Below are 133907 nucleotides of genomic sequence, written 5' to 3' on the forward strand. Positions count from 1 at the left end.
CACAACACGTTATGAGCTTGTAGATGTGCTATTTTCATTGTATGACCGTGTCAGGCTTAAGTAGCTAATGTATGGATTCATTTTTTTCCTCATGCCCATGCGTATGACAGGTAGAGCTGTTTGACTTCCATGGGGAAGATATTACTGAGGAAGAGGATGGTGGAATCATTCGTCGTATCATCACCAAAGGCCAGGGCTACACCAAGCCCAATGAAGGAGCTTCTGTTGACGGTAGCCATCCACGCAACTATCCATTATATTGTTAACCATTATTCTGTTGCTATTTCATTTATTGAATAATCTAATATTTTTTATTTTACATATCAACAAATTGATTAAGTGTTATTTTACGACTGTTGTGCTAAAAGAAAATGGCACATGTAGTGCTTGGCAACGTGCGTGGTGCGTGGCATAGTAGCTGCAGACATACTGGTGGGGGTCAATGTTAAGTCAACCTGTTTATGCCCCACCAAGATGTCCGTGCTACCAAATGACACTTGTTGACGCCCCCTTCAGGATTTTTTGCTACGCACTATACACAAGCTCGTCATGTGTTGGTGACGAGACACGTGATGACAGACACGTAAGGCTGTTTTCTTTTTTAAGCCGTTTCGCTATAGTAGGCTGCAGCCACTGGCTGTGGCTATTTAGGGGTCCTTGTTGGCATGGAAATGTTAGGGAACCCCTGGCATAGTTGACATTGGAACCGATTGAATAATGTAAGACCAGACATAAATGGAAAGCGGCTTTACTTATTTTCAGACATAGAGACATGACTAGAATCATATTTGAAATCAGGTCCTCGTGACTCACAAGGAGCTTATAGTCTGTCGCTCTAACTGGCTGTGTCACCAGGCATCCCCATTAAAATCTTATTGGATAATTCAATGTACTCACTGTATCTCCCAGCACTAGGAGACATATCACCTGCTTACAGCAGTAGCATGTATCTTGACCAGACCTATAAAAAAAAATGCCTTTTTGAATACAAAGCCTGCTATCCACATAAATCACAATCATCATAGAGAGAGAAAGAGAAAGCATGTGGTATAAAGCTTTGTATTCCTAATTTATCATCTGTACATCAGAAGAACAGATCTACAAGCTAATAGTGTCCAAGGTTTATGGGTTTCAAGTATCCTCTTTATTATTTATAAACAATAACTTAATACTTGAGCGGCAGAATAACCTCTCTGTTTATTCTGTTTCACACAGAGCATAACAACTGTCCCCTCTTAATACATCACCACTAGCTTGTGCTCTTCTCCACTGGGTATTGCTAATCGAATCCAGTGTCTATAAGCTGACTGGACATCGGTTCAGTTGAACTAAACTGAAGCCTAAAGCCCATTTATACTTTAACGTATGACGCATGTTGTCGCATGCTGAAAATAACCGATGTGCAGTGCACGCTCATAACATGTTGCATCACGCTGCGGTGTGAGTTTGTAGATCTGCTATTTTCAGAGCATGACACCGTCATACAACGGAGTATACACCAAACCCAAGCTGAACCTAGTGGGGACATTGTGATAACAGCGCCTGGGGGAAAAACATGGTCATTCATCCGTGCAATCGCCAATGCGCTATCCCATCGCCAGTCGGCACAACCCTAACTACAAACAATGTTACAAAAATACAGGCAACTGATGCGTGGCCAAACACAGGTGGGCTTAAGGTGGTGGCCAAAAGTGAGGTCAGGTGAAGGGAATCCAGTACAGGTTCCCATTGTCACACTGACACTATTTAAAGATTTCTTTTGGCAAAACGTGGCATGCAAAGTCAAGCCAGCACCCCTCACTGGCCTCCAGGACAGTACAAACTACATACACAAGTGAGTGCATTTGTGGTTACCCTCAATGTGAGTTCACTTGATATCTAATCAAAACAATAAGAACAGTAATTCATGTATTTATACAAGCGCAGTGCATATGTTTATGCTACTACACTGTACATTTTCAGCTAGTGCAATGTTTGTGTAATACTACTAATATTTATCTATACCCACATTGCTTTTCCAGCAGCTATATTGTATATCGTCACTGTCGGTCGGAAACCTTGTATTATGCTATTTAGTCACAAGCTCTTGTTAATAGTTTTCTTTGGTTAAATAATTATAAAACCCACTGAAATACTTCACCACTTTCAAGCTGGCCTGCTATTTTGGGCATGTTATAGGCGAGTATTTCCAAAGACCTACACAATTCATAAGAAATGGCAGATCTACAAGCTAACAACACACTGCCACACGAAGTGAACGATCGGCTATTTTTTTATCAAATGTGCAAATAATTTATTCAAAAAATGATACTGTTAAATTCAGTAAGTTGTTTGTCATATCTGTCCGGACAATAAAGTCATTCTGATGTGGGCTCTCTCTTGTCTTTTGGTCACACTGCCAGACAGAGATGCACAGACAAACCCTTACAGGTTTTTGGTTCAGAAACATGTCACTCTTTTCACCCACACACGTTTGTTGGGTAACCGGAACGCTCGCCCCATACCTGGTGGTGACCGTTCCGACGTCGCCGGATTTGACCCGGGGCGAGCGAGTTTTGGAGCGAGCTTGCTTGTATTCGTTTGTTGGGCTCAGAATTTGTTCTGTTTCAGTGCCTAACTTCTGTTGCTTATCTATGTTTCCTTTTTTATAGTGACTATTCAGGGGTCTTACGAGGGCCGGGTGTTTGACGAGAGAGAGATGAAGTTTGAGATTGGAGACGGAGAGGGCCTGGGTTTGCCAACCGGAGTTGAGAAAGCTATCATGGCCATGGAACAGGAAGAGGAGTCCCTATTCAGTATTAAGCCCAAGTATGCTAATTACTAGAAATACAACTTTCTCCTAACTTTGGGTGTGTCTCATGGCCCCAAGATATATGCATTTTCACAAAATCCTGTAAACATTTTGTAGTTGTAGAACTATGCTGTAACATGTTAAAATTATTTTATGGGAATTTAATTTAGGTTTTAAGTGAAATGCTATTCTTAATAAATATGTAATTATAATCAGTGTTGCATTGGTGAATCTATCTCTGGTGGGGCGCTATTTTAAAGACGTCACGCACACGTCGCGTAACACCTACACTACAGATCACGCAATGGACAATTGATATGCATCTAAGCTCATTCCTTTGTTAATTCACCTGGTGTGACACCTGGCATTTGGCAGCCTTTGTAAACTTTGTTGAGGTGTGAACTTAAGGGTTGTTTTTAATCGATGCATGTGCGTGCTCCTGCTCAAAAGACTGGTGGGATGGCGTGTTACCACATGCAATGACCAATGCAACACTGATTATAATTAACATTATTGTACTTAATAACAGTGTTATCAAATTCCAGGATTCTCTTACTGTCAGCAGATACCGTCACTTATTTTATTTTCTATTTTGTGCTTCACAGGTACGGCTTTGGAAAAGCAGGACATGCGAAGTACAAGATTCCTGGTGACGCTATGTTGCAGTACAAGGTCCTGCTGACTGCCTTTGAGAAGGTGCGTGCGTTGCAATTACAGAGGCAAACACATCTCAGCTTCAGTCAACTGATGAACACAAACTAAATTATTTTCTGTCCTTTAGGCCAAGGAATCATGGGAGATGAACACGCTAGAGAAACTAGAACAGAGTGCCATTGTCAAAGAGAAGGGAACTCAATACTTTAAGGTATGTGGTTGTGTGTTTAAAAGATGCACACCGTAATAAATAATGAGCAATTTCAAGACCACGTGGTTTTATGTGTGTTTAGGATGGGAAGTACAAGCAGGCATCAGTGGCGTACAAGAGGATTGTGTCATGGCTGGAACACGAGTCTGGTTTGTTGCCAGAGGATGAGCCGAAAGCCAAATCGCTGCGACTGGCCGCGCATCTGAACCTGGCCATGTGCTACCTCAAAATGCTGGAGCCAAGTCATGCTCTGGAGAACTGCGACAAGGTATCACCTGAGAGCTAAATTTGGGGAAATATTGTAAAACATCACACACGTTTAAGGATATTAGAAAATGCATTTAGAATTTATGTTGGCCTACAAAACCTGGACTTCCATCATTCCACCCTCTTAAACAGATACAATTCAGAACGTATTTACTTTTTTAAATGGTATTTTAACTAATCTGTAAGGCGGAGTATGCTAATACAATATTCTAGCATATTTTCAGTGGTTGGAGGTGGTCCCCCCCCCCCCCTACTCTTCCATTCAAAAATGTAGACCCTGGTGTCAGGTAGGACACCTTATTGGTTGACAATGTCAGTACATTTATTTGAAGCTGTTGTATTTCAGACATTGTTGCAATTGTGCTGTCGAGGGAGGGAGACAATTAAGGCTTATGTTTCAGCCTTGATAAGCTATGCACAGATGGTTCACCAATGTGCTCATACATGTTAATAGGACTGCTAGCTTGTGTGAATATTACAGCGTAAGAAATACAGAGATTAGGGGCGCCGCTGGCCTAGTGGTTAAGGCGCATTCCACATATAGGCTCTAATTCAGCCTGACAGTGCGTTGCGGGTTCTATTCCCGAGCCCGACAACCTTTTCTGCGTGTCACTCCCCGTCTCTCTGTCCTAGTTTCCTATCTCTCTCTATTGTGTACTATAAATAAAGGCAGAAAAGCCAAAAATAATAATAAAAAGAAGGAAAAAAATAAAAAGGAGATTATCACACTTTGTACCAACTGTAGGCTCTGGAGTTGGAAGAATCCAACGAGAAGGCTCTATTCCGAAGGGGAGAGGCGCGGTTTGCCATGAAAGAGTTTGAAAAAGCAAGAGGTGACTTCCAGCGAGTCATTCAGCTGTATCCGGCCAACAAGGCAGCCAAGAGTCAGGTGAAACACTATGAGCCTTTAAATACGATCATCTGGGAATGTTGAGTGAAAACTGAATTTTCTGAAGAATGTCATAACGTGTAGCTGTAGACAAGCAGCAAAACTCATGACATGATGTCATATATCCCGCCAGGTTGCTCTTTGTCAGAAACAAATCAAGGAGCAGCACGAGAAGGATAAGCGCCTCTACGCCAACATGTTCCAGAAGTTTGCTGATGCAGATGCCAAGGTGAGACTTGACTGTCCTTTTAGTTCTCTACAGCAACCATAAGGGGGCAGGATAACCATCAGTATTGGCAAGGCAGAGAAAAGGAACTGCAAGGTGTCAACTGCTAATGTGTGACTTCCCTTCTCTTGATGGACAGAAACAGGATGGCAAGGATGAGGTGAAAGAAAACAGCGGCGGCATGGAGGTTGAGAACGGCGGAGCACAGGAGTAGATGTTTCAGATGCTGATCTGACTGTGTTACAGTCCGTATTTACTTCAGACTTTATAACTTCGGCCATTTGTGTTTTTAAGGTTTGATTGTCTGTGTGAGAATGAGTGTACCAATGAGAGCAATGACTATGTTCGTGTGTTCGCTGGCTTTCTATGTCTCTCTGCTTTCGCCATAGCAGCTGGCTGGCTGGGCGGGACTTCTCTAACTGGTGGCTACCCTAAGGGGGGTGGTCGTGGTACAGTGTGCTCGCCAACCCTGTATCCATCCAATCCACAGCTTGGAGCTGTGCATGTGTTTTCACTGCTTGTCTGTTAGAAGATGTGTATAAAATTTGTCAACCCTCACCCGTCAAGGGCTAGACCATTCACCTTGCACTCCCCTCTGCCCCCCGTCCCCCCGTCTGTGTTCTCTCTCCCCCTCCACAGTCACCGTTTTGTGGACAAGCTGATAAACCTATTGAGCACCAATTCAGATGGCTTTACGTGCGTTATGTGTTGAGTTTTGAATGCTAGGGTGCCTGTGTCTTAAAAGTATGTAAGTAGCAGCACTGCAGACAGAAAAAGGCATAATGAGATGTTGGCCTGGTAAAACCCTCGGAGTTCAAGCTGCTTTCTTCGACCTAAAGTTGCAACTCCACTATAGCAGCCAGGATAACAAGACTGTTCTTCACTTTTATAATTACCTTGTTTTTTTGTTTTTTCATATTTGTTTTGTGCTTGTAATTTCTGTATTAATTGTTAATGTTATGAATACAACAATGAATTACTTAACTGGAAAATGTGCGTGAAAGCAGCTAGTTGTCAGTTAGTAGCTTCTCCTGGGCATACTCAAAAAGTAAGGCTCAGTTTTAGTCTTACTTTACTGTAAAGAATATATTATAATAATGTGCACATAAAGATTATCGGACCCACATGCTAAGCTTTAAACTAGAAGGAAATAAGAGCCCATTTTTTTGTCACCAAGACAACTGGAGGGCTGGTTCACCTGTGTTAACTTCAACATTAATTACACAATTCACATTATTGGTGAGCATTATTGGAGCTTTTTAGCAGAGTTTCAGGAGCAGGACCACACCTCCAATCAAGTCACTTACATTCACCTATAAATGCTCACCTAACCCTCTTCCCTCTTTGGTCTCACATTAATTAATTTTTTTTTTTTCAATAAATCTGTTGACCACATTCTGATTGACGGTGTGGTCCTTGCTAGTGAATTTGTAGTTATAGTTAAACTTAAGATTTGATTATGTTGGCTTTAGCAGCTTAGAGGAAGTGTGTTTGGGGACTATAATTTGGAACAGGCCAGGCAGTGGGGTGGATTTGTAGTGTGTACTAGTTCTTTGTTGGAATGGTCACTCCTTGTCCTGCCCTGACTGAAGGATCCAAAATAACTAATAAACTGCATCAAGTTGACTTAATTTGTTTGTTTGGCCTTTTCTTGACATTAGTCAGTTGTGTTCCTTAGTTTCTGGCTGTCATGCTTCTGTGGCTCTCTGTAATTCGCAAACCGTAACAGTCATTTTTGTCAACAGACAGCACTCATATTTTACTGAAAAATGTACTTTGCCTCTTTTTTTAGATGAGTAGTTGCGTTTGTGGTCGTCTTCTTTTTTTGGGGGGGCGGGCTTGTATGCCTTTATTTAAAAGGCAGTAAACTGACAGGAAACGGGGAGAGAGAAGGGGAGTGACACGCAGCAAAGGTCGTCGGGATCGGGACTCGAACCGGTGACACGCAGCATTGCCGCCTAGGGTGCCTGGACCGCCACGCTGCGGCCCAGGCCTAGTTCATACATTTGAAGTGTATTTATTTGTCTTACTTGTTGGAACAAAATGTGCCAATGCAAAGATTAAATTGGAAAGTTGGACCCATGGCAGAGGTAACTGGGGTTTGCCCAAAAAGAGACGTGACCCCCGTTAGACTGGGCTTTTTCATAACCTCTCAGGTTGCCTGTCAAGAAACTAGTCTATTGTGCCGGTACTGTCCCTCCTGGATATGTGATCTAGTCAATGTGTTGTATCCCAGGGCCATCGGTGTCAGTTTACGGATGAGAGCTCTTCACTTTAATTAGGGTGTCATGCTGCACTGTTTAACTGTAATGAGTGTGGTAAAACTTGTACAAAAAACTATTATTCACAGTTTAGGAATGGTATTTTGTTTTTAAATATCTGTCTCCCAAATTCCTTAAAAGTATTTACAGTAAAGTTTAAAGATTACACGGAACAAAACAAATATTTCATTAGGAATCTAGTCCTTGAATATACATTTCTACTGTCGTCTTATCTCTTTTATCTTATTACTTCTACAGAGAAATGCAAAGTATTTTGATAAAAATTAAATAAGTGCCTGTCCTGAGTGGCTTGGAAAGCAGATGCTTTCCAAGCCACCATCCAGTCCTTACCTAGGGAGGGTAATTGAGCTATTGTCGTCTTATTGTTTGGCTATTCAAAACATATAAATTCCAACTTATTCAATGTAATTTATATGATACACAGTACAGCCTTTTAACAAATGACCCCTTGACCCTCGACTGGACACAGAAAAACATATCAGAACCTCGCTAGGCAGCAATTCATTGTCTAACCTGAAGTACAGGAAGTATAGGGCTACATGTTGTCCAGCCTATCGGAACCTCCTGTACTTGTACACCTGGTTAAACTAGTTGAGTCTGCCCACATATCCTGAGGGAGCAGTGTTCAAGATGTGGCTCATCCAAAGGAAGCTATATCTACATCCAGGGTGGCAATGCACATGTCCACACCTTGATGAATCTCCCCCAACATATGAGAGAATTTTCCTCCAGGTACTAGATCTGATGCAGGCAAAGAAGAATTTGTACTTCTTAACTGATTTGTACCATGCTGACTCCATCATCAAGGCCCTATCCTCCCCCATTCCCTTATTGATTTATTTATTGTGCTGTGGCTTCTCCCAGCACTAGTATATCTGCAACATGGAAGCCGAGTGACTTCAAACTATTCCTGGCAAATGAGGAGAATAAGACAAAACTGTCAACTACCATTACAGGTGTAGGGGAGCAAGGCATTAGGTATCTCAGCTGGAGAAATGTGGAACAGTGGTGGAGGGCAAAGCGTTTCTGTAGTTGGACTCATCTGATGGCATTTGTGTGTATATTGAAATATGTATGATGCACTTGTGAGCCTCTCTCACCATGTGCTTTTTAATGTAACAATTTGTAGGGTAGGGGAACAATGTTTGTCTGAGGTTGGTCAGACAAACATGAGAAACTGACAATACAAATTGTGCACTATATTACAACTGACACAGGTGACCACATGTGAGATCCATGAGCCGCTGTCAAACCAGGAGGAGACAGTCACTGGGTTGTTCTCTACCTCAGGTATACTGCCAAGCTGAGGTACACTTCAGCTCTGGTGAGCTCTGGTGAGGTCGCTTGCACAGTTATTTTCTTTATGCTCCTGCACCATGCCTAATCCATTTCACTTACCATCTACCTCAATATCGGGACTGGAAAAGCATTGTGAACATCATGTGGTTTTGTAAGCTCTTTTTTTCCAAGTTTCAATGTGACATAGCTCTGTTTACACATTGCTGTAATTGTGCATACATTTCTTAGTTTTTAATTGTTTTTATTTTGACACTTGCTTCGGCAATGGAAACATATGTTTTCCCATGCAAGGTGCATTGAATGGAATTGAATAGACACTAATAGACACTTCGACATGCAGCCAGGAGTAGCTGGGGATCGAACCGGAAACCTATGATTCAAAGACAGCCACTCTACCTCCTGAGCCACTGCTGCCCAGATTTACTATGGAGAGGTTGTTTTTTTTAATAGAAAGGTATGACAATAATGTATTCAAATAGAGTTGGACAAACTGGAATGTTAAAAATGAAAGGCATACAATACAAAGAAAACAAAAAACAACAACAAAACAATAACATAAAGAAGGAAGGGCAGCACACTACAATGACCATGAAACTATACACATACAGTCAAACATTCATAAAAGAAAATACTCCACACACATGGGCACATCAGAAGGCAAATTGTAAGAGTACAACCAGGGCTTTCCAATCCAATGAATCACTTCCTTTATAAATCATAGTAGATAGATCCTTGGCGAAGTAATCTATCAGCGGCTGCCATATATTCATAAAGTTGTTTTCCCTCTCTTTTAATTTGGCACTGAGTCTTTCTATTGGAAGTATTCTATATTCCTCTATACCACCGAGTCACAAAATGCATTTTCTAGCCACACAGAGAAGCTTATTAAGTAGTTTAGCTCTTCTAAGGTCTAGTACAACTAATTAAATGCCAGCCCTAATAAAAACTGCATAATTGAACTAAATTATTTTGCCACAAAGACCAGAACCTGGCAATCTTGGGACATTACCAGAAACAGTGTATATGGGTACCAACCGCATTATTGCATTTAATACACAATGGGGACCTACTGGGATCGATTTTGTTTAGGATTTGAGGTGTTCTGTGTTGTCTATGAAGTATCCTATTCTGCGTCTCTTTGAACCTATTGCTTATTAAAGTAGAGTGAGAAGATTGAATGTATTCAGTCCAACATTCCTTGTCGTACTCGGTTTGAAAGTCCTTTTCCCATCTCCCCACTACATTATGTATATTTTGTGTGTTGAAACTCAGACAAGTATCATAGAAATATGAAATCAAACCTTTCTTCCTAGTATAATGCATAAGAGTCCTCCGAAGTTCCGAGAAGAGGCTTCCTTAAGGAAACTTAGTGTTAGTATTGATAAAGTGGCGAGCCTGAAGATAAGCAAAAAAGTCCTTACGTGGAACTCCGAATGAGTTCTTAACCATTTCGAACGACATGAGAACACCATTGACATCAAACGGGTGTCCTATAACGCTAATACCTCTATCGTATCAAGACTGAAAAACTGCACTCTTGACTCCCAGGGCAAAATGTCTATTACCTATGAGTGGTGTCAAGTATGAGGACATATTCTTCCTACCCGTAAAGGTTATAATGTTTTTCAATATCTTTATTGAAATTGAGAATATTGGACTATCAGAAGATATAAAATGTATTTTTTTAAATATTTGTGAGTTCTGCTAATAGTACATGGGGGCATTGAGTTGGGAACATCAAAATGTGTTTACCAGACACCTTGTGGATTACAAAAATGTAAGTGAAAAATATATCCATGGGGACCCCATCTTCCACCAGACTATGTTGGAATGCATTATGCAACCATTCTGTGAACTCTCGAAGGTAGCTGTCTTCTACTCTGTTTTGTTTCCTTTTTGTGCCTGTATAATTTTTTCGCCAGTGCCAATTATTATTATTACCCATTATCCCTAAACTTCTTTGGCATTTTTCAAATAGTTACTAGCCGATCTACATCGACACGTTGTGAGCTTGTAGGTTGGCTATTTGAACTATTTGAAAATGTTTTTAGAAATAGTTAAAAAAAAAAAAAAAAAAAGGCAAAGACGTTTAGGGATATGGGTAAGGCACTGGCGAAAATAGGGCCATGGGAGTACATTCCCAAATCTCAAGGGGTTCTAGTTATGGAGAGATTCTTAATGATGATGACTAAATATACAGCAGCATAATGAAAAGAATAACATTGCTTACGGCTTATGTAGCTTGTTCCTGCTAGATTAATATAGTAGAACTTTCCATATAGTAGAACTTTCCTTTCCTTGTTATTTTCTCTTCTCATTATGAGTTAATTTTCCCTAATCACTGCTGTTTTAATTGATTCCAGAGAATGTATGGATCATAGTAGTTTGTAGACAGATATTTTGCAAGTGTAATTATAATTTTTTTTCCGAATTTTAATCGTTAAAATCGTGACAATAACCCTCTGAATCAATTCCTCGTGCCAAAATTACTCATAGAAATGGGGTAATTTGATGATGTCTAGTTCAAAAGCTAATTTTAAATTTTATTGGACAATATTTTTAGTTGGGAACATCAAAATGTGTTTACTAGACACCTTGTGGATTACAAAAATGTAAGTGTATTTAAAAAAAATAGAATACAAATGATACTAATTATAATGATGATGATAATCATTTATAATAATAATTGTAATAATGGTAGTCTGAATATCAGCATTTTTCTGTTCTTCTTTAATATCAACTTGGGTTTCGTAATGACTAATGAGAAAATGTTTCATTGGAAGTTTATCGTATATGGATGCCAACCGGTTCTTCCACTGCCAGTGTTCCTACTTTGATGACACTGATAAAACGTATACAGTGCATGTTACGCATGCCAGTGGTTCTCAACCTGTGGGCCGGGATCCCCAGGGGGGCCCCCACATGTTTTTTGGGGGGTCCCCAGATGACAGTAAGACCTTTTTAATACCCCCCAACCCCCCCAAAAAAAAAGAAAGAAAGAAAATTAAATAGATAAATTAATAATAAAAAAGACCATTACAAACTATACTATAAAAACTGGTCAAACATTGGCCAAATTCTTTTTTCCGAATTTTAATCGTTAAAATCGTGACAATAACCCTCTGAATCAATTCCTCGTGCCAAAATTACTCATAGAAATGGGGTAATTTGATGATGTCTAGTTCAAAAGCTAATTTTAAATTTTATTGGACAATATTTTTAGTTGGGAACATCAAAATGTGTTTACTAGACACCTTGTGGATTACAAAAATGTAAGTGAAAAATATATCCATGGGGACCCCATCTTCCACCAGACTATGTTGGAATGCATTATGCAACCATTCTGTGAACTCTCGAAGGTAGCTGTCTTCTACTCTGTTTTGGTTCCTTTTTGTGCCTGTATAAATGTCAGTGTCTCCTCAGTCGTGGATTGTACCACACCATCCACAGAAACTGTGGTTGGCATAGCCATCACACAGTATAGCTTGTACTAATTGGTCAGCTGCTGTATAAGCCCTAGGGTAGATGAGAGTTATGGTTTATCACCCTCTCTGCGCCACCAGGGCTAATACACAGATATCACTATACACAGATGTTGTTAGCATTTATAACAGAGGTATAACATGAGCGCATTGTCTGCTTCCAGACTAAATTCAAATAAAACTGAATGGACATGGGGACTAATGTCTGATGATATTAATGCGATTGTACCAGGGCAGGAATTTTAGGGAGGCCATGAAGGTTATGGCCGCCGTTGCCACACAGTTTGGCCTTCTACCCTTAAAAAAAGTTATCTGCCCTGAGGCTACAGTGGCCTTGATGCTCCATCCACACTGCCCCCCAGCTGATTTAACAGTTTTATCCTCTTGTCTCTTTCCTGTAGTCTTCACAGACATGAACCGTTCAGGACATGAACCGCTTGTGGTCAGAGAAGGACGTATGCAACTGAACCAGGACCTTGCAAGAGCGTAGATGCCATAAAAGGGTGACAAAAAGGATGACCAAAAATAGTTACATTAAGGTCCTCTGCCAGGTGCAAAGACAACTCAGATAGTCTATGTGACTTCTGAGACACTGAGTACGTGACAAACAGAACATAACCTCACATGCACTAATCATTCACACTCTATTTGGGCCAGTGGCGTTTGGTGGATTCTAACGTTGACCGGGCCAGAACCGGGCCAGGGGGGGGGGGGGACCGGTTTGACGGCTAAACTGGTGTCCTAATGGCCACTCATTAACAATTCGGCCGAATGCAAATGAGCCCCATTTGAAAACAAAGGCGACTTTCTGTTGTCGGCTATAACAGAATAGGGTGAGGCCGCTGCTTATGTTGATTTTTAGCCCCTACACAGGGGCAAGCTGGGTCTACAGACCGGGCCATGGCCTTGTTGGCCCCAATGACGATACGCGCCTGATTTGGGCCAACAGTTACAGGACATAAGGTTTTCAGACAGAGTACAGAATTACAGTTATCTATTTCACTGTCAAGATTCTAAATTCTTAACTCCTCCTCAGTTCTCATCCCCATCCTCAAACCAGTCCATTGACTCTTACTATGAACTTCTTAACTCCTTTTCAGGAGTTTGTACAAAAATGTATTTATTTCACTGAGTTAGTTATACTTCATATTTAATACAAATTATGTCTTAAACCTTAAATTAAATGTAGTATTTCAGTGGACTTAATGTCAGTGTTTTATTTGATGACCTTTCTGTCCTTGCATTTGGCCTTTGTGCCTCAAAATATTTACAAGGCCAAAGGCCAAGTGGCCTTGCCCCTAAAAAGATGAAATTTCAGGCCTTGATTGTACAGTTGATAGTCGACAATGGTGTCACTATGGTGTGTGGAGCTGCTGCTTACAGTATATTGCAAAATGCACATGGGTATCTAAACAATGAGATAGGCCTATATAGTTCGATCTGAGTTATTATGACTTATAGCCTATTAGTCAATGTCATAACAAGTGCCGTTAACAGGTTTACTTAGGCTATTTTAATTTAATCCAAAGGCGGTTTTGTGAAAATCAAGACAGCTTGTCTATTAATAATGAAGATTATCCAACAGACCATAATAAAAATGTTTATTTATGACAACTAGTTATCATAATTTGTACTGAGTCATAGTAGTAGGCTAGCCTATAATATGACTCACAAGTTGATGCTTTGCAAGCATCATCTGAAATGAATCTAGCCCTTTACTGTAAGCATTGCTTACAGTCAGTAGAAGGTTAAAAGGCTAGATTTATGTCAGACTTCCTCCAACCTACAAGTTCCCACATCACCACCACCACCACCACCATGGCTCTCTCTGTCTTGTGTATGAGTCACTGATTCCATACTGTCATACAGTATGACAAGTGTGAAAATAAACCAGCTGTATCAAGTGACTGGCAAATAGGGGGTGAAGTGGGGCTGCGGCTGCTATTGTGATATTGAATAACAACAACAATGAGCCAGATGGCTCGGAAAGACCAAGCTCTCTTGTACCTGTTACAAGGTAAATCCGTTGTAATGGCTGGTAATGGGTGCGGCCATGTCTAACCCCTCCTCTAGTCTAAAGCTGCTCAGTCCCTCGACACAGGGAGAGAGAAGGGTGAGTGACAGTGTTGCCATGTCCGTTTATTAAGCGACTTTGGGCTTCTTTTTCTGTAAAGTTGCTTCTAAAATATTGGTGGGGTTGCGGTTTTTTAGGCTTGTTTCCAAAGTGTAATTGGCTAATTGCTTATTTGGTCTTGCTTCCAATTTTTTTTTTGGTGTTCTCAAATATGTTGATGTCATGGACCCCCAAATTAATTTTGTCCCTAATCCCCATCTGAAAATGTTTTGTGCCAGAGCCCCATACCAGATTTGAGTTGTTTAGAATGTTTAACAAATATTAAGGATGTGAGCTTGTAGTTAGGCTATTTTCACAATATTTATCTAATCTAGATGTAATGCCTCCTACAATTCCAAGTGCTTGTTAGGGTGGGGGGGTCCCCATTTCAAATAGGCCTATGATTATTTTGAAGGGTCATGGCCTTGAGAACCAAAGGTTGAGAACCACTGACTTATGCCAATGACTCAGTCAGGATTGACTCAAAAGGAGACAGTTTCTCACCTTCCTTTTCTATTCAATTCTATTAATTCTTATATATAATAATAATATTGATAATCATATACATGTAATGAATATCATATATTCTATTAGTAATAATCACAATAAAATAATAATAATCCTAAAAAACAACATGAAAAATAAATTGTGATAAGATTGTGGATTGTGATTATGCCTGAAAATATCCATATATGGGAATAAAAGGGCAAATACAGAGATCTCCATATATGGGCATAAATGGGGACAAAGACTGACAGACACAGAGATCTCCATATATGGGCATATCAGTCAGGTCATGGTGCCAGTGCCACATAGGTGTGAGGGCTGCCTAGCGGCCCAACTCTAGATGCAGGACTGCTACAGGTGCTCATGTGCCCCCCTGAACCATTTACTGTACATATTTTTCTTTTTGATTACTACTCGTTTATATGATGTTTTTGCATAGTATTGTATATTTGTCTGTCACTAAATGTTTCGAATACATAAATGAATGAATTGAATACACAGGACCCCAATGGAAACAAGCCATAGCACTTTCTTTGGGTTCAATCCTTTTAGTTTTATCATTGTATTTGTATTAAATTGTACTCTCTGTACTTTTTTTGCAAACTGTTAATAAAGTATTCAATCAACCAATCAATGGCTTCTTTAGGGCTTGTTTTCATTGACCTGGTTGCTTGTTTCTCTCACTAATCTGGCAACACCGGAGAGAAGGGTGAGTGATTCCTCTGGGCACTGCGGCTCATTCACTTGTTTGTGCCGCCTGTGTGGTGAGGCGAGACGAGTGCATGGGTCAGCGCGGTGGCAGGACAAGAAGGCTCCTTCTGGCAAACAGGCGGAACCCTGTTCAAAGTTTTAGATGATCGGAGGAGGGTGTTTCGTTTGGATTACCACTTTTTGTTCATGATGGAGGGATTACTTGCGCTGCGAGCTACAGGTTTTGCGCCCACAGAGTAGCGGGATACGGGCTCCTGGCTGGTGGCGACTCGTCGGTCCGTCCTGACACAAAGCGGCCACCCGATCAATGAACGCGCCCGGAGATCTCTCGCTGCTGCAGAACCAAAATGATCTCCTCGTTTTTCCCCCTGAAGAAACTACGACGCAATGGCAAATGGCTCGTCTTTGTGGCGATTCTGGTGTTCGGGGCTTTCGCCGTGTACCAGGAGTTTGCACGGAGCACTACTACACACACCCGTAAGTTGTGGGGTGGCCACGGCCAGCCGCTGACCGACCAGCAAGCAACAGCTTATATTTATTTATGCTTTATTCAATAGACACACACCATGCATTGCTTTATCATCACGATGTTAAGAATGTTTGACGTGAATAACCGTGCTGTTACATGATATCAAAGTGGATGCAGCGCAGGCACCCTCGGTGGAAAACGTGATAGCCTCTTAACAGGTGAAGCAACAGGTTGGTTGCTTATCCGGAAGCCTTGGGGATACGTGTGTGTGTGTGTGTGTGTGTGTGTGTGTGTGTGTGTGTGTGTGTGTGTGTGTGTGTGTGTGTGTGTGTGTGTGTGTGTGTGTGTGTGTGTGCGCGTGAGAGAGAGAGAGAGAGTTACAGTTACTTTGAAGGGGGAAGGGGCCATGGGGTCAGATCACACGTTTTTTACACTGAGAAGGATGTGTAGATTCACACTGGCTCTCCAAACTTCCTGTCCTCACCAATCCCTCTGCCAGGACTGACTGCCACATCTACACCTCCTACCATTCCCCTCACACCCCAGGAAATTTGAGAACAGCAAAATGACACCACACTGCCATTAAACAAAGGGACAACAAATTGTCAGGACTCAGGAGTGTGTGTGTGTGTGTGTGTGTGTGTGTGTGTGTGTGTGTGTGTGTGTGTGTGTGTGTGTGTGTGTGTGTGTGTGTGTGTGTGTGTGTGTGTGTGTGTGTGTGTGTGTGTGTGTGTGTGTGTGTGTGATTGAGTGTGCGATTGAGTGTAAACAACAAAAATATTATGTGTGTGGACACACACACACACACACACACACACACACACACACACACACACACACACACATTGTATTACATTGAGAACAAAGCCTGACGTGTAAACACATGCCATGGTTTGTTAAGGGCCTACATTACAGGCCTAGCCTATTTACACACAATCCATACACACACACACACACACACACACACACACACACACACACACACACACACACACACACACACACACACACACACATTCCTGGCCTATAGCCCCCTCATCACAATGAAGCTTTTCTCAAGACTCTACATACCCCAGAAAAGGAAAGAGGAGAGGTGTGTGTGTGTGTGTGTGTCTGTGTGCGTGTGTGCGTGTGTGTGTGCGTGTGTGCGTGTGTGCGTGTGTGCGTGTGTGCGTGTGTGTGTGTGTGTGTGTAAGCGCGTGCAGGTATAAGAGTTTGTAAAAGAAGTGTGACTAGTCTATACTTTCCAGGACAGGGTCCCCACGGTCATGAAATTCCTGGAAATATTTTGAAATAAAATTAAAAAAAATCCAGTACTGGAAAAGGTTTGAAATTGATCAAACATCATCAAAGGTCCTGGAATTTATCAAGGGTCCTGGAAAAATATTTGGCTCTGCATTGTTTTTGGCTATTGATTTTGTTAAAACAAAACATTTTCATAAACATGAATAATATTACACGAAATATGTAACATAAGTAGTTTTTCGCCGAACGGGCTGTGTGACGGCAGCCTAATGTATGTCTCAAACTTTATTTTTGCTACACTGCCTATCTTTGGGCATTAGTAAGAGACACATTATTGCGCCGAATGATTGTTATATAGGCCTGGAAATTGGGCTAAATATTCTGGAAAAGTTTTGGAAAAGTTTTGGAAATTCATTGCTAAAAATGTGTGGGGACCCTGCCAGGAATGCCACCAGAATTGTTATTTAAAAAAAATAGAATACAAATGATACTAATTATAATGATGATGATAATCATTTATAATAATAATTGTAATAATGGTAGTCTGAATATCAGCATTTTTCTGTTCTTCTTTAATATCAACTTGGGTTTCGTAATGACTAATGAGAAAATGTTTCATTGGAAGTTTATCGTATATGGATGCCAACCGGTTCTTCCACTGCCAGTGTTCCTACTTTGATGACACTGATAAAACGTATACAGTGCATGTTACGCATGCCAGTGGTTCTCAACCTGTGGGCCGGGATCCCCAGGGGGGCCCCCACATGTTTTTTGGGGGGTCCCCAGATGACAGTAAGACCTTTTTAATACCCCCCAACCCCCCCAAAAAAAAAGAAAGAAAGAAAATTAAATAGATAAATTAATAATAAAAAAGACCATTACAAACTATACTATAAAAACTGGTCAAACATTGGCCAAATTCTCAAATAATATAAGAAAGCGGCAAAACAAATTAAGACGTGAGCTTGTAGATCGGCTATTTTCACAATGTTTACCTGTGGAACAAACTAGATGTAATGCCTCCACTCCTACAATTCCAAGTGCTTGTCAGGGTGGGCGGTCCCCAGTTCAAATATGATTATTTTGAGGGGTCACGGTCTGAAAAGGTTGAGAACCACTGACGTACGCCAATGACTCAGGATTGACACAAAAGGAGACGGTGGCCTTTCCAGCCTTCCTTTTCATGTTTCTATTCAATTCTATTAATTCTATCAATTGCTATTTAGCCACTTAAGCCTTGAACCCTATATACTTCATGATATGTCAAATAGAGAGTAAAGCTGATCTACAAGCTCACAACGTGGTGCATTACAACGCGTTGTGAACCACTCGATTGGCTATTTTTGCACAATTTGAATTCATCTATTTTGTCTAATGTTCGCCTATTTTTTGCAGAATTATTGCCTCTTGTGCCCAGAATAGGGACGCTAGCGTTCATTCATGTGGTTAAAAAAAGAACAAGCTACAGTACACCGTAAAATTGTCTGTTGATTTAACAGTGTACACATTTTGAACTAAACACCCAGGTTTTGGCTGTGTGAGCCAAGCTGCATGCACTGTCTGTCAGTGTCAGCACCACATAGTGTTGCATGAAGCGGGTGAAGAAGTAGAGGAAAGAAGCAGGGCAGGGAAGGCAGGCTGTGTGAGCGGGAGATGAATCCTCTCAGTTAAAAATATCTCCCTTTTTCCTTTTCTCAACCACCGCTCTAGAATTACTGTGTGTTTCCAAAATTGGCCCTGTGTCACAAGGGAGTATACATTTGTGGATCTCCACCCTTTTGATAATGACAGACTTCCAGACCACCAGTACTTTGGTGTTTTAACCCCAGCACACACACTCTCATATACACACACACACACACACACACACACACACACACACACACACACACACACACACACACACACACACACACACACACACACACACACACACACACACACACACACACACACACACACACACAGAGCCAGGTGCTTTGAAAATGCATTGCAGTGTGTAATTTAAAAAATGACAGAAGGGAATCGAAAAACTAAACTTCTGTATCTCCTGTGCCTGTGTGTCTGTGTGTGGTTTAGGATCTGCCAGGCTATGTCTCTGCCAATACCATTTCAAGAAGGGCAGAAACTTTCCAGCCGTACAGACTAAGCCCAGGCTAGGTAGCCGACTAGTCGTGGCTGAGTGAGTTGGGTTACATCTTGCTGACAGCAGCACAGAGGCTTAGAACAGTGCAGAGTTTCCTGTCGCGCTTTAGAGCCAAAGCCAAGGCTGATAAATTCCTGCAAAGTTAATATTTGATTGTCTTCGTGAATTACGTTTGAACCAAAGCGTTCAAAACTGGATCGTAATTATACACATTTTCTTTCCCCCTTTCTTGTTATCCATTTTAGATAGGATAAGATCAGATAGGATCAGATTGGATAAGTGATCCATGCATTTGTCACCCCATAGCGACGCGACGGCCACCTAAATTATGGATTTTCCTGTGGGAAATAATGCAGTGAGTGTGTGTGGAACATTAAAAATAAATGTATGCTTTGGCAAAAATGTGTCCCACGTCACGTCACTTGATAAAAATGACATATTATTTTCTAAAATTACATTTCTGTCGCACGAAGGGACATGGATGGATGGTAAGCAGATGAACAAAATATATTGCATGTGGAGTTGGACCACTGATTACTTCTGTAGCTAGTACGCCTGACGCTGCTGAACATGCAATCATTGTTGAGTTGATGACTGCATCTGTGACAATGTAGGAGGTCTCAGTATAGACACATGATGTGAAGGAAATTGATTTCAGTAGGACCATTATCATTCATTGAAGGCTTTAGGTCTGCATTACGGTATTTACAATTTACTAGATGTGTAGCAGAAGGGTGGCCAACCTTTTTGTGGTAGCATTTTGGGTTTGTCATTACTCATTACCAGCCAGGCTGTCATTATGTTTGTGCAGGACTATGCCTCTCCCTTCTTTTAAACCCTTTATTTTACTATGTTCACCTACCATGCCATCAGAAACAAATCAGAATGCAAAGGCAGACATGGGACTAGGTACAACAACAGTGGTTCACTTCCCACTGCAGGAAAATTCTATGTAAATATAGATTATTAGACATGCATTCGTTTTCTTTCGCGATCTTGAGGGCAACGACGAATGCTTACATATCCATAGCCTTATTTATTCACAAGAAAATAGCATCGGATCAGCATTTTAAGGTAACAGATTAACATTACTGTCAATGAGAAACCCCCAGCGAACAAAATTGTATAGTCCCGCCGGGATTCTCCAACAGTGTGGGGAGAGAGTTGCCTCAGAAGAACACAGGTGTGTTACCGGCTTGCCTTGCCATTGAACTGTTGAAGTTTGCCATTTTCAGCTCTGTGTTTTGGTTCCTCAGCTGTGAATTTATTTCAAAATGTAACTAATAAACCCCTTGAGATGCATCATCTCATGTTCAAGGGGTCCTCGGGCACAACACACAAACAGCAATGACACTAAATAAAACAATCCAACAACACAAAACAATCAACATATAGTAGTTACACCAACAAAGACATACACATAAGGAATTCTACCAAACTTTCCACATTTTATCACTCCCCTCAACCATTACATATAAAGCCTGACTTTATCTCTGCACTGTCACTGCATTCAGGGATTTCAGATTCAGTTCTGAGTGTTTTCTCTGTCATCCTAAGGTGTGAATCCTGCACGTGAAGGGAGCATCTGGAGAAGGCCTGCATCAGAACAAGTGGTAAGGATAGACAGAGAAAGAATTAGATCACATTAGATCAGATAGAAATATACTGTACATGTCAGGAATCCTTTTTCTTATGTATGCTGGAAATAATTAATAAAAGAAAGTTAAGTAAATGGATCAGTATCAGAGCAGATGCATACAACATACACACATAGCACACATACTGTACATTAAGTATGAACAGTAAGTTTAATGTTTATTGTCATATGCATTAAAAAACAGTGCATTCCAATGCAATGAAATGCATGAGTTTAGCTTGTGTGTTTTCCAGGCTGGAGGGGACTACCAACCTGATTCAGGGGAGGATTCAGCTTCTTGGCGTTCCAGCTATACTCCACAAGCTTGGAAACCAGAGGTGTGTGTGTGTGTGTGTGTGTGTGTGTGTGTGTGTGTGTGTGTGTGTGTGTGTGTGTGTGTGTGTGTGTGTGTGTGTGTGTGTGTGTGTGTGTGTGTGTGTGTGTGTGTGTGTGTGTGTGTGTGTGTGTGTGTGTGTGTGTGTGTGTGTGTGTGTGTGTGTGTGTGTGTGTGTGTGTGTGTCTGTGTCTCTCTATATTAAATGTGCCATAAAAAGCTCAGCTCTTCTCACCTCTGCTGAACTCTAAATAACCTGTTTGGGCTTGCCCAGTTCCCTTCTGTGTCTGTGTGTATCCTTAGTATGTGCTGGAGCCTAGAGCGGCATTTATTTCTCTGCATTGGAGTCCTCATGTTTCCACTATATTAAGAGGGCCTGCTTAGGGCTCATGTTAGTTGCTAGCTCCTCTCGTTTCATGTCTAGGGTGGTTGTCACAAGTGTGTCTCTGTCCTCAAAGAGCCAGTCTAGCTAATCCTGTTCCCAGCATTATGAATGATTGTGATGCAAGGAGCAAAGCCTTAAAAAGAACAACAACATACATTTAAGTTATATGCTCTTGATATGCAACTAGGTCAAGCGTCACATAAAAACTCGCCTATTTCTTTCTGTCAGAGCTTTTGATTCAATTACTGCTATTATGTAACCGTATGAGACATTATGTGTGATAGATGCACATTTTATACGCGGGCGATGCCAGGCTAGTAAAATACATCCCTATTTTGAATTGTGTTGTTGACAAAATGAATGATACAATTCTGCTCAGAGATCCAGCTTATAGCTCCCCTGGACTGCATATAGTAAAAGATTCAATACTAAGGACTCAGTACAAGACCTGGCACCAAACGGTGCTCCTCATCTTGTTACACAAGCGCCCTTTGAGCCACCCTCAGAAAGCTTCGGATGCATAGTGACGCGAAAGGCTTGTTAAATAATTACAGCTGCACTTCTCAGTGCCTGTGAAGATTTCTAAGTCATCATTTACAGCCCTCCCCTTCACCCCCCAGTTTTGGACTGGAGCCATGGTTTACCTAATGCTTAACTGGCTTGTGATGACAACAGTTAATTGAAGGCACTCCACAACTCTGGTTATACCAAAACTTTGGCTCTCACCTACTCTGCTCTGGGTCTCTCCTACAATCAACACACGCATGCATGCGCACACACGCATGCGCACGCACGTACGCACACACACAGTCAATTCACTGAGGTGTAGATTTACAGGGCATCTGGGGCTGGGCTTCTCCTGAAATTCAAGTGTTTGTTTGTTTTGGTTTGTGTGCATGGTCCAGTGTTTCCTCGAGACCTTCTTTAAGGAGAGCGGTGTGGATGGCAACTGGGTAGTGGGGTCCAGTTTCACCCCAGATTGTGTTTCTGTCAATTTATTCACGACTTTAAAGTACCTTTTTATTCTGTTGTTTATTATTTTGAAGTTTTCGAATTTTGTTCGATGTGAGCCTCACTTCACTATTACATTTCCCTTTATATCGCAAAACAACTAATTTCTTACATTTCATAAGCTCTTTGAAATCATTTTCTATTTTGTGCCATTCGGAACGCGTGGGCTTTTAGAGCAGGGCCGCTCATCCGATTGACTTCCCTGGGTCCTCAGCAATATTACACCCACCAAGTGTGAAGACGATTGGACGAACGGTTCTTGAGACATGAGAAGGATAGACAGACATAAAGAAATTCCTGGAATGTATAGATAGATATAATGATCCAGCACTTGTTATTGTAATACATTTTCTCTCGTCTCCTGTCCTGCAGTTCAAGGGACAGGCCAACCTGCACGTGTTTGAGGACTGGTGTGGCAGCTCTACGGCTCAGCTTCGCAACAACCTGCACTACCCACTGTATCCCCATGTGAGTCAGACCAAACACAGACACACCACAGTTTGCATTAGAAGACAATAGACATTTTTCCACATTTCAACACGTTATTGAAGTCATACGCCTGACATTTGTGTCTGTCATGAACAACTCACATTCAGAGATAAGAAAACCAGTTGTCGGGGGAAATGCTAAATACGATTGGTTTCTGCTGCGGAAAATAGCTTACTGTGAACTCTGACCGGCCCCACCTCTTGCACACGCTCACGCTCACACAAACAGACTGTTGTGTTGGCTGAGACCTGCATTCTGCACCCACATGCTAGATCCTGATGTCCCTTGAGATACATTTTCACTCAGAGCAGACCTCATGCTAAAATGTTGTCTGTTTTTCCTGTCTGTCTGTCCATCCTCCAGTCCAGAACAACGGTGCAGAAGTTGGCGGTCTCTCCTCAGTGGACTAACTACGGCTTGAGGATCTTTGGCTACCTGCATCCGTACACCGATGGTACTTCAGTTCCTTGCTGCTCTTTTGTTTGCTTTTTTCCTGCCCTACTCGTCATACACCACATGTTTCATTCCCATTCTCTCTCATCTATGTTTCTTTCAGTTCAATTCAAAGATGCTTTGTTGGCATGGCTGATAAAACTATACATTTAAATTATTGAAAAAAATCCTCCATGTTTTACAATTTCCCCCGTGGGATCAATAAAGGTCTTATCTCAATATGTGGAAACATTACAGAGAAATTGGTTCCTCAAATCTATATGCAGAAGTGGCAGATCTACCGGAATTCATTGCGTTGACACAAACAGGGGTTTGTTTCAACACTAATCACCTCGCATATCCCTTATGATTGCTTCAGTCCCTCAAATTGCCCCCTTACTATCTCTCTTACAATCTCCCTCTCTGTCTGTAGGAGAGTTTGTTTTTGCAGTGAGCTCGGATGACAACTCAGAGTTCTGGCTCAGCCGAGACGATTCCCCCCTCAACTTGCAACTCTTGTCCTGGGTGGGCAAGGTACATGCATTTCTTCCAAGTTTAACCATATACTGCTACACTGGTACACTACCAGACACCACTGATTATACTTGTATTTGGATCAACACTTTATCTGCAGGGTGTGGCATAGTTATATTTATCTGTCTATCCCTTAACTAGCTGCCAGGACATTGGGCACCATTAACGTGTGTGTGTGTGTGTGTGTGTGTGTGTGTGTGTGTGTGTGTGTGTGTGTGTGTGTGTGTGTGTGTGTGTGTGTGTGTGTGTGTGTGTGTGTGTGTGCGTGTGTGTGTGTGTCTTCCTAGGCTGGCACGGAATGGACAGCCCCTGGCGAGTTTGAGAAGTATGCCAGTCAAACCTCTACACCAGTTTGGTGAGTTTGCAGTTCATGTCATATTATAGATTATTGTATGTATTCCACTTTGTATATCTGTATTCTCACAAGACAAATGTTCTATTTGTATATATATATATATATATATATATATATATATATATATATATATATATATATTATTAATGTATTATTATTATGCAAATATGTACTTTGAAATGCAGGACAAGTGGCAGCATGAATGTGGCAGATTGTTATACCTTGCTGATGTTCAGATTTTGGCACAGAGCCATGACGTGCGCGCGCGCACGCACACACACACACACACACACACACACACACACACACACACACACACACACACACACACACACACACACACACACACACACACACACACACACACACAGGCACACACAACCACAGACACACTCGTTGCGCTAATTTGATGAAGATAAATGCTTGTACAAGATGTTGGCTTGAGTCTGACGAAGGAAGCCTGTCACAACTACCATGATCAAACACCAGCCACTGGCCAAATGAAGAGAGAGAGGGTAAAAATAGAAATGAAGAGAGTTGAGGTGAAACCAGGCAACAGTGACAGGAAAGTTGGACAAGGTGTTGGAGAGAAAGTGGTAGAGAGAGGGAAGGCAGGTTTCAGGGAGAAGTTAGTGGCATCAGCTGGCAGATTGGTAACACAGCCAGGGGGATCATGTGTTAGTGTTGCATGAGAATGTGCTCAACACATAAGATTCCTGGTTAATTAACAGAGTTAAATTAACACTGAGGATTTGTACTGTTACCAATGTTTTGAATACCAACAGTATATACCAAAGTAATAAGGGTAGCTGTAAATATCCTGTCTATGTTTGTTATTGTGTAAGTATATGTTACTGTGCCTGCACTGCCAAGAATTGATACTGTAGTAGCAGGTCAATGTGTCGGTTTGTGTGTGTGCGTGTGTGCGTGTGCGTGCGTGTGTGTGTGTGTGTCATGTACAACTGGGAAGAAGGAATACAACTTTGAGGATGGTTATATACTTATTTTTTCTACAAACAAGCATTTTGAAATGAAATCCTTTAAATCCCATGGCCATATGACTTACCATTTGGGACAGTGATCAACATTATGGTAGGGGAAAAGGGTAGTGCCACAAATGGCTCATGGCATAACATGCATTACTCAAAAATGTAGCAAGTACATGATTACCCAGAGAGTGAGTCATAAGAGACAGGGCAAACGATTTTTTTTTTAGCAGTTGTTCCATCGACTACTTTTTCAATGAATGGAATAAAAAATATGTTTTATTAACTATTTAAGCCGTATTTAATACTTCATATTACAACAGTGTCACACAAAAATAGCCAATATACAAGCTGACAACGTGTTGTCAGCTTGTAGATCTGCTATTTTTGCTATTTATAAAAGGGAAATTTCACCCCCCCCCCCATAAAAAAAAAAAAATAACATTGATTATTGATAATTGTTTATAATCGATTAAATCGATTAGTTCGATTAACTGTTGCACCCCTACAGGGCATATATTTGCCTTTCTTTTCTCAAAAAGGAGCTTGGCCAGGCCATTCCCGACGGTATGTTGTCTTTATTGAGATACAACAAAGAAGAATAAAGTCCGCACACTGGGTCATGCTCCAAAGCTTAAAAAAATATAATATTATATATAAACGAGACGTTTCGAGTCGGCTCGAAACGTCTCGTTCAATGGTGTAAAAAGGAACCAAAATAAATGTTAAGCTTTGGAGCATGACTCAGTGTGCGGTCTTTATTCTTCTTTGTGGATTCTGACCTCAGCCCAGCGCCTGGTTTTTAGTGAGTGAGAGTTTTAACAAGTAGAGTTAAATAAGTAGGATGACCGACCGCTGTATTAATAAAATCATGGCCCTGTGCAGAGAGCAGTGTAATATCCAAGCAATTAAAATGGTGTTTGTTGTGGATATTTGTTGATTTGCATTCTGGCAGATATCAGTGGTATGTTAGGATAGCCAAAGATGCGATGCTCACCCCATGAAGTCTTGAATTCATGGAGATTTGTTTTGTTTTTGTCGCATTCCTGATAATATTCAAATGTTTAATTAATTGAAGTAAATAGGAGGCCAATCTTAACAAGAGCATAACTATATTTAAAAGGACCACTTACAAGCAGGACAGTAGTAGGCCTCCCAGTGATTACACTGAGATGTATTTATACATTTATATAAGTCGTATTTGGGGTGAACTACCCCTTTAATGTTTTCTATGCTCTGGTGAGAAAGTGTTGGGAGAAGAGAGGGAAAAAAACGGCCCCCTACAATCACAGCCACTGGCATGTGATTGTCAATAGTCGTAAAGTTGAGCGTAGGCCCGTTGAGTGCAGCAGAAGCAAACCTTTGTGCCTACGCCTTCTGTCTGCCAACCATGTGTCAACTGGTTTAAACAGGCTTAGAATAAGAATTGTATTTGCATGTACAAGAGAATTCACACACACACACACACGCACACGCACACGCACACGCACACGCACACGCACACGCACACGCACACGCACACACACACACACACACACACACACACACACACACACAGAGTGTAGAACAGACTACTACTAATTTAAATAAATGCACCTATTTTTCTCTCCCTTTCTCTACCCCTCCCTCTCTCACCGGCGCTCGTCTCCGTGCAAAGACAATGGGCACTCACCTAATGCAATATATTGAAAATCTGGATCAGATCGTTAAGTTTTTAACCTCAAAGCGGAGTCCTGCTTTAGAAATGTCATCTACCCTTTTGGTAGATGACATTTTTTACCAGAGCTGTTGTGTTGAATTCGATTGAAACTTGATTGAAACGGGTGGACCAGGTGGCGCCTTCCTCCTGTAGCCTAATATTGTCTCATGAGACATCTGTGATATCTTGACATATATAAACGTAATAATCACATGCCTCATTTTCAGTTAGGTTGTTATTTAAACCACTTGCACGAGGGAAGGCAGCCTGCTCCGTGCGTCAGGAGCCTAGAATTTGATGGTGACCTAGCTGTTGAGCATTGCACTTGTCTAAATACAGAAGTAAGGAAATATCTGCACCATCACTGCGCCAGCAGGTTAAGAGCAACATGGAGCTTGTCGAAGCGCAAAAGCTTTTTGACTATTCTCTCTGTGTGTTAGATAGCATTTCGCCATGACCATACCTAATTTTAAGTAATACATAGAATTGTTAAATTTGCATCTCGGGATTCACGTGGGAACGTTGTGGCTCCTATGTGGATCTCAGACTTCATGTGGCCACCCTATCGTCTATGTATGACATATTTATGTATGTATCTATGTATGTATTTACGACGTATATGATGATATTTCGGCAAGGATTCAGTCTGATCTGAGCCACATTGGCTTCCGTTATTATGAAATGAAAGTTAATTATTATTGAAGTATAAAACACCCTTGAAAAGTCTTAATCTGGCGCTAGAGCAAAGGCCATGTGGTCACCAAAACCAGTAGGGTTCATCCTGCAATCTACCTATTAGATTATGAGATATCTTGTGTGAAAAGTTAACATTTTGGCCTGAGGGCGGAAATAGAGGAAAGTTAATGGGTGTCACGCATATCTTGTGTGCAAATGAAACGTTTGAGCCAAGGGTGGCGCTAGCGGAAAGGCCATGGGGAAAGCAAAACTAGTAGCCTTCATCCTTCACCCCAACGGAAACAAGCCTGCAAGGACTTTTTTGGCCGGACCTTTTAGACAAAAGCATTATAAATGTAACTGTGTTGTTTTACATTCTTTTGCCTAATAAAAATGTCAATCAATCAATCAAAATCATCTGGGGAGCAAGAAGGTGCAGTCATCTGTTTGTGTTGGATGGATGGACTGACCGACCGGTCTGACTAGCAGGGCTTTAACTTTAACAATTGAGAAAAGCAGCAAACAAAAGGTGTGTTGTCGTGGCAACCACTTCTTAGTCCAATTAACAACTGCTACAGTTTGCTATGGAGACATGCAGTTTAATATATCATGAGCATTGGTTTAGAACAGTGATTAAACTGTTGACTGGGACCATGTTTAAGGTATCCTGATATCCGACATTAAAGGAGTAGTTCACCCAAAACATGAGTTATTTTCTATCAATTACACACCCCATGAAGCCTTGAATTTATGGACATTTTTTTTTTTGTCGCATTACTGAGCCAATACTTTGACGACGGGGTGGCTGGTAAGTAGGAGACTGAGTAGCAAACTCAATTGAGTCTCCTACAGTACCAGAGGCAGAGACTCCGCTGGTCATCAAATTATTGACTTTGGCGACAAAAACGAAAAATGTAAGGCTTCATGGGGTGTGTAATTGATTGAAAATAAGCAAGTGTCCTTTAACAGACACCTGCCAGCCAAATTAGCACTTTCAGTGGCCATGTTATAATAAAACATGTCTGTTATTTACAGAGCTCATATTAACTCAAGCTAATATTGCCCACCATAACCATGTTGTCCCATCTAACAGGCTGTCTGCCCAGAAGAGGTACTTCTTTGAAGTGGTCCACAAGCAGAACGACAGAGGGACGGACCACGTGGCAGTAGCTGTGAGTATTTCAGCCAACTGTGTCATATTCCTTGCTTCCCCTCATCGTGCAATTAACTTGCACTGTAAAATGTTAATTTAACTGTGAGAGTGTACAAGTGTAACCGCTGTATTTGTTCTTACACAGTGGCATCTCAAACATGATGGTCTGAGGTTCGTGGTTATTGAATCCAAGCACATCTCTCTCTACACTAGTAAGTACACACACATGCAAGGTTCAAGGTTGTGCTGGTTTCAACTGAGCCCAGTATGTCAAACTTTGATTTCCTTACATCAGTTATTACTACAGTATGTGTTCAATGTTGCATTGTCACAACATGATAAGCCAAAGTGGTTTACCCATATTAACCGCAAAATTTGTGAGAAATATCGTGTTTTCCATTCTGACACACCCACAATTGTTCCTATTTGAAATGTGATCACCCATGTGTTTCCTGGAAATCTAGAGCGTTCGTTCCTGTTAATCGAAATCAGGTCACCCATATGTATCTCCCTTGAAATCTAGAGTGTTGATACCTGCTATAAGTAATCAGATCGCCGATGGCCGATGCATATCTCACTTGAACTTCAGAGTGATTTGTAGCATTTATTGTTTTACGTGAATGTATAACTGCAGATACAGTTACTGCTATTCTGGAGGAGGTGTATGCTTGTAAAGTTCTGAAGTATCCGAAGTCGGGTATCAGCCTTCACTATTGCCAATGTTTCAGTACCAGAGGCATGCCAATGGTTGGTTTCGTGGCTCAGTCTGTGCCAAGTCACTTGGGCCTCTCATGATAACCCTGTGGCTTCTTCCCACAGACGAGACTGCCTTGCTGATGAGCGACGTGGCTCACATACCTCAGACAGCTGCCAGTCACACGTCTACTCTGGGCGGGCCGCTCGGCGTCGAGGCTGACATGCTGAAGGATGACCCTCGGGATACCTTCTACCACGGTAAAGCCCGATTCTAAAGTGTTGCTCTGCTATGTCTACTACAACTACCACGCTTTACAGTGACAGATTGGCCGGCAGTGAGTTTAGGCATACGTGTAGTGTGTAGGAACCAATTCAGTCAAATGATTAGGTTTTCTTTGAGAGCCCTTGGGGTGATGTTGCACTATAAAAATAAAAATAAAAGAAACTGAACTGAACTGGTACAGTACCACAGTAGCAGTGCATTTTTGACCCAGGACAAAAGCCAAAGTTGTTGTCAGTTGCTCACCACAAGAGAGCCAGTCGAGAGAGTGACAGACAGATAGTAGACAGGAAGAGAAAATAAACCAGAAGGAGTGTAAAAGAGGTATACACACAGACAAACACTTTGTGGTTAAAGCATACCACTTGCAACTTATGCTCGCTCAAATGCATGCACTCATCTCTTCTCTGTTTGTGTTTTGTTGTGTGTGCAGTTCCCTTCATCAAAAACAAGTACCTACAAGGCGTGTTGCCTGACTGCTCCTACAAACCCAGTTACATCATCAAAGGCTTCCCTCTTATGCGGTACCAGGGATTGCAGTTCGTAAGTACTCCTTCATAAATCACTGTTCAACTCACCCCTGCCCTTAACATTCTCGGACAAAAGTAATCCTAACCTTAACCGCTCGCCCTAACCCTAAACATAAACCTTACATTTCTAAACATAACCCATATGAATCTTTGAATACAGTAATTTGAAGCTGGTTTCAATAACCTTATGAGAATACCACACCCTGCTGCCTGTCTTTTACCTGTACCCAGAATGTTTACATCCTGGGCCTTTGTTCCCTTTTGTTGTCACAGGCTAATCCTTGTGAACAGAACACCCAGCTCGTATTACACGGCCACTTAGGGCTCAGCACTTTGCATTATCTAATAGTGTCATGTATCAATTATGTATTATAGTGTGTTGTTTTTTTACCCAGGTCCACATGTCCTACATTTACCCAAACGACTACACCCGACTCACGCATATGGAGACGGAGAATAGCTGCTTCTACCATGAGAGCCCTTACTACCTGGAGAGGTGATTCCTCGGGGGGAGGGGGGGGGTTGGATCGTGCAAGGATAAAAATGTCATAAGAGTTATTATGATAAACTCTTGTACGTTTGAGAGAGCACAGTCAATGTTTATTAGCCATGGTTGTGACTCAAGGGGTGGTGGGGAGGTGGTTCATCATATTCTGGGGAAGAGGAATGTGTGATTTAATATGTTGGTTCCTGTTTTCGTAGTCAAAATGAAATTTGAATCCTGGCTGGGAACCAGTTGAGAGCACTGACATACAATACTGTACAGGGCAAAGATGGCTTTGCACTGTGTGCAGTTATGCCCAGTATGGCCAATAGAGGGTGCTGCTTGATCACATGTACAGAGGTTCTGCTGTGCAAAAGGCTGGTTTAGTTAAGATTTCCCTTAAAAGATGCACTTAACTCATTCACTGCCTGAATTATTGCTGGCCGCGCTTGCCCACTGCCAGAGATTTTTCATTGAAAAAAAAAAAATACTCAGGAGCCGAGATACAGAATTTTTAAGTTTTAAGTTAACAAGGAAGTGGATGGGAGTCTAGATCTTCGAAAAATCATATCTAAAAAAAATATATATATTTTGAAAGAGAAAAAAAATACGTTTTTTACGTCAGTGGCAGAATTGGTAAACGGGAATAATTACGTTTATTACGTCAGTGGCAGTGAATGAGTTAAGATATCCTTACAAGAATTATCTAGCGTTATTGATTTGCTTTATAATGATATATATATTTTCTAACCCCAGGCATATAGAACTGCTCCAATGTGTTGTATTTCATTTTTGCAAAGTCAAATATACCAGTTTACTCTTTCTTTAGGTATGGATTCTCTAGATACATAAGACTGGACCACCAAGACAATCTGGAGAGAGAGGACAGAGTTATGGGTAGGCAGCACACACAGCCAGCACATACAGTATAGGCTTCTCTTCCATAGTCCATACTTCCATAGTTTTAGAAGGTTCATTAAATTGTCTCAAGTGCAGAAATATTAACCAACATGTTGGTTATTTTTTGGTTAATAGAAAATGATTACATCATTTCTACATTTCATGTAGACATGACATAGAAATGTCTACTGTTTTGAATGTGGTGCAAACTACAAAAAGTTGTAGTTTGCATACGGCAGTTATTCAGCATTTCTCTGCCAAAATATGTTGTAGTTATGATTGCAATAACCACAAAAACTCGAATATATCACAACCGCTCTCGCTCTCGCTCTCTCTCTCTCCGTCTCTCTCTCTGTCTCTCTCTCTCTCTCTCTCTCTCTCTCTCTCTCTCTCTCTCTCTCTCTCTCTCTCTCTCTCTCTCTCTTCCCTCACACACTTCCTCCCTCCCTCCCTTCCTCTCCCTCTATCTCGCTTGAAATTTAGATTTTGGTTTCCAGCACAATGACATGCTGGAAGAAGAGGAAGAGGGGGAAGTGCGTGGTGACGCAGCCAAACCACGGTCGAAGTTGGACGATGGCATTCTGCAAGACTATGGCGACGACTATGATGACTATATCCAGAAACGCAGGCGCAAACTCTTCTCTTTAGACGAACAGGGAGCCGGAGGTGCACTCAAGAACACTTCTGATACACACTCACGTGTATACAAGAGGAAGAAGGGACGAGGCATAAGCCTGAAGAGAGGAGATGTCTCAGATCTCCGACTAGAAACAAAGGCATCCGCAGTGGTAACCACAGTACCCAACAGGCTCCGGGAACAGAATGGGAGAGACCTGGCACTAGAGAAGCGGGTTTTGCCAGTGGTACAGGTCAAACAACCGGCAGCACGTAGACCGGTCAAGAGGCGAAAGGTCAGGCAAGCAGTGACAGAGGCTAGACCAAAACAGAGAAATTCAGGGCTACCAGTGAAGAAGGGGCGACCCAGACCAGAAGTGGGAGGGCAGGCCAGGGCAAAAGAAAGCCCCACAGACCCATCACAGCAGCCCCAGGCGCACTCTGAATGGAGTCACACCCAGAAGCCTGTACAAGGAAGTGAAGACAACCAAGTGCAGAGGCCGAAATACGTACAATCCAAAGTGCAAGACCAGATTGATTCTTTCCCCGACAAGGCCACAGTCAACCAGCGACGGAGTTACGTGAACCGTACTGTAGCACTCCGGCCAGCCGTCACCAGGAACTCCACCTCTCCACCGAAACTGCAGCTGAACCAGCAGGAGGAAGTGAACCAGATGGACCTCAGGGAGCTGGAGATGAAGCTGAATGTGCCTTTACCGCTGGAGAGGGACAGTACCATCCACAAAGCTAGAATGACTACCAAGGACAGAGTTGTGGCCAGAGAATGGCTGGACGGCGGAGGAGAGGAAGAGGAGTCGGAAAGGAAGGGAGAGGCGAGAAAAGAGAATGGCAAGGAGGACGAGAAAGACACGTTGTGGGACGCAGGAAGAGAGACTGAGGGAGGCGAAGAGGAGGAGATGATCTATGAGATTTCACCCCCTCCAGTGTTTGACCCCACGGTAAACTGGAGGCAGACCTTCCAGGTCAACCACCTGGACCTTCAGTCGCTGCGATCCGATTGGATAGACCTCCGTTGCAATGTCTCTGGCAACCTCATACTTTCCTCCAGTGAAGCTCAATCCCTTGTCAATGCCTTCATGGAGAAACTCAACCTCAAGCACCAAGGGTACATGCTTTCTTCCGTCGCTGCAAATTAAATATTTCTTTATGAAACATCATTTAGGTCATTATTATTTGTGGGCAGCATGTCTTTTCTATGGAATTCGCAACCGACAGCCAATTGTGTTCCTCTCCTTCCAGGCGGTTCTCTCTTGTTCGGGTCATTAATGTGGAGAAGAGAGCCGATGCGGTCCAGGGCAACCGGTACCTCCTGGAGCTGGAGCTGAAGGACCTGAATGGCCAGCTGCTCCGTCTGTCACGCTACATCTATGTTCTGATTCGCCGCAAAAGGCAGCGCGCCAGGGAGTTCATGGTTAAGCGTTCCGTCCCCGAAACTCTACTCTGTAACCCGGTGGGCCTTCATTGGAACTCTCTTGCTACTGTGCATTTCATTGTGCCAGGTACTACACACACTTGTGCACACACCAAAGGGGACGTTTTGCCATTTCAGTGGCTAATGTATAGATAGAAAGCAGGTATACAAGTAAAAAACATAGAACAAAAACATTTTGAGACGATGTGCATAATTCAATACAATGGGAAAACACTCAATAAAAACAAAGAAAACACTACTATTATTATTATTAGCTATGTTGTGATTGACAAGTCACTACCATCGCAATAAGGACATATGCGTAGCAATGCATATCCCCAACCCCACCCTTTCATCCAAATATGGTCACTTCTGGCTGCAAACGTCCATGATGACTATGGTCAAATCCAAGATGGCGATGGTCAAGTTGCCGAACTCTAAGGCTTCGAAACGGGACTCCACAAACCAATGGGTGACATCACCCACTACGTGCACTACGTCCATTATTTATTACAGTTTATTTCCATTACTGAGCAAATAAAGATGGGGTGCTAAAGGAATTGAGGAGAGAGGGAAAATAATACAAAGGAAGCACTCGGTTCAACCTCTGTCCTCACTCAGTCACTGAACTACCCAGTCTGTATCTCTGTTAAGATTCAGAGATGTTTTTGTGTCTTTCTCTTCCGTCTGTCAGTCTGTCTGCCTTCACTGACTTATCATCAGGCTTTAACATAAGGATGCTTTTATCCCATCTGTCTCAGTGAAGAACCAGGCCCGCTGGGTGAAGCAGCTAATCGTAGACATGGAGACGTTGTACAGAGAGACGGGAGACTCCAACTTTAACCTCATCATAACCGACTACAACAGCACAGATATGGACGTGGAGAAAGCTCTGCAAGCCTCCACGCTCCCTAAGTACGTTGGTTGGATTTGTCTTTGAATCAGTTTAGCTTAGCTTACATGCATCATCTATCCATATGACTAAGAGAGCTTTTGTGCGTGTGTGTGTGTGTGTGTGTGTGTGTGTGTGTGTGTGTGTGTGTGTGTGTGTGTGTGTGTGTGTGTGTGTGTGTGTGTGTGTGTGTGTGTTCTACCAGGCACCAGTACGTGAAGCTGAGTGGGAACTTTGAGCGCTCTGCTGGGCTACAGGCAGGCATCAACCTCATCACTGTGAGTGTCACATCATTACAGGCATTGAACCTGCGCCTTTTATCAAGTGCTGACATGAGATACATTGCATTTCATCCCTACCTACCCTCCCTCTCTGTCTCATAGGAAGACCACAGCATTGTGTTTCTGTGCGACCTGCACATCCATTTCCCTCCCTCTATCATAGACACCATCAGGAAACACTGTGTGGAGGGCCGCATGGCCTTTGCCCCCATAGTGATGAGACTGGACTGTGGTGCTACACCGAGGCAGCCCCGAGGTACTGACAGATGCTATGAGAATACTTGCTTTTTTGTTTTCTGATGCCTTGCGTGCAGTAATTCACTATATCAGTGGTTCTCAAAGTGGGGTCCGGGGACCCCATTGAAGGGGTTCCAGGGTGTCCCCAGCAAAATCACTTTAACTACTTTTTTTGTTTTGTTCAAGGTTTCTTTATTTTATATTTCCACATACAGGTCAATAACAAAAGGCATACAAAAACAGTGAATGTATGTCCCCTCCCACCCCCCAAAGTTCCCGCTCCGAAAGAGCCACAACCCTGGTATCTTATTGTACCATTAACACAAAGGACAATACAAACAAATAAGACACAATTGCAATGAAAAATGAAAACAAGTCAAAAAAATATTTAAAAAATAAAGTATACACAGTAGAGTATGTATTATTAAAGAAAGATTTAAAATGAATAAAAAAAAATACACAAAAAATGTAATACAAAAACAAATTCAGTGGGGTCAATGTATGGGTCATTAATGTCAGCAGCATTCAGTCTCTCTATGAAAAAAGAGCACACCCCCTTGTGGAGTAGCGAATTTTCTCCAAAGTCAAATGATGCATAACATCATTAACCCATGATTTGAAAGTTCGCCTAGCCAAAAGGGATGCAAAGGCTATCATAATCCTTTTTGGCGACTAAGTTGTACATCATCTCTTTCTTGTGGAACAACTCCATAAAATCACTTTAACTACTTTAAAGGGGAATACATTTTCAACATTGAACTATGTCTTTAATATTTTTGAAACACAACACAAATCTTGTATGGGGCTCCTTGAAAATATTTTCAGATGACTGTGGCCAAATACATATTAATTTGGGAACAAGTCTGAGAAAAGTTTGAGAACCACTGCACTACATAAGTACACGCACTTAAAAAAGCATCATGTCCACCGTGTTGCAGGTTACTGGGAGGTCAATGGCTTTGGCCTGCTGGGGCTCTACAAGACCGATTTGGATGCCGCCGGAGGCATGAACACCAGGGAGTTCACGGACCGCTGGGGAGGAGAGGACTGGGAGCTACTGGACAGGTAAAGGCCTGTCTATCTGAATGCAACACACCGGATATAGTTTTGAGCTTGTCATTCCATTAGTTGTTCATTAGTTCATTAGGTGTTGCCTGTATTAGTTCGTTTTTGAAAGGGGATTGAGCATTGACAGGAGGAAAGATGGGAGCGAGACAACTTAGGGAAGGCACGGTACAGAACGCTCTGGGTGTGATGCAGCCCTTCATTAGCAGCAGGTGTGCATGTGATCCACAACTAATGATGAAGTGGATTGACTGTTGGATCGGAACTAGGCCTGTCACAATGTTTACATAATCGCCTAATCTCAATTATTTGAGATAATCGCAATTATTTTCTATGTTGAGTCCACTCTCTGAGTCTCTTTATTTCACCACGTCACTTTTTGCACTTTTGTAAGTAAAAGACTATATTTTTGCATCCACAAGAGCCTCAATGTTCATTTGTCAGTGTGCAAGCCTACTTAGTTGTTTATGGACTTTCATGTTGAAAAGTATTCACAGATTTTCAAATATTTTCAGATCTACAAGCTCACTGTGATAAGTTGAGCTTGTGCGTTTAAAAAAATGTTCCAATGTTCAATGCCAAAAACACATTTAAATCGTTAATCGCAATTATTTGTATGACAATTAATCGGCAAGTAAAATGTCATGACCGGGCCCTAATCAAAAGCAGCTGATCAGAACTCTCTCTCTCGCTCTAGGCTCCTCCAGTCGGGTTTGGAGGTAGAGCGGATCTTCCTGAGGAACTTCTTTCACCACTACCACTCCAAACGTGGAATGTGGAACCGGCGCACACAGTCCGACTCCAGGTAACCCTGCATTCGCGTCTACCTTGACCTTTGCCACGGCCACGGTGAACAGAGCACTTTAAGAAAAAGAAAACATTCTAATTGACGGTAGGACCGACTGAGAATGCGGGATCGGATGTTTTCTCCAGTCAGTTCTCTGAGATGGCGGCTCCAGTCTAACCTGACACCGTCAAATGGAAGAAGCTTGCGACACACATTTGTTTCACACCCTACTTCCATCTGAGACTCCGTAAGCAGAATCGATGACAGAGAGGTTTTTCTTTTTTTCAAGCTACTAACCGCTGATTGGTTCGAATACGCAGCGTTGCGGGCAGCTTTACTCCCTGCGCGATCCCAGACCTCCTTCCTGAAATCAAATGCAAATGAGATTTCCGGAGGGAGGGGGGTTTACCAGGCTAGCTCCAGTCTTAAGTGGTGAAAAAAATTGTGTGAATGCATAGAAGATACTACTGACTTGTCCCTGCTATACTGAGAACTGAATTTTGCGCAAGATGTTACCGATGTAACTCTGGATGTACTACTGAGTACTATTAAAGTACTGGCAGATATTTGCCATCGACTACACAGTGCTGTGTCTGAAGATACTACTGCGAACTCTTGCTGAGTGGAGCTGTGAGGATGTGCACCAAATGCTGCTGTGTCATTCATCCAAAGAAAGGTACTCTGCAAGACGCCAGATACGTACAGTACTGCTATTGCTCGCTCTCTCACACACACACACACACACACACACACACACACACACACACACACACACACACACACACACACACACACACGCACACACACACACACACACACACACACACACACACACACACACATAGATAGATATATACACTCCAACCAACCTCTACTTACGTCGGTTGAACTATTGCATTGTGGGACTCTTTCACAGTCAATTCCTCCAAGTGAAACTGGAGAACTGTGAGATTTTTAGGTCTTGTCGACATAATTACCATTATGTCTATTTCATTGTTATGTATGAATTGTGTCATGTCATAAATGACGGAAGCCTTCTATTTATTACTCCTATGACAATAGGATTGTTTTTTATGTTACGCTAAATGACAAAATATACTGTAGACATACCTCGGCTCTCCCAACTGAGAAATCACCATTTCCGTGTCTTTACATCACAGCTCAAAGTTAATTGTGCCTTCTGCAAAGCATGGAAAAAGTTTTGCCTGGTTAGACTGAGTTAGAACAGCTTCGCACTGCACAGCGAGATAGTATGGACACCTTGAGATGTTGACAATGATGACAGTTGGATTAAGACAGATAATGACAGATACACTTTAATCAGATAACAATAAGATGCTACATTTTGGCTTAGTTGTTGCTGAAATACTGTGGAATCCACTACATCCACTATTGATCAAAGATTTAACCGGACACCGCTGTGGAGGAGTTACTTGTAATTTTATATTGTATCATTGCATCTGGTTTGAGATCAAAACCAGTAGGTTACCAACATTTTTACCATATTGAAAAATGTATTACTCTCTGGAAGGAAATATTAATTAAATTCCTACTTAGTCTTATTGGCTTTTGGCAAATCATTGCCATAGGCCATCATCATCATCTACACAGAAAAAAGAAATCCTTAGTGTTACGTTAACACTGTATCCTATATTAAAATTGCCTAGTCACTAGTGGGTGGGCGGCGGACGGTGGACGTCACAAATGCAGACCTGCGAGGCGCACCGTTGCTCCGATCTGCACCAAACTTTGCACCAACACTGGTCAGGGGTCTGCCATCAGAATAGCCACACCAGGGGCCACGTGTGGTGGCGGGGCCCCTGGGTGCCACAGGTGCACCATTACTCCGCCCCCTTTGTGTTCCTATTGGCTGTGCTTAAAACAACCATAACTCCAGTTCCCAGCATACTACAGGCTCCAAACTCAGTGGGTGGTCCCACCGACTTCCAATTTCATAAAAAACGACTTACGGTTTGTCTGATTGCCTTGAAACTTCACCAGCACATTCTCTGAGTGGTGGGGAGTTCAATGGTGCAACCTGGAAGCGGATCTGTTCTCTTCCGATTTTACCAGGAAGTGGTCGCAGAGACCCGAAACTCTGCCTACCCCCCCCATTTCTGGCCATAATTCGGTGACCATTGCTCTGATCAGCGCAATATAGGACTGGATTTGAAGGCCGTGTAGCCTGAAAAATCAAGTTGTGTAAACTGATGAGTTTGAGTTAAACCCTCCTCTTGGATGCTTAATATATGCCACATTTACTCATGGGTTAACTGCAATGAAAGCCATTCCAGTTCATGAAGCCATTTGTTCTTTTCCACTATAGTCTTAATCCAGGTCTGTTGCATCAGCCCCAAGTGTTCATACTGTTACAGGTTTGTTATCAAAAGAATCCCGTCCTGATAAACTCTCAAGCTTTTGTGCCTTCCCTAGTTTTATATTGTGTATATATACCATGTCAGATTGTAGGTTCACAGAAATGCAGTACTCCAGTCACTCCATCTCTTTGCACTCTTTTATCAGTGAACCAGGGAGATTTTAAATAAGCAGCTTTTTGTTTTTAATTTAAGTTGCCCATTCCCACAATAGGAAATGCTGTTATGAATGTTCAAATAATATAAAAGAGAATGGAAATAGCGTTGTGTTGCTAGTTGTGAAGAAAATGAGATCTCATGTATTTATCAAATTGTTTTTATTATTACTATTATTTAAGACAAGTCTCATGGCAGCTTTCTCTGAATATTCACATTCCTCCCTATTATTTGTTTTCTCAGATTCATAGGTACTCGCAGTAAGCCAAATCATTTTAGTTGACAAAACACTACACCATTTTGGCCTGTCTCAAGTTTTGTCTGCAGCTGAACATTCTGATTGAAGTGGTATCATCTCATGAGCTCTACAAACACCTACCAAACAAACACAAGTCAGTGCAGTATGTGTGCACAGTAGCACGTCAGAACTGTCCATTAGGGTTTGGAGTTCTGGCCTCAGTCTGTGTACTGTATGTAATGCCTGACATTTATACTTTGTTGTGCACTGGTGCAGTGCACTGAAAATAGCTGATCTACAAGCTCACAAAGCCTCACAGCACAACACGTTGTGAGCTTGTAGATCTTCTATTTTCGGTGCACAACATTGCCGTGCAACTAAATTTATAAATCACCCTTATATGGTTTTCCATCACATTTGCCTTCAGATTCAATAAAGCCCTTTATGGGCTCTTTGAAAGCTCATGCTGCTATGAACATTCTGTTTTTTGTGATTTGTTTGGTTTTTTGTCCTCCCTACAATTGTCTTGATATACCAAAGTATTCGGGCTTCTGCAATCTACAATTTATGATACTTCAAAGGAACATGTTTTTTTTTTCTTTTCCTATTGTATTTATTTTGTTCATGGGCTCATCACTGTATCTGTGTGTGCTGCTTAGTCTCATCTCTGTCAACCCTTCAAATGGATGATGTTGAGCTCTCTGCAAGGACATCTGAGTGCCTCTCTTCTCTTTCTGTATACAGTATATGTTTGTGCTTTGATTGCAATGCACTTGGTTCTACCTGTTTCATCTTAATTCTCTCTGTCACTCATTGCCTTTCATGAGATGTACGTCATCCCTCTCTTTGTGTAAGGGGGATAATCTCACTGCCTCTGCCTAGATGTTATGGTTTAGGTGTCTTTCTTCTCTCAGGGAAAGCTATTTCACTCCATTGCCTTGATGAATCTGAGAAATAAATTACTCTTAAAACAATCTTTTTTGTTTCAGTCCATCTCATTGTGTCCATTTTTACATAGACCCTTACATACAGTATGTAAAGTTAACATAGTACATACTTTTTTTTACTAAGCAGTTGTCAACTGCTTAGTAAATCATTTGTGTGTGTGTGTGTGTGTGTGTGTGTGTGTGTGTGTGTGTGTGTGTGTGTGTGTGTGTGTGTGTGTGTGTGTGTGTGTGTGTGTGTGTGTGTGTGTGTGTGTGTGTGTGTGTGTGAATATTGAAAGTCATAATGTGTAACATTACTTTTTGGTGGCACCTACTGGTAGCTTTGTGTCATTATTTTTGAAACAACAAAATCTCTCTCTCTCTCTCTCTCTCTCTCTCTATGTATATATATATTTATATATTCACACATTCCTTTGCAGTGCCTACTGGAGCAAGTGTCGGTGGCGGACACTTGCAAATACAAATTGTGTTTTATTTGCTTATTAGAGAAAGTGTCAAAAACACAATAGTTATTGTGAAAAAAAATCCTCTTTTTGTTTTACACATTTATAGAGTGATTATTACATAGCTATTTTACCTATAGTTTATAATGATGTCTTCTATATTTATTGAACATCTGAAGTGAGTCATTCAAAAGTGATTGTCATTCTGTTTTAATAGATTTAATATTTAATTTTACAAAACAATTAGATATACATTAGAGACAGAAGGTCATGGGAGGAGGATTACTGCAGTTGACAAACAATCAAGACAGTTACTGGCACGGCACTGAAACAACACGTTCACGGTTTGAATCACAAGTTATTGATCAGCTCCAGTCTGATGTTGACTGAGGCTGGCCAAGTCCTGGGCCACTCTCCTCAGCATCATATTGCTGTCTGCAGGCCGCAGCATGGCCTTGAGGCTGGTCCAGAACAGCCTGCGCTTCTGCTCCTCTGCTGGCCACTCCAGGTAGGTCTGCTGCCTCAGGAGCCTCTGCAGACGCAGAAACCTCTTGGGCAGGGAGTTAACAGGGATGGGCTCCAGCAGCACAAACACCATAGAGTCTAGTCGCTCGCCTAGCGCCCGGTGCTGAGAAAAGAACAGCTCGTAGTTGCACCATTCACTTTGCACAAAGTTCTGAGACAGCACAAAGATTGTCTTGTAGCTTCCCTCCACACAGTTGATGATGTTGTCAATGATCCAGTGGCCGGGGACAAAGTCACGCTCGTGGACGCAGAGGCTGAAGTGCGCTCTCTCCAGGTGGGGTATAAGTTGGGACTCCACCCAGTAGCTGTCCTTCTGACTGTAGGAGATGAAGGCATGGTATTGTAAGTTGGCTTGGAGGAGGCGCTCTGTCTCGTTCTGACCCCGGCGCTTAACATTCAACCACATCCACAGCATACGCAGGTACCAAGCTCCACCCACAGTGTGGAATAGCAATAGCAGAGCAGCGCATACACACACAACCATGGGCAGAAACACAGCCACCTGCATCATGGGATCACAGGACAATCTGCCTGGGTGAAAGTCTACCAGCGGTGTTCCATACAAACTGGCTGGAGAAGCACACGTGTAGTCAGAAGGCCAGTCCAATAACAGTGACTTATTGAAACTGCTCAGGAACCAGTACAGCTTACAGTCACAAGTGAAAGGGTTATTTCCGGCTTTGAGTTTCTTCAGTTTGGGCAGTCCTGCGAAGGATTTTTTGTAGAGAGAGTTTATGCTGTTGTTATCCAAGTGCAGTTCTTCCAGGTTTAAATTGAGGTTGAGAGGCAAAAGGGTGATTTTGTTGAAGCTCAGAAAGAGGGCTTTCAGATGCTTCAGAGACCCAAGTGTATTTTGGCTGAGACTGTCAATTCTATTCATTGACAGGTTGAGTTTAAGGAAGTTTGGAGAGAGGTGATGAAACACATCTTTGTATAATTGATTCTCACTCAGAGAAATGTGTGTGATACTCGAGGGCCAAGAGGGTTCCTCCAGCAGTTTGATTCTGTTGGCACTGAGGTCTAGACACTCTAAACACTTCATCTGATGGGTGTATTCGGCAATAACATGCAAATTATCAAAGCTGTTCTTTCTCAGAATTAGTTTTCTGAGAGCTGGGAAAATGTTGTGTGAAAACATGTGTCCCAGGCTCTGCAGGTTTTGATTAGAGAGATCCAATTCCTGGAGGGAGGGAAGGTGGGAGATCACAATGCAGACAATACAGTATCGCATGCGACTGTCAGACCACTTGAAATGAGACAGGGAAGAGAAGAAACTTGCATTGACAAAAAGTTTTGGCAAACTTTCAGTTTGGGCATAGAAACCTTCCATTATTATGGCCCTTATGTTTGGAGTCTTGTTGAATCCTGGAATGTCTTTGATCACAACAGTGCTGTCCTCTAAGTAATGTATTTTTTTAAAGAACAATGAATCAATTGAAGAATTTAAAATGTCAGGAATAAGCTTTGAAAATAATGAGCTTCTCAAATAGGAATTAGTAATAGTAAATTTCCTCAGGTATCTCATGTATTTCAGCTCCTCAAATGGATCTACATCTGAAAGGTTGCCGAGGTTTGGATTCACTATGGTTAAATTAACCACATTGCTGCCATGTAGATCTCGTAGGATGTCTTGCAGTACTGTGTTTTTTTTACAGAAAGACATGTTCAAGGTCAGCTCTCGTAGTGAAGTCAGCTGAGATAAGGAACCAGCTTGATACTCTTCCATCTCAGCTCCAGAACCCAGATACAGCATCTCCAGGGGAGATGATCTCACAGAAGAGAAGTCTTTTTTCTTTATAGACACGACGATCGGACTTCCGAGAGACAGAGAGGACAGCCTGTGAAGGCTGCTATAGCTGGTTCCAAGGCTGTAAGAGGCATAGTAATTTTCTGATAGGTCCAAGATGCTCAGGGAAGGCAGACCACCCAGATCAGGCAGAACATTCAGCGCATTGGAGGACAGGTTGAGTATCTGGAGCCTGGGATTATCCTGAAAGGTCTGGGCTTGGATGGAGTTCAGATGGTTGTTGCTGAGGCTGAGGAAGTGGAGGTTACGCAGGTTGTGCAGGTCTCCTCTGTCTAAGGAGGTGATGTTGTTGAAGGAGAGATCCAGGGAGCATGTTTCTATCGGCAGGTTTCCGGGAACTCTAGTGAGGTTGCAGTGGGAAAGGTCAGCACTGGTCTTTCCGATGGCACCACACGACATCTCCAGATTTCTTTCCATCCCCTCTGATCTTAAATCTACAAGCAGCAGCAAGAGAGCAGTGAAGAAAGAAGTGGCAGTGCAGCCTCCCATGCTGATCGATAAACTGTAGCCTCACTGTAGGATGTTGTGCTTGTTTCTCTTTGTATCACCAAAACATGGAAACCGTGTTCACAGAGCATAAATCACAGATGGCGAAGCAAAGACACATGAGAGCAGTTTTGTGACTTCTACTGGTAACCCATAAAGGAAGCAATAAATAGATTTTTGTATAATCATTGACTTCACTACCTCTCCACTACCTGTATATGTTACACCACTGTTAACATTACCTCCACTGCCCTGAATGAGAATGCACCGGTCCACGTTCATCTTAGTTTTACATGAACAGGTACAGCATATTTGTATGTACTGTATGTATGTATATATGTTTTTGTCAAATAAGTACAGTATGCTTCCTTCACAATTAACTGCTTCTATACACCTTAGGCCACGCCCACCGTTTACAAACCAATGTGGGTAAGGAGCCCCATATCGAGGGGTTTCCTGCTTTACCTGCAGTACCTAATATTGTGTGAATGCAATGTTGTAATACTGCTGTTCTTAACCATCTGCAGTCCAACAGCATTCAACATGTTATCTGTAAAGGGACATGATAAGGCAAGGTGTTATCTATCCCCTACCAGTATACAAAGCAAATGACTAAATAATAATACAACCGTTTCATAGTCATAGGAAGAATGAGGAAAACTACATTTGAACCACAATATTTCTGCTTTTGCAGTTTCATAAAACTTAGTCAATAGTGTCATTTCTTATCTTCAAACATTCTCAAAACATACCAAGATTTACATACTAAAATAAAATGTTATTTCTCCCTAATAAACACACAAATCAAACACAGTCATCATGATGACTATAATCCTCTTTGTGCTTTATGGTATGTAGTATACATGTGAAGGTGTGGTGATCTAGCCTACAACAGTAATTACAAGCAAGCAAGACAACCACTGGAACATTGGTAGTATTTAAGTGAATTCCCATTCACTTAAATACTATTCATGGTGCTCCATACGGTATAAGTTTAGGCTTGATCAAGTGCCTTCAGGGACACATGCTATCCTGACTCAACCTTCTCCAATTGGTCATTGATGTCCATCCAAGTTCAGTAACCAGTGTGTGTCTGTGTCTTTCTCTGTGTGCATGTGCGTGTGTGAGCGTGTGGCAATTGATGTAAGTTCAAGGACAATAACCAGTGTGTGCGTGCGTGCGTGCGTGCGTGCGTGCGTGCGTGCGTGCGTGCGTGCGTGCGTGCGTGCGTGCGTGCGTGCGTGCGTGGATGCATTGGGTGACTGGTGGGTGCTCACTGTTTATTCTTGGAGTGGAATTTGTTCCATTGAATAATAAAGGCCAAACATATCCTGGCTCTTACAGTAATACCTCTAAGGCTATGGTGACAAAGGCATTGAAACACTGTACATAAATAACCCACCGTACATGATATTGTCTTGTTGTATATTTGAAGGTCCGTGTACATTTTTTGCCAATTGTTGATTGCTCCAAATAACTGCTGGCTGTTATTTGCAGTGTACCGTATGTATTCTCACCCTTTTGAGTAGATATGCTGAAAATGTACTATATAATATACTGTAACTGTTACCATAATTACATTATGTTGATTATCTACATGTATCTCACCAATGGAAATGTGAAATGCAACTTGCAACTCACTCAACGTTCACTCACTGGTATCTGGGGAAAAAGGTTGTTGATCCAACATACAGTCACTGTGTGAGAAAAGAATGAATGGAGTGGAATCAATACTTACACATTTTATTGCATTTCTATACATGATAGCACCTAAATATTCATATAAAAAAAACTCAAAAGACAAGCATTCTCTTGTGAAAGAGAGATCAGCTGCAGTATGCAGCAACAAGTTGACTGAACAAACATGGACACATTCTAACAGTGACTTCTGCTAAACATCCTGAATTAAGTTCCTTTGACTGGCTGGCCGACTCATATTCCATCTCTAATTCCCCGCCAAGGCAAACAACGTGTTCTCTTCTACTTATTGATTCTTCCTTTGTCATCCTGACTCCCTCTGTTCATGTTGACAGACTCTGTGAGGGTGTCTCATTACCCTAAAAGAAATGTGTCTATTGTGCACCGGCATCATGATCAAACATCTTCTTCCTGCCCTCCATGCCGGACATCGCCTCCACATTCTTACGCCAGTCAGTCACCTCCAGGGTCGCCTCCTGAACACCAGAAAAACCCACATTAAATTGAACAAAAAACATATTGCCGCATCTGGTAGAGTTGACCTTTTCATGTTGTTTAACTACTTAGCTAGCTGTGTGTCTACTCATGTGGGCATACAGTACCTCATTCTTGTCCTCCTTCTTGACAGACTTGAGATTAGCTTTGAGGTCCATGACGCCCTTGTGTTTGGAGCCCAGCAGAGCTCTCATCATCTCATCTGCAGACACCCTCACCTTCCTCAGGGCAGGCTTCTTGAACTTCCCTCCGAGGTCCTGTATTTTCAGCTTCAAATCACGGATCTATAAATGGATAAGATAACATACAATATTTCAAACTTCACTGTGGAAATAGGAAATTGGTCATTTTGGTGCTGAGGGATACGCCAATAGTCCACAAATAAGCTCAACATAAACATAGAATAGACAAAAAGGATTATGTACAGAACATTTTTGAAAAATTAATCCAGAATAATATGCACAATGAGTTTAAAACAAGCACAGGTCCGACAAGGATATGTTTATAGAAAAAAGAAAGGGTCTGGAGTGCTCCGAAGTGCTCTTTGGTAGGGGACTCAAAACGTACAACAAAGGGAAAAAGAACCAAGGCACTCTTGAAAAAGTTAAAAAGCCTTTATTCTGATGGCTACTTTATCATTGCAACTGAAGTGGATTAAAAACTGTGATGGGGATACAACCCACGTGTAGCGCCCCCCACGGCCTTCTTCAGGTGTTCTTCAGGATATGTTTATATAAATATACAGTATAATAAAATATAAATATCTGACTGAATATAAACCAAAAGAGGTGTAGAGTGAAGAATGTTGTATAGAATGTGCAAATAAATAGGAGAAAGTGGATCAGTGCTCTTTCATGAATATACAGTATATACTGTAAGTGCAGTAAGTGAAAAATATCTTCATCTGTGATTAAGCTTGAGATTTCACTAACATACATTTTAGTTTAGACTGACCAGATGTATTTATATGTGACAAAAATGTTTTAATGGAACGTTGTGGGATGGGGGTATTATATTATAGGCATACATCTTTGTTGTTCTTCACAACTTTGGCCTCACAGTCATAGCGATCCTCATCCACCGCGTCAATCTGGGCATGGAACTGCTTACACAGTTTCTAGGAGAGAAACACAAACCACAGCAACAGGAGCCCTTATAATGCATGAACAATCCACAATGTTGGTAAATGTCTGTGATTGACATACACACTGTACAATGAAACTTAACCGTGAGAGGGAACTATTTGGCTGCATACTCTATGAGGTTATATGAGGTTTTATCTCTTTGCTTGCTTGTACATCAACTTGTGTGGGGCTCTCACTTCCTCAGCTTCACTTCCTCTCAGTATAGTATGTGGTTTGTTTTTTGTTTGTGTCGCTCACTTGCAGCTCATCAACTTTCAGCCCAGACAGCTGCAGAGGTGGAAGCTTTTCTCCCAGGTAACGAACTTTGTTGTCGTCTCTCGTCGCCTTCTCTTCCTCCAGCTGCTCCATTGCGCGGGTGAGCATGAGGATCTGGGGAATGCAAAGGAGACATGGAGATACTGTAGGCCACAGAATAATTCAATTTGATACAAATGTATGTCTTGGTGGATTCCTTTTCCATTAATTTAAGGCTAACTGATACTTTGTTGTCGAAGTATAACTTTGCCTTTGGTGCTACTTGTTTCTCCCCCAATATGTACAGATTGACTGGACATAGTCTTTGTCTGTTGTATTATCTTGCCTTGCATCCCTATTGCACTAAATGCGTGGCCTTATCACACCCTGTCATGTGTACCAAATATACTTGTCCATTCCATCCAAGTATATAAATAAGTGTTGTGTTGACAGTGCCCTCACTATTGTCACCATGTCAAACCGTGAAAATGTCATAAACATTTACAGGCTACTTTCATGACTCATGAACCGTTGAACCGGTTCATGAGTCATGAAGTCATGACTCATGAACCGTTACAGGCTACTTTAGTTTGTACCTGCAGACTTTAAACAAAAGTCATAAACAGTTACAGCCTACTTTAAACGTTACTGTGTCTTTACCTTCAGTGAGACCTTGCGGGAGGATGAAATCTTGGATTTAGCCTAAAATGGTACAGAAGAATGAGATTAAACCAAAACCACACTGTTTACAGCTGTTGCCATTTGAACATAGAATACAATTTGTTTTAATATAATAGTTTACACTTGGTTTGAAATATTTTTAATAAATATTATGGAACTGCTGGCTGTTATTGGCAGTGGTTGTCTTTGCCATCTTTTTGTAAGTAACTGACATATTAGGAATTTGAAAATAGCAAAGCACATGGTTTTATCGTGAGTAGGGAACGATCAACTTAAATGCTCGCATTTGGCCACATAATTCAATTATATACGATATCTCACTTACATGTGAAAATAATATAATGTGAAAGTTATATTGACCGATAAAACTTTGTGAACTCAACAACGTAGAAACTCTCAAAGTTAACTTTACAGATATGATGTCTGTGTCTCTCAAAACATTAAATACAATATCATCTTATTGTAAACAAAAGTTTTTATTTATTTATCTGGTTACATTTATCAGCATTGTTTGATGCTGATTTAATATTCAATGAGCAAGTCAAGAAGACAGATTTTCCTTTCCAATCTCGTAATAAGCTGTATTTATCATTGTATTTTGTTTGTTTGGATCCTAGCAGAATTCTAAAGAAATAAATGACCATACCTAACGCTTCTCCAAACAGATTTAATCTCCAGCGTTTATATATTTTCAGTATAAGGGCTATAACACTTCAAATCACAATTGTAGACAATACAGCGGCTGTGATCAGTGAAGTGGGACAGCCAACAAAATCCATATGAACCCAATGAAAGGAAAACACTGCCAGTTATAACATTAGAATGAAAATGAATTAAGAGCGATTACACTACCTTGGGTTCTGACTTGGGGTGCATGGCCTTAATTGGCTGATCCTGAGCAGGGAGGAATAAAGAGAGAGGAAATGTAAGCTATAAAACACATCTAGGTTTGTATTTTCAGGCACCTTTCAGTCTGTCTACTAGATAATATTAAGAAGAACTCAAGACATGCATGTTAAAACTCACATCATCACTGTAGGACCATGAAGAGAAATTAGAGGAAAAAGAAAGAGGAAAGCGCAAAGGAAAATAAATCATCTTTAGAGATCAAAATCAAAACAATTAAATCAATGTGTGAAATTGTAAATACTAAAACATAATACTTACTCTGCCATTGTTGAACCTTTGAGAGAATTATCTGTTAACTACTGTAGGAAACAAAAAACAAGCATATAAACAAACAAAAGAGCAATGAAATTTGCTGGCAGGCAATACATTAACCCATAGTGCTGCAGTAATCGTTAAATTGATGCATTGAATGATGATAACAAATATAATACAGTATCTGACCTGAGTTGAGCTTCAGATGACCTTTTTACTGCTGTAGACTTTTTAACTGCCGTGGGTTTTTATATGGCTCATCTGACACCACCAGTCATCATAAATGATGCTGGTCACATGATATTCTGCTATTGCAGTGAAGGTTCAGATTAATACTGACAAGAATATCCCATTAACTAAGGCCACAGAACGAAATAGGTTTCAATCTATGAATAAAAAACATTTGTCTACTGAGCTAACTTCTTAGCATGTGTGTGTGTGTGTGTGTGTGTGTGTGTGTGTGTGTGTGTGTGTGTGTGTGTGTGTGTGTGTGTGTGTGTGTGTGTGTGTGCGTGCGTGCGTGCGTGCGTGCGTGTGTGTGTGCGTGTGTGAGAGAGAGACAAGGAGAGAGGGAGAGAGGGAGAGAGAGAGAGAGAGAGAGAGAGAGAGAGAGAGAGAGAGAGAGAGAGAGAGAGAGAGAGAGAGAGAGAGAGAGAGAGAGAGAGAGAGAGAGAGAGAGAGATTTTGGGGTGTCCCATAGCAGATGTCATTGTGCTATTTATTGAGTAACCTTTCTGGAGCTATGTCTGTCTTCCACACAATGCTCAAGTGCTGCCATTGTTAAACAGGAGCTGCTGCAGTGCTGTCTTTCCAGGCCTCTGCCAGTCAATGCACAGGGTTTAGGTGAGGTCTTACTTGTTTTGCAATCATTTTATGCCAAATCCACAAGAAAAGTTATAACAAACACAAAGCTTAAAGGAGAAGATCCCTTAAGCTTGGTGTTTGATTGTTGTTTAATTTAATTATAGCCTATAACTACTAGCCTATACATAATAAAGCCTAAATAGCCTATAACTACTGAGATATTATTACTGAATGACATGGTCAAGAGTTCCAAAGACAATTTTTTGCTACCTGTATCCTGGCTATTTTACTCAAACATATTTATATATTTGCATGGGGATGTGTATAATATGTTTATTCATTTGCATTGAACGTGTGTATGAAATATCATAGCCTTTCTAGTGGTGACAGGATGACCAGTCTGACCCTTAGGTATATATAGGTCAGGCCATCTCCCATTCAGGTAACCGAACAATTCCATTATTATATAGCAACTCATAGGCTCTTTTCACATCATATATTTGTACATATCTGTAAAAGGATGAAACACAAAAAAGCTTGAGAGCTTATTTCCATTGTTTCAAATGTGTGTGTAAAGTCACCAAAACTGCCCCTTTTCGCCTTAAGAATATTGCCTGCCTCCGGCCCTCAATGATATTCTCAGCTGCCGAAACACTCATTCACGCCTTTATCACATCCCGGCTTGACTACTGTAACAGTATCCTCAACTGCACCACATCCAAAGTGCTCAATAAACTCCAATACGTTCAAAACTCAGCTGCACGCCTGCTCACCAGTGCCCGCTCCAGAGACCATATTACACCTGTCCTCCATGACCTAGACTGGCTTCCAGTTAAACAAAGAATTCACTACAAAATCCTGTGTACCACTTTCAAGGCACTCAATAATCTGCTACCCCTACCTCTCTGATCTTCTCGAACATTACGTCCCCTCCCGTTCCCTCAGGTCCAGTGAAGCCAACCTCCTGGAGGTCTCTTAGGCCAAGTACCATACCTGGGGGGACAGGGCCACCTTCCTCTGGAATGCAGTCCCCAACCTAAAGACGTGGACGCCCCCTCCCTCCCTTCCTTCAAAACCACACTCAAAACCCACCTCTTCAGGATAGCCTTTCCCAGCTGAGGCCGAGTTAAAATGTACCCCCCCCAACCCATGCTTAGCCTTTCATCATTTTTAATCTAGCACTTTTCTCTTTTTTTTTACTACTACTTTTTCTTAATAAAGTTGGTTCCTTTTCTTTTATGCAAAGCGACTTTGGATACTTAGAAAAGCACTACATAAATCTGAACTAGTATTATTATTATTTATAAAAGCTACAAATTGCACTTTTTGTTTGACCTTTTGATTGAGAACGTTTAGTACCATACTCTCTCCAGCATCTTCCTTGGCTGTAATTTCAAAATACTCTCACTCTGAACCCAGGGGATTTCTTAGTTTTGCATTGATTGGACCCAAAGAGTATTGACTCTATTTTGCCAAGTTGAAAGAAAATTTACTATGAACTTTGAAGGTGTGAACCTCCTTTGACCTGCTGTATTTCTCAGAGAGCGATGACACTTTTAGTAGGCTGGCTTTCATAAACAAAACTGTAGTTTTTTTTTCCACAGAGTTGCACTCGGCTCGAGACAGGATGCAACTGATCTTCTTTCATTAATCTGTAACCATTCATTTTAGGATCAACAACCCCTCCCCCCCTCAACCCCCCCTCTTGTCCTTCTATACAAGTGTTTACAAATTCCAGAGTATCAGAAAGACTAGAACTGGGATGGGGTCATTACTTAATTTAGGCAATACTCTGTAGCATTTGAAGAAGGTAAAAGGCCTCGATGGGAAATTACAACACAATAGTGTTAATGTTTTAACCTTCAGACAGAATGGAAAATTGTTACACATGGCCACTCAAAAGCGGAGCCTATAACCTTGATTGATGTCAGTTCCAGGGAGGCTATGAATATTTGTGTTCATAGGTATGCACTCCCCAAAATACCAGCCTATCATCTCACTTTCTCCCCTGGGACAAAGGAGCAGGTGACAATCTCTGGGCTCAGTCATTTTAATTCACACAAATCCACCTGGCAGAAGAGGGCTCAGCAGGGGTTATATTTGAGGAGAAATGTCTTTCTCACACCATACCTTGCAGCATTGTCTGCAAATACTGCATATTTTCCATATGGTCTTTGTTCATAGGCCTATGTGCCTTTATTTCATCTCACTCACAGTAGGCCTATACATTCATATGACATCTCCCTTTCTTGGATTTAATCCTTTTAGCATGCTTTTGTATTGAACTGTAGCCTACTTTCTGTGCTTTTTTTGCAAACCGTTAATAAAGTATTCAATGAATCAATCAATCAATCAATCAAATCAAACCCCTATGTCCAGGTGACGATGCGCATGCCCGACCCATCCACACCGGGAGAGAGGGGGGGGTCCATTCATCGGGAGCGGTAGAGTCGAGATCCCATCGCTTGGAGGGATTTCCGCGCTGTGATTGGCCAACTGATTGCCATGACAGGAAACCACGGCTACTTGACAACCCAACTATAGCCAATTACGTCGCCCGCAACGAATTCGGACTATGGGATCTAAACTGACTTGCATCACGAGCCATTACTAAGCTAACAACTAGCCGTTGGACTGTGTCTGTATGATGTGCCATCAACCCAGTACCTAAACGTGTCATAAATTAGCTGGTCAGTTTGTAATGTATGTTAGCTGTGCAGCGCAGCCGTAACAGTACTTTAAAGGTAGCAGGCATTGGCTGTACATAATAACAGGCTGTATTATTTATTTAATTGTCTAATTTTGGGGCACATTCCCGTCTTGTGTTATGGGGAGAGACTGGGAGGACAGACGGCCGTGCTGTCAGCCATGTCCGACTGAAAGAAGCTCCCTGACGGATGACTTGTGACTTTTAACAGCAGCGGTAAGGATAAGGATGGAAGTGGATGCAGCAGCAGTTACTTATTGAGCAAGTTGTTGTGCCAAGACCAGTTAACTATTAGCCTCATTTGAGAAATATGAAAACATGGCCGTTCAGGGTATGAGACACACAGTCGGACACTGACTGCAATGCAGTGTAATGAGCTTTTCCTGCTAGCAGAGCCATGTGTTGCTAACATTAGCCTCTCCACTAAACTCTGACTGACAGCCTCTGTCATGTTTACAAGCTGACGTTAACTGTCCACTTACTTCCTAGAGCCGATTAGCTATTTCAGTTGCTCACCTAATGCTAACCTTAAGACCAGAAATGAGCCCCACCCCCACCCACCACCCACAACTGTTTACTGTACACATATGTTTTATTGCTACTAGTGTTGATGATGTCTGGTATATTATTGTATATTATTGTCTTTAAATGTCTCTATGAATTGAATACACAGGACCACAGTGGAAATAAGCCCCCAGGCCTTTTTGTGTTATCTTTTTGTGTTATCCTTTTAGCACCATTGTATAATCGTACCACTGTACTATTTGCAAACTGTTAAATAACGTATTCAATCAATCAATCAATCAATCAAGCTAGTTGTTCAGATGGGGTGAAGTGGCTCTCTCTCTCTCTCTCTGTGTCTAATGAACGTCCTGATTTGACCACAGCCCTCCATTCTGTCAACAGCATATATTGTAACCTATAACCAAGTGCCCCTGGCTGTTGATGTTAGTCTCTGGCTAACCAGCTGCAATACTTGTCATGCTGTCATATAACATACTGATGCATTATGTGTTTTTACAGATCAACTTAAAATTGAATCATGCCAGGAAAGTTGAAGGCGAAAATTGTGGCAGGGCGCCACTTGCCTGTAATGGACAGAGCCAGTGACCTCACTGATGCCTTTGTAGAGGTGAGGTTAATAAAATGTGTATTACTAGAAGAAATGGTTGCTTTGTTGTTTCAATGAAACCACATTCACAGCATGCAGTCTTCTGTTGCTATTAATGATTGTAGTGAGATCTTAAACACTTGAATTGTATCTTCCAGGTCAAGTTTGGAAACGTAACGTTTAAAACAGACGTTTATCCCAAGTCCCTCAACCCACAGTGGAACTCCGAGTGGTTTAAATTTGAGGTAAACTTGTCTTGAGCAGTGCTCTGCCTACGAGGTGCTTGTGATATAACATGATTGAAGCTTGTTGCTTTATTACTATATCAGATCACACTGTGAGTGAATAACGTGCTATAGCACTCCCTCCCTGCACTTGTCTCACATTCTTATATTCACCGCTCCCCCTGCGCTGCCTTCCCTAGGTTGACGATGAAGACCTGCAGGATGAACCGTTGCAGATCACTGTGTTGGACCATGACACCTACAGCGCCAACGATGCCATAGGGAAGGTGTACATCGACATTGACCCGCTGTTGTGCAGTGAGGCTGCCTCAGTCATCTCAGGCTGGTTCCCCATCTATGACACCATCCACGGTACAAGAACCAACCAATCTGACCGCTGTTATCTATAGCAGTGGTTCTCAACCTGTGGGTCGGGACCTGATTTTGGACTTATAAGACCCTTTTTGATACCTAAAAAAGAAAGGAAGAAAAGAGAAAAGGCTATTACTGCATCAAAAGTAATTAGTAATAAACTATACTATGAAAACTGGTCAAACATTGGCCAAATTGTCAATATAAGATCGAGGAAAACATTGTGAAAATCTACACGCTATTTTCACAATATTTATCTGTGGAACCGAGTCAAACTAAATGTAATACCTCAACTCCTACGTTCCAAATATGATTATTTTGGGGGGTCACGGCCTGAAAAGGTTGAGAACCACTGATCTATAGCCATCACCATCATCTGTCGGTTACTGATTATGAACGCGGCTTCCTGTCTCATTTGCTGCCAGGTATCCGAGGGGAGATCAACGTACTGGTGAAAGTGGACCTTTTCAATGACTTGAACCGTTTCCGCCAGTCCTCCTGTGGGGTCAAGTTCTTTTGCAGTGAGTCAGACACTCCTTTCCGTACATACTGTAACTACTACGACAGTGTTTGTAAAATAATCATGAGCTGTAATGTCACATGTGCACTAAGCACATTGACAGGGCATTGTGCATTTAAACAGAGTGGCAAATTAACACTTAACTATATAGCCACAAGGCAAATGTGATTTGATGTTCATGGCATTTGTGTCACTGTTTTATATTAGCTACATGTGTTCCGCGCTGCTACCGGGTAGCGCTGGTCCATGGGTTTGTGGAGGAGCTGGTGGTGAATGAGGATCCAGAGTACCAGTGGATCGACCGCATCCGAACGCCCCGTGCTTCCAACGAGGCCCGCCAGAGACTCATCTCTCTCATGTCTGGTAGGACCTCTCAGCAAATAACACAGAAAAGGCAGGGTCTGATCTCTGTGACATTCAGTACTGCAGTGCATTGGTTCTGAGCATCTCTGTAACATGTTATTCAAAAGACTGGCTTCAATAAAACAAGACCTTAAAGGTGCAGTAAGTGATATTTCTTTTGTTAAAACAAGTGTTGCTCTATATTCTGATGGCAATCATTGCTATAGAGTGTTTGCTCAGTAACGGGGCTCTCCCTGTCTCTTCAGCTCTTAACAGAAAATGCATTTTCAGGTCAGGAACTCAGGATACCAATTTTATCCAATCAGGAGACACTCTGCATTAGATCGTGACCAGGCCTTTCCTTGGAGATGAGAAAAGGCTGGGAACGAGGCTACTAGAAAATTTAAGCTGCTAAATCGGTACTATTTCCTGTTTTATTGAAATTGGCAACCCACCAGAAAATGTATTTTCGGTTTATTAAAAAACTGGAGAGATATGTTATTGAACAAATGCTCTATATAGTATTGATTACTATCTGAATATAGAGCTTTAACAAAACATGTTTTGTTCTAACCTAAAAAATATCACCTGCACTACCTTTTTAAAATGGAGGTAGACATTGGAATTATGTAATTATAATAATAATATATCAGATTTATATAGCACTTTTCTAAGTAATCAAATTCGCTTTACATTGAGGAGAGAGAAGAAAAAAAAACACAATAAAACAAGTTGTCTAAGAGTAAAACCTGTAAAAAAAACAACAACAATAAACCAGTAGAACAAAGGGGAAAGCAATTTTGAAGAGGTGGGTTTTGAAGGATGGTCCTGGAGACTCACTGCCCTGGAGGTTGGTGTCAGTATACCTGAGGGAGTGGTAAGGGACAAGAGGGTGGAGGAGGTCAGAGAACGAGGGGGAGCCAGGTTGTTGAGTTGAGTGTCTTGTAGGTGGTGAGCAGTCGGCTCTGTCTTGCATTTCATCCAGTTATGACATTGGGCTAACAAAACTTTGTATGGCTAGATTGGCTACAGCAGAGGGGTCTCGTTGTAGAGAGTGGAGGGCCCGGACGGCTGGCGTAGCAGTCCGGGCACCGAGACTGCTAATGCCGATCCCGACGACCTTTGCTGCATGTTACTCCCTATCTCTCTCTCCCCATTTCCTGTGAGTCTACTCTATACTATCAAATAAAAGCAGAAAAAAATAATAATCCATATTATCCAAATAATAATAAATATATAGAGAGTGGAGGGAGAGAGCGTGCGCCATGGAGAACGGTCCGTAATGATGCAGCATTTCCGTCCAGCATTCACGTTGGCCGATTTTATTAATAAGTGTGGTCTGTGGTCTAGTGAAAAGTATTCCAAAGGTTTATGACAGGTTTCCGCTAGACAGAGGAAGTTAAGGTTATTGCATATTTGAGACATTCGGTGGATGTATCTGGGTTGACAGTCAACATTCCATGTTTGTGATGCAAGGTGGAATAATAATGTTATTGTTGAGATTGAGAAGTTGTGAAGCGAAGTATTTTTCAGGGACATGCCGTCCGGGATGGATGGTGGTGAGGAAGACATTATATGGCTGCTTTACCTGCTTATATCTAACCTTTATATTTTACCATCACTTATAATGCTTCTACAATACATAATGCTTCTACAATACATTATGATATTTGACAGTTTGTACTAAGAGCCTAGATGTCCCCACTAGGCACAATAGCTATTGTTTTGGTACAGCCTATCTTGTTTTGGTTCAGTTTGTCCTTGAAGCAGCTACAGTATAACTATGATGTCTGCCCTGTGCTTGAGGCAGAACTACCGTACCACTGACATGAGTGTTAATGTACTTCTGACCATGATATCATGTACATAAAGCATAATCATCACCACCTAGAATATTGTCTCGACTCCTGGCTATGTGCCTCATCGATTGCTGATTGATCCAGAATTCCACGACAGTGGCCTGGAGTCGTTAGCTGGTGGCCGCACACTTGTGGACCAGAGATGGAATGATAGACACGAGTCACACGACAGAATAATCCACACCATGGCAGTTCAATGTAGTGAGGAACATTGTTGGAGGAGCTACAGCCTGTAGCTTACAAGAGTACTCCTTGTATGTAGCGCGTTACTATCGCTGCCTGAGCTGTGGCTAGTTGGATAACAGCCAGCTGTTGGGGTAGCGTTCCCAGCCAATGAGGGCTAACTGCACGGGGACAGTTGAAGGGCTGGCAGGGTAGTACAGACCCTCAGCCCAGACTTATGGATGTTTTGAGAAAACAAGACAATATTAAGAAGATTGAAAAGCTGTCATGTTTTGTCATTAACTCTTTACCTGCCATTGACGAGATTTCTCGTTTTTCTCCGCATGGCTCAGCCAGCCGTCGACGAGATTGACGAGATTTTTGAAAAAATTAAAAATTATTATTATTATTATTATTATTTTTTTCTCAATTTTTTGTTTGTTTTAATCACAAAGGAAGCAGGAGATAACGCGATGCGAAGATTTTCTGCTCCATTCACTTCAATGTTAAAAAATAAACTGAGACAAAATTCACAGTTTACCTATTTTTGCAATGTTATTCTCTGGCAGGGAAGGGGGGTAGATGTGTAAATACTCTGGCAGTTAAAGAGTTAAGGTGTGAACCATTTATAAGGCATTTTGTCCACTTTGACTGCAACATTGCATCATAGGGGAGCTGCAGAGGAAGATCGGTGTGAAGGTGCTAGAGATGGGCGGAAACGCAGTGGTGGGCTACCTGCAGTGCTTCGACCTGGAGGGAGAGTCTGGCATAGTGGTCCGGGCCATAGGTACCGCCTGCACACTGGACAAACTCAGCTCGGGGACTGCCCCCAACAGCGCCCCCAACAGCAACACACACATGCATCCTAACACAGCACCCGCATCCAACGCCTGTAATTCTCCCTCTAAGGACGGCAAGGAGTGAGTATGATCCAGCAACACCAAGGCATGGGCCATTGCATCTTATGTGTGTTTGAGTAGCATTGATGTATGAGAATGTGTGTGTGTATACTGTATATATATGTATGTGTATCTATTCCTTGCAGTAAGTCCTGTGTGTGTGTCTCAGTATCTTTGATATCTGCGATGGATCTGCATGTCCACCGTGTTACATTACGCAACTAACAGCACACACGTCTGTATCCTGAGACACACACATGTACACACACAGACATAGCCCTCCCCACCTCCGAGCCTCCCCGTCCCTGTCTGCCTCTCTCTCTCTGATTGCTCTTGCATGGCTCTCTGCTCTGCATGTTAAAACACTGTGCGCTTTAGTTAATATTTTAGTTGTCTTTTGCCTTTGAGCTTTCTTCCGTCTGTCAAACTCTTTCTAGTCACTCTGGGTTGTGAGTGTGATTATTCGATACAGGTTAGTTTTTGTGAACTTAGCCCAGCTAACGTAGGTCAAACTAGAGGTGCCCAGGGCATGTGCGCCTCTGCAGAGCTTAGTTCGAATGATTGTGCATCAACGTGTTTGAGATGGCGTGCATGAGTCAGAGACAGGAGTTCTTCAGCCGAGAGCTGCTGTGCATGAGTTTCTTGTTATGAATGGCTTTGATTCAACTAACAGCCGAGGCAGTTATGTAAATGGACATGCTGTATCTTTTCGTCTTCTTTTCTACTTTGTTGCAAAGTGCGGTGTGTTGTGTTGTGATGTGTGTCTGTGTGTGTGTTTCTCTCTTCCTCTCCGGCTCTGCTGCGTTTGGATTGGTTCGTTTCTTGCTACCCGTGTCCCAATTTGGTACTCTCTCTCCTCCCCTCGGCGTGCTGATTGGCCCAGGTCCCCCCTGGCCCACGGATGTCGCTCTACCCACAACAGCCCTGTGCACTCAGCCTGCAGCGCCCAGAGGCTGTCCCAGAACTTCTCTGTCTCTGTTCCCACTCTCATCTTCACTGGTATGCAGAGACAGGGAAGGGTAACGGTTTAGCCAGCGAAGGATGTAGTCAGAGGAACCAGGAGAGCAGTCTAAAATATTGACACTGGGTATTGACAGACACAGGCGTGCAGTAGAAACACAGAGATCTCGTAGAAACGTTTTGTGACACAGAAGAGAAATGGGCTCTTGTCCGGACTTAGCGCAAGTGTGAGTTATTAAAAAGGCATGGACCCACAACCCACCCCCCCCACCCCCCAACCTACCCATTACTCCCAGAGTGATGATACAAGCCCCACATGCCCCAGCCTCTACTATTTCAGCGGGTTCTCCTGTACTGTGTGTAAATTAGACACTTAACTCAGACCCCCCGTGGTAGAGCTGCATTTTCCGGTGGTTGCTTGAAGGACAGGAGAGGGGGCTTTTGCCCTAAAGAAGGGCCTGTGATATCCATATGGCCACAGTGGCCTGGCCTGGCTTCACCCTACTGGGACACATGCTTCTGTTCATCCTCCTCTTGTGTTCACTGACCCACCCCTTCCGGAAGTTGTGCCCCGTTTCTTGTGCTTTCTTTGTGTTTTTGCCACAATGCTTTTTGGTCTCGTGTTTTGATTTGTTACCTTGGTTATGTCTGTGTTTGTGTTTCTGTGTTCAGTACATTTTTGTCTTTATGTTTTTACTTCATACAGTTGCCTTTTTGTTCTGCAGCCCAGCCAACCGTAGCACCTCAAACACATGTCGGATACGGCAAACAAGTCACACACACCCTAAAACTACATACCTCACACACACACACCCAGAGGGCGAGGTGCTGGTGACTGACGTGTGCATGTGTATATGTATATATGTGTGTGTTCTCCCTGGCAGGCCGGTGTTCAGTGAGGACCTACCCTCGTCCTCTGGCCCCCCCACCCCTTTCAGAGCCCTCCCCACCTCCTCCTCCCCTCCCCCCTTCTCTCCCTCCAAGCCATGCAGCCGCCAGTCCTCCTCATCAGACACTGACCTCAGTCTGACGCCCAAGACGGGTAAGATGCCCACCCCCACATCCATCATCCCTTCCAACCACACACCTTGTTACCAAATCTCACTGTGGTGCTCCCTGGTTGTGGTTGTCAAACCTATGATTTCGAGTTTCATCAGTTGTTTTTATCTTTCACCCTTTGAAGTATTTTTGTTTGTTTTTCATGTGGTGCGTATGTGCTCCAGCCCCCCATTTCGTCAGCGGCCTCATGTGTCTTCATCAGAGCTACATTGGCTTTTGTTTGGCCCAACACCATTGCATACAAACGCTCGTGTATTACTACGCTCTAGTTGCTAGGGCCGTTCTCGTTTAACCTGCACGCTGGTGGGACGCGTACATGTCATATCAGTGAGTCGTGCAAGAGACATGCTCTTGCAACCCCCAGTCTAGGCTAAAATGCTTACATTTTTTAATTGGCAGAGAGGGAAGCAAAAACATTAAACACAACCGGAGTGGCAGTGAATCAGAAGAAATGCTTCTACTGCTATCAGGCAACGCAAATAATTATGTGATATTCTTATTGTATTACCTGGAAACAGTATACCCCCAAAACTAGCAAATTGTGTACAGTCGCTGTAGTAAGAAGACACACTGGGTCTGTAATGGTTTATTCCCCCCACACCTCAGTTGGCCCCTTTTAGAAGCACTGTGTCCCAAGAGGGCCCATTGTCAATCTGTCACTTCATCATTAGCATCACTTAAGGTTAATGATTGGAGAAAGGTGCGCTTGCTCAAACTCTGTCCCCAAGGACAACATGTCAACAACACATTAACCCAGTTCAGCCTCAAATGCCAATACAGTGCCTACTGATTTAAGGACCCCCACACACACACACACACACACACACACACACACACACACACACACACACACACACACACACACACACACACACACACACACACACACACACACACACACACACACACACACACACACCTTTTATCTACCACCATCATTTCCAGAAGGCATCCAGCAGCCCTGACTCCCCCTCTTTTGTTCTGCTTCCGTAATGTTTTTCTTCCTTGTGAACTTGTGACTCTGTTTTCCCCTTTCTCCGTTTCTTCCTTCGCTCTTGCTTTTCATCTCTCCTTTCCATTCTATTCTATAATTTCCTCTGCTTATTATCTCCTGTGTCCTTTCTCATCTTCTATCCTCTCTGTACTTTGACTTCTTTCTTTTTTTTCCTATCCCCACCTCACAATTCCTCTCCCTTTTGTACTCTCCTCTCATTTCCTTTTCTCTCCTTTGCTCAACCTTCCATCAGTCTCTTTGCTGAGAAAGAGCGTGTCCTTCAGTGAGGACCTGCAGCTGGCATCCTCCGGTACAGTAGGACCGCTGTGTGCGTCAAGCCCATCACTACCAACTGGCATTTTTAAAAGAGTCCCTTGTTGCAGTGCAATAATCAATACCTCTAACGAGGAGGGTGGCTGAAAAAGAGGATTAATAATGAGGATTTGCAACCTTTTGCACTTTACTGGTGTCCCCTCTATGATTAGCGACTCTAACACGATCCAACTGCCCTGTCGCCCTGCCCCTGACGTGAATCTATACTACAAACAACTGACCTGAAATCCTACTGACACATCTCTACTCCCAGCATGATGTGGTTGGATGCATTTTGTTAGGCACGGCCAGATCTTAGGCATATTTATACTATGTCTTTAGGCAGTGTAGAAGAATGCAGGAAAGGTTAGACTAGTCCGTAGACAAAGATATTGGCACAAGTATAGGAACACTAACATCAACGACCTTTACACGCATGCATATATAAAAGACTTCCTGTAGGCTGTGTGTCATAGTCAGCTGTGCTTTGTGTGTGAGGTGATTGAAGTGGCTCTCTTGTGTGATCAGGAATGGGAAGTGGGGGCAGTGCTGGGAAGGAGGCTGGGCCTCTGAAGACGCTCCTCAGACAACAGACGCAGACGGCTCTGGAGCAGAGGGTATGACTGACACACACACACACACACACACACACACACACACACACACACACACACACACACACACACACACACACACACACACACACACACACACACACACACAGGGAGTGATGATTCCCACCATGACATTTCCTTAATCATAAATTGGATTATCATGATATGATACACAGTTATCCACAGAATCAAGCACAACTACTTAAGACAAAATAACGTAACCATTCTGTGCTCAACTGCAAACTCACTAACAGGTTTGAAATGCTTACATGGACAGAGAGTGTGCGACTGTGCGTGGGCGCATGTGTGTGCATCTCTAAGAGCGAATAATCCCTATTTTTCTGTCCTCTCAATCACTCGTGCTACTCAGGGAGCGTCCTCCTCTGGTTTGTTATTAAACACTGGGGTATGTCTCGGCAGACACACACTGCTGTGAAATTCTCTGATTCTCTCTCTCTTGCCACGTCTCCCCCTTACATCTTCACCAGCTGACAGCCACACACAGTCACGGTCAACTCCTCAGCCCTCCCTCCTTCCCCGGGTGTTTTGTAGATCCAAGATGGGCGTGGGGGTCGAGCAACATGGCAACACGTAACCTTTGCTTCCTGGTTGCTTAGCGCCCACCTCACTCCAAAAGATCCACAAAACTTTTAATTGGGGTGGTTGGGAGTTAGAAGTTGGTCCCCTCAGCTTGGGAGGGGTGTAAGTGTGTGTGTTGTGTATGCTTTTGTTGAATGCCTACCTCTACTTGACCAGACATAATGTAACTCTGATTTGGGTGCCTCCCTGTCAACAATGCTTACCAGCACGCTCATCATTTCACCATTGTCTTTTCTCCCCAAGTCTAACAAACAGAGTAGCTATAGGCTTCCTGGCACAAATGGTAACTCTGGAGAGAATGGAGGACTACTGTAGTTCTACCTTCTCTCAACCTGCTTGATCCAGGCAGTTCATCATACTATACATCCATACACTTGCATGGCTGAAAAACACAAACCAGTTATTCCTCAGACACCTCTCTGGTTCTTTGCAGTCCTAGATGTTTTTAACTTGGAGTGCATAGAAACACATCTCGGGCCTCATTCATAAAAATGGATTTATGCTTAAACTTGATGTTAAGATGATTCCCCATGATACACTTATGCCTGATTCATGCAAAATACTTAAAGAGGCAGTGCCACGATTTCTTTACTTTTCGGTTTTGAATGGGTCTATGGAGTTGACATTATTCGTATATAAAGTTAACATTACAACCGGTGTGGATAAAATGTGCAAAGATCTCTTCCCTGTGTATTTTTGTTTGCGTTATGTATGCTGCGAGCTTCTCTGTTAAACGGGCAAACAGAAACAGACTGGACTTGTGACGCAACCAAGGCCATATACCTCCCATCACATTATTATTAATATAAAATGACATCATTCAAAAGAACTTATTGTCGTGTTTCGCCTGATGTGAATGTGCCTCAACAACCAGTAAATGAAGAGAATGAGGAACGTCTTGATAGTCTGCGTAATCAATGCATGCAAAACGCTATTTGTTGTAGCTCATGTCAGCATTGTTGTTGTGGAGCCATCTTTATTAACATAAGTGTTTAAAAGGATTTCTATTGCTCGCTCCTGAACAGTTGATGAGCAAGTTGAGCATGCATGGCCACATGTATGATGAGCACCATATTCTGAATTTATACTTCGACATACAACGTGAACACTATGTGTTACACTATGGGCCACATGGCTCGGCAAGAATTACTTACTTTACTTGTATAAATGTATAAAAAACGTGTATAAATCAGGCTTAATGCTTTGGTGAGTCTACAAATCAACTTCAACTTAGGTGCATTGTTACATCACAAGTTTACACGCGTAAAGTGTAGGTGATAATCACAGAGAATAGGGGAAAAAAGGAAAATGTCAAATAACAAAAGGACAATATCAAATACTATACATAAGGTGTGTGCTCAATGAATTAATGAATACAAAATACATAATTGTACCCCAGTCTCTTGTGCAAGTAGCAGCTGATATGAAATATGTATGAAGTGGGTGGTCATAAGGTCCCAGTGATCATGATTTCGTAGAAAATAGGACTGTGGCACAGGCACTTCAAGATATTTTCTTTTGTTGCATATGGTCACTTTAAGATGTGCCATTGTCACTGAGTTCACTCAATGAACTCAATGCAATGTTGCTGTAGGAAGGAATCCCAGAGTGGAGAGTACTTGGACAGGTACAAGTATGGCAGGGGACATCGCATCAGCACACAAATCTAACAAAACGAGATGGGAAATAAAAGTAACGTCCAAGCCACCCATGTAGTTAATTGATCTTAAGACCATTTTATGAATGAGGCCCCTGGATATGGTTTATGTACTCCCAACTCTCCTTGTTTTCTGTGTGAATGCATGGACTTGTCTTGCACATCTCTTGACTGGAGATGTTAGACCAGTTGCCCTATTAGCATGAATTCTGGTACTCAGCCAGGACCAGGACCCTGTGGATGTGTGACTTGTACTCCTTTTTCACATTCAAAACCTGCTGGCGTCAGATATAGAAGGATTGGATTTATCGCCTGAGCAAGAAATCAATATATCCCATATTTTATAGTATACAATGAATTCAGTTGAAGTCCAAACCCTTCAGATCTCTGTTGAATGCTCTTGTTTCTTTAGTTCCAGGTTAGACTTTTTCCATTTTATAAACTTAGGCTGCAATGGAGCAAGTGGAGTAGTCTTGGTTGCATGGGAATGTACAGTGCCATTCCACTCAACCCTTGATGCATGTGGACCTTTTTCCTCATTTAGTGATAATTTAGTAACTCCACCATGTTCTACTTTTAAACAGACAGCATCACTGACTTTTTGCATTTTGACAAGTCAAAATGACTTAATTTGGATATTGTATTTGACATGTACTTATAGACTAAGACAGTGGTGTTCTAGTGAATACATGCTTTGGAATCGTCTGTTATTCAAATAGACAAATGAAATTGGCAGAAGCCTACTACAGATCACATCACCTTTGAGCCTTAAGGAACATCTGAATTTTCCACACCTCCAAAACTGATAAAAGATGTCACATACCAAAAAAGCTTTGTTCTGTCTGTTTCCAAAACCAGTTAGACCAACCAGAACTTTGGCTGGTGAACTACAGTAGTAAATTGGCACATACTTATGACATTCAAAATAGCTATTCAACACTAATAGAAAACAACATGAGAACAGATGTGTTGGACCATGTAATGTTGATTGTCATGAAATATGCCACGAACGTTGATGAGCTTCTCTGAAGAAACCCCTTTCATATTCTTAATCGCTGGTGCATATTTAGTCAGGGAGACAGAGTAGATGTCTGCTATGCACAGATATTGATTATGACCTCTTACAATGTGTGGTGTTGGACATTTCTGTCTACAGGAATTCCCCTTCTTCACCTTGACAGCTTTTCCACCTGGCTTCCTGGTTCATGTCGGGGGAGTGGTCAGCGCTCGCTCAGTCAAACTGCTGGACCGCATACACAACCCTGGTGAGTCAACACAAACAGCGCAGCCTCACTAGGTGGGCGGGTCCATTTCCCAAGGAGGTCTGGAACAGGTGAAAGTTGCTCATAGTTCCACATTTAATGTAGCACATAAAGGATCTGTCTGACAAAAACAGTTAGCACTGCACTAGGAGAAAACGTATCATCTTTGGCCAGTATAGTTTGGAAGTAGACATGGGCAGCTTCCACCGCATGTGACCGACTAGCTTTTATGTCGTCACTCGTCAACTGTATGTGCCATTGTGTGGTAGCTGTTTTTTATGTAAAATATTGCGTACTTTGGTGCTGCCTTCTGGAGGTGAGGCGTGGTAGCAGTGCATGGCTCTGATTCGCTGCTGCTTCTGCTGTTGTGTCATTGGCTGCAGGTGGTGCTGTGATGAGTTCTAAGTGCCTTTTCCACTGGAATACCATAACATTGCTGGATTTAAAAAATCCATAAATTGCCAGTATAGGCAGTGGAGAGCCATTCCCACATTGCCCTCCTTTATGTTTAAGTATCAACATGTCACTGTTCCCACATTAGATGAATATATGTAACGAGTATAATAATATGTAATGCTCGCACAACTAGGGATTTGGGGATGATAAAATATGTATTTTGGATGAACATAAACAATAACATCCATCTGCAGGCTCGCAGACTGGCTAATATAACTCTCTGCTCCAGTTTCCCCTCTCTGTCTCTCTCTCTACGCAAACAACGTACAGAGTGTACTTGTATAACACCGGGATCTTAGTTGGATACTCCATGCAATTAAAAAATATCTTACAGACTGGTAGTTATGACAACATTGTTCTTATGAATCATTCTATCAACAATTTTGCTCCGGTTGGATGCACGCACGCACGCACGCACGCACGCGCACACACACACACACACACACACACTTTCTCGCTCTCTCCCATTCTCTCTCCACTATGTGGTATGCACACAAGAACTCCATGCATATACTTTTTTTTTTTTCCCCAGCAAATCTCTTACGCCAACATTGTTTTTATGAAGTTTTATGAAGCATTTTGTTCGAACAACAGTTTGTTCATATAACTACTGTAACGTCTGTCTTCTTGCTACGCTACTGGTAAACGGATGCTTTTCATTCAAATTTGTGGTATTGAGGCATGGTAGGGAGGTTGGTGGTGCAAAATGTACTGGCATTCGAAATCGGCGCCTTTTACACAAAAATGAAAATTACCACTAGATTACTGGCTTTACATGTGAGGTGGAAATGTTTTTTAGTGGCTAGGCTACAACTACCCTGTTTTGTACAGCAGGGTTCATCATTCCTGTCTTAAAATCTAACTGTGTGTGTATTATTCAGGGCAGGCTTTTATTCAAGACTTCAGCAGGACATTTTGATCAAAGTGACGTTAAGCGCTTGTTAGAAGCAAGAATTAGGAGTTAGCTCAGTGACCAACACTGACCAACAACGCCCCCCCTCCCCCATACATGGACAACAGAAAAAAGCACCCATTGATAGGTTTTCATCCTCTGAGACCATACTGTATGGAGAATGCCGTGAAGGGGTAGTGGTGATGGATGTGGGCTGGGTTAAAATGAGCAGGGTTTTTTTCAGGTACGAACAGTGATGGCCACTGAGAATCAGTTCTCTTTGCGCCATTCTTCTCCCTGAAATCCATGGATTTTGATCAAAAAAGGACCTCTGCTGCCTTCTTTTAACCCATACACTCTTGTCTTTCTTGCATAGTTGTCACTCCCTAATGCCAAATGGCAGGTTTGGCTCACACCCCAACCTGAGAAGAGCCCTGCTCCTTGTCGCTGTCTTGCATTGATTTTGTCAGCCATAGAATAACATGAGTGTAGACTCATGCATGCTCCCTCTATCCCCCTTAGTAGTATATAGCTTTTTTTCCTCACTCAGTTTTTCTTAAAGCCTGTATAATTTATTTTCTTTGTTCTCATCTCTTTTTCTTCTCTTTCCCTTTCCTTTCTGTTTGTTTCTTTTTTCTTAAATTTGAGATTCCAGTCAGTAGGCCTGACTGGCTTTGCATAGTGACCGTACTGTATGAGTGCTGTCGTCCTGTCGCGTTGTGCTAGTTTGTTAGTCTGTCTGTTCTTTTCTTTGCTCTCTTCTTCTCTCTTCTCTGTACTAACGGTGTGTTCTGGCCCAGCCTTGGGTAACACGCTTTCATACAAACTGCTAGACTGGAATAGTGTCACCGCAGGTATTTCCCCCCCCCCTTCCCTGTTTTTTTTTTTAGGGGGTTTGTTTTGTTTTTACTGCTCTCATCCTCACAGAAGAGACGGCAGCTCAGTGAAATGGGGGTTGGGGGGTCATACACAGTAAGCAGATATCATGCAAACAAGTGAGCAGGGCTTTTTCTTTCTCAGCCCTCGTGGCAGTACATCCACTAATCGACGTGACGCTTGGCTTAATCGCTGAAAATTGTTCGATTCAGTGAGCTGCCATTCTCCTCTTGCTGATCCATGTGTGCGTGAGCGATGTGCTGAGCTGAAGTGGAGCATGCGCTGCTGTGTACCTCCCGCCCAATCCTGCTTGCAGACTCCTCTAAACTCTACCCCCACCTGAGCTGCAGCTCTCAACTGACACTTGCTGCCCCCCACCCAAGTGCTGTCCCTAAACGCTTCACCCTCCAAAAATCTGCATCGTGGTCCACTCCAAACCTGCCTAGACCAGAGGAGGTTTACGCTCTTGCAAGAAGAGCCACACTGACCAGGCATGTACTGTACATATCTGACTCACGGGCCGTATTTATACTGGAGGGAGAGAGACTGGTGTACATTAGAGTTGGGTGATTGAAGGAATACTTCACCGGGTGTTTTAACATGTGACATGTCTGTTAACGATCGCATTGACGAGAGTCACGGACCTGACATTTTCCTTCCAAAAGTCTTCTTCAGTGTTGATTTCATAGAAGAAAGCATTCGATGCATATAATGTCTATGTATGTTTTCTTCATCCAGACACTGTATTTAGCAACTTGTGGATACTACTGCAACAGGTTGAACCATGTTGTACTTTACCCATCTATTATGTCTCCGATCAAAGATACAAATGTAATCCACAATGGAAATAAGACTGTCCTTTTTAAATACAACTGACATATGAATATGTATCATAGTTTAATCCATTTTAAACTTCACATCGCATCTCTCAGTAATGCTAATGTTGCTAATTGTTGGTGATCTGCTGCTGTTAGTGAAACTGAAGCATGGGCTCTAGAAGCATGGCTCTAGACTTGCCATAGGTTCTACCGTAAAGAACCTAAGGGTTTTGCATTGTATTATATTATGACGGTTTTGAAACAAAAGCAAGGTATACGGTTTTACCGCCAGATCGCCCAACCCTAGTGTACATGTACATCCCTGACTCACCAGGCTGTATTCATACTGGAGGGAGAGAGAGACAGAGAAGAAGGTGGAGCATGGTGGAGGAAATATGTGATTGGGTGCATTATCACGGTGGTACTCTGCAATTTAAAAACCTAAACAAAGCACTTTGTAACTTTGTTTTGAAAAGTGCTTCATAAATAAGGTTTATTATTATTATTATTATTATTATTATTATTATTATTAACAAAGCCCTATGGACTCTGGGGCGAATGAGTATGGCCCTTCTCTGTCAATGAGTATGCACGTAGTCATGAGTGTGCACGTCTGTGTGCCTGTGCCTGCCCTGTGTGACATGCCACTTCTGTTTTTTCAAAGGAGCTCATCCATGGTGGGTCTTTAATACGCCTGACCATTATTACTCATGTTTACAGTTTTTTTAATTCCCCTCTCCTCATCCACCCCTCCCTCTCTCAAAAACAGCCCAATTTCTCTGTCTTTCTCTCTCTCTCTCTTTGTCTGTCTGTCTGTCTGTCTGTGGCTCTGCCAGCATGTGGCCTTCTTGGAGAAACATGGGATGCAGCTCAATACTCTAGTGTAGCTTCCTCCTCACAATCTTCTCTACGCACTGATGCAGCACGACTGAGCGAATGAAAATACAAAATAATAGCCTTTGTAAGGATTTGACTCAACCAGGATCTTGCAACCAGTCTAAAATCAGACATAGGTGGCATTTTGGAACAGAGCCTCGTTCGAATATTGAGACACGCCCATGTTTTAGCCTTCACGAGTATGTCCATGACTTTGATGAAGGCTGATTACCAACCAACTATAAAACGGCCTCTTAGTTCCTTGTCTCTTCAACCGGGCTGAAAACATACATAAAAGTTGTTCAGTCGCTGTCACTATTTTAACAAGCTACCAGATTCTCAGAACAGGACCTCCAAATGTTGACCTTTGTCATTAGAGTGGCCTAGTATCCTTCCAGCCGCAGTTGTATTCAGAACCATTTGTCTGTTGGCTGACATCCATTTTACACCCTGATTGTTACATGCCCGATAGGGGGCTACAGTGATGTAAGGAAAGGAGACAAGGAGAGGAGACTTTCAATAATGAAGGAGAATCCGTTTGGGCTGGTGATTAACATGCACATGCGGAATGCCAATAAAAACAAATGCACACTAACCTAACCACTGACTTTGCCTTCATCATTACCATTGTTTTAAGTCAACTCTTTTCCCATTATCATGTTGTTTTATTTACAAGCTGATAATTGGTTAAGTGGTTTTGGCTTGCTATGATGCACTATAATCACCAGCAAACAACAAAACGTATGTTTTGTGTATTTGCTGGTAAGTCAAGGCAGCTAGATCAGTACACCACTCTGTCAGTTGTGTAGGAGAGTTTTCCACATAGTCAGCACTACTTCTTGTGTCAGAAATAGTTTATAATGCTGTCAGTTTATCATGTCAGTTAGTTTTTAATCAGCTTATTTTCAGTCAGATGTGGGAGCCAATCAGAGAGATGAGATGAGAACACGTTTGACACAGTGTCGTGTGTGTTTCAGACGAGCCAGAAACTCGGGATGCATGGTGGGAGGAAATTCGCCAGGAGATTAAATCTCATGCCAAAGCCCTGGGATGCCATGCTGTGGTGGGATACAGCGAGAGCACCAGTATCTGGTATGTGTACACACACACACACACACAAAATATTGTATCCCCAATTTAGTCATTTTGCCAATTGATTCCTCCCCACACACATTTGTGTTTTGTCACTGCTGCTGTATGCTACTGACTCACCTGCCAGTGAGGAGCCCCCACCGGGAGGATGTAGAGCCTACACCTCCCTGCTGACCTACGCCCCAGCCCGTAGGAGTACTTGCGGTGACAAATATCACCCTCCCCGTCTGGCTGCCCTACCCCGAACACAGGCCAATTGTGTTCGTATCGACAAACTACGGTGTATTCGAACTCACAACCTCTGTGGTGGTGGGCAGGCACTTAACCACTGCGCCACCCAAGCACCCTTGTTTTTACACTGAAAAGGACTAGACCCATTTCAATGAACTTGACTTAAATGCCATAGACCTCTCTCCTTCTTCTCTCACCATTTTTATCTCCGTTTCTCTTCCTCTTCTCATCCTCTACACAGCGAGGAGGTGTGCATCCTGTCGGCAGCGGGCACAGCAGCCATCTTGAATCCTCGGTACATGCGTGAAGGTTGTCTGGATATTGGGAGCAGCGATAATAGGTGTGTGTGTGTGTGTGTGTGTGTGTTTGTGTGTGTATAAATACATTTTGAACGCAATCCCACCTTTGGTGTTTTATTCAGTGGCAATCCTTAAGTGGACGTATGTCTGGCTGATGATGTGCAGCAAGGGCCGATACTAGTCTCTGTGTGTTCTTCCAGGTTTGAGGATCCGTCTCCTCCCTCCTGTGGGTTTTGTCACATTCCATACGACGAGCTCAACATGCCGTTTCCCGCCCAGCTCACCTACTGCTACCACTGCCGAAGACAGAAGGTCACACACACACACACGCACGTGATGTTCTCACATACAGGCTATCGAAACTTCTGTGAATATACATTTGGCACATTCATTTAGGTTAATAAAGTGTACATTTCTCTGTGAAAGGTTCCTGATGTGCTGTTCACAACCATTGACTTGCCACAAGAAGCAGCTGTCACAGGGAAAGGCTGCCTCATCCAGGCCAGGTGAGATATTCAAACAACGCGTAAAGACTTGGTTACATTCATTTCAGTTTCGTGTGCGATAATAAAACACTCTAAATAATAAATGTGTAATCACTTATGATTACACTTATTCTCTATAACATTTTCCTGTAAATGAGGACACATTTCAACAGCTTAATATTTATATATAATAACATAGGCATAAAACGTTTTTTTTTTAATGCACAAAATACTGGGTCTGTATCTTCTTCTTTGGCACTGCACTGAAATCTGTGTGTGTTGTCTCCCAGACTGTGCCGTTTAAAGAAGAAGGCCCAGGGAGAGGTTAATGCCACTGCCATCTCCAACCTGTTGCCCTTCATGGAGTACGAGCTGCACACGCAGCTGATGAACAAACTGAAGTTGCGGTGCATGAACGCTCTGTTCGGACTCCGTATCCAGATCAGCATCGGAGAGAACATGCTGCTGGGCCTTGCTGTGAGTTAATGTGTTGTATTGTGCTGTCATAGGGATGTTAGATTCATGCATTTTGTTAACATGGCAAATGTTTTTAGATAGAGTGGGTGAAGGTTAGGGTCCAATATCCTGCTTAAGGACACTTCAACAGCTCACTGCAATTGGGAAGTCTGTAATAGATGCTTTTCATACTGTGTGTGTGTGTGTGTGTGTGTGTGTGTGTGTGTGTGTGTGTGTTTAGTCTGCTACAGGTGTGTATCTGACAGCCTTGCCTGCACCAGGAGGGATCCAGATTGCAGGCAAAACTCCTGGTGACATGGCCAGTGAGCAGCACATCTCCACCATCCAGAAACGTATCAATGACACCATCGCCAAGAACAAAGAGCTGTACCACATCAACCCACCGGTGAGAGTCACTATCTCTGGCTGCCATTCAGACACCACACATGCCTTCCTCTCCTAGAATTTTAACTGAGAAGGAGGACCACGCACAATATGATTTTAACAATTGAGCCATCTATCTTCTGTTGAAGTGTTCTTTTATACACACGATGTGCTGTGTACACGTCGTGATGAATCTCTCCCTCTTCTCCCCCCTTCCAATAAAGAAAATATTTGCCTTGGACCCCGACGTGTTCCGCGGCATAAACATGGTACTGAGCATGACTGGGTTCGGCTGTGAGGCACAGCCACGCATGACTCCTTCGTCCACTCTTATTAATCACATTTCTACACTGACTACACTGTTCATAACACAGCTCAATGTGGGGCGAACAAGTGAAAATGGGACAATGAGTGCAACCCACCACAGATTCATCTGTCGAACAGCAAACCCACCAACACACAATCCTAATTCAAAGCCTTCTGTCTGTGTTCTAATCCCTGTAATACAACCATCTCACCCTCACATGTGTATATTGTCATGGTGTGTGCGTTCTCTCAGCTGTTTACCCATTCCAGATCCATCTTCAAATTAACAATTGGTTTGTGGCCAATGGTGTCACCGTTTTCGGGGAACTTCCTTTTTGGGCACCTGATAAGGTGATGTGTTTAATGGCCGTTCAGTCCGGCCAGACAGAGGATGCAGATGTGTGCGTGAAGAGGGTAGTGTTGTGGGCTTCCTGTATTTATCCAGTCCTCAGCTGCTTGTGTCCCTCACTTCCTGCAGGAGCCGACAGAAGAGGCGGTGGGCTCTCCCATCCCCGAGCCCAGACAGCGCACCAGACTGTTCCGCTCACACTCGGAGAGCTCCGATGAGCTGTCAGAACTGGACCTCTCCCACGGCAAGAAGGATGCCTTTGTGCTTGAGGTGCAGTATATGTGTGTGCTGTTTCTGTGAAAGATTAGAATGAAACAATATCCACATGTTTCCGGGGCTATTTTAAGGTTAGAATCAAATTTGGTTTAATAAGGTTTGAGTAAGGGTTCAGGTAAGGCAGTAGTGCTGCTGCTTAGAGTTGAGCAATGAATTCCATCATTGTCTTGAAGGGGGCAATAGACAACATTCAGCCACAGACGTTTTACGGTTCTCTTTCTCCAACACGTCTATAAGGCAATATTCATACAGTTTGCATCATTGGAACACAATAGCCTCCAAGAAGTTCATAGGGCAAAAAAGTTAGAAGAAGTTAAGAAGTTAAAATGGCAAGTGTATATAAAAATGGTCTGTGGCAGGACAGTAATACTTATTTTAAATCCACATAAAAGCGCATCACATTTCCAATCGCTTTGCTTTTCGTATCTGCAGATTGACGACACAGACGCTGTGGAGGACATCCACTCTCTGCTGACGGATGCTCCCGCACCCTCTGGTATCTACCTTCCTATCAGGACACTGCACTCAAACAATCAACTGTCTACTGAACCAGAGCAGCTGGCTAATCAACCCATTAAAACCTGAGGCTGATTCTGTCTTCTAAATCCTAACAGTTTTCTGAAAAACTTATGTTGCTATCAGTGACCCCCAAAATTATATGTATTTGGCTGCGGGTGCGGACCCCCATCTCAATTTTTTTTTTCCAGGGACCCCCAGAAACAAAGATTTGAGTTAAAAATGTTTGTTCAAGATTTTTTTTTTAATTGCAGATTTACAAGCTCATAGTGCGGCAGGAAGTGACGCGCTATGAGCTTGTATATCTGCTATGTTTTAATAGCCAACATATTAAAATATGGTAAAAGTGGTTACACAGGTGCTCTCCCGGTTTTAATGGGTTAATGTAATTATTCCTCCTCTTCTCTCCGTGCCCCTGCAGGCTTCTACAGCTGTAACACTGAAATCATGCCTGGGATTTATAACTGGACCACAGGATTACAGGTCACTCTTGCACAGAATATGAATACACGTTGTCCAACCATCATCCCATTATTCCAACCAGTACTGTTTTTCTTTCTCCATCAAAACTACGCTTCATTGTCTTGTGTGTAATGTTCTCTGGTAACTGAACGGTCACTGTATTTCAGATGTTTACATCAGTGCGGGTGTTTAGGCTGAGTAATGCCAGTCTTACCAATCAAGGCCTGAACAAGATCTTCACTGACCTGTGTGAGAACCTGCTAAAGGTGAGCCACTTCCAGGATGGCCAACCAGTATTAATGTTGTATGGGCGAGGTGGTCAGGACATACAAAGAGTACAATATTAGGGATGAAAAGGGCATATCACAGTATTTTTGCTAGACATTGGAATTGTGTATTACAACTGCACAAAAAGTTGAACTATTGAAAATTACTAAGGATTTCATCAGGTGTATTTACTTTTTTCTCAGAGCTACATAAATTGTACTGATGGGTTGAAAATACTGTACATACCTGAATTGTTTTTGATTCATTGTGTTGCCCCAGATGAACATGTACATGTATGTGTGTGTGTGTCCACACTAGAAAACATCCTGCGGACAAAGACATTAGGCTTATATTATGATCTGCCTTTAGATGGATCAGACTGCAGTGCCATGTGTTTTGTCTGTTCCAGAGTTTGTACTTCAAGCTGCGCTCCATGGTCCCTTGCTGTCTCTGTCATCTCAACTTCGCCGTAGCAGTGCCAGAAGATGAACTCATACAGGTTGTACACACAAACACACTTGCATTGGAAATAGTGGCACTCCTTCAAGTTTCATCCACTCCCCCTGCCCTGCCATAAATCTCACTCTCTGTCTCTCTCCCTCTCTCCCAGGTTGCGGTGACTGCCGTAGCAATGAGTTATGATAAAGACCAGTGTCAGGAGAAGCTGGTAGACAGGATACTAAACAAAGGTCAGTTTGTTTAAGACATTCAGGGCTATATCTTAAACATGGTGCCTGTAAATGAGGTGTAGTGAGGGGCATTGCTATCTTAGGGAGAGTGAGAAAAGTCAGAAAGTAATTGCACCTTAGACCAGCTCAGACCTGGTCTTAAGTACAGCGCAGTCTGGCTCAGTATATCTCTATTTAAAGAGCGCATTATTCAGATTAAGATGCGCGTCTACATAGTTGAGTTCACAACGTGAGTTCACAACGCGCGTACTATGTGAGTGGTTTCATACATGGACGCGCAGCAGGAAAAAAATCTGTTTATTTTAATAAGTAGCCTACACTTCATTGCTGATAGAAAATATAACTGCTCGCCTTGGAAGAAGTTTGTGACTCATACCCTTCTGCCGTTCTTTTTCTAAGCAACTAGAAAGTCTGTGTTCATCACATGACTATAGAGATACTGTGTACCGTTTTGCGTGATGTTTGGACAAAATCTGTAGGAGTAATATAAAAAAAAATGTTTCGCAAAAAACATCCTCCAATGACTTGATTATCTAGTTACTCAGTGATCATCATGCTATCATGGTATGAGTATGAAGTGAGGGATTGTAACCAACCTGTGTATGTTTCAGGAGGCGGAGAGACTGAGGACCAGCTGCAATTTCCCTTGGAGCTTTGTGCCGATTCAACATCTGCCAACAACCAACAGACAGCCAAAATCTCAGGTACCCTTTCAAGTCTTTTTTTGATCCCCCTCCACTCCCTCCTCCCATCAGTTCTGCCCTATGTCCTGTCCTTTATTAACAGGAAGTGTTACTAACACCTCAGGTACAGTCTCTTTACTCACCCCGGCTGCAAAAATCTGCCATAATCACCTCCTAATGGTACCGCGAGCAGGTAAAGAAATAGCCATTATCTTGTAGTGCTGTGTGTAATGTATAGCTGAAGTAGTGAATGCATAGTGAAATTCTGACTCTGAAATACCATGTGTGAGTCAAATTAACACTCAATGTTTTATTGTGTGTAGGTCATAGTGACATTATCCAGACCAAAGGTTCTCAAACTTGGGCATGTCACGGAGGAATCATTGTTTCTCAAAAAGTTCATGCCCGACAGCCTAGCTGCCAGCATCGTATTTGTCGATTTGTGCTGATGTTGGGCATATCCAGTCCATATATGGGCAAATCATATGCCAATTTGCACTGTTGTCGGGCATGTTTTTTTTTTCTTTTTGAGCGGTGTTGTCCTATAAGTGTCCTATAAGTGGGTTTGGGACCCATCCGTTTCTTTCCGTCGTGAAAATTTGTCTTTCGCTGTACTGTGATTGGCTGATTGGTATTCAGACCCTTTGCTCAGTACTGTGATTGGCTAGCGAGACGCATGATGAAATTAATAACTATAAATATCACCCCTCACTTCAAAAAAACTACTTTTTTTAAAAAGTGAGCTTCTTTTTAAATAGCACCGCTGATTGGCTAGCGAGACACATTAACTTCGCTCATAAATAGCACCGCTCACTTCACACTGGGTGTGATTTTTTTTTTGGGGCGGTGTAGCCGCCCCCTATAAGTGAGTTTTGGACACCGACCAAAAAAATTGTGTACCCCCTAACCCTTCCATTGTTAATGCAAATCGATACTTTTTTCATATCAGCCAATCACATTACAGCTAGTGTCATCACCACTAACTGTAATGTGATTGGCTGACTTTGCAAATTCAGGACTGTGATTGGCTAACGAAACACATGACACATGTGCAGCCCTATGAATAGCAGTATGGACTTTAAAAAAAGTCATCCTTTTTTTAAAGTGAGTCATGTTGTGATGACCACACACCGCCCACTTCACACTGGGTGTGATTTTTTTAAAATTGATTCGCTCTGCCAGTTCCCCATGAACAATGCACTATGCTACACTGCAGGTCCCTTCTAATCCCCAATACATCCTGGGGACGATGTACAAAACCATACACATGGTATCCAGTTATTTTCGCCAGGGGAGTGTAACCGGGAGAGTGTAACGAATGTGGAAGAACACCGAACCGGTGCCCTGCTCCGCTACCCACCGAACAGGTGCCCTGACCAACCAATAGAAGTTGCTAGTGCAGAGACGAGAATAAAATCAACCGCCAGCTTCAGACCAGCAAACACAGCTAATTGTATTGGTTGAAGCACCCACCGGCCATGCCAGAGGCACCATGGAGAAATCAAACGGCAGTCTCCACGGTGGTGGCCAAATAACCCTGCACAACTCAGATCCACTTTATTTTCTTTCTTGCTGTTTTAACTTCTGACGAATTAAATATTAGTAGGAAGAAAGATTTTCATCTATTCTTGATCAAAAACTCCCATTGTGGATAAGTTTGATGGCATGGAAACTGACACATTTTGGAGCTTTTGCACCTCAATTTTAAATGACCTTAAATCTTTCTATGACTTAGAAATCCGGTTGCATCACACACTACAAGAAATATGGTTGCATCACACACTACAGGATAATCTGATAAGATTCTCATCATCATTCGTGTTCGTGCCACATATCGACAAGCCTCAGCTGTCCAATGCACCACAGGTTGCTTTGACCTGTCCCATGTCAAAAGTCCTCTCATTCATTTCAGATCTGTCTCCTTGTAGACTTTCTCTCTCCCAGTCGACGCCACTCCCGCCTTCCCACTCGGACAAATATCAAACATAAGTTGAAAATTAACGTACTGGTATGTGAGTAAATTACGAGGCTGATGATTGGATCATTGATCCAATCCCCTCACACTACAGGATAATCTTGACAGATAATTGCTACCGATCAGGCTCGAACTTCCGATTGTTGATACAGGCGTTCCCTACCCAAACTCTCCCCGATTACCTTGTAGTGTGAGCTGTGCTTAAGCGAACTAACCGTCTTGGCCATGCTTTTTGCACCAGCCTCTTTTTTTCTCTGTTAGTGAAATAAAACTCATATTTTACTGGTGGGAGCCCAGTTCAAATCTTCTCATGGAGCTCCTTTGTGTCCCCAGAGCCCATTTGAGAACTGCTGGTCTTGTGTCACCGATGTTTGAGACGAGTTGAGATGACTATGTGGAAGGAATGGATAGGATTAGTAGCACTTTTCACTCTCATACCTCAGAACATCGGAAAAGTAACTTGAGTGCCCCTAGTATTTTTTATTTTTTTTGTCCTACTTCATTGGATCTTTCAATGATTGATGGGAAATTACATTTCCAAGCTCATATCCTCTCTGTCTCTCTTGCCACCTTTGTTATTCTGATTTGAATATGACTCTGATTTCAGTCAGACTTACAAAATACTAGTGCTGTCCCCTCATTGTTGATTAATCGATTAATCGGTTGGTTTGGTCTTAGTTGACCAAAGATTAATTTGATTAATCGATGTTATGCTTTTTTCCATTCACAATTTTAAACTCTAGATATAATCCATTAATTCTGACAGTCTATAACTTTGAGTAGCCAGTAGCCATTGTGAATTCAACATAAGAATATTCAGTTCTCAACCTCACCAACCTGGAAAGCCTGGTCTCTGTTTGATTTTATGCTCCAAACACAATTTTACAGATTTGTTGATTAAATAATACTAATCAATTAGTTGACAAATTCCTGTGATTATTGGTCTGATACGAATTTATTTAGTTGAGGACCGCAGTACAAAACACCATATAACACAGAAGTACATTACTGATTATGTCAACAACATGGTGACAATATCGTAGTTTGGTCCACAAGTATCCTGAAAATGCTAGTCCTGATATATCCCAGCTCTAGATAGTCTTTTTTAGTGTAGACAGCTTGGATTTATAGAATGGATAATAGGTCCATAGGATGTGAGCAGATAGAATAGTGTTGCAGTTGTACTCTTGTGCAGATGTTAATGCTAGTATAGTAGTACAGCAGTGGATGATGTTGATTTGTGTGTGTGTGCGTGCATATGTTGGCAGGTATTCCGGAGAGTGCCAACATTTCATCCAGAGGTAAGCACCTTCTCGCACTCGTCTCCCATCTCCCCCCTCCCCTCGTCCCACCACCTCCCTGCCACCATGACTACAACACTGCCCTGTTGTTTTGATTTCTCATCCTTTTGTCTCGGAGTGACCGTGTGTTGTATCACTCCCTTACCTCATCCTCTTATGTTTTTCTTTCTTTCTGTTCTTCTTGTTTGTTTGTTGTCGTTCGTCGTCTTTTGTTTTTGTGTGTGTGTGTGTGTGTGTATGTGTTTTTTCCACTTGTCTTGTCTCCGTGTGTGTGTGTGTGTGTGTGTGTGTGTGTGTGTGTGTGTGTGTGTGTGCGTGTGTGTGTGTGTGTGGTGTGCGTGGTGGATTTGTGTGCGTATGCCTGTGTCGGTGTGCTGTGTTTTGTGTCGTGTGTGTGTGTGTTCTCTCCAGCTCCTTCCGTTGATTACGGTTCCTTTGCAGACAGATGCAGCACCTGGCTAGAGCTACTTAGGCTGAAAGCTCACACCATAAGACGGGGATCAGTTAAGACAAGTAGGAGGACACTAGCGCACTTCGGTGAACATCCTCACTGACATGGCAACAACACGCTCAAACCCCCACACACGCACACAGACACGGACACACACACACACCCCTCCCCTGCATGCCGCTGGGGGGCGGAGCATCCTTAAAAAATGCACTGGCTTATTGGCTAGAGTGTGAAAGTTGAAGCCCCGCCCCTCAGAGGGATCTCCAATCAGCAGCTTGGCTCTGAAATCTCCATAGCTCTGGTAACTGTGATGACGGACGAAGTAGATGGAATTTGATTTCTCAGGCCGGTATCCGATCTTAGTTTTTGTTTTGATCCCTTTCCAACTGTAAGTGCTAGCTTGGTTGCAGCAAAATAGTGACGGTGTCTGAAGGAACCCCTTGCTCTTTACCTCTGCATTAGAGGATTACTTCTACATGTAGATTGGATTGTTGAATGTGTTGTTGGGTTCGAAATAGAGTAAACATCCCTTAACCTCCCAATGACCTGTCTAGTTCCTAGAGGTCTATACAAACTCCAACATTTAACATCCAAATTCTGTAACCCTGACAAAGCATCTCGGTAAAACTGGTGGAGGACGCTGTCAGAATGTTGTACTATTCCTAATGCCTGCTCTTTCACAAACAGTAAGTGAACTCACCAATCTAATGGAGGTTTCCTCGAAGCGTCAGCTACTTTTGCAGTAGGACAGATCATCTTTCACACTCTTGCTGTTGTACATGTGCCCAGCCCAGCTCACAGCTGTCTCTGTCCTTCCACGTTTTCCTCAAAAACCTTCTCTCAGGAGCTCACTGTTCTGCAAACACTTTGCCCATACACTTCTTCATCAGACCACCAGGCACCTACCTGTATTCACACACATATCAGCCTATGCACAGCTGTGCCCAGGTCTGTCCGTCTGTCTGCAGACACTATGTGGCTGTCTCTCTGTCCGCTTTCATCGCATGAGATGCATGGCCGCATGCCGAGTGATTACACCATCAACGTGGCCTACCATGTTGCACGCAAACTCACTGCTGTATCTACACTAACGCAAAGTATTTCCTCACTCACACACATACGGTAAAAACGCAAACGGCATCGACTCACATGTGCATTGACGCTTTGGCAAAAGACCCTTGCATTCTACACACTGAACACTGCTTCCGCTGGATTTTATACTATTGTGAAACTTCTCCGATATCTCCATTCCCCCTTGTCTTCTTTCCCCCTGGTATTCTTTCCTCATCCCCAACGCCATCACCCCCCCTCCACCCCAACTCTCTTTCTCTGCAGCCTCGTCATCAGAACGCTGCAGTCCACTACCCGAGGGCCGCTCACGCTCGCTGCGCTCCAACCGTTCGTTTGCGGGAAGCTCTGTCGCTGTGGTGAAGATGACACCTCTGTCCTTCCTGCCCGGCACACGCATCATTAAATACCTGGGAATCATTAACATGTTCTTCATCCGAGAGACAACCTCTCTGCGGGAGGTAGGAACAAAATGACCACAGAATAACACGTTGTGTAGTTTTTAAACTCCAATATACTCTGATATATTTAATGAATGATATGTGTTCAACATTCAATGTTGTCAGTGTTGACATTATATTCTCATGTTCGTTGCGTTTCTCAGTATTGTAAGGGCTAAGCAATGTTTCCATCTCTCTGTTGCTTTCCATCAACCTGTTATTCAGGTTTCTGATGTCAGTAAATAAAGGCTTACTTAATGCAGAGGTTCATTGTTTAATTTTGAAGATGATGTTTAGAGAAATGGGACATGATCAAGCCATGTTGATTATTGTAGTTTTTGTCCATAAGTTTCATCATGTAACCTAAGTCATACGGCCTAGCATAAGCCCTAAGATCACCTTATGCAAGGTGCTCATACTATATCAATATCCTTGTGTGTGTGTGTGTGTGTGTGTGTGTGTGTGTGTGTGTGTGTGTGTGTGTGTGTGTGTGTGTGTTATCGGCAGGAAGGGGGTGTGAGTGGTTTCCTCCACACGTTCATAGCAGAGGTGTTTGCAATGGTGCGTGCACACGTAGCAGCCTTGGGTGGCAACGCCGTAGTCTCTTACAGCATGAAGGAATGTGTGTTCATGGAAAACCCAAACAAAAACCAGGTACACAACCACAAACATACATACATACATGCAGCATTCATCAACAGACCAGCAATTCAGCAACAGACCACCCAATTATACAAAATAATAAATTAAAGAAAATATCACATACATGCACACAAATCTTTTAATCTACTGACAGTCATATTTTACTTTCAATTTGGTGGAAGCTTACGATAATTAACCTGTTTAAAGTCAATTTAGGACATCAGAGATGAGACAATTTTGAACACTTGAGTTTAAGGCATCAGAAACTTGACGTGTGTGTGTGTGTGTGTGTGTGTGTGTGCATGCGCATTCCATTTCCAGGCTCAGTGTCTCATCAATGTGAGCGGAGACCCTGTCATCTTTGTCAGGGATAACGACCAGGACGCTATGCCCCCTCTCTCCAACAGCGGACAGGCGAGCAGCAGTGGAATGGACGGGACCACATGAAATTGAAGCACACACTTTCTTGACATACACTCTTCTAGCTGCCCAAATAAGAGTGACTTAATAAGAAGGTCTGCCATAGAATACTTCCAAAGGTTGGGACATAAGTCATTTTGAACAAGTAGACAGCACTCATAACACACACACACACACACACACACACACACACACACACACACACACACACACACACACACACACACACACACACACACACACACACACACACACACACACACACACACACACACACACCTGACCTGAAGCAGCTGTGGTACTAACATGGAAGTGTTGCAATTTAGTCATATTAAAAGTATTAACATGTTTTGGTTAAATCCACCTCAGCCAAACTAGCCCTGGTCCATCTAAACGTCTTCCTATGTCATTCTGCCGTCCACGTGGGGTCTCACACAGAGCTGTGTTGCCATCCTTTTGTCTGCAGGTCGTGTTGTATATTGTCATTCCATTACTGAAGCTTTAGGGCAGCTATAAATAAACTCAGTCCATCCTTAGGCCACAGAGTAACTCAAAGGAGTGCGCTGAAAAGGACACAGTGGTGCTCTGTCCTAACTGATTTCACTTGGACAAGATAACTTCTTAAGACTTGCAGCCTATGGATAGAGATGAAGTTGCTGATGGATTTGAGTTTATCAGTCCTTTTTAAAGTGGCCTGAGAGATGACTGAGTCCGCCAAGTGTTTTCTGTTTGTTTTGTCATGGCTTGGGCTATTTAAAAAAAAAATCCAACCTTAAAGTTGAGCTGAATTGAAATTTAGTAAGTATCTACTTCTGTATCGTGACATATTTTCTAGTGAAAGGTTTGCAGGACATAACTTTGACCAGAGAGCTGTGCATGTCACAGCCAGTTTTCAGAAACATATTTCCATGTTGGATACGGAAGAACAACTGCAGCATACAGCACTGTCCTCTGGTGCCTGTAACATAATGAAACTTTGTTTGGTACTTGCTGACATAAGCATGACGTGTCATATTTTGTTATACTGGAAGAAATCATGATTGGATCTTAATTTTAAAAGATACAGCGTGGCATCTAGGGGGGGCGAGTCGTGCCAAATTAGGCCATGGATATAAGCCCCCAAATATTTTTCACATATTGTGAATATTTTTGATGTGTGTGAATATTTTTCACATTTCGTGCGTTCACAGTCTCAAATCCAGCGTCCTGTCATCCGTCCATATTTGGGCAGGACCGACATCGTCAATATGACTTCACAAATCCCCAGGGAAGCCACGTCATTACACTTTATCTTTTTGCCATATATTTTTAAATAGAAGTACAATATGACCAAGGATGTGATCATCCTTTCAGCTCGACTTTAGGGGGGAATTTACATTAGCTAATGCTATTCTTTGGACGTCCAGATTTCTGTTTATATTGGCACTGATCCATTTTTTTAAAATCCAAAAAGTATGTATTCATGGAAAATCTCTCTGCATTGTCAATGGAACTACTCTAGAAAATAGCTGTGGATTCAAAACCCCAAAAATGGAATAGAGCAGTTCCACATGGGATTATTTTAGAGTGGGATATTTTTCTTTGGGAATAGCACACAGTTCAGTTAATTGATCAATGGTAGCTTGTATTGAAATTCATTTTTAACTTAATACATTTTAATTTAGCATTTATGCTTTATTTCAGATAGATCAGTGTGTAGATAGACAGGAAACCAAGGGCAGAGAGAGAGGAGAGACATGAGAAAAGATTGTCTTTTTCTTATCAGTAATACTTAACCAAAATGGTTATTGTCTATGCCTGTATCCACTCATGTCTGCAGTGAGTGGGCGAGTGTCGCATGAATATATGACATGGAAAAGTTAACTATGTCTAATGTTGCCTTTTTGGATCTAGTACCAGGGATATAGGATAATATTCATTATCTTTTTGTCCCTCTTCTATGTAATAAGGAAAGAGGATCAGTTCTTCCTCTTTCTCAATTCTAACATACAGTAAGGGAGAACCATAAAACATACAAAAGTGAACATAGATTAGTATTTATTCTCCTTTGCCAGCCAGAACTGTCAATTATGACACTATTATAACTGGCATCCCGGCCACTTACTACTGAAACATTAATTTCTAATATCTATGTCCAATGCTGGAAAGAATGACATCTCCTAGTGTAGGTGCCACAAGAAAATTTGTATTTGTGTAAATGTTCTCCAGAATCATATTTTAGTATTTTTGTAACATGAAATTATATTGGCAAACATAACTGCTCAGTTTTGCATGTGCAATGAAATCCTGAAATGTTGACTCATATTGTGTCAGAGGAGTAGAGGTACTCTTATGTTTGTGATCAGTTTCCTATCTTTGTGTATAAAACTTGAATGTATATAATAAACTTAGACCCAGTTGCTTTGTGACTAGCAGCATGCAGACCCACTTGCATTGCCATGATTCTGTATGGTTGCCTAATGAGGCTTGCTAAGTAAACTACATCAGAATAATGACACCCTTGTTCCTGTTGTCTTATGTTTTCTAAATGGTTCTCAACAGTCTGCATATTTCAAACATGATAGCTTTCTTTGCCACCAGGTGGCAACCCTTCCCCTTCCCCCTCCTTTACCAAACTCCTAGCTCCTATTCCCACTCACCACAACTACTGAGTGTCACTGCACATGAAGTCACACCGGCAGCTCTGGAGGGCATTCAAAATGCATTGGCATGGGTCAAATGCATAGATTTATAAAAACTATTATGACTGGCCCTACTGGCTATTCGGCCAGGGCGGGGGGGGGGGGGGGGGGGGGAGGGGGCGTGAGTGAGTGGGCACCTGAATTAGGATTTGTGTCTACAAGTGTTATATAGCACTAGACCATACCCGGTCGACGCATGCGTGGGGGGATATGCGCACATGATCTGGCAACCCGGGAGGCAGTTCGTCAAATAGCTGGGCAGCCCCGTAACCATGGCGACAGTGTTTTACACAAAAACGCTAAGAAGAAGCTGAGATTTGATGAAATTGAAAAACGGGCTTCACAGTTAAGTTCAGATGGTAATGGTCAACGGCTGTGTACAAAATCAGAGCAATTGGTCCAGCCACTGAGGAGAACCGGGTAGCTTCACCTACCACTACAAACAGACAGACAGAGGTTACTAGAATTATAGTAGGATGCTGCTTTGTTGTTGGTAAGTGATATTTAACCCACTGTTCTTTAAACCCCCAAACACAACGAGGTCAGAAGTACAATATAAGAGTTTCTTTAACAAAATAGTCCTGAGGTTAAAAGTACATTATAACAGTTTCAAAGTACAATACAAGAGTGTATTTGCCAAAATAGTAGTAGTAGGCTACTGCTAAAAGATAGAACAAATTGGGGGAAATGGTAAATAATACCAAAATAAAATTACGGATGCCAAAAAATGGTCAGTGCTTTAGTACTGTGCTTGAGTATATGTACTTAGTTACTTTACACCGCTGCCACATAGACCAAATACCATGACATGATTAGCCTATGCTACTACTATGAGTAGCCTACTACCGAGGTGTTCAAATGTGTTCTACTAAAGCTCAATTGTATTCTAATATCAGCCATTCTTCTAGGTTATTTTTGAGTTTGTGTAGGGAGCATAGCGCAGATGCTTCACACTGCGCCAATATTACTGAGAGTACGGTAGATGAGAAGTGACGTCAGTGAACACTGAATTTCGAACAAAAAACAAAAAGACACACCAGCACCGCCTTGTGGCACCATCTGGCATTGCTACCAACTGACCGTTACCGTAATATATGATTTATAATCAATCAAGGTGCCCAGAAATACCAATCTGTTCCGGTTACCGTAAAAAATTATATATTTAAAAAAAAAAAGTCGCATTGAAGTTAACCATAACAAGTCGTCGTCTCCACCCCCCCCCCCCCCCCCATACACACACACGCTGTGGCGTTTGTAACGTACATATTTCCGCATCAACAGAAAATACATCTCGGGCGACTTTTACAAAGGTTACGGTAGGGCATCTCGTGATCCCGATAACGTACACCTGCCATATTAGGGCAATGCACCTTGGCGGCTTCTCTGATTGTGATTGGCCAAGCCAACCGTTGGGCCTCGCGGATTGGCCGAGCCTTGTGCCGCTGTACGAGTATAATCCGGAGCGCGCGGTTTAAACCTTCAGTGTTCTTGCAATACTCGACCCGAACGGTATCGTTGACTGATTCTCTTCTTCATCGGAGCTTCTTCAACTACCTTTGAGTTCATCATCGCACATCGACGCATTCTCGGACTATATTATCGATCCAGCCTTGCGGTTGTATTATTATAGTAGTTCCAGAGAATTTGTTTGAGATATTAGCATCTTCATCATCTTGCTATCATGGGTCACCGAGCTAGCAAGCCTCGTCCGGCTCCTGTCAGCCACAGGACCACATCACTGCCGTTGGTACCATTTGTTCAGGTAAGCGTCGACCTTTATGTCTTTTTAAACAAGTAAATTAGCATGAATTGAAATGCATTGTGTTGACGTATATTGTTGCTGTCGGGCAGAAACCTCTTATCTCCATTATTTTAACTTTTTGTGCGTCTTTTTTTTCGAAAATTAACGCCCTACTTGATCACACTACAGCTTCACAACCGCCGTGTTTCGAGCTGACAGATCTGTTACTTCGCTATTTTTGAACTTGAATCCTGAAAAGTAACCGTTTTGTTTTTTGGACATGAGGTTTCCCCCCGATAGAGACGATATTCACTATAACGTGTGGATTACATGTTCATTGGCCGTTAAAGATGAATTATTACACTTGTTGTGTACACGGTTGTGTAGGCCTACCTCTTGCCACGATGTCACTCCAAAATATTGAGGAGATATGTAACATAGGTTACATGTTCATTAGCACTTGACTCTAAATATTAACGTTGGCCTACTTTTCAAACGGACATGCATTTGGCACGTTTAACTCGGTCAAAATGTTGATATCACGTACGTTAGAAAGCCGTTTCTCAATGTCTGGTCCGGGGCCCACCAACCAACGGGTCAAAATGGACCCTCGCGGGTCTGTAACTGAGAGAGCATGAATGGAACCTTTTTATTCTCTTCATCTTTGGGATCCCAATCTACCCTGTAGCCTGTACAATCCTCAGTGTTTATTTAACTCTGAGAGTGTACCAATGGAACCAAATGGACCGTTATGGGTCCATTTGGTTCCAGTTGGCGAGGGTCCATGTGGACCTCCTGGTGGTCCCTGGACCTGACGTTGAGAACCAGTACGTTAGAAGATGTGGGTGTCGTTACATGTCATGATGTAACTAACTCCAAAACATTGATTTATCTCCAATAGTTGCTCTGTTAACTGTTAAAACATGATTCAAATCTAAATATTCTCCCCAAAGGTGAGAATATTTACAATGCAAGGTGAAAGTAGGTATTAAAATCACTCTTAACACCATGCAGATGCTGGAATATTCTCTTTGTTTTTCAGTTGAGATTAATAATGAGATTGAGTTTAAATCTACTTCATCATGCCTATAGCTTGCTGTCATGACAGATACCTCAAAATGAAATGAAAATAATTTGCAGACATTATTCAAATAAAATGATGATGTTGCCACTTAACATGAGCAATTTGGTACATATCATACAAGATTTTTGTATTTTATTAAAGCACATAATTCAGCTCAACTCAATTATAGTTTCAAGTAAATATGAAAAAGTACAGTATCATGATATTTATCAGTAAGTATTTATGTGTATTCTTTTGTAACCATATCTTTTTAACTACCTATTCCAAAAGGAAATATGGTCTTAAATCAGGTTAATCTGAAATGAATATGAAATAATATTTCATAATATTCTGTTTATTTTCCAGCTGGATTTCCACCAGCACAATGTTCTGCCTGCAGCCCAGCAGACCTGGCATACAATGGCCAGTGGTTGTTCAGTGGAGACCACTAGGACCCGGGGTACTTTTAAGCGAGTAGAGGTAAGTGATGTTGACCTATTTAGTTTCACAAAGACCTTACCATGAATGCATTGTGTTGTATTCACTATAACCAGTGGTGTAAAGTAACTAAGTTTGTTTACTTAAGTACTGTAAGTACAATTTTGAGGTGTATTCACATTACTGGAGTATTTCCAGTTTTCAGTACTTTGACTTCTACTCCATTACATCTAAGAGGCAAATATTGTACTTTTACTCCACTACAATTATTTGAAAACTTTACTTTACTACTTACTTTGTAGATTTGGATTATTATTACAAAACATACATTGACCACTTCCACCCTATATACATTTCGGCCATTTGAAAATAGCCGATCTACAAGCTCACAATGTGTAGCATAGTGACGCATTGTGAGATTGAGAGTCTGTAGATCTATCTATTTTCAAAAGATTTTTATAGATTTGAAAACTTGTGAAATAGGACATTCTGCATAATGAGTACTTTCTACTTTTGGCGCTTTAAGTACATTTTAATGCCAATACTTTAGTACTTCTCACTCAAGTAGATTTTGAATTCCAGACTTTTACTTATAACAGAGTATTTCTATATTGCAGAATTGATACTTTTACTTAAAAAGTGTGAATACTTTTTCCACCACTGACTAAAACGTTACATGGACATGTTCATTGGCATGTTAAAGCAAAATTACACTTTGGTAATGGTTTGTGTAGGTGCCTCTTGCAAGGATTGTGTAACTCCAAATACTGATGACATCCTCAGTAGTTGCTCTGTTGATTAAAACATCATAATTCCAAATATTGCATGGTGAAACATGTCTCAAAGTCACTCTTTTAGAACACAAATAAATGCCAAGTGGATTCTGACAATATGTAACATTACAAAACTCAGCACTGCATTTGTTACATAATGGCAAGGTAACTTACTTCACCACCCAAACCTGCCAAAGTTAATCTTGCTTTATCTTTAACACTATACTAGTGTTAAAAGAAATCTAGTATTAATGTGCCTTTTAACATGTCAACATAATGTTGTAGACATTTAGCTTATGTAAATGAGTTAATTAGATTGTTATCAAGAGTGACGTAACCTGTGCAACAGTAGATGTACAGTATCACATAGTATAATCAGTAAATATGAATTCACGTGTAATTAAACTTTTTAACCACCTGCTCTACACACTATATTAAAATAAAAATGGACTTGAGTTAATCTGAGATAAAAATGTAAATAATAACAATTTTCTGTTTAATTTCCAGGTCGATTTCCAGGCGAAGTCCTCCACCTCCACCCCCCACACAGACCTAGACCAGGTGAAATCTTCCACCCAACCAATCGACTACGTGGATGACTCTGAATTTGAGGTAATTTTTGTAACCATATCTTTTTAAATACCTGCTCTATATTAAAAGAAATATGGTTTTATATTAAGTTGATCTGAGATAGATATTAAATAATATTCTGTAATTTCCAGGTCAATTTCCAGTTGAAGTCCCCCACCCCCCACACAGACCTAGACCAGCTCTCTCAGTGTGATGAGGGTTATAGCTCCCTGGGAAGACACCAGCCAAAGAAGATCATCCCCCCAGAAGTCTGTGCCTACATTCTGTCATTCAACTCCAAAGACACTCTGACCATGCTGTACATAGCAAAGGAACTGCACAACATTTGTACATAATTGTAAATAGTTAGAAATAGGTATTTTTCAATCAATCAATCGATCAAACTTTAATTATTATTGTATTGTATTATTGTATTGTGTTATGTAAATAAATGTACCCTGTATATACTTTATTTCAGTTGTGTCTTTGAGTTTTATCAAACTATTTAATCTACCTTTTTGGAGGCTGACAAATTGTTTAATTTCCTCATTTCCTCATTTCCTTGATAAATTCACAGTCCTCATTGTTTCACAGAATAATGTAAAACTTCTAATTGCAGTTCAGGTGTTGAGTTTGAATTTTTTATCATTTTATTTTGGTTCACATACAGTATATATTTAATTTGACACAATTGGCACCTAAACACATACACACACACATACAAATTTAGCAAATTGCCTGAGAGGGAGGGAAAGAAAGACAATAGACAGATGCAAGTGTACAGTCATCACAACTAAGAAATGTCCTTCAGGTCACAGTGGAGATTGAAGCTGTTTGCAGAACAACATGGGCAAAGATTTCATGTCCTGCAGTCTGCATTTTGTAATCACATACATTTTGTAGCAAACATACCAAGGTTATTAAGAGTTTATTGATTTATCAGTGACAATTATTTTGAGTCGACAAGTGTTGCTTTGTTTTTTAGAAAACCAGATCGCCGACGCTGATATGACTCTGAACCTTGCTTTCCTTAACCAAAGTGAGTTTGTCAGTCTGACGGTGTGAACTTTTACAAACAATATTGTACTCTGTATTTTCAGTGAAAGTTGGACCAGGGTGCCCTTGCAGCAGTAACATTTAGTGGCCCCTTAGTTATGGAATATAGCATTGATACAATTTACCACACCACAGCTAGTTGTCTTTAGTACTCCTTGTCAGTTCAAACTTTGCAGTGCAAAGCAAGTGTCAAAACTGACAATTTCTGTCTAGTGGAAGAACGTTATTTAGGAGATATGCAAAAACATATAGACATGATCTACTCATGATAATGTGTGTCACCTGACAACTTGATTTAGAATTGTCTTTTTTTCAAGAAAACACAATTTCATTATCCTTATCATTAAATGACAAATATTAAGCTTTTAACAAACATCAACATGTACAGTAACACTGATTTATGTACTGTTACAATAGTGCAGCAATAGTTATTGTAGTAAATAATTTTGGACACTAGGTGGCGGTGTACTACCACTACACATGTGGTTGGGGATAAGATTTTTTTTTTTTTTAACAGGAATGGTTTGGTGTGGCTAAGGCAAAGATAAAGGAACTTATTTCTTGATTTCAAGACACTGAATGCGGTCATTAAGGTAATGAACTCGCCAAGTAGACAAGAGAGAACTCACTAACGCTCTGGATCAGGATTCAGAACTAGTGCCCACTCTTCCTGGCTGTATCCAGTGATATTCCTCCTCTCCTCCTCTCCTCCTCTCCTCCTCTCCTCCCACTACAGACGACGTGGTGCAGGAAGAGCCCGTCCCACTGGAACAAGTCCATGCAGGGGCGGCCATAGCTGAGTGGTTTGTGAGCCCGCCTAGGGAGCCAGAGGCCCTGGTTGCCCCAGGTTCGATTCCAGGCCAGGCCAGCATATGTGTCGATGAAATGAAATTTGTCCCTGAGCAAGACTCTTAACCCCTAATTGCTCACAGGTTCTCATTGGAAACAAGACCGCAAGGACTTTCATGAACGACCTGTTAAAAGGAATTATCCTTTGCAGACCCTATTGGGAAGCAATGTTGCCATGTCTGTTATTATAAGCAACTTTGGGCCTGTTGTATGTAAAGTTGCTTGTAAATATTGGTAGTTACGGGTTGCGGTTATTTGGGCTTGTTTCTAAAGTGCAGTTGCTTATTTCTTAATGTTTTTTAAACAAGTGGTTCTCAGACATTTCCATTGCAAGGAGGCAAGGACCCCCAGATGAATGTGTATGTATATGTAATATGTCCATACCGTGGGCTCCCCATCTCAGACCCCGTATCAGATTTGTGTTGTTAAACATGTTTCAAACATATTCAACAATTCCCAAAAATATTTGTGAAAATAGCCCTGGTCGCTTCTTTTGGGCTTGTTTTCATAGACCTGGTTGCTTATTTCTATCGCAATGTCTGGCAACACCGTTGGAACTTGGGAAGTCCTGCAGAAAGACAGAGTACTGTACTGAACTGAACTCCACATCCACCATACGCAATATTGAGAGCGCGATCATGGGGTTCATACTGCCTCAACGTATGTTTCTGTGGTGCATGGCGGCCATCTACATGTTCGCCTTTGTCTCCCTCTTCGTGCAGATACCAGGTGAGAGACATCGACATTCATTCTATCCTAACTGACTGTGATAGCTGCTGCTGCTACCCGGTTAGCCTGTTAGCATGCCTGTCCTGTGGGCGTCCGCCTTCTGTGATGCTCTCAAGTACCTGGAACTTTCTGTAGCTTGCGGATAAGTTGAGGGGTTAAACCTGTTGCTGCTTGCCAACTATGTATGCCTGCCAACACAACAGATCCCCTGGCAGATTTTTTTAAGACTTGAATGAGAGGGACAGAGTTGATTTTTTGATAACTTTTTTTCCTCACTCATCAGAGGACGGATTTCTCTCCATCACCCAAACAGCTGGCTACTGACAGGATGTGTGTACAGTGTTGATACAAGGAATAAATATACTTTGTTGATGTAGTCCTTCACACCAGTGGTTCTCAAACTTTAAAATGTCAAGGTCTCCCCTTAACTCTGACAGTATACTGTCAGAGTTACAGACTTGTAAGGGTCAATTTAGACCCCCCTAAAGGAACACAGAGACTCCCTGGAATCCACTTTGAGAACTACTGCTGTCTGCTTTACACACAAGAAATAGTGGATCTTCTCAAACTTTTTCATGTCAAGCAAAGCCAAGGACCCCCTTTTGCTGGGGACCCCCTGGAACCCCCTCACCCACTGTAGGTTATTTAGATGTTCTCTACTGGTTCTTCAGCTTAGTTTAACTTTAGGCATCACTAAGTGGTTCTATATAGGACACTTTTATCAAAATGCTAATTGACAGTAATTAATATAGCGATAGCTACATGTCATCATATGTCATGCTATTTCGCACCATATTTGTTTAGTTTCTCTAGTATCTCTTTCTAAAAATAAAAAACAAAGAACGCGATGAAGCATGTGTTGCATTCTGCATAGAATTGTGAAATTATTGTTCTCCATACAATCTTTTTTCTTTTCTTTTTTTACATGCGCCTTCATTTTCTTTACACGTGTCCATATATAGGTCTGTATGGTAATGAGGGGCTGTTACCCGCACGGAGGCAGCTGCGTTACAGCGGCAAACCACTGTGGGACCAGCTACTGTCCTCTCCCACCCTGCTGTGGCTGGGACCACATCTGGGCCTGGACACACACACCACCATGGAGCTGCTGTGCCTTGTCGGAGCAGCACTGAGCCTGGCTGCAACGCTGGTGGAGAGACTCCGAGACAGCCTGGTGTTTCTGTGTCTGTGGGTTTTGTACCTGTCCTTGCACCAGGTGAGGAGCAGCACTGTGCGCTCTGTAATACAGTATGCTGTATTTGTCACAAATACAGGACCTTAACCCATTAAGACCAGGAACACGTCTGTGTCACTTTAGATTTCTTTGGCTATTCAAAAATAGCATATATACAAGCTCATACATAGCTATGAGCTTGTAGATCTGCTATTTTGGGGGGGGAAAAGTCGTGAAAAAGTGTGCAAATCTTTGAATATATATATATATATATATATACATTTTTTAACTCAAATCTTTGCTTCTGGGGGTCCCTGTAACCCCCCATCTGAAAAATATTTTCAGATGGGGGTCCGCGGCCAAATACATATAATTTTGGGGGTCCTTGAAATGAAAAGGTTTGAGAGATATATAGCAACATACGTTTAAAAAAAAAAAAAGATATAGATCTACAAGCTATATATTAAAAATATATAGATCTGATATTTTTGAATAGCCAAATAAATCTAAAAATGACACAGATGCGTTCCCAGTCTTAATGGGTTAAAATATAAAACATAAAATCTGAGCTTTTATGCTGAAATGGATAACAGTAATGTCAAAGAGCTAAACATGACAGACCACCGGTAGGGTCCTTTACATCGCATTGTAGTCTTCAACTAGTCTTGTCACACCAGCATCAGTAATTACTGTCTCCAGCTCTCACACCCTTTCTGTGTGTTTCAGGTGGGCCAGGTCTTCCTCTACTTCCAGTGGTGAGTGCAGTGGACCACATGACACGGCAGGAGGATTGAGAGAGCTTTTGAATGATGTTTATTAATTAACAGACTGTCACTATGGATGAATAATGAAGGAGCCCAAGATGTTAAGCAGTTGGTCAGGGTTATGTCATCCACAGACCAGTAGGTCTGTGTTATTATCACTGCCATGTTTGTTTGTGCTGCCATGCAACATCAGTGTATTGACAAAAACAAAACCAGAGTGTGAAATTACATGGTCATGTTTAGATGTAACTCACTCTGTCTCTCTACTTGTCACTTTCTCTCCTCCTTTCTGTCTATTCAGGGACAGCCTGCTGCTAGAGACGGGGTTCATCTGTGTCCTTGTTGCTCCATTAACGATAGTGAGGGGGTCGCGCAGGGTCAGAGAACACGATCAGGTGACCTTCTGGCTGGTCCGCTGGCTGTTGTTCAGACTCATGTTTGCCTCAGGAGTGGTAAAACTCACCTCACGCTGTCCTACCTGGTGGGGTCTTACAGGTGTGTGTGTGTGTGTGTGTGCTTTTACTGTACTGTTTGTGCATCATATATGTTAGGACGAATTAACTAAGTATCTTATTTGTGGTACCTAGTTTTCCGCCGCTATGTACGTGCATTTTCTGTCCGCTCTTGAGTTAAATAATGCTCATTTGGATGGATGAGAGGGTTGCAGTTGGGAGCTATGGTGTCAACCAAATGCAAAGAATGTTGCAGAAAAAGGAGTCCATGCATTTGTTTCCTCCGGGCTGGATTATAGCAATTCCTCATTATCAGACTGCCCCAACAAGTCTTTAAAGACACTCCAGTTGATTCAGAATGCTGCTGCGCGTGTTCTGACAAGAACTGATATTAACTTCTCTGCGCTGACTCCCTGTAAAATCCAGAATATGTGTTAAAAGGTCATGCACCATCACTGTAAAGAGCTCATTGTATCCTAGTACCTCACTAGAACACTGCACTCTTAGAAGACAGAGCCTTCAACTATCAGGCTCCACTCCTGTGGAACCATCTTCCAGTTTTGATCCGAGAAGCAGACATAACGTACTTGTTGCGTCTTCTCTTTTAGTTAACGTGACGTCATTTGAATCTTACTTAAATTATTATTGAATAGTCTTCATGCTGTTATTAACCTACCAGTCCAAATCCGCCCAAAATGGTGTTTTGGCGGATCAAGTATTTGAAACCTTGTTTTCTCTTCTTTAACAGCTCTGACATATCACTATGAGACCCAGTGTATCCCCACGCCATTGGCCTGGTTTGCCCAGCAGCTGCCGGTGTGGTGGCAGAAGCTGAGTGTTGTGGCAACCTTCGTCATAGAAATTGCTCTTCCCTTCCTCTTCTTCATCCCCATGCGCCGCCTCCGACTTGGGGCTTTCTACATGCAGGTTTGACAGAAAATAATGTGCCTGATTTCTTGATTGATTAGTTTTTATCTACCTTTTGTTCACCAGTTGATTGAATATGACTATTTTCATTTCATGTCTTTAATACTGGATATCAATAGCCTGGCTCCAGCACCTGAAATCGCTAGCCTCGCATTCAGGGTCGGTGACACTGTAGAAGGCGGGGTTTTCTCGGTTGAAAATCTAACTGGTGGCCGTTTTCAGAACGGCCGCCCTCTCGGAGACCATTTTCAGAAAAGTTGATATCCTAGCCTGACACTCAGCCTGAACGCTCATTTTGTTTCACTCCATTATTCAGTCTGAGTGTCAGGCTACTGAGGCTAGGATATCAACCTTTCTGAAAATCTTTTATGGGTCAATTTGTCTAGTAGATGTTAATCTCTGTGTTTGGCTGGTGCAGGTGCTACTGCAGGTGCTCATCGTCTTGTCTGGCAACTACAACTTTTTCAACCTACTGACCCTGGCCCTCTGTCTGTCTCTACTGGATGACGAGCATGTTCACTTCTGGCTACGCAAGACACAGAAAAGCAACGACAATGGTATGATACACACACACTCACTGATACATCGATATAGAGCTGAATATATTGTGGATTTCATGGTTAATTGTATAGTATGCTGCACACACTTAAATTAAGAACAATCAAAACCTTATTTGCGTTATTGACATCAGTGCCATAAATCTCAGATCATTATCTTAATGAGCATTTCTGTGCTACAATTACTGTAGACCTGGAACCGGAATAAAATGTCCTTAGATTGTTCTAATTTTAGGAAGTTGTTTATTTGGTTTCAACTCAAGCATCTTGCTTAGAAAGGGAAGCATGGGTCTGTAAATTGCTCAGAACTCCTGTCTTGGCTCCAATCAGGTTCCAGAGTGTGGGCATGGCTATGTTATCTGGTGGAGTTGGCAGTCTGGTCTCTGATCATCTTTGCAACCATCGTCTGCTTCGACCTGCAGCTGGACTGGGGGAAGAAGAGCATCTCCTCCAGGACAGGTGTGATCATTAGTTGATTAGGGATGCATGCATGGATGAAAGGTCTCCAACACCATAATATTTGAATTGGTCAATAATAATTGTCTTCCATAAACCCGTATTGTCTCGGATATTTCATAAAAGTGATGGTCAAAGCCTCAATATGTGATTGTTACTATTGATTGTGGCTTGACTGTATGTATGTAGAACAGCAGGAACATGTTTAGAACGATAATACCAAAATATCTTCATTTTACATATTGTGCTAATGAAACTGCAGTAGTGTGGGGGGCAGCTTTCACTTGCACAATGTGCCCAAGTTACTGTTATTGCAGTTTCATAAGTTTAGGGTTAGGCATGTATTGGTTAGTATAAAGGGATATGGAATCATAAGTCAATGCAATGTGTGTATGTTGTTGCTTATGTGCTGACATAAAATTGCATGAGGATACTGTATATGTCAGTGTGTATATTGACAAGTTATATTTTCTGTATTTTTTTAATTTGGTATTCTGTGTGACAGCGTTCACATACCACCAATTTAATAATTTCCTGAAGAGCGTCACCATTCCCTCTGTCTGGATGGGTGTCCTCTCTCTCACCTGGGAGATGGTGTCTGCCATGTTCAGGTATGGGCCTTTGTGTCTAAGTGTACGTTCATTTGTATTACCATTATGTGTGAATTAACTGGTTACAGAGGATATATTGGTAAGTTTGTCTGTCTGTCTTTTAGGTGTGCGTGTGTCCCTGGCTTCCTCCGAAGGTTCTGGGGAACTCTCCAGTGGACAGTGTTTGGAGCTGCCACTGTCGCCATGTTCACTGTCAGTCTGGTGGGTTACTGTTGACATCAATATTTTATTCATTCTTTAGAACTCCTAAAGTTTACGAGTTCTTGATTGTATTTGACAGTAAGAAAGTGACAATGATTTGCCCCAAATACATTGGCAGCATTTTGAGTCTTTGAAGAAGATGGCACATAGGAAAATGTCATTGACCATATTTACAACTTCACATGATGGTCATTTTGCTCTTATGTCATACACTCTTACCTCATGTCATACCACCCCTCCCCGTAAGACGTAAGAGCAAAATGGCCATTGATTGTGTGAATATGTTTCAGTACCATGAATTGTAATTTATAGACGATGAACCTCCAGAAACAACTATAAACATGTCCTCCACAGGTTCCATTCACCTATCTAGAATATGATTCCAATGCCAGTTTGTGGCCAGGGGTACGCCGGATCTATGAGACAGTGGATCGCTACCAGCTGGCCAATTCATACGGTCTGTTCAGGAGGATGACGGGTGTGGGTGGACGACCGGAGGTGGTCATCGAGGGAAGCAACGACAGGGACACATGGACGGTGAGAGACGATTAAATCATGGCAGAGAAACAGGCCAGGTTATAATTCTATTGGGGTTTCACACTGGGACTTGAATGTCCATTTTGACCATGAAGTTAATATAAGAAAGGGGGACTATTAAGCTATAATTAAACAGTGGTCACATTTTGTTAAATGTCTTGTTGTATCCCATAGTGCAGTGAGTATTGTTTTACTTCTCCCAACGTGTAGGAGATAGAGTTCATGTATAAGCCAGGCAACAGGAGTGCGTCCCCTTCTGTGGTGACACCCCACCAGCCCAGGTTGGACTGGCAGATGTGGTTCGCTGCTCTGGGGCCCCAAACTCAGGCCCCGTGGTTCACAGGCCTCATCTACAGACTGCTGCAGGGCAAAACGGATGGTACATACCTACAGTACAGTTAGTGTAATAGTCTGTCGGGCAGAAACCTTGCATGTCCAAAAATGTGATCGATTCTGTATTCCAGTGGATCCAATGTAATTGTTATTTGCTCACAAGCTCTTAATACGTTTCATTGGTTAAATATTATATGAAACCCAGAGACAGACTAAATAACTTTAACTTTCAAAAAGTAGCGGAATTAGCATATCTATAAGCTCACAACGCATGGCAATGTGAGCTAGTTGATTGGGTATTTGTATGAAAAAACAAAGTTGAAATATGGAGATACAAGGTTTGTGCCAGACAGCGATGATGTATACTGCACATGAATACTTTCACATCCATTTCCTCTCATATGGCCTCAGAGCATCGGAGAAAGCAGTGGGATTTGTGTTCAAAGAGGGAGAATGAACAGGTGGCTCTCTTTGTTTATAATGTCTCCTCCAGTGATAGAGCTCATGCAGACAGACGTCTCTCAATATCCGTTCCAGCAGCAGCCCCCTGCCTACATCAGAGCACATCGCTACAAGTACTGGTTCACTGAGCCCAAGGATGACGGGTCAGTACACGCTGTCTGTCTCTTCCGATGTCTTTCAATGTCTCTGTCTCTATCTGTGCCGCTCACTTAATTTCTTTATATGATTATCTAGCTGTCTCTTTACCTGTCTCTTTCGCTTTCAGTTTTTCCTCCCTTTCTCTATCTCAGCATGTATACACGAGAATGTTGACCCTGTGGTTTGTGTGTTATTGTCAGTTCCTACCCCGAGCGGTGGTGGAGGAGGGTCTATGTGGAGGAGTTCTATCCGACGGTGCACCTGGGTGACTCCTTCTTGAACAGCATGCTCAATCAGTACGGACTCAAGGTAAACGCATTACATGGATAGGGTGAGGGACATCGTCATTGATTTTCCCCTCACAAAGAGCTTGCATGAGAAACGTTATGGAAAACAATGCTGAGTCCAGTAGTGATAGACACATCTTTCTGTCTGCAGGACAATTCAGCACCACGCCGTGCGTCCAATGCAACTATTGCCTGTGCTGTGAGGTGGGTGCGTTCTCAGGTGAGGGGCATTCCTGCTCCTGTGCTTATGTGGAGCCTGTTTATCTGCAGCGCCACCCTGTGTCTGCTCCGGGGATTGAGAAACACTAGCAAGCGCGTAGACATTGGAGAAAAGACCTCAGCGTCACACGACCCTGTTACAGCTGCCGACGACCACGTGGAGGAAGACCTCGCCTCTGATGTAAATGGAATGTCTGACAAACCGAACGCGGAGAGAGGAGAGGTGAAGAGAGAGGAAGAGTCAACACTAGGAGACGAGGAGGCATGTGACGAGGATGAACAGGAGGATACAGGAAAGGAAAAGTGCAATGCTAGCAAGGGAGAGGATGCTAGCGAGGGAGAGAATGAGCCAGAGGAGGGAGAGAATGAGCCTGAGCCAGAGGAGGGAGAGACTGAGCCAGAGGAAGAGGGCGAAAAGGATGACGATGACGACGACGATGGCCTCAGGAAGAGGAAGTGACAGTTTGACCTTTTTTAACGTGATCTGAACAATCCAGAAATGCCACCTGTGATGTCTACTGCCTTTTCAGATGCTTACCAAAGTTCACTTTTATTTCCTAATCAACCAGTCATGGAAAATATACTTTATATGAACACTTTATTTGCCACAAACATTGTTGTGATGAAGTACAATCCTCAGTGTTCATTTTAAAATGCAAAGTTAAATTAATGTGCCACTTAGCCCGAGTTGTTCAAATATGTAATCCCCTCTCCATAAAAGCTGATGGCTTGATTGATCTTTCTCTAACTTGAGGTTCGTCACCATTGTGCCTCAATCACTTCCTTCCTGTGTGTCTGTAGAGACTATCACTTTCTGCTCACTTAATATTCAATCGTTTTTTCACTGTCATTTTGTAAAAGATAAAGTAATTAAAATAAGTAGCTGTTATTGTCAAGTATTGTGGTCAACGGCAAGAGCATATATTGTTCACATTTAAATGTCCATACTGGTCCTTGGATTTTGTTAATGTGTGTGTATATTTTTGCCAGGTTTAATGTGCCCCTTAGCTCTGCCACATAAATATCTACCTAAAGTTTAAACAACAACGCACTTTCCCCGTTACACTTCTTGCCTGTGTTTGTAATGTTACATCATGCACAAATGCATGATGTAAATTTGTTTTTTATATATATTTTTTGTAACATTCATAATAAAATAGATAAAATATACATTTGCCATTGAGAATCATTTTGGTCTCTGATTTGAAAACGAATCAGTACACACAATACTCAATGTACAATCAAGGCAATGATCAGTATACTTGTGGTTACTGTATGAGTTTTTGTATGTTTTTATGCATGAAGCTCAGAAAATATACAGTGTATGAAAGTTTCAAGAGTCCAACCATCGAGCATTAGGTTCTCATAATGTGAGGATAATTGTGATGATAATATCTGTTATGCTTTGCACTCGGTGTCACCACTTAAGTATTCCAGGACAGTACTTGTTGATCAGAGACTGGTAATAAGGTTTCAGCTGTTCCACATCAGGCAGGTCAGTGGTCTTGGTGTACAGGTCAAATTTACTGCGGAGAGGGCAAAGGTCAGGTCAAACAAGAGAAGAGGTTGAACTGTGTGTGTGTGTATATTTATTATATGAAAGGAGAAAATAAACATACTTGAACTCGCGGACCCAGGGCAGCATTTGCAGATCTTTCTCATTGCACAGATGCATGTAGTCTCCATTGGAATGCCAAGGGTAGAAGGAATGGAAACGGATCATGTTCAAACCCTGAAGCGAGAAAAACCAAAGACCTATTAGTCCACTAAGAGTGCAAAAAAAAAAGAAAAGTTCTCTATACCCTTTCTCCTTTGGCACATTTTTCCTCACCTAAAACTTCATATATGTTACCTATTAGGTTCATGTGGTAAATTACCGCTCACTCACTCACCTCCTCTGGGATGGAGGTTTTGTTGAACTTCATGACCCGATAGAGATACTCTAGAGAGAATAAAACAGGACATCAATATGCACTGTTTGCACATTAAGCACACGCCGTCAATGGTATTATGTTGACTATATTGATGTTGGAACTTGGAATCGGTCTTTTTTAATGTATTATTCCCTCTAGGCCGGAACGGCCAAAGGCGAGGGATTATTATTTTATGTATGTAAATACATTTCAAAGGATGGTCTTACCATCGTGGCCCCAGGACATGAGGATGTTGTCCAGGCCACATTTTGGTTCATAGATTCCACACTCGGTGCTAAAGAAAGATGGACCAAAGAAATCAATCTTCACTGGACATAACAGAATTCCCCCTGTATTCCCCTGTAATTGGAAGCTTTAATACTTTTATGTTTCTGTGAAGGCCTACTTGTAAGCAGGGTTTTCCTCATCTGGGTTATCCAGGAAGGTGTTATCTCTGAACACGATGCCATTCTGGAACTTACAGCCCACAGGGAAGGTATCCCCCACCACAGCCCACTGCAGGAGAGATACACCGGAATATTTTCAAAATACAAACAAGTGGCACAAAACCTGTCCTGATACAGTAGCTTCAGATGAAACTGAGTGAATGTTGTCAATTGCCCCCAAGTTTTTGTGGAGTTATATTGGAGAATTTGTATTACCCAAGCCCATTATTGTGTATTATATGTTATATCTATCTGTCTCTCACCTGGGGTTCTCCCCAAAGAGCCATGATCTTTCCAATGTCATGGATCAGACCCACTAGTTGGAACCAGTCTGGAAAACAACAACGCATGCTGTAGATGTTTTCTGGACATTGTGTCGGTGCACTACTACAGAAATATATACATTTCTGTCTGTATGAGTGCTATATATCCCTGTCATCAATACCTTTGTTTGTACCTTTGTCATAGTTACTGTATGTATGTATAACTTTGTCATATTGTAGCCTACTGTATGTATGTATTTATACCATTGTCAGGGTGTACTGTATGTAAGTACCTTTGTCAGGGTGTACTCAGTGTACTCAGGTGTCAGGCAGAAACCTTGTAACTCCAGATTTCACATTTTTATGTTTTTTTCATAAATTAATACTACAGTGTCATACGCAAAAATAGCAAAACTACAAGCTCACAACACGTGAGATTCTGGATCTGCTATTTTCACTATTTTCGTTTTATAAATATTGAACCAATGGAAAAGTGTTAACAAGAGCTTGTAACTAAATAATAACTGCATTGGATCCATTGGAACATTTGTATTTCTTTCCTCCAATTTCTGAAAAGTAACAGTTTTGGATATACAAGGTTACCACCTGACAGCGACGATATGTACCTTTGTCATGGTGTAGTCACTGTATGTGTGTACCTTTGTCATGGTGTACTGTATGTGTGTGCCTTTGTCACATGACTGTACAATATGTATGTACCTTTGTCAGGGTGTACTGTATGTATCTACCTTTGTCTGGATGCACTTCCCGGATGCCCTCGGCAGTCTGGAAGGCGTGAAATGAGTTGGGAAAATCCACATCCGGATCAGACTCATCCACCAGTTGGTCCAGAGACATGATGGCGTCCATCACGCTCATCTCAGCGTGGCTACAGCCTGACCACTCAGAGTGCTGCAGGGGCCCAGGCCAGGAGGGGGCGAGCAACGTCAAGACGTTATTATTGAAAATGTGCAGCCTAACATGTAATCATGTAATCACATTTGCATAATGTGTTCTACTCGGATACTGTATGTATCATTCTGCACACTGGAATTAAAGCTCCCTTGTATAATAGCCACGGTTTTGACCAAGCTGGTCTTCCTCAGACAAAATACATAGATACCGTATTTCCACACAAGCTCATTATTGGGAGCATCAGTGAGGGACAGTGGGAGGAGAATTCCTGAAAAAAATATACTTTCCCCAAATACCTGTGAGATCTTGGGGCATGATAATTTGTGTGTTTTTAATTTTGACCTCTAAAACTATATTGATATTGGATGAAATCCAACGTAATTCCTAGATGACAGATTCCTAGTAGTTGGCAATGGCTATCTTTCCCCTTTGCTGACCCTAAAAGTGTCCCTGTATGACTTATCAGTGGTCTGTTATTGATTGTCCTGTGGACTCTCTTGGCTCTGGTGTCAGATCACCCGGCCCTGGGTCTTTGGAAGGCCACATTGTTATGCAATATACTAAATATCTTTAGAAAGGTTGGTGGCACTCATTTGGCTGATAGTGGTATAAAATGTGAGGGGGAGATGTAGAAGAAGAGTAGTAGTAATGTGCACTAAATAATGTACTCCAGTTAATATTAAATATTTTCTGTTACAGAGATTTTACATTCATGCCCAATATCATATTCAGTGTTATTTTGAACTGCAAAGCAGGTTTGTGGTCTGAATCTCTCCCTTACCTCCCTCAGTATGCCTGCAAGTTATTGTAGTTTATAGGCAAACTCAATCAAAATGTAAAGCCGCAGCCTAAAGTACATGTAAAAACAGAAATTTGTCCATTAAGTTAAAAGTTGTTTTCAGTGTAATTGTTTTAGAAAGAAAATTATATTTATTGAAGGTAAGACACATGAAGATAATGATAACAGTAATAATGATAATAACAATAATAATAATTATACCTCAGGTTTCTATTGTGCTTTACTAAGTACTCAAAGTTGCTTTACATAAGGGGGGGGGGGGGGCGGCAACTGTAGGAAGCGGAAAAAAACTAATAATATAAGTACAAGAATAAAAACAATAAAACAGTACAATTAGGCTCAGCAAAAACATTCTTTCGGGACCATACCTGCACTTGTCCATTTAATTATTTATTTGAACAAAGAATGGATGAAATAGAATTATGTTTTAATTTTTTATACATTTTCTGTACTATAATGTCTTCCTGGCACACTCACCTTTTGCTTTACAAAGTCCAGTGTTTGGTTGGTGTGCATCAGCCTGTATGTGTTGAATACGCGGTCAATGAGACTTCCACTCTGAAACACACACACACACACACACACACACACACACACACACACACACACACACACACACACACACATATACACGCGAAACATTAAAACATTTTCACACAGACCATCATTGCTTCCTAAAGGAGGCTTAGGGGGGGATGAGAAGTGCGTACCTCGAAGTTTCTGTAGTTTTCTTTGTCCTTGCATTCCTGTTTCTCCAAGTTTGGCCGATACGCCAAAGATGGATCTGGACCCTGGAGTTAGACGGGGGGGACGGGGGGGGGGGGGAGACCACATGTTTTAAATGACAAACCGATTATAAACTACACATATTTTGTACAATTAGGATTATTATAATTTGATAATTTGCACAAAATTGAAGATAAATAAGAACAGAGCCACAGTAAGATTAACATAAAAAATATAAATAAACTTACAAGGTTGACGACCCTCATTGTGCCGTAAATGTTGTCTGGGTTTAAGCTGTGCTCAAGTGTAGTTTGTAGAATTATCACTGCTATCTCTGCCTGTATATACTGTACCTGCTCTAAAGGCTAAAGGTCAAATACACCAGTGCACATTAACTGTACACACACACACACACACACACACACACACACACACACACACACACACACACACACACACACACACACACACACACACACACACACACGTGACACACACACCCACAGAAAGTCACTTTTTAACCAAAGCACCAACCAATGGGGTCCACCCTGCTGGACTTCTGTTGTGTTCATGACCTGTGTGTGTGTGTGTGTGTGTGTGTGTGTGTGTGTGTGTGTGTGTGTGTGTGTGTGTGTGTGTGTGTGTGTGTGTGTGTGTGTGTGTGTGTGTGTGTGTGTGTGTGTGTGTGTGTGTGTGTGTGCCCGCGTGCGTGCGTGTGTGTGTGTGTGTGTGTGTGTCGTGTTTTTACGTTTTTGGGGCATCAGCATGATTCTGGTTTGGACTGGTAGAGAATGACTCAGTAATTGTACAATGTTTTGCACACTTATGTTTATCAATGGAATAGCATGATGAGAATGCACTTTTACATGACTAAAACACTTTATTTAATTTAAAGTAATGGAATTCCTTCTCCTCCTAAGAATGAATGGTCCCCCCCCATTCACCCATGTTCCAACACATCTATGTCATATTACAGGTGTTGATGTCAAGAGTCATTTAATCACTCTTAAATGTTAAATGCACAATCATGGCCTCGTGACCTAGTTGTTCAACTAACCCACTTATATCAGAGATGTCCATGGTTCAGTCTTGCCGAGGTTGTTCTCTTATTTGTGAGTGACTGGTTAAAGTAATGAATGCCGTCTCAACACCTTCACATCTTCTGCATACACTTTACTGCCAAAATTAGACAGCTGATAGATAATAATCATTGACTGCTCATCCTGTGTTAAAGCCACACGCATGCACGCAAATGCTCACACACACACACACACACACACACACACACACACACACACACACACACACACACACACACACACACACACACACACACACACACACACACACACACACACACACATACGCATACGCACACACATGCGCACGCCTACTTCATGCGTCATGCCTACTTTCAAAATGAGGTTGGTAAACACACAGAGATAAAAATATTTGCACGCTCCTAGAAGTGCTTGGTGGCCATTAAGAGCAGGGAATAGGTACAATTGGAATTTAGAGTTTGCCTCAACCCTGTCTCCAAACTCTGTCTCGTCAACAGCTCGAATGCTGACCTCAAGTCGTGTGCATTTATCCTGAACAAATCAACATATTGTTTAGTTGTACTGTAGATATGGTTGTAATATTGGCCTATATATTGACAGCCCAGTGGGATTGTGTTGTGATTGGTAGAATACTACTCCCTTGTTCACATTTATGATTCAGAAAGCTACGTGAAATTTGTGGGTCAATTGTTACACTCAGTTACTGGTTCTCAAAGTGGGGTCTGGCCTAGCTGAAGGGTCTTTGAGAGGGTTCCAGGGGGTCTCCAGCCAAATGAGGAACAGTTCAACCACTTTAATGCTATGTTATTATACTTAGGTTACAAGCTCACAACGCTGTTATTTCCAAAACACTTTGAATAATCTTGAATACTTTTGAAAATATTGAACAACTCAAATCTTCTCTTATGGGGTCCCTGGCACAAAATCTTGACAGATCCACAGCCAAATACTTCTGGGGTCCTTGACATGAAAATGTTTGAGAGCCACTGCTATAAATTTCACCAGATTTTACTGTGTAGTTCAGGCAGCACAACACTAGAGGCCCCTCTAACTGCAGTCCATATGTGATTTACTTGACACTGCTCTAATCTGCTTTAAAACTGGGCTTGATGGAGGGGCCTGTAGTGGAGATTGGTGTTTCTCAACTGCCACCCACCAGGCAAACCAAAGGTGCTGCAATATGTTCTGATATGAGCATGAGGAACAACTCTAATCTTAAATTTAAACTTTATTCTAAATGTTGAAACATTTAATATATTGGGTTATGTGTATCCCTTTGTGAAACTAGTTTAGAGCCACTGACCAAGACTGTGCTTACCTTACACACACACACACACACACACACACACACACACACACACACACACACACACACACACACACACACACACACACACACACACACACACACACACACACACACACTCACACTCACACTCACACTCACACTCACACTCACACTCACACACACACACACACACTGTTTGTAATACTGTGATACGTACTGTAAAGCCAATTTACATTATCATGTAGTGTTTGTATGTAACTGTTTTCAATGTGTGATAGATAATATCATGTTGAACTGAAGAAATCAAGAAACAATTTGTGGATGTGTGGACTCTTTGTGTCTTTCTTGCCTTTGGCCCTTGATACACTTACACGTGCGTGCATGTGTGTGTGCGTGTGTGTGTGTGTGTGTGTGTGTGTGTGTGTGTGTGTGTGTGTGTGTGTATGTGTGTGTGTGTGTGTGTGTGTGTGTGTGTGTGTGTGTGTGTGTGAGTGTCTTGTAGTTAACAATTATTACTCCTCATTCAAATGTCCCCATCATAAACTAAACTATTTACGAGCAGGCCACGCTAAGACACGCTCAGAAAATAGTCAGGGATGCTACCCATGTTCTACATGGACAGTTTGTAATGATGCCCTCTGGGAGAAGGTATAGTGAACCTAAATGGAACTATATAAGATTTAAAAAATCGTTTGTACCGGTGTCAACTAAAATGCTTAACGAGGCTCTGAAACACCATTGACCGGGAAGAGTAGATTGACCACTATCTGTGCACTTGTGTAATGTTGTGTGCCCCCCCCCCCCCCTGCTATGTATTTTGTATTTTGTCTTTGTCATTGTTTTATGTGTGGCTGCAGCTGGGGTGAAAGCCCAAGCCAAACAATAAAGTTTACCTTACCTTATTATAAATGAACCTTAATAACACTTGTCTCAGAGTAGCATCAGACACATGGACATATGGAATTTCGCTTTCAAATTTTAATATACAGGGTGGCTATTTGTCAGAACAAAAGATTGTTGAACAGAAGCAACAGAGATGGTTCATGAAAGGGCGCTTTTACTTTGACACAGTTATAAAATAGATAAGATAAGACATACTTTAATATCCCCGTAGCCAAATGTCTCACACTGACACACATGGGTTTAGTGCCGTGGAATATTTACAACAAAACGGACCCATTCATTTAAAGTTAAATAACATGTCTTTACAATTCAAGTCATAGTAAAAGTAACGACAGATAAAGTGCTTGTACGTGTTTCCTAATAACACTTGATCTTCTACAAGTGCTGACAGATGATTTGGCTATATTTAGATTGCAGAGAATAACACAGGATTACACAAGCTCATAAGGCAATATTTACACGTACAGAGGGATGCTTTGTGGGTATAGGTGATACTAAAAGCTACAATAATAATTATCATTATCATCATCATCATCAAGCATATACTGTATGGTGTGGCTGTCCCCTGGCTTGGCTTTGCTTTGAATTAACTAAAAGTATTCGTTAAGAAGCACATGGCTAGAAAACAAATTGGGAGAGTGGTGATTTTGTGATGATTGTGCGCACCCTATGGGTTTTTGGTTAAGGGTTAAAGGGTCTGATCTGGGTTTCTTTCATGTATCCTCTGTACTCAAGTAAAGCTGCTTGTTTGGAGAGGAGACAGAGGGATTGTCCTGAGCCACAGCTCAGCTGGTTTAAGTTCAGCTCAGTGGGGACAATAGCTAATGACCTTCACTTAAGACGCCCTGCTCTCTCTTCCACTGTGGTAGATATGCCTCCTCTAGAAAGATATACGTTTCCTCACACAGAGGAGAGTGGCTAACACAGATATGTAAATTGTTAAGCAGCTGTGATGAGGGGACATGATATCAAATGTTGACACCAAAGCATCTATATTTACTGCCCGGCCTTACTGTTACACTGGCACAACAGTGGATACCTGGTTTGAGAGACTGCTGAAAAAGTTCACTGACGCTTGTTGATAAAGTCGCCTCTCCGCCAGTCAAAATGTGCAACCTTAGCCTTAACCTTAGCCGTAGCTGTGAGGACTGCGGGGGTGGATGGGTGAGGAGTCTTCTCTCCCACTCTGTCCTATCAGCTGATAGAGACGGTGACTGAGGTTCTGAACCTGGCAGGTGCCCAGGACACACCCCACCCTCATCAGCTGGCCGTGGCTCCGCCCCATGCCGCCGTGGGCATGGCGACGCCCCCGTGACCCTCTGTGCCAGGTCGGCCCCTCCGATATGGCGTGGAAGCTTTGTTCAGGCAGTGGGTTGGACGACCTCAGTGGGGTGTCTTTGTGCAGAAGGGCCCTCCAGATGATATGTCTGTCTCCCAGAGCCATGTTGTCAAGGGCAACAGTGAGATCAGAGGCAGTAGGCATGATGGGAAATGTAGAGGACTTGAGCATTCTGGGAGATCAATGTGAGCTCAACCGGAGATAAAAGAAAAAAGAAAGGAGAGAGAGATACAGTAAGATGAAGTGCACAGGAAGTAAAACACAAATACATCCTCATACTCCTTTACTACGTGTGCACGACTGCACATCTAAACTAAAGTGCATGATACACATGTTTTGTGTTTGCAAACTTTTAGAGACACTGCACTGACTTACATTCTTTACATATCTCTTTACTCCATAACCCTTAAAGATACATGCCTAACCCTGACCTTAACCCTACAAAACTGCACTAAATTGTAATTGGGTAAATCAAATATGTACTAAATTTGACATGTCTTGACTGAAATTTTTCCCAAAACATGGTCTATATTAGCATACCCACCACACACTTGTGCGCTCGCAAACCCCCCCCCCCCCTCACACACACACACACACACACACACACACACACACACACACACACACACACACACACACACACACACACACACACACACACACACACACACACACACACACAGAGGCACAGTTCAGTCTGTGATCATGCCAGGTGTTCCTGAGTGCCAGTCACCTCCTTGGGTTTCTAGGTGGAATTTGATCACTCAGACAAGGTGAAATGCCTCATGAGAAGTCAGGCTTATACTGGAGGAGCGTGTGCTGGGCTCATTCTCCTCTGTCTGTGCCAGGTGGACTGCTGCACAGGCCAGAGAAACAGAGAAAGAGAGGATTGAAATGGAAAGTGAGAAGGAAAGCTAGATGGAGTGATATAAGAGATAGACAGACAGAGGTTGGTGGACAGACAGGGGCTTTATCCAACCACACCATCTCGGTGTGCTGATTGTGTGTGTGTGTGTGTGTGTGTGTGTGTGTGTGTGTGTGTGTGTGTGTGTGTGTGTGTGTGTGTGTGTGTGTGTGTGGATTCCACACACACACTCTGATTTGATTCCTTCAAAGACCTTTTTATTTGCGATATTGTTTTTGTACCCATTCAATAGTTGATTTAAACATTTTACTTACCTAACATGCACTTCTATATGTACATATTTGCAAGTTTGGGACAATGTCTAGATTTTCTTATACAGCCTAGCAGCTATTTTTGGTATTAAGATTAGCAGACCACTTAACTTCTGGCGAGGAGACTGATCTTGTTGAGTTGGAAGCAAGCCTCCCCTGCATCTTTTAACATTGGGTAAGAGATACAATACAGTTCCTAACTCTGGTAAAGATCAGCTTCACTACAAACGGTTATTTGACAGTTTTACACTGTATGTAAGTCATTTGTTAATCAGCTTACAAGCCTTGTATATAGTCAATGCTCTGGTAACCTGTCGTAAGAATGTTACCTGATATACTCTGTAGCCTGCTTGAATTATCATAGTAATTGTTTTGTATATGTGGTGTAGGGTAAGTGATATTATTTTGTTAAAATAAGTGTTAAATTGCTTTATATTCTGATAGTACTGAGTGGTTGGGAACAAAGGGGTTCCACCGCGCCTGAAGACAAACTCAGGCTGGTCCGGTGCTTTGGGTGCATCTCAGGAGTGGGATTAGTAAGTATGAAGAAGGAAGACACTGGAGCAAATTCGGACAATTAAAGCCTTTTTTAATAACAGGGTGCAGGCAAATAATGTTTCGTTTCGATGTCAATACATCTTCGTCAGGTCATAGTACTGAATGGTTGCTCAGTAACAGGGGTCTCCCTGTCCCTCCTGCTCTTGATTAAACAGAAAATGCATTTTCAGGTCAGGATGCCAACTTTATCCAATCAGGAGAGAGCACTCACACAAGACACAGGATAAACAAGTGAACTTGGAAGTGATGACACAAAGAAATGAGCAGACACAATTGGATCTGGAACACTATCAAAAAGAATCTGATAAATTGGTACTTCCTCCTGATTGGCTCAAGATTTGCCATCCACCAGAAAATGTATTTTCTATTTATTAAAGAGCTGGAGAGACGCAGAGAGACCCCTGCTACTGAACAAACATTCTATTGCAATGATTACTATCACATTATAGTGCTTTAACATTTTAACAAAAAATGTTTTGTTTTAACCAAAAAATATCACATACCCTACCTTTAAATGTTGCAGTCAGTTATATTATTGTCAGCCAATAATATATTATACAAAAACAATACACATAATGTATTGCTTTTTTGTTTTATGTCAATCATCTGTTGACGTTTTAATTTAAGACATCAGCAACAACAACAACAAAAAAGATTCTGCAACAACAACAAAAAACCTCTCACGTGCACTTTAACTGGGAAGAACGTGTGTCATTGAAACAACGTTCTTCCAGAATGTTTAGTTATCAAAATTGATAGCTTAGTGTTATGCTATTTAAGAAAAATAATTGCACACAATTTCAGAATACAGTAGATCTCATTGGAGATGAAACTGACCTAGTCATGATTGCCCTGCAAAAACTATACATGGTTAAAGAGTCACCAGCTGTTTCAGTTCACTGACTGGGCAAATCATCAATCAATTGGTCAATCATTGAAATTTGACTTTTAGCAATAACAACTAATACTTCCAGTCAAATAAAAAAAGGGGGAGAGGCTCACATCAAACAGAGATTCTTTAGTGAAGAGGTTCCTACCCCACCACTAGGAGGAATGAGTTTAGTAATTTCTCACCTCCAGAGATGGGTGAAAATCCATCAGAAAGTATTCAGACACAAATTAAAAATACTGGATAAAAGAAAATATCACATTAGAAATATAGAATACTGGTCTGGGAAATGTATTTGCCTATGTCAGAATTTCTTAGAATAAATAGATACAAGCAGATCGTTTTTTACGGTGATTGGAGCAGGCAGCCAAAACGTTTACCAGTGTGTGTGTGAGAGAGTGCATGAGTGATGTCCTTGTTATCGCCAAAAGCTAGACAAGAACTATGGCATGAGACTCAATGCACAATCCTACACAGAGCTGCCTCTACGCCTGTACTTCACAGATAATGACACCAAGATACTGATACTGACACCAGCATACTGACCAGGATACTGACACTAGGACGATAATACTGACACCAGGATACTGACACCAGTACCAGGATACTGACACCAGGATACTGACACCATGCAGGATACTGACACCAGGATACTGACACCAGGATACTGACACCAGAGTATACTGACACAAAGCATTACAATTAATCAAATATTAGGCTTGTCTGACCATTTATGGGTTATGCAGTAATGTAATTATCACAAAAGTAAACTATCTTTAATGCATAAGGACATTTCCACAAGGCTCATTACTAGTTGAGTCAAGGTGATATGAAGTCTGTCTCAAGACCCGCCCTACTCTGCCTCTCATTTGTGGTTGAATTTGTTCTGAGGGTGGATAAGCCAATCAGAGGCGGAGTAGAAGTGACATCTCACATTGTGTTATTTTATTTATTTATTTATTCATTCCACAGTATAAACCTATGTAAATGTTTAAAATATGTCAATCTGAGAATACAATAAAATAATAATGTAATGTATGTATTTAAAATACAGAAAATACAAGATCTGAAAGTATCTTAATATAAATCACATTTTTTCAGTCCCAGCAAAATACGACAAAATACAAAAAAGTGTTTGAAATACGTGTTTCAAAGACATGTATTTAAAATACTGCCTATCTGTGTGTGTGCGTGTGTGCGTACACACACGTGCACATGCACGTGTGCACGTGTGCGTGGGCCCACACATACACAAGTGTGCTCAAGAGGTTAGAAGAAAGGAGGGGGATAAGAGGCATGTTGATAATGTTTGTTTATTTGTTGGTTTAGAGTGTTCTCCATGCTGTAATCCTCACTGGTATTCTGATCAATCCTCTGGACTTTTTGACTCACACAGCCAGCAACAACCAGACACTGCTGGACACTTGGACAATGTTGGATGGATGTTAGTAATGCATACACGTGCTCAAGACACCTCACTTCCTGGGTGGGCATCGCTGTATTTGTGTGTAAATGTTCAGTTGCTACCTCACACACACACACACACACACACACACACACACACACACACACACACACACACACACACACACACACACACACACACACACACACACACACACACACACACACACACACACACACACACACACACACACACACACACATGAATGAATGGACCACCTGTGGATTGGATTAGAACATTGCAGAGGAAAAGGCACTTGGCACTAAAGTGCTTTCCAATACTGTGAGATGTAGGCCACTGAACAGCCAGCAACTTACCCTCTGTGTAACACAATCAATAGACGTTTAGTGGGCTATGTCACACGTAAACCAATAACACTCTGTGTGTGTGTGTGTGTGTGTGTGTGTGTGTGTGTGTGTGTGTGTGTGTGTGTGTGTGTGTGTGTGTGTGTGTGAGAGAGAGAGAGAGAGAGAGAGAGAGAGAGAGAGAAAATCAGTGAAATTATTCTGTATTTGTGTTAGCCTGCTAACTAGATCACCACAGCTGTATCCTATATGGATACAACGTGAAATGTGAAGAATGAATACATTCGGAATAATAATAACTGTTAGTACCCTGTAATGTACAGTATGTGCTAGATTTTTATACATTTTATACATTTGAAAACTTGTGGAATGTAACATTCTACTTTTGGTACTTTAAGTACATTTTGATACCAATACTTTTGTATTTTTACTCAAGTACATGTTTTATTCCAGACTTTTACTTGTAGAGTATTTCTACATTGCAGTATTGATACTTTTACTTAAGTAAAAGATTTGAGTACTTTTTCCACCACTGCAGACAAGATGCCATATGATACTGTTATTGTTTGGAATACCATTGCCAGGGATTTCCAGTGGCATTTATAGTGTGATCACTAGAGATGTTTTTCTGGGACCTGAATAAGGTGTGGTATCATGAAATTATGACTGGCTTACCTCTTTCATGATGTTCTTGTCAGGACGACAAGAACTGAAGACACAGATGAGGAGATTAAGAAAGAAAGAGAGATGGAGGGATAGAGAGACGATAAATTGAGGGATAATAGAGAGATAAAGAAAGAGAACGGGATGAAGACAGACATGGTGTGATGGGTGGGATGGAGGGATAAAGCAAGTGATGGAGGAATGAAGAGAGAGAAATTGGAGGATGAATAGAGAAAATAAAATGGAGGGTTGAAGATATAGAGATGTGGTAACATGAGAGAGAAGAATGAATTGATGGAGATGGAGGGAGACAGTGAGAGATATGGTGGGATGAATAGACAGATGAAGAGATGGAGAGGGAGGTGGAGGGATCAAGAGTGACGTGGAGAGAGGAAGAAAGAGATGGCGGGATGAAGAGAGACTCTAGCGAAATGAACATTCTACCATTACTGATTACTGCAAAATGTGAATAGAAATGACATGTTTAACAATCTTAAAAGGTGATGGCTAATAAAAGTATTGAAGATATAAAAAGTTAAAAGACTCAAATCCAGTCCTAAGGGAGCTGAGCATTTTAAAGTTTAAATGGAGTCTGTTATGTTAAAGCATATTTCAAGTAGTAGTGCTGCAAATAAGGTGCAAGAATAGGTTGATTTGAACATTATTCCCACTGACTTACATAAAAAAGAATTAACACATTTTAAATGTTGAATAAATCACCACCATTCTAAAAGAAAAGGCTTTAAAGTTTGAATGTCGTTTTGAATGAGTATGAAGTTGGTGATAGGGGTAAAAAATAAAATATTATTATAAAGACTAAAGATAACATGATTGTGCATGGTTTCAATGAGCTCACTAATTAAAGTACTGAGGATTTTACTGTGAAAAGACCATGGAACTGTTGAGAGCCTGAGCATCATAATGGAGATTCTCCAACATTCCTCCAATGTTAGAGCCCAGCATGAGATTCTCTGCATAGGAACTGGATGCACACAGAAAAGTGTGTGTGTGCGCACGCACGCACGCACGCACGCACGCACGCACGCACGCACGCACGCACGCACGCACGCACGCACGCACGCACGCACGCACGCACGCACGCACGCACACACACACACACACACACACACACACACACACACACACACACACACACACACACACACCTTTTTTTCCTATCGTCACTCTTCACAACTACTTGAGACAAAGAAAACTTTCTTCCCCCTTCCAGAGCCCCATTACTCTCTCTGGCAATAATAGCTCCATTTGTTAACCTGTCTGACTCCATCTCTCTGTCCCTCTTTCCTAAATCAACTATAGGCTCCTTTAATTCTTCATTAGAAGGCTATTGGAATGGGCCACCAGCAGTGTTTCATGTATCTGTATTATGTAAAGCCCACAGATAACCATTCAAAGAGCAGCCTGCTCTTCCCTCCCCGCTCGAGTCACCAGTTAATGATAGCCTACAGTACATGATATCAGCTCTATCCTTTTCCTCACTAACGGAGGACAATGCACACAGAGTACTAAAGAGAACACACAGGATATGACATGCCGCCGCAATATGGAGAACATGCCGGTTTGCTAAAGATAGTACGCTATGTTGATGAACTCAACAAACATAAGTGATATCTGAAAGACACCACAACACTGTGCACTGCACTGATGCAGAGATAGTGTTGCCGCCTCACCACACAAAGGCAATAATTCATGTGTATGAAGACACGCATGCACACGCACATGTGCACACACACACACACACACACACACACACACACACACACACACACACACACACACACACACACACACACACACACTATACTGTATACACATGGTGCTGTGAATGCTGTCACACAATGATAACATTTTTAGCTCATCAATTAGGCTACGTTATGTACGGTATATTGAGCTTGTAGATCTGCTATTTCTTGGTGCGCAACCTAAGTAGCCTATAAATCAAGTATTATCAGTTCCAAATGGCCAATGTGAAGGTTGTTTTTTGCGCTGTGCACAATTATATCTGACCCCAACACTTAAGCCTTAAGATTTATACTTTGTCCTAGGACGATGTCACTCGTCAAAGATAGCAGATCTGCTATTTTCACTGTCACTGCCACCTGCATGTTCTTGCACAACTCTTGGTTCTGTGCTGCCTGGAGGAATTACCTCATTTCGCTCTTCTGACCTTTCTCACATAAATCTTTTCCAATAAGGAGAGAGAGAGAGAGAGAGAGAGAGAGAGAGAGAGAGAGAGAGAGATCTAAAATAAACAATATTTTTGGTCCTGAATGCTGAATATACTTTTAATTTTGTCATTCATTTTTGCATATAGCTATTGAAGCACATGCACAAATATATAGCCATAGGCCTACTTGGTTTGGTCTTGAAGAAGCAGTAATCTTTCATCTTGGTGGAAATAATAATATAAGCTTCAGTTGTAATAATTGAAGTGTACAGTAGCCTACAGTAGCCTACCTTTGTCTGTGAGCCGGCAAAGCCTCTGTCTGGATCTCAAGAGGCAAGAGGCTGATGATGAGCCACAGCCACACGGAAAGGAGTGCACACATGGTGACAAGACTCACAAGGAAAAATTTGAATTCAGAGGATCAAAACCCAAGCAAACAAATATGTATCAGGAAAAACAAAGTTGCAAATAAAATAAAACTAATAATAGAGAAATAAATAAATACACTTGTGGAACCTACAGAACTTCTACAGTGAAATGTTCTTTGGGCTCTCTTAATGGGAGCAACTAAAGTCCCCAGCTTTCCTATTTATAAAGCACGATGGGGAGAGTGGGGAGTGAGGACAGAAGGAGGGAGAGGACTGGGGCCACGGAGTCCTCCACACACACACACACACACACACACACACACACAGACACACAGACACACACACACACACACACACACACACACACACACACACACACACACACACACAGACACACACACACACACACACACACACACACACACACACACACACACACACACACACACTGAACTCCATGGCATTATTAATCCTCAGGGACACAATCTCGGTTCTGGTTTACCAGAATCAGTTTTATAGGCTATAGACTAGGTCTACATATTTACAAATATCTGGCCTACAGTTAAAGCAGCACTATGTAATATTCCTCTTCTACCCCGGATTTGAACCCAGTTTCCTGCGCAACTGCTGACATTTTTTACCATTGAGCTAATAGAGCTGGCCTGCTTGCTCAGGGGATAAATTGAAAAAGTTACATGTCGGGCTTTAAATAACTTGTAGACCAACATCAAATCCATGATAATGATAACAAATAATAGGGTAATAGTCCTAATAGGTTGGTTAGAGGAACGGGGTGGAGCTGCAGATATGAGGGCTGAGGAGTTTGTTGGACCTTGTTGTGTGATATGAAATTTGGCCACACGTTGAAGTTGATGGCCTGATAATAATAATAATCCTCCATCAATAATTAAGACATTGTTTTTCTGATAGTGGTGGCTTAACCTTGAACCGTGGGAGCATGATAACAGGCTACACAATGCTGTTTCTGGACAGACGTTTCCTCATATTGTATTGGTTGTTAAGCCACAACAGAAGAAAACGTTTCTTTTCTTTTTTTGCACTAGTAAACGCTTTTTCGATATAAACACATGACTGTGTGGCCTTTTTAAATAGGCTTTAACTTAAGGTCTGGCACATGGGCTAGCCATACTGTGTTTACAATGACATCTATAAAACAACCTACAAAAACTGGCATTTGTATTTACAAGATGACCAGGCACGTTTCAATGTTCCTTAAGAGAGCAATGCAAATCAACCATGTCCATATGATATCTTGAGACAATTTAAAAATCAGTACCGAATACTGTTTACAATAGCCTATTTCAGTAATTTAGTTTTTAGATGAAGCTGTAGGCCTAGTGTGCCCTCTTTGCCGGAGTATGATACTGTATATTTAGCTATAGATCACAGTCATCTCATTGTGGTGGTGGTTGTATGCTATGAAAGGAATGCAGTATATAGCATGACCCTGCTGTGCACAGTGCACCTGTTGCTTTAATCTGATGCGCTTGATATAATTTCGGCTAGATCTGATACACACATTAACAATGCTATTTGCGTTAACATAAGAGTGTAGTAGTCGCCTATGTGTATGTAACACGTGTGTATGTGTTTTTGTTTATTGTTACTGTCAATGAATTGTTGATTAGAGAGACATATTTTCCAACTGCAAATAATGTAGCGACTGCTAGCGAGCTATTAATGAGCCTACTTGAATTTCTCTTCAGGTTTTATTAAGGCCGCTTTTTGTAAAACAACAGAGCAACTTCCTTTACTCACACATACATAGGAGTATTACATTCATACAGTATGTATTACAAATGCTATGAATGCACTATGTAGATCATTCTGGGTGTGTGTGACTCTAACTTCTGGGGCTAAGCTAATCGAATCACTTGTGCCATTACATTATCATGCCTGTAAACGTTGCAGTAAACGTTCCTCCATGTGAAGAATGACAGAATATCAGATGAGAGTCTGGGTTTGATTAAAAGAATGCTATCTATCGAGGTGACTCTGGCCTATAAAGAACTGAGTGAATTAAAGACCTGAGTGACACACTTGTGCGTGCGTGCATGCGTGCGTGCGTGCGTGTGCGTGTGTGTGTGTGTGTGTGTGTGTGTGTGTGTGTGTGTGTGTGTGTGTGTGTGTGTGTGTGTGTGTGTGTGTGTGTGCATGCTTGCGTGAGTGAGTGAGTGAGTGAGTGAGTGAGTGTATATGTGACTCAGCAATTTGCAGTATTACCTTCTAAGCTCAGGTTTTAATGCTGGGAGCCTCAACTCAGTCCAACATGTGCATTAACACATCTCTGGTCTGTCTGAAGAGCAGGCCACGGTCTGTGTGGGTGTCTGCATATGAGCGTGTGAATTTGAGTGTGTGCGTATGTGCGTGCATGAGTCTTATCCATCCCTGTGATCTTCTTGCAGGTAAGGAAGCTTTGGCTCTCATTGGAGGAGCTGAGTTTCAGTCTTCACTGCCAGGATCTGCCAGACAGGCTGAAAGCAGAGAGGGTCATTCACACTCCATAGGTCAATCAGGACAACCCGCACACAGCAGTCAGACCAGTGTTTCTCAACCTTTTTTTGGGCCAATGGGGGCACTGTCCAATATCCAATATCCAGGTCCCTTACCGCCCCCCACACCCAAATACACATTTTAAATGTAAGCTTTATTTTCATTATGGATTGTGTTGCTTATATAATTTAGAAAATATCTAATCGATTTCCAAATATCAGATTTTACATTAAACTGGACTAATTATTAGCCTACTTAAAAATGTCTGTTACGATTTTAATATTTAAGTAGAACTGTATATGGATGTCAGGTCCTATCTCATCAGGCCCCTCTCACAGCAGCGTCATGGCCCAGTCATAGGCCCTGTCATGTTACCATGTCACACACACACACACACACACACACACACACACACACACACACACACACACACACACACACACACACACACACACACACACACACACACACACACACACACACACACACACACACACACACACACACACACACACACACACACACACACACACACACATACTTTAACTCTGGGTGTAAAAATGTACACTGCACACCCCATGTCTTTCTTTAGTGGTGACATATATATGATATCTGGCCTCCTTTTGAAAAGAAAAAAAGAAAAGAAACAGTGGGGCTTGGATTTGGAGTGGTTAAAAATTGTCAGAATAGATGTGCCATAGTTTTGTATTAAAAAACTAATCGAATATGCACATCACTTGGTTGAGTTGCTGGGTTGGAAAGTATCATCAAGAAATAGAATAAACCTGTACACTTATCTGCTCCAATGTAATTTAATGACAACGTTTCGAGCCAAGACTCTTCATCGGATCTAACAGTTTGACCCGATGATCCGATGGCTCGAAACATCATTAAATTACATTGGAGCAGATGAGTGTGCGGGTTTATTCTTTTTCCTTTTCTCCATTTAAGTCTTGTATTAAAATGCATTTTACACAAGCATTTAACCACTTTTGACCAGTATACCACATTTGACCAGTATAGAGTCCCCCAAGGCTCTATACTTTTGTCCACTCCGTTTCTCCCTCTACATCAAATCTCTTTTCTAAAAATAGCCATTCTACAAGCTCACAAGTCCCAATGCAATGCATTATGTGCTTGTAGATCTGCTCTTTTTGCCGAATGTTCACCCCAAGAATAGGGACGCTAGGGTTCATGTTGTTAAGATTTGCCAAATTGAATGCACAATATGTGCAATGTGCCCCGTTCAGAGTATCATCATGTCAAGTAGCACAGTAATAAAGAAGTCCTATGAGTGAAAAAGAGCTTTGTTGGCAGTTGAAGTAGGTCCAAACTCACCTTGTGACTGGTCATCTTTCACATACTGTACTTTTATTACTCCATTGCTTCCATCTAGCCCAGGGTTCACAAGGTTACATTCCTTATTTTGCAGATCCCCTATTGCTGGCTAAAACTTTAATTACAGTCATATCAGACTGTTGATTATTAGTAATTTAATTATAATCTGATACTGTATCTTTTTCTCTTTTTTTTCTTTTTACAAAACGTCGAGTAATATAGATTAAGTGGACAGTTATTATTTTCAGATTGCAAGGCAATTTGATTGAAATTATCATTTATTTCAGATTTTGCAAAATGATATTTGTGTCTTTTCACTGTTTAAAAATGTTACCACTTCAATCTGAGTAATCTATAAAGTAATGCACATGTTTTCACCCAAATGCAACTCTCTTGCTGTAGTTTTGCCATAATAAATGAGTGTTGCTAATTGGTTGTAATCAGATTGCTGTTACTCCACTAGTTTTCACACTTGTTTCAGCTGGTTTGGGAGGAAGGGTCTAGCTACCCGTGTGGTGATTGTTGGTACTGCATGATCTGCATTGCATTGGATAAAAACATACTGGTCAGTTATTTCAATATGAGTAATCTATAAAGTAATGCACATGTTTTCACCCAAATGCAACTCTCTTGCTGTAGTTTTGCCATAACAAATGAGTGTTGCTAATTGGTTGTAATCAGATTGCTGTTTCTCCACTAGTTTTCACACTTGTTTCAGCTGGTTTGGGAGGAAAAGGGTCTAGCTACCCGTGTGGTGATTGTTGGTACTGCATGATCTGCATTGCATTGGAGCACAACATACTGGTCAGTAGTACTGTAACCTTACAAAGAAAAAACAAAACAATTAAGAATTCACTATATCTCTATGTCAGAAAATGTACTGGATATCTTTTATACAAATTTAGCATACTTGGGCAAGCTAGAGGCTTGGGATTTAGATAATGTTGGTCAGTAGAACTGTTCAGAGTATTATGTGGTGCATTATTTGTTTCTGGAAGAAAGAAAAACAAAAAACTTGAAAAGTGCACTGCTCATGGTGCAACGTTTATTTACCAAAAACCTGTTAGGAGAACGTTTCAGGCAATTTAGAGTTGATTGGTAGTACTTTGTAGTGACTTTTTTTTTGGTCCCTAACATTCATCGAGCTCTGGACTTAGTACATTTTTTTTCGTTTCGGTAGTGACACCATTGTGTCACTACCGAAACGAAGTTAAATCCGAAAAAATCACCAAGTGTGGAGGCCAAAATTATCCCCCCAAAAACCTGTTAGGAGTACGTTTCAGGCAATTTAGAGTTGATTGGTAGTACTTTGTAGTGACTTTTTTTTTGGTCCCTAACATTCATCGAGCTCTGGACTTAATACATTTTTTTTCGTTTCGGTAGTGACACCATTGTGTCACTACCGAAACAAAGTTAAATCCGAAAAAAAATACAATTTAGAGTTGATTGGTAGTACTTTGCAGTGACTTTTTTTGGTCCCTAACATTCATCGAGCTCTGGACTTAGTAAAAAAAAAAGTTGTTTCGGTAGTGACACCATTGTGTCACTACCGAAACAAAGTTAAATCCAAAAAAATCACTAAGTGTGGAGGCCAAAATTGTCCCCCCAAAAACCTGTTAGGCGTACGTTTCAGGCAATTTAGAGTTGATTGGTAGTACTTTGTAGTGACCCTTTTTGGTCCCTAACATTCATCGAGCTCTGGACTTAGTAAAAAAAAAAATATTTCAGTAGTGACACCATTGTGTCACTACCGAAACAAAGTTAAATCCGAAAAAAATCACAATTTAGAGTTGATTGGTAGTACTTTGTAGTGACTTTTTTTGGTCCCTAACATTCATCGAGCTCTGGACTTCGTACATTTTTTTTCGTTTCGATAGTGACACCATTGTGTCACTACCGAAACAAAGTTAAATCCGAAAAAAATCACAATTTAGAGTTGATTGGTAGTACTTTGTAGTGACTTTTTTTGGTCCCTAACATTCATCGAGCTCTGGACTTAGTAAAAAAAAATCGTTTCGGTAGTGACACCATTGTGTCACTACCGAAACGAAGTTAAATCCGAAAAAATCACCAAGTGTGGAGGCCAAAATTGTCCCCCCAAAAACCTGTTAAGAGTACGTTTCAGGCAATTTAGAGTTGATTGGTAGTACTTTGTAGTGACTTTTTTTTTGGTCCCTAACATTCATCGAGCTCTGGACTTCGTAAAAAAAAATTGGGTAGCACTTTACAATAATGACCCGTTATAAAGCATTTATAAACGTTTATAAGTAGTTTGTAGACTATTAACAAATCATTAACAACCTGTTTGTTGACATTTGTAAATGATTACTAAAACCTTTATAACTACAGTTACAAATCATTTGTAAAGTATTAGTAAGTAGTGAACTATTCATGAATAAGCCATTTATATACATCTGTAAAAGATTATTCAATCATTTGTAACGACCCATTCTAAAGCATTTATAAACGTTTATAAGCAGTTTGTAGACTATTAACAAATCATTAACAACCTGTTTATTGACATTCGTAAATTATTACTAAAACCTTTATAACTATGGTTACAAATCATCCATAAAGGTATTAGTAACTATTCATGACTAAGCCATGTATAATACATCTGTAAATGATTATTAAATCATTTGTAACTGATGTTACATAATATATACAAGCTATTGGTAGCTTGTTCATGTTTAACATATGCTTTGTTAAACATTCCTAAAGTATCTATAAATCCTTAGTACATGTTATTATGTGCCCTATAGTAAAGTGAAGACAGTTCATCATTTACAACTGTCTGTTAATGTGTTTGTTCATGTTTAACATGCTTTGTAAAACATTCCTAAAATATCTATAAATCCTTTGTACATGTTATTATGTGCCCTACAGTAAAGTGAAGACAGTTCATCATTTATGACTGTCTGTTAATGTGGACTTTCTCCTTACCTGTTGCAAACTACCTGGCTTTCATGAATGCAGACACCAAACAATTACTAGAATTATCATTCATGTTAAGCATATGATGCGTAAGACATTCGTAAAGAGTATGTAAACCATTTGTGGTGTTAGGGACCAAAAAAGTCACTACAAAGTACTACCAATCAACTCTAAATTGCCTGAAACGTACTCCTAACAGGTTTTTGGGGGGACGATTTTGGCCTCCACACTTTAACTTTCGTTTCGGTGGTGACCAACTTTCGTTTCGGTAGTTTGATTACAAAATGTAAGTTGTGTAAAAAATAATCTGACTATACTAAGTTGTTATTTGTTTGTTTAAGTCAGGCTATACTCTACTCAGAGTCATAAGTTTACAAAATGTACTAAAGTACAGTGAACGTCTGTGCGGTTTGTCTTCATCACTGAAAATAACATACATGTAAACTGATGTCATGTGCAGTTGGGGTGAAGAAACACAACCATTTCACTCCTAATAATACCTATTTGATTTGACATCCTGACTTGCTGCTGTAGCTGAGGCTTGAACCTGTTACCTGCGGCTCACTAGTCAGTGACTCTATCCATTCACCTACAGCTGTTTCCTTGGAATCTGTGGTTCTGAAACGTTTTGTTGTCAACCCCCCAAATTGACATGTATTTGGGCAGTGGACCCCAATGTGAAAAGATGTAGTGTCAGGGCCCCCCATGAAAAAGATTTATATTTATGCTGTAACACATTTTTTTAAAGTTATTTGTCTTGTTTGTTGTTCAAGTCAAAGCACCAGGAAGGCTGTACTTGTCAGCCGTCTGTTAGCTCAATGGGTTGAGACGCAGTATTCATGATCCAGAGGCCATGAGTTCAAATCCCATTGATGTCTTTCCTATGATTCTTTCCTTTGCAGACTGGCTTCCAGAAGATCAACTGAAAACTACCAGGAAGGCTATATTTGTCATCCAACTGTTAGCTCAATGGGTTGAGACGCAGTATACATGATCCAGAGGCCATGAGTTCAAATCCCATTGATGTCTTTCCTATGATTCTTTCCTTTGCAGACTGGCTTCCAGAAGATCAACTGAAAACTACCAGGAAGGCTGTACTTGTCAGCCATCTGTTAGCTCAATGGGTTGAGACGCAGTATTCATGATCCAGAGGCCATGAGTTCAAATCCCATTGATGTCTTTCCTATGATTCTTTCCTTTGCAGACTGGCTTCCAGAAGATCAACTGAAAACTACCAGGAAGGCTGTACTTGTCAGCCATCTGTTAGCTCAATGGGTTGAGACGCAGTATTCATGATCCAGAGGCCATGAGTTCAAATCCCATTGATGTCTTTCCTATGATTCTTTCCTTTGCAGACTGGCTTCCAGAAGATCAAGTGAAAACTACCAGGAAGGCTGTACTTGTCAGCCATCTGTTAACTCAATGGGTTGAGACGCAGTATACATGATCCAGAGGCCATGAGTTCAAATCCCACTGGTGTCTTTACTGTGATGCTTCCCTTTGCAGACTAACTTCTAGGAAAACAAGTTAAAACCACCAGCAAAACCTGTAACTCTCAGCCAACAGCATAGCTCAACTGGTAGAGCGTCTGTCCAATAACATGACTTGACTTGACTTGACTTGAGTGGGTTCGATTCCCACTCGAGTCAAGTGTCCCCGGTAACTTGGGGCATCGGATAAATTGACTGATATCCTTAGTGATGCTTCCCTTTGCAGACTAACTTCTAGAAAAACAAGTTAAAACCACCAGGAAACCTGTAACTCTCAGCCAACAGCATAGCTCAACTGGTAGAGCGTCTGTCCAATAACTTGACTTGAGTGGGTTCGATTCCCACTTGAGTCAAGTGTCCCCGGTATCTTGGGGCACTTGACTCGAGTGGGAATCGAACCCACTCAAGTCAAGTCATGTTATTGGACAGACGCTCTACCAGTCGAGCTATGCTGTTGGCTGAGAGTTACAGGTTTCCTGGTGGTTTTAACTTGTTTTCTAGAAGTTGGTCTGCAAAGGGAAGCATCACTAAGGATATCAGTCAATTTATCCGTTGCCCCAAGATACCAGGGACACTTGACTCAAGTGGGAATCGAACCCACTCAAGTCAAGTCAAGTCATGTTATTGGACAGACGCTCTACCAGTTGAGCTATGCTGTAGGCTGAGAGTTACAGGTTTCCTGGTGGTTTTAACTTGTTTTTCTAGAAGTTAGTCTGCAAAGGGAAGCATCACTAAGGATATCAGTCAATTTATCCGTTGCCCCAAGTTACCGGGGACACTTGACTCGAGTGGGAATCGAACCCACTCAAGTCAAGTCAAGTCAAGTTATTGGACAGACGCTCTACCAGTTGAGCTATGCTGTTGGCTGAGAGTTACAGGTTTCCTGGTGGTTTTAACTTGTTTTTCTAGAAGTTAGTCTGCAAAGGGAAGCATCACTAAGGATATCAGTCAATTTATCCGATGCCCCAAGTTACCGGGGACACTTGACTCGAGTGGGAATTGAACCCACTCAAGTCAAGTCAAGTCAAGTCATGTTATTGGACAGACGCTCTACCAGTTGAGCTATGCTGTTGGCTGAGAGTTACAGGTTTTGCTGGTGGTTTTAACTTGTTTTTCTAGAAGTTAGTCTGCAAAGGGAAGCATCACAGTAAAGACACCAGTGGGATTTGAACTCATGGCCTCTGGATCATGTATACTGCGTCTCAACCCATTGAGCTAACAGATGGCTGACAAGTACAGCCTTCCTGGTAGTTTTCACTTGATCTTCTGGAAGCCAGTCTGCAAAGGAAAGAATCATAGGAAAGACATCAATGGGATTTGAACTCATGGCCTCTGGATCATGAATACTGCGTCTCAACCCATTGAGCTAACAGATGGCTGACAAGTACAGCCTTCCTGGTAGTTTTCAGTTGATCTTCTGGAAGCCAGTCTGCAAAGGAAAGAATCATAGGAAAGACATCAATGGGATTTGAACTCATGGCCTCTGGATCATGAATACTGCGTCTCAACCCATTGAGCTAACAGATGGCTGACAAGTACAGCCTTCCTGGTAGTTTTCAGTTGATCTTCTGGAAGCCAGTCTGCAAAGGAAAGAATCATAGGAAAGACATCAATGGGATTTGAACTCATGGCCTCTGGATCATGTATACTGCGTCTCAACCCATTGAGCTAACAGTTGGATGACAAATATAGCCTTCCTGGTAGTTTTCAGTTGATCTTCTGGAAGCCAGTCTGCAAAGGAAAGAATCATAGGAAAGACATCAATGGGATTTGAACTCATGGCCTCTGGATCATGAATACTGCGTCTCAACCCATTGAGCTAACAGACGGCTGACAAGTACAGCCTTCCTGGTGCTTTGACTTGAACAACAAACAAGACAAATAACTTTAAAAAAATGTGTTACAGCATAAATATAAATCTTTTTCATGGGGGGCCCTGACACTACATCTTTTCACATTGGGGTCCACTGCCCAAATACATGTCAATTTGGGGGGTTGACAACAAAACGTTTCAGAACCACAGATTCCAAGGAAACAGCTGTAGGTGAATGGATAGAGTCACTGACTAGTGAGCCGCAGGTAACAGGTTCAAGCCTCAGCTACAGCAGCAAGTCAGGATGTCAAATCAAATAGGTATTATTAAGAGTGAAATGGTTGTGTTTCTTCACCCCAACTGCACATGACATCAGTTTACATGTACGTTATTTTCAGTGATGAAGACAAACCGCACAGACGTTCACTGTACTTTAGTACATTTTGTAAACTTATGACTCTGAGTAGAGTATAGCCTGACTTAAACAAACAAATAACAACTTAGTATAGTCAGATTATTTTTTACACAACTTACATTTTGTAATCAAACTACCGAAACGAAAGTTGGTCACCACCGAAACGAAAGTTAAATCCGAAATAATCACTAAGTGTGGAGGCCAAAATCGTCCCCCCAAAAACCTGTTAGGAGTACGTTTCAGGCAATTTAGAGTTGATTGGTAGTGATTTTTTTTTGGTCCCTAACATTCATCGAGCTCTGGACTTAGTAATCTTTTATCCGTTTCGGTAGTGACACAATGGTGTCACTACCGAAACGGAAAAAAAATTGTTCCCCCAAAAACCTGTTAGGAGTACGTTTCAGGCAATTTAAAGTTGATTGGTAGTGACTTTTTTTTTGGTCCTACTCCCTAACATTCATCGAGCTCTGGACTTAGTAATCTTTTATCCGTTTCGGTAGTGACACAATGGTGTCACTACCGAAACGGAAAAAGAATTGTTCCCCCAAAAATCTGTTAGGAGTACGTTTCAGGCAATTTAAAGTTGATTGGTAGTGACTTTTTTTTTGGTCCCTAACATTCATCGAGCTCTGGACTTAGTACATTTCACCATTGTGTCACTACCGAAAGGAAAGTTGGTCACTACCGAAACGAAAGTTAAATCCGAAAAAATCACTAAGTGTGGAGGCCAAAATCGTCCCCCCAAAAACGTGTTAGGAGTACGTTTCAGGCAATTTAGAGTTGAATGGTAGTACTTTGTAGTGACAATTTTTTTGGTCCCTAACATTCATCGAGCTCTGGACTCAGTAATTTTTTTTTTCGTTTCGGTAGTGACACAATGGTGTCACTACCGAAACGGAAAAAAAATTGTTCCCCTGTTAGGAGTACGTTTCAGGCAATTTAAAGTTGATTGGTAGTGACTTTTTTTTTGGTCCCTAACATTCATCGAGCTCTGGACTTAGTAATTTTTTATCCGTTTCGGTAGTGACACAATGGTGTCACTACCGAAACGAAAAAAAAATTGTTCCCCCAAAAACCTGTTAGGAGTACCTTTCACGCAATTTAAAGTTGATTGGTAGTGACTTTTTTTTTGGTCCCTAACATTCATCGAGCTCTGGACTTAATTTTTTATCCGTTTCGGTAGTGACACAATGGTGTCACTACCGAAACGGAAAAAGAATTGTTCCCCCAAAAACCTGTTAGGAGTACGTTTCAGCCAGGCAATTTAAAGTTGATTGGTAGTGACTTTTTTTTTGGTCCCTAACATTCATCGAGATCTGGACTTAATAATTTTTTATCCGTTTCGGTAGTGACACAATGGTGTCACTACCGAAACGGAAAAAAAATTGTTCCCCCAAAAACCTGTTAGGAGTACGTTTCAGGCAATTTAAAGTTGATTGGTAGTGACTTTTTTTTTGGTCCCTAACATTCATCGAGCTCTGGACTTAGTACATTTCACCATTGTGTCACTACCGAAACGAAAGTTGGTCACTACCGAAACGAAAGTTAAATCCGAAAAAATCACAAAGTGTGGAGGCCAAAATCGTCCCCCCAAAACCTGTTAGGAGTACGTTTCAGGCAATTTAGAGTTGATTGGTAGTACTTTGTAGTGACAATTTTTTTGGTCCCTAACATTCATCGAGCTCTGGACTCAGTAATTTTTTTTCCGTTTCAGTAGTGACACAATGGTGTCACTACCAAAACGGAAAAAAAAATGTTCACCTGTTAGGAGTACGTTTCAGGCAATTTAAAGTTGATTGGTAGTGACTTGTTTTTTTGTCCCTAACATTCATCGAGCTCTGGACTTAGTAATTTTTTTTCCGTTTCAGTAGTGACACAATGGGGTCACTACCGAAACGGAAAAAAAATTGTTCCCCCAAAAACCTGTTAGGAGTACGTTTCAGGCAATTTAAAGTTGATTGGTAGTGACTTTTTTTTTGGTCCCTAACATTCATCGAGCTCTGGACTTAGTAATTTGTTTTCCGTTTCGGTAGTGACACTACCGAAACGAAAAAAAAATTGTTCCCCCAAAAACCTGTTAGGAGTACGTTTCAGGCAATTTAAAGTTGATTGGTAGTGACTTTTTTTTTGGTCCCTAACATTCATCGAGCTCTGGACTTAGTAATTTTTTTTCCGTTTCGGTAGTGACACAATGGGGTCACTACCGAAACGGAAAAAAAATTGTTCCCCCAAAAACCTGTTAGGAGTACGTTTCAGGCAATTTAAAGTTGATTGGTAGTGACTTTTTTTTTGGTCCCTAACATTCATCGAGCTCTGGACTTAGTAATTTGTTTTCCGTTTCGGTAGTGACACTACCGAAACGAAAAAAAAATTGTTCCCCCAAAAACCTGTTAGGAGTACGTTTCAGGCAATTTAAAGTTGATTGGTAGTGACTTTTTTGGTCCCTAACATTCATCGAGCTCTGGACTTAGTAATTTTTTTTCCGTTTCGGTAGTGACACTACCGAAATGAAGAAAAAAAAATCCCCCAAAAACCTGTTAGGAGTACGTTTCAGGCAATTTAAAGTTGATTGGTAGTGACTTTTTTTTTGGTCCCTAACATTCATCGAGCTCTGGACTTAGTAATTTTTTTTCCGTTTCGGTAGTGACACTACCGAAACGAAGAAAAAAAAATTTCCCCCCAAAAACCTGTTAGGAGTACGTTTCAGGCAATTTAAAGTTGATTGGTAGTGACTTTTTTTTTGGTCCCTAACATTCATCGAGCTCTGGACTTAGTACATTTTTTTCCGTTTAGGTAGTGACACTACCGAAACGAATAAAAAGAAATTTCCCCCAAAAACCTGTTAGGAGTACGTTTCAGGCAATTTAAAGTTGATTGGTAGTGACTTTTTTTTTGGTCCCTAACATTCATCGAGCTCTGGACTTAGTACATTTTTTTCCGTTTCGGTAGTGACACTACCGAAACGAAAAAAAGATTGTTCCCCCAAAGCCTGTTAGGAGTACGTTTCAGGCAATTTAAAGTTGATTGGTAGTGACTTTTATTTTGGTCCCTAACATTCATCGAGCTCTGGACTTAGTCATTTTTTTTCCGTTTCGGTAGTGACACAATGGTGTCAGTCACTACCGAAACGGAAAAAAAATTGTTCCCCCAAAAGCCTGTTAGGAGTACCTTTCAGGCAATTTAAAGTTGATTGGCAGTGACTTTTTTTTTGGTCCCTAACATTCATCGAGCTCTGGACTTAGTAATTTTTTATCCGTTTCGGTAGTGACACAATGGTGTCACTACCGAAACGGAAAGAAAAATGTTCCCCCAAAAACCTGTTAGGAGTACGTTTCAGGCAATTTAAAGTTGATTGGTAGTGACTTTTATTTTGGTCCCTAACATTCATCGAGCTCTGGACTTAGTCATTTTTTTTCCGTTTCGGTAGTGACACAATGGTGTCAGTCACTACCGAAACGGAAAAAAAATTGTTCCCCCAAAAACCTGTTAGGAGTACGTTTCAGGCAATTTAAAGTTGATTGGTAGCGACTTTTTTTTTGGTCCCTAACATTCATCGAGCTCTGGACTTAATAATTTTTTATCCGTTTCGGTAGTGACACAATGGTGTCACTACCGAAACGGAAAAAGAATTGTTCCCCCAAAAACCTGTTAGGAGTACGTTTCAGCCAGGCAATTTAAAGTTGATTGGTAGTGACTTTTTTTTTGGTCCCTAACATTCATCGAGCTCTGGACTTAATAATTTTTTATCCGTTTCGGTAGTGACACAATGGTGTCACTACCGAAACGGAAAAAAAAATGTTCCCCCAAAAACCTGTTAGGAGTACGTTTCAGGCAATTTAAAGTTGATTGGTAGTGACTTTTTTTTTGGTCCCTAACATTCATCGAGCTCTGGACTTAGTAATTTTTTTTCCGTTTCGGTAGTGACACAATGGGGTCACTACCGAAACGGAAAAAAAATTGTTCCCCCAAAAACCTGTTAGGAGTACGTTTCAGGCAATTTAAAGTTGATTGGTAGTGACTTTTTTTTTGGTCCCTAACATTCATCGAGCTCTGGACTTAGTAATTTGTTTTCCGTTTCGGTAGTGACACTACCGAAACGAAAAAAAAATTGTTCCCCCAAAAACCTGTTAGGAGTACGTTTCAGGCAATTTAAAGTTGATTGGTAGTGACTTTTTTGGTCCCTAACATTCATCGAGCTCTGGACTTAGTAATTTTTTTTCCGTTTCGGTAGTGACACTACCGAAATGAAGAAAAAAAAATCCCCCAAAAACCTATTAGGAGTACGTTTCAGGCAATTTAAAGTTGATTGGTAGTGACTTTTTTTTTGGTCCCTAACATTCATCGAGCTCTGGACTTAGTAATTTTTTTTCCGTTTCGGTAGTGACACTACCGAAAAGAAAACAAAAATTGTTCCCCCAAAAACCTGCTAGGAGTACGTTTCAGGCAATTTAAAGTTGATTGGTAGTGACTTTTTTTTTGGTCCCTAACATTCATCGAGCTCTGGACTTAGTACATTTTTTTCCGTTTCGGTAGTGACACTACCGAAACGAAGAAAAAAAAAATTCCCCCCAAAAACCTGTTAGGAGTACGTTTCAGGCAATTTAAAGTTGATTGGTAGTGACTTTTTTTTTGGTCCCTAACATTCATCGAGCTCTGGACTTAGTACATTTTTTTCCGTTTAGGTAGTGACACTACCGAAACGAATAAAAATAAATTTCCCCCAAAAACCTGTTAGGAGTACGTTTCAGGCAATTTAAAGTTGATTGGTAGTGACTTTTTTTTTGGTCCCTAACATTCATCGAGCTCTGGACTTAGTACATTTTTTTCCGTTTCGGTAGTGACACTACCGAAACGAAAAAAAGATTGTTCCCCCAAAGCCTGTTAGGAGTACGTTTCAGGCAATTTAAAGTTGATTGGTAGTGACTTTTATTTTGGTCCCTAACATTCATCGAGCTCTGGACTTAGTCATTTTTTTTCCGTTTCGGTAGTGACACAATGGTGTCAGTCACTACCGAAACGGAAAAAAAATTGTTCCCCCAAAAACCTGTTAGGAGTACGTTTCAGGCAATTTAAAGTTGATTGGTAGCGACTTTTTTTTTGGTCCCTAACATTCATCGAGCTCTGGACTTAGTACATTTTTTTCCGTTTCGGTAGTGACACTACCGAAACGAAAAAAAGATTGTTCCCCCAAAAGCCTGTTAGGAGTACCTTTCAGGCAATTTAAAGTTGATTGGCAGTGACTTTTTTTTTGGTCCCTAACATTCATCGAGCTCTGGACTTAGTAATTTTTTATCCGTTTCGGTAGTGACACAATGGTGTCACTACCGAAACGGAAAGAAAAATGTTCCCCCAAAAACCTGTTAGGAGTACGTTTCAGGCAATTTAAAGTTGATTGGTAGTGACTTTTATTTTGGTCCCTAACATTCATCGAGCTCTGGACTTAGTCATTTTTTTTCCGTTTCGGTAGTGACACAATGGTGTCAGTCACTACCGAAACGGAAAAAAAATTGTTCCCCCAAAAACCTGTTAGGAGTACGTTTCAGGCAATTTAAAGTTGATTGGTAGCGACTTTTTTTTTGGTCCCTAACATTCATCGAGCTCTGGACTTAATAATTTTTTATCCGTTTCGGTAGTGACACAATGGTGTCACTATAGAAACGGAAAAAGAATTGTTCCCCCAAAAACCTGTTAGGAGTACGTTTCAGCCAGGCAATTTAAAGTTGATTGGTAGTGACTTTTTTTTTGGTCCCTAACATTCATCGAGCTCTGGACTTAATAATTTTTTATCCGTTTCGGTAGTGACACAATGGTGTCACTACCGAAACGGAAAAAAAATTGTTCCCCCAAAAACCTGTTAGGAGTACGTTTCAGGCAATTTAAAGTTGATTGGTAGTGACTTTTTTTTTGGTCCCTAACATTCATCGAGCTCTGGACTTAGTACATTTCACCATTGTGTCACTACCGAAACGAAAGTTGGTCACTACCGAAACGAAAGTTAAATCCGAAAAAATCACAAAGTGTGGAGGCCAAAATCGTCCCCCCAAAACCTGTTAGGAGTACGTTTCAGGCAATTTAGAGTTGATTGGTAGTACTTTGTAGTGACAATTTTTTTGGTCCCTAACATTCATCGAGCTCTGGACTCAGTAATTTTTTTTCCGTTTCAGTAGTGACACAATGGTGTCACTACCAAAACGGAAAAAAAAATGTTCACCTGTTAGGAGTACGTTTCAGGCAATTTAAAGTTGATTGGTAGTGACTTGTTTTTTTGTCCCTAACATTCATCGAGCTCTGGACTTAGTAATTTTTTTTCCGTTTCAGTAGTGACACAATGGGGTCACTACCGAAACGGAAAAAAAATTGTTCCCCCAAAAACCTGTTAGG

The 133907-nt window shown here is 41.6% G+C and overlaps 6 protein-coding genes across 13 annotated transcripts in view; 4 read left to right on the forward strand and 2 right to left on the reverse strand.

Annotated features, from left to right (window-relative positions):
* The window catches only part of fkbp4 (FKBP prolyl isomerase 4), a 9728-nt gene extending 3064 nt beyond the window's left edge, over positions 1 to 6664 (forward strand). The window contains exons 4-11 of the mRNA XM_084059675.1: positions 111 to 231; positions 2652 to 2808; positions 3397 to 3487; positions 3573 to 3656; positions 3739 to 3924; positions 4669 to 4812; positions 4946 to 5041; positions 5178 to 6664. Coding sequence (XP_083915801.1) covers positions 111 to 231; positions 2652 to 2808; positions 3397 to 3487; positions 3573 to 3656; positions 3739 to 3924; positions 4669 to 4812; positions 4946 to 5041; positions 5178 to 5252 — 954 coding nt within the window. The 3' untranslated portion in view covers positions 5253 to 6664. The remainder of the gene's footprint in view (positions 1 to 110; positions 232 to 2651; positions 2809 to 3396; positions 3488 to 3572; positions 3657 to 3738; positions 3925 to 4668; positions 4813 to 4945; positions 5042 to 5177) is intronic.
* An 8815-nt stretch (positions 6665 to 15479) lies between these two features.
* Positions 15480 to 40921, forward strand: b4galnt3b (beta-1,4-N-acetyl-galactosaminyl transferase 3b). Of its 2 annotated transcripts, XR_014601054.1 has the most exons (21): positions 15480 to 15909; positions 20850 to 20905; positions 21183 to 21266; positions 23031 to 23126; positions 23511 to 23601; positions 24013 to 24113; positions 24401 to 24468; positions 28922 to 29000; positions 29127 to 29193; positions 29801 to 29935; positions 30391 to 30500; positions 30883 to 30983; positions 31801 to 31868; positions 32355 to 33612; positions 33747 to 34006; positions 34680 to 34833; positions 35016 to 35088; positions 35194 to 35347; positions 36267 to 36393; positions 37091 to 37351; positions 37604 to 40921. XR_014601054.1 is itself a non-coding variant. In XM_084060947.1 (20 exons), exons 1-20 carry the CDS (start codon positions 15780 to 15782, stop codon positions 37200 to 37202), a joined length of 3324 nt encoding a protein of 1107 aa, XP_083917073.1. In that variant the 5' UTR covers positions 15480 to 15779; the 3' UTR covers positions 37203 to 40921. The 2 variants fall into 2 exon arrangements, 1 of the variants encoding a protein (XP_083917073.1); XM_084060947.1 differs by having other exon boundaries at positions 37091 to 40921.
* Positions 40922 to 45929: 5008 nt separating this feature from the next.
* On the reverse strand, positions 45930 to 49305 carry tnni1c (troponin I, skeletal, slow c). The gene is made up of 6 exons (XM_084059804.1): positions 49263 to 49305; positions 48390 to 48431; positions 47733 to 47864; positions 47378 to 47467; positions 46458 to 46634; positions 45930 to 46331 (listed from the first exon to the last, which is right to left on the reverse strand). Exons 1-6 carry the CDS (start codon positions 49284 to 49286, stop codon positions 46230 to 46232), a joined length of 567 nt encoding a protein of 188 aa, XP_083915930.1. The 5' UTR covers positions 49287 to 49305; the 3' UTR covers positions 45930 to 46229.
* A 3683-nt stretch (positions 49306 to 52988) lies between these two features.
* On the forward strand, positions 52989 to 85234 carry c2cd5 (C2 calcium dependent domain containing 5). Of its 7 annotated transcripts, none has more exons than XM_084060651.1 (29): positions 52989 to 53298; positions 54106 to 54214; positions 54352 to 54438; positions 54618 to 54789; positions 55215 to 55310; positions 55517 to 55672; positions 58343 to 58592; positions 60416 to 60573; positions 62425 to 62513; positions 65924 to 66032; positions 70925 to 71039; positions 71512 to 71610; positions 71770 to 71881; positions 71996 to 72075; positions 72345 to 72531; positions 72752 to 72916; positions 73119 to 73163; positions 73679 to 73819; positions 74258 to 74321; positions 74763 to 74824; positions 74971 to 75069; positions 75480 to 75569; positions 75681 to 75759; positions 76371 to 76463; positions 79686 to 79718; positions 80130 to 80255; positions 81505 to 81698; positions 82185 to 82331; positions 82641 to 85234. In XM_084060651.1, the coding sequence occupies exons 2-29, from the start codon at positions 54125 to 54127 to the stop codon at positions 82764 to 82766; spliced, it is 3264 nt and encodes a 1087-aa protein (XP_083916777.1). In that variant the 5' UTR covers positions 52989 to 53298; positions 54106 to 54124; the 3' UTR covers positions 82767 to 85234. The 7 variants fall into 7 exon arrangements, with proteins under 7 accessions (XP_083916777.1, XP_083916778.1, XP_083916779.1 ...); XM_084060652.1 differs by having other exon boundaries at positions 80130 to 80231; XM_084060653.1 differs by having other exon boundaries at positions 80160 to 80255.
* A 7270-nt stretch (positions 85235 to 92504) lies between these two features.
* On the forward strand, positions 92505 to 100845 carry lmf2a (lipase maturation factor 2a). The gene is made up of 14 exons (XM_084059305.1): positions 92505 to 92639; positions 93602 to 93855; positions 94540 to 94568; positions 94879 to 95072; positions 95778 to 95956; positions 96375 to 96513; positions 96844 to 96972; positions 97475 to 97580; positions 97685 to 97781; positions 98136 to 98318; positions 98529 to 98697; positions 99145 to 99256; positions 99452 to 99560; positions 99690 to 100845. Exons 1-14 carry the CDS (start codon positions 92549 to 92551, stop codon positions 100215 to 100217), a joined length of 2319 nt encoding a protein of 772 aa, XP_083915431.1. The 5' UTR covers positions 92505 to 92548; the 3' UTR covers positions 100218 to 100845.
* A 152-nt stretch (positions 100846 to 100997) lies between these two features.
* Positions 100998 to 105085, reverse strand: miox (myo-inositol oxygenase; the record flags this gene model as incomplete). The annotated part of the gene is made up of 10 exons (XM_084059306.1): positions 100998 to 101283; positions 101377 to 101489; positions 101650 to 101699; positions 101898 to 101965; positions 102077 to 102186; positions 102380 to 102447; positions 103129 to 103291; positions 104571 to 104651; positions 104804 to 104884; positions 105068 to 105085. 10 exons carry the CDS (start codon positions 105083 to 105085, stop codon positions 101175 to 101177), a joined length of 861 nt encoding a protein of 286 aa, XP_083915432.1. The 3' UTR covers positions 100998 to 101174.
* Between the last annotated feature and the right edge of the window lie 28822 nt (positions 105086 to 133907).

Source organism: Gymnoscopelus microlampas (genome assembly GCF_963454915.1).
Source record: "Gymnoscopelus microlampas genome assembly, chromosome: 6".
Taxonomy (NCBI): domain Eukaryota; kingdom Metazoa; phylum Chordata; class Actinopteri; order Myctophiformes; family Myctophidae; genus Gymnoscopelus; species Gymnoscopelus microlampas.

Coding starts and splice junctions, on each gene's coding strand:
- tnni1c (XM_084059804.1), bottom strand. CDS start 49,286: ATGCACCCCAAGTCAGAACCCAAG. Junction 48,432..49,262: donor ACCCCAAGTCAGAACCCAAG/GTAGTGTAATCG, acceptor GTACCATTTTAG/GCTAAATCCAAGATTTCATC. Junction 46,332..46,457: donor AGAAGGAGGACAAGAATGAG/GTACTGTATGCC, acceptor TCTGGTGTTCAG/GAGGCGACCCTGGAGGTGAC.
- lmf2a (XM_084059305.1), top strand. CDS start 92,549: ATGGGGTTCATACTGCCTCAACGTATGTTTCTGTGGTGCATGGCGGCC. Junction 97,782..98,135: donor CCATGTTCACTGTCAGTCTG/GTGGGTTACTGT, acceptor TGTCCTCCACAG/GTTCCATTCACCTATCTAGA. Junction 98,698..99,144: donor GCTGCAGGGCAAAACGGATG/GTACATACCTAC, acceptor TGTCTCCTCCAG/TGATAGAGCTCATGCAGACA.
- b4galnt3b (XM_084060947.1), top strand. CDS start 15,780: ATGATCTCCTCGTTTTTCCCCCTGAAGAAACTACGACGCAATGGCAAA. Junction 15,910..20,849: donor GAGCACTACTACACACACCC/GTAAGTTGTGGG, acceptor TGTCATCCTAAG/GTGTGAATCCTGCACGTGAA. Junction 34,007..34,679: donor TGTGCATTTCATTGTGCCAG/GTACTACACACA, acceptor CATCTGTCTCAG/TGAAGAACCAGGCCCGCTGG.
- c2cd5 (XM_084060651.1), top strand. CDS start 54,125: ATGCCAGGAAAGTTGAAGGCGAAAATTGTGGCAGGGCGCCACTTGCCT. Junction 58,593..60,415: donor CCCTCTAAGGACGGCAAGGA/GTGAGTATGATC, acceptor TCTCCCTGGCAG/GCCGGTGTTCAGTGAGGACC. Junction 82,332..82,640: donor AAAACCCAAACAAAAACCAG/GTACACAACCAC, acceptor TTCCATTTCCAG/GCTCAGTGTCTCATCAATGT.